Below are 143148 nucleotides of genomic sequence, written 5' to 3'. Positions count from 1 at the left end.
ACCAGGAAAAGTGAAGTATCCCTGTGAGTAAATAGTAAATAAATAAAGTAACAATAAATAAATAAAATAACTGGTGAAAGTGAAATATCCATGTCAGGCTCACAAGCAGGAAATAAATAAAATAAGTAGGAAAAGCGAAATATTCATATCAGAAAGTCAGGATCACAGGCAGGAAATAAATAAAATAAGTAGGAAAAGCGAAATATCCATGTGAGAGAGTCAGGAACACAAATAGGAAAAAAATAAAATAAGTAGGAAAAGTGAAATATCCCTGTGACAGAGTCAGGATCATAAGCAGAAAATACATAAAATAACCTGGAAAAGTAAAATATCCATATCAGGCTCACAAGCAGGAAATAAAATAACCAGGGAAAGTGAAATTTCTATGTGAGAGAGTCAGGATCACAAACAGGAAATAAAATAAGTAGGAAAAGTGAAACATCTCTGTGAGGGAGTCAGGATCATAAGCAGAAAATAAATAAAATATCCAGGAAAAGTGAAATATCCATGTAAGAAAGTCAGAATCACAAACAGGAAATAACCAGGAAAAGTGAAATATTAATGTCAGGAAGTCAGGATCACAAATAGGAAATAAATAAAATAAGTAGGAAAAGTGAAATATCCATGTCAAGGAGTCAGGATCACAAGCAGAAAATAAATAAAATAACCAGGAAAAGTAAAATATCCATGTCAGGGAGTCAGTATCACAGACTGACTGATCAGGGATAAAATGACCCTAAGGAGAACAAAAAAAAAAAAAAAAAAAATTAAAAATCCAGATATGGAGACATAAAAGGTGGGGCTGGAGCAGCAGCATCGGGAATAAGAGGAAAATTGGAGGAGAACACCCCCAGGATCACCAAACCATCCTCACCAGCATCAGGAAAATGGGGATAACTGTGAACAACTCCCCACTCAGAGCTCCAGAGGGGAGAACAGATAAAAGATTTTCCCTCTAAAAAACACTGAAATTCCAGGAGGAACTGCCAGGTACAGAACCAGCAGAGGAAGCAGCATCAGAGAGGGATGTTCATCACCCTGGGCAGGCCACACAAATGGAGAGGAGAGGAGAGCTGTGAATTACAATGAACAGAGACTAAATAGCTGCCTGTGTTTTGGATTAAAGGATTTCAATTGTCAGCTTGATGTCTAATGAATGTGAAAAGCCAGCACTTAATTAAATGGCACATGATAGAATAACTTTGTGATGCTTTTAAACTGCTTAAAGTTATCAAAGTTATTCCTCAGATTTCGCAATTGTTTTGCAGTTTTCTCCCTCCCCTGGTGAGATCCACTGAGATTTGGTCATTACCCTCTCTGGGTGTTCAGCTCTGGGGAAAAGATGGATTTGTTTTAAATTTTTTACATTTTCTGTTGGCCTGGAATTTGAGTTTTTAATCGTGGCCAGTGAATTTTTAACAGCTGAAGGCTCCAAGGATGAGCTTTAAGGATCTCACTGGCAACACCTCAAGACCAAACCCAAGAGATTTGAGGGTTTTTCTGACAGCCCAGACTCAGCACCCCAAAAATGACCCCAATTAACCCTTCCCTGGGGCTGCTCAGGTGTGAAAGGGGTGAGAGACCAGTCCATGCCAAGGGAAAAACTTCATCCTCATCACCAGCCTTGAGAAGAACACAGAAAAATCTGTTCTGCCACTGAATTTTGGTGCCAGGAACCAACTTTACCCTCCAAGGAAAACCAAGGGGGTCCCTCTGGGCAGAACAAGGACAGCGAGGATGGAAATAAGGAAAATCAGGATGGAAATAAGGAAAATCAGGATGGAAATCACACACTCCGAGACAAAGGATCCCCAGCAGAGCTCCTGAATCACCTCCTGAAGGAACCACAGAGAGCAGAAAGGCCTAAAGGCTGATTAAATAAATATTGAAATAAATGAAGGTGATTAAAAGCCCTTTCTTTCAGAAGAAATGCTGATAGGAAGGGATGTGACCACACAGACCTCCAGAAAATTCTTTTTTTTAAATTATTTTTTCTTTCTTTATCCCGCTCAACTGATCCCATCCTTTCACACAGATTTGTGTAACAGAATGCTGGAATGGTTTGGGTTGGGAGGGACCTTAAATCTCATCCAGGTGTCACCTCCTGCCATGGCAGGGACACCTCCCACTGTCCCAGGCTGCTCCAACCTGCCCTTGGACATTCCAGGGAACCAGGGGCAGCCACAGCAAATCTGGGAATTCCAGCCCAGCCAGGAATTCCTTCCCAATATCCCATTTAAATCTCCACTTTTCCAGCCATTCCCTGTGTCCTGTCCCTCCATCCTTTGTCCCCAGTCCCTCTCCAGCTCTCCTGGAGCCCCTTTAGGCCCTGGAAGGTTCTCCAAGGTCTCCCTGGATCCTTTTCCTCTCCAGGCTGGACAATCCCAGCCCTTCCTCACAGGAGAGAATTCCCATCCCTGTCCTCATCCCATGAACCTTGGACATTCCAAAAGAGGTTTTTTTCCTAAATCCCAGAGCCCCTGAGCACTGGGGATGGTGTGGATGAACAGGAGAGAGGAAGGACCTTCCCCTAATACAGATCCTGGAGCTGCCCCACTGAAATCACAGATTTTCCACACCCACAATTAAAATATGAAAGAGGAAGGACCTTTCCATCACACAGATTCTGGAGCTGCCCCACTGAAATCACAGATTTTCCACACCCAAAACCAAAAAAAGAGAGAGAAAGGACCTTCCCATCACACAGATCCTGGAGCAGTCCATTCAAATCACAGATTTTCCACACCCACAATTAAAATATGAAAGAGGAAGGATCTTCCCATCATTGAGCTGCTCCACTCAAATCACAGATTTTTCATACCCACAATAAAAAAAAGAAAGAGGAAGGATCCTTCTCTCACAGGGATCCTGGAGCTGCCTCAGTGCTCACCCAAATTACAGATTTTTCACACTCACAGTAAAAAAATGAAAGAGGAAGGACCTTCCATCACACAGATCCTGGAGTAGTCCCTTCAAATCACAGATTTTTCATACCCACAATAAAAAAAATAAAGAGGAAGGACCTTCCATCACACAGATCCTGGAGCTGCCCCACTCAAATCACAGATTTTCCACACCCAAAACCAAAAAAAGGAGAGAGGAAGGACCTTCCCATCACACAGATCCTGGAGCAGTCCATTCAAATCACAGATTTTCCACACCCACAATTAAAATATGAAAGAGGAAGGATCCTTCTCTCACAGGGATCCTGGAGCTGCCCCAATGCCCACCCAAATTACATATTTTTCACACTCACAGTAAAAAAATGAAAGAGGAAGGACCTTCCATCACACAGATCCTGGAGTAGTCCCTTCACATCACAGATTTTTCATACCCACAATAAAAAAAATAAAGAGGAAGGACCTTCCATCACACAGATCCTGGAGCTGCCCCACTCAAATCACAGATTTTTCATACCCACAATAAAAAAAATAAAGAGGAAGGACCTTCCATCACACAGATCCTGGAGCTGCCCCACTCAAATCACAGATTTTTCATACCCACAATAAAAAAAATAAAGAGGAAGGACCTTCCATCACACAGATCCTGGAGCTGCCCCACTCAAATCACAGATTTTTCATACCCACAATAAAAAAAAAGAAAGAGGAAGGACCTTCCATCACACAGATCCTGGAGCAGTCCATTCAAATCACAGATTTTCCACACCCACAATGAAAAAATGAGAGATAAAAGCCACCAGAGTACTCACAGCCACTGCTATCCTTCCCAGGACGTGTTCTGGAATTTTCCTATAAACATCCAGAGAACCCCCTGCAGGGACAAACAGCACGTTCCACATCAAACTCTGCCCCAGATCTGAAACCCCAAAGGTTTTCCAGGCCTTGGTTATTAATAAAAACACCAGCAATGATAAAACAATAATTGTGTCAGAAAGAACTGCCCTTAAAAACCTCCCAAATTCTGCACAAACACAAGGAAAGAGCTCAGGGCTCTCTGTTTTGTTCCTCATTTTTGATTGTAGAGTTAATACTCAGAAAATAACAGCAACAAAATATCAGAAAATCTCCCAGTGACACAATATCAGCATTAAAGAACTCCAAACTGGGTGGAAAAATGTCTTGGGCATAACAAAATCACCCCAAAAAAGCAGATTTCAATGTCCAAAGTATCCCAAAACCTCCCAGTCTCAGAATATCAACATTAAAGGTGTGGAAAAATGTCTTGGGCATAATAAAATCATCCCAAAAAATCAGATTTCAAGGTCCAAAACATCCCAAATCTTGTCCCCCAAAAGCTGGTGCTACCATTCTGTGGTGTCCAATATATTTATATCCATGACTTAATGGATATAAATATCCAATTAAATGGATATAAATAGCCATTTAAATGGATATAAATAACCATTTAAACAAGTATAAATAACAATTTAAATGGGTATAAATAGCCATTTTATATCCATAATTAAAGTATTTTCCTCCTGACATTTATTTCTAAAAAATAAAGTCTTGAATAAAATTCTTTTTTCAACCAGAGAATCTGAGAGAAAAGTGGAAATGGGATGAAGCCATCACTAGGAGGGAGAGAGAAGTAAAAAAAAAAAAAAAAAGGGAAAAATAACAGTAAAAATATGATTTTAACAGGGAGAAAACAAAATGCACCATAAACCCTGAAGGGCTTCACCCATCAGAAAGGAAGAAGAATTTAATTCAAGGGTTTTGGTGTTTTTTCAAATAAAACCTTGAATAAAGTATTTTTTTCAACGAGAGAATCTGAGAAAAAAGTGGAAACGTGGTGCAGCTATCACTGGGAAGGAGGGAAAAGTGTAAAAAGGGAGAAATAACAGTAAAAATATGATTTTAACAGGGAGAAAACAAAATGCACCATAAACCCTAAAGGCTTCACCCATCAGAAAGGAAGAAAAATTCATCTTGTGGGCTTTGGGTTTTTTTTTTAATAAAACCTTGAATTTTAAATAAAACCTCTCATTTTTTAAAATGAAACCTTCTTGAAAAATACTTTTTCAACAGGAGAATCTGAGAAAAAAGTGGAAGTGGGATGAAGCCATCACTGGGGGGGAGGGAAAAGTGTAAAAAGGGAGAAATAACAGTAAAAATATGATTTTAACAGGGAGAAAACAAAATGCACCATAAACCCTAAAGGGCTTCACCCATCAGAAAGGAAGAAGCTGCTCAATGATGTCAAATGGCTTTGGGGATTTTTTTTTTTTCTCTGCCACAAAATGAATTATTTGGGAGATCTTTTCCCAGCTGAAGTGAACTTTTGTGGAAAAGCTGGCAAGTGCTGCTTCCTGAGGAAATCCTGGTGGGAGGAGCAGGGAAAGTTGGGAAGAGCCTGAGACACAAAAAATAAAAAAGCCTCACAGAGACCAGCAAAGCTCAAAACTGCTCCCACCAGGGGATTTTCTCTGCTTTTCCTCCAGGAATATCCAAAATTCCCAAAGCAGGGGCTCTGTAATTCCAGGCTGTGGGGTCAGGGATGGTTTTGGGGTGAGGAATAAGAGGGAACACGAAGAACTCGGCAGCAAACAGGGAAACAGCTGGGCTGGAAAATAACTCCTTGCCTGGTAATTAAGAGACCATTTCCACTGCAAACAGCCAGGACATTGGGTTAATAGATTTCTTGAAAGGAAAAGCTGTTTTGGCTATCAAAACACTACAAGTGAGGAACAGCTGTTTTGTCAGCGAGGACAGATTGCACGGGAGGCTCAAATATCAAACCACAAATTAAGGCTGCCTTTATTTCTCTTCTGTTTACATTTTCCATAAAACTAAGGGAAGTTCCACGCAGGGAAAAATGCAGAATGTGCCTCAATCCCAACCTGCTCTGTTTTTTTTCTTTTCTTTTTTTTTCCTTTATTTTTGGTGGGTTTTTTTTTTTTGTTTTTGTTGTGTTTTTTTTGGGTTTTTTTTTTTTTTTGGGTTTTTTTTTTTTTTTGGGTTTTTTTGTGGTGTTGTTGTTGTTGTTTTTAACTACCTGCAATATTATTATTTAAAACCTGTAATATTATTAATACTCCACATTTTCGAGTCTTACAAAAAAATTACATTAATTACAAATGTCATTCTACCAAAAAAAAAACCAAAAACAAACAAACAAACAAACAAAAAAAAAAATCACCTTCATTTAATTACTCAGCAATCAAAAGCAAACTGGATCTGCTACTCACCATCCATGAACTCTGTACACAATGAAATCCTGTTTTCTACAAAAAAAGCACCATAAAATCCTATGATATACGAGGAGTCACACTGGGAAAAGAGAGAGAGAGAGAAAAAAAAAAAAAAGCTGTTTTAAAATCTGCTCCAAGAAAATCGAAGCAAAGAGGATTCCAATGGTTAAAATCTCACACACCTTGTAGAGAATTTCTAACTCTGACATGATTTGCTTCTGGAGTTCCAGTGTTATGTCCAAGGGTATGACCTGAAATACAGAAATGCACAGAGTTCATGGAAAAGGGAAGTGAATTCTTCAAAATAAAAATCCTCAAGATTTTTATCGATTTATCAACGATCATTATGGGGAAACCACAAAGACAGGAATGGGTGGAAAGAGTATTTTAACAGGAAGGAAATTTTCCTCAGCAGGACCAATATGGGCTGCACTTCCTGGAGTTACAAATTTCCAGGATTTTCAGTGCAAACCCTCTTAACAAGGCACTGAAAATCAAATTTAACACTGAATTCTTTGCCAAAATTCCTCGAAAACTCAATTATTAAGCTCATCTTTACAAACCAAACTGGACCCGAGTGCTTTGATCCTGCCCCCACTCAACCCCTCACCTTAATTTCATTTAACACAACAATTCCCCACTTGAAGCTGGGAAGGGAAGCCAAAGGCAGTGAGTTTTCAGAATAAACATTGCAGGAAATGTGCTGACGGGAGAGAAGAGAAGAGAACACGGGGAGCCCATTTCCAAACACGGCACCAAAATGTGTCTCCAGGAAAAACCAATAACCTGCCTCTTCCCAGAGCTGGCTCGGGGCTTATTTATAAAAGCTGTCACTAAAGTAAATTGTAAGTGGAACACGGGGCTGCCAAGAAGCCTTTAACACACTTGTCCAGATCAATAATCATTTGCCAACAATATTCACTCCCATTTTTTTTTTTTTTTTTTCTGGTGTGAAAGAACCTGAGGAATTCATCTGCTGGGATCCCACTAGTTGTGTTTACTGAATTCCAGCTTGTCATGGGGGAAAATTAAAATTTTATTTCAGTTCTGATCTCAGTGAGGGATTTTTCTGTCCCCCAGGATTAAAAATATCCCAAAAATCAGGCCTAGAATGAGGCACATTTTTATTAACCCTAATTATAAACTGGTATAAATGACCATTTAAATGGGTATAAACAGCCATTTAATATCCGTGATTAAAGTAATTTCTTCCTGACATCGTTTATTTTTTAAAAAATAAAATCTTGAATAAAATACTTTTTTCAACCAGAGAATCTGGGAAAAAAGTGGAAATGGGATGAAGCCATCACTGGGAAGTAGAAATGTAAAAAAGGGAGAAATAATAGTAATAATGTGATTTTAACAGGGAGAAAAACAAAATACACCATAAATCCTAAAGGGCTTCACCCATCAGAAAGGAAGAAAAATTTAACTTGTGGCCTTTGGTAATTTTTTTAAATAAAACCTTGAATTTTAAATAAAACCTCTCATTTTTTTAAAAAATTAAACCTTGTTGAAAAATAGAACTTCTGGTCAAGAATCTGGGAAAAAAGTGGAAATGGGATGAAGCCATCACTGGGAGGGAGGAGAAAATATAAAAAGGGAGAAATAACAGTAAAAATATGATTTTAACAGGGAGAAAACAAAATACACCATAAATCCTAAAGGGCTTCACCCATCAGAAAGGAAGAAAAATTTAACTTGTGGCCTTTGGTAATTTTTTTAAATAAAACTTTGAATTTTAAATAAAACCTCTAATTTTTTTTTAAATTAAACCTTGTTGAAAAATAGAACTTCTGGTCAAGAATCTGGGAAAAAAGTGGAAATGGGATGAAGCCATCACTGGGAGAGAGAAATGTAAAAAAAGGAGAAATAATAGTAATAATATGATTTTTAACAGAGGAAAACAAAATAATCCTCCCAAAAATGAGGATAATAACCTGAGATCAGCAGAGTTTTTGCATTTCCAGGTCAGGACACCGAGGGAAGGGCACAGACAGAGAAATTACAAGATTATTTCACCCTAAAGTGAATTCTGGGAGTTCAGCCTCACTTTCTCTGCAGAATTATTTTAGTGTTTTTCTTCCACCTGGGAACGTGTGGCTTGTGTGACCCCACCTGATGTCAAGGCTGGAGGAACTTTATTTATTTACAGCACAGAAAGAGGGAAAAAAAAAAAATATATATATATTTACATCCCACCTTAACCTGCATTTATCATCTCCTTTTGTATGAAATTTCCAAGTGTATTTTCATGGGTTAAAAAAAAAAAAACAAAACTTCCAGGGATTCACAAGGTGACAGTTTCCAGCACAGGCTGGAACTGAGTTAAAGCAAAAAAAAAAAAAAAAAAAAAAAAAAAAAAAGAATTTAAAGTATCTTCTCAAAGCTGTTGCTGCTGAGGGTGAATAAATATTTGGATGTAAATTCCTGAAATTCTGGAATGGTTTGGGTGAGAAAGGACCTTAAAGAGATTTAATTCCATTAATTCAGGGTGTTCCAAGTCCAACCTGGCCTTGGGATATTCCAGGGATGGGAAATCCCAAATTTCCACAGCTGAGATGGAACATTCAATAATTTTTTTTTTTTTTTTTTTCCTAAATCAACCTCTTTGTAAAAAAACTTTGTAGCACAAAAATTATTTCACCCAAGTGATAAATCCAGGCTCAAAATTGGGTGAAATAAGGGAAATATTAGACCAGAAAAAGCAATTTAAAAATAAATTGAAATGCCATGGGAATCCTCTGGGAATACCAGATCTTCCTGATGAAGTTTTTATCCAAATTCCAGCAATTTTGGAGGAGAGAAAAGGAATTTTGGGGAGAGGAATCCCCCTGAGCTCCCCTCCAGGACAGAGCTGAGCTGTCAGTTTGGAACTCAAGCAGTTGAGTGAGTGAATTATAATTTACTCCCTCGTTTAATTGGAATTAGGGAAGAGCCCATTAAAATATCCACAATAAATGCAGCAATTCATCACAGCCTGTCATGGCTGACTCCCTCCATTTGCACTAAAAGAGAAGAGGAGCAAAAAAAAAAAAAATCAAATTTGGGTCAAATTTTGATATTCTGATTTTATTCCTTGATTTAATCCAGGCTGACAACTCTGTCCAAGGAAATTTGGGTTATTTTGAGTAGAGTACAAGTGATTAATAATCAGATTTCCATTGAAGTGCCAGCTAAAAGCAATGGGAGAAGGAAAAAAGTCAATTTTCACTTGGATTTCCCCATTTAAATAGGAAAAAAGTTACCTTGGAAAAAGAAATTAAGTACTCTGAAGGTTAAAGTTATATAAAATATAGGAAATATATATAAAATATAGAATTTGGTGCATCATTGAGGGATTCTGTTATGAATTATTAGATTTGGGTTAATTATTTATCAGCTGAAAGTGGTAAATTAGGCTAAATCAACAGGTAAAACAATAGATTTTGGTTATTTTGTCCAATTAAATCTCTTTATTATCATTAAAATTAAAAAAAGCAGAATTCTCCTTTCGCAGGAAAGCTCTGGGGCTCAGATTTCAAGATTTTCTCTCTTTAAACAGGAAAAAGTTACCTTTGAAAAAGGAATTAAATCCTCTGGAGGTTAAAGTTGTATAAAATATAGGAAATATATATAAAATATACAATTTGGTGCATCACTGAGGGTTCTGTTATGGATTATTAGCATTGGGTTAGTTTTTTACCAGCTGAAAAGTGTTTTAATCAACAGGTTTTGGGTTATTTTGTCCAATTAAATCTCTTTATTATCATTAAAATTTAAAAAAAGCAGAACTCTGCTTTCCCAGGAATGGTCTGTGGCTCTAATTTCAAGATTTTTTTTTTCCCTATAATAAAAAATACAATATATTCCCCAAACTTTTTCAAGTTTCTAACATCAGGATTTATCAGGATGTTATTTCTCTGTTTTCCAAAAGTTTCAAATCTGTTTCAAAATTTCCTTCCCTGAAATCCACAGGAAAATCAAAAGCAATTTTTTTTCCTTTTTTTTTTTTTAATTATTTTTAAAAATTAATTTTTATTATTTTTTATTATTATTTTTTATTTTTTTTTATTTTTTTTTCCCTGCTGGGATGAAAGGATTTCTGTGATCCTCAGGAAAAGCCCAAACTTGGGCAAAAAAATATTAACAAATGAATAAATAATTAAATTAATAAATATTACAATGTCTAGAGCCACAACCTGAGCCTAAATCTGAAGTCAACCCACACAAATTTCACCCAATAAATAGAAATATTTCACTGAAATCTCGTACAATTTCTTATTATTAAATGATTTCATTGAAATCTTGTCCAACCTTTTAGTTTTAAATCTCATTTCACTCCAATCCTGCTTTAAGCACTCAGCTCCCACCAATCCTCCTCTCCCATTTTTTCAGTTTAATTCAATTATCTCAGAATTTAAGGATTGAATGGGGAAAAATAACAAAAAAATCCATTTGTTTCCCAGATTTTTAAGCAATTATTCCATAAGTTTTATTTTTAAATTTATCTTTTTTTTTTATTCATTGGAATTACACGGATGCACCAATTTGTTTTTCCAACTCTTCATTGACAAAATGGTCAAATTGAGAAAAATCTGATCCACTGAAAAAAAATCATCTTTTTTGGGTTTATTTTTGTGCAGGTAAATTATTAATAATTTCATTTACAAACTTAATTTAATTAACAAATTGCATCCAAGAGCTGTTGTTATTATTTTATCCCAGTTTTAAATGGATTTCAGAGGAAAATTGGGATTTTTCTGACCATAAAATTTTACAAGACACCAAACAAGGAGCCCAAATGCTCTTGGAAACATCCCTGGAAATACCAAAATTTGGGATTTTCAGGCAATTCCCTGCGAGAAAATCCTGAATTTTGGCAATCTGAGCTCATTGAGGATGATTAAATTAACAGGCTGGGTTTTTTTCCTGTGAATAAATAAATAAATGAAGAAATTAATAAATAAAGAATTTTTCTGTAAATTAATAAATTAAAGCGATAAATCAAATTGAGAGGGAAAAAGTCAGAGGGAAGGGAAGGAAAACTGGGGGAAAAAAAGAAGAAAATATCTGGAATTTTGCCCTTGGAAACATCCCTGGAAAAACCAAAATTTGGGATTTTCAGGCAATTCCCTGCGAGAAAATCCTGAATTTTGGCAATCTGAGCTCATTGAGGATGATTAAATTAACAGGCTGGGTTTTTTTCCTGTGAATAAATAAATGAAGAAATGAATAAAGAAATAAAGAATTTTTCTGTAAATGAATAAATTAATGCGATAAATCAAATTGAGAGAAAAAAATCAGAGGGAAGGGAAGGAAAACAAGGAAAATTGGGGGAAAAAAAAAAAGAAGAAAATGTCTGGAATTTTGGCCTTGAAAACATCCCTGGAAAAACCAAAATTTGGGATTTTCAGGCAATTCCCTGTGAGAAAATCCTGAATTTTGGCAATCTGAGCTCATTGAGGATTATTAAATTAACAGGCTGGGTTTTTTTCCTGTGAATAAATAAATAAATGAAGAAATTAATACAGAATTTTTCTGTAAATGAATAAATTAATGCGATAAATCAAATTAAGAGGGAAAAAATCAGAGGGAAGGGAAGGAAAACTGGGGGAAAAAATTAAATGTTTGGAATAAATCAAATTGAGAGGAAAAAAATCAGAGGGAAGGGAAGGAAAACAAGGAAAAATGGAAAAAAAAAAAGAAAATATCTGGAATTTCTTACCTTCACTGCCAGGATTTTCCCACTACGGACATGGTAAGCCCTGGGTGAGGAAAAAAAATCAATAATTTGAAATTATATCAAATTTCCTCTGAGAGGATTTGCAATAAAAACACTCCTATTTCACAGGAAAATTAATTTTAAATCCTAAATTTTATGTAAAGTCAATTTTAGCCACCATTTCTAAAGGAAAACTGAGGAAAACAAAGGATCAAAAATGTATTTTTGATGTATCTGGGTTTGTATCTTTATTTTTGATATAAAATAGACATATCAAAGGCTTTGATGCAGCAGAAAAATTAAATATAAATGGGAATTTAACAGAATCATTTAGGTGGGAAAAAAACTCCAAAATTAAATCCAACCTCAAATCTTTGAATTTATTCTTGAATTTATCCATTTCTCCACTTTTTTTTAATGGAATTAATTCAGATTATCACCATAATTCAGAATTTCACTGGAATTAATTCAGATTATCACCATAATTCAGAATTTTTAATGGAATTAATTCAGATTATCACCATAATTCAGAATTTTTAATGGAATTAATTCAGATTATCACCATCATTCAGAATTTTTAATGGAATTAATTCAGATTATCACCATAATTCAGAATTTTCATGGAAAATCAGAACAATCTCATCAATCTGTCAGCCCTGGGGGTGTTTTCAGAGCCACCAATTAAATTGAATTTAACAAATTATGGCCAATTCTTTCTCAAGAGAACAGCAGCAAAATTCAATTTCTGCATTTATTTTATGATTAGAAAGTGCACAGAAAGATAGAAAAAACATTATTGTTGATGTTCACATGTACCCAAAATAATTTTCCAAAGTATTTCAAAAGCAATTAATCTTAATTTCTGAGGAGAAACACTAAAAATTGGCCATTTAACAATGACTTGAATATTTCCAACCACAAACACAGAAGATTAAAAAAAAAAACTCTCCAGAAAAATCCAATTTTTTTTTTTTTTTGCATAAAAACAAAACCATTAAAGTTTTTCCTCTTCACTGGTTTTACTGTCTCCCCCTGATTTATGTCAGAGATGTGGCACCACCTTTGCACAATTCTAATATTTTACCTCTCTGGACCTCCAGCAATTATTACTGAAGAAGAAAAGCTTTAATAGTTTTATTATTTTAGGAGGATTTATTTTTTTTTGCATGTAAAATCACTCACTGACAGGGCAAAAATGTTGTTTAATCTTATTTATAACCCTGAGCACTCCCTTAATTCCTGGTAATGGCTTGGAAATTCCTAAAAATCTTGACCTTCATTTAATAATTATTGGATGAACATTTATGTAAGAGTGACATCAGATTTTAGAGGGGAAAAAAAAGGCAGAGGGGAAAAAAATCAGTGTAAAAAATGAGATTATTCATGGGAACTCTGATAGACCTGAATCCAGTGGGCAGATTAATTAGATTGTCAGGAAAGCTGATAATTTTTCTCCGTAATTTCTGGTAATGGCTTGGAAATTCCTAAAAATTTCACCTTAATTTAACAACTGCTGGATGGACATTTATGTAACAGAGTGGCTCCAGAATTTAGGGGAAAAAACTCAAGAGTTTAACAAGGCAGAGGGGAAAAAAATGAGTGTAAAAAATGAGTGTAAAAAATGAGATTATTAATGGGAACTCTGATAGACCTTAATCCAGTGGGCAGATTAATTAGATTGTCAGGAAAGCTGATAATTTTTCTCCGTAATTTCTGGTGATGGCTTGGAAATTCCTCAAAATTTCACCTTAATTTCATAACTCGTGGATGAACATTCATGCAAACCAGATTTCAGGGGGAAAAAATAGAGTTTAACACGGCAGAGGGGAAAAAAAAATCAGTGTAGAAATGAGATTATCCATGGGAATTCTGATAGAGCTGAATCTGGGGATGAGCCAACACTGGGAAAACATCCTGGATTTAAGATGAGCAGGAAAATAAAGGATGAAGAGTTGGGAAAAGATGCTCCACGTCTGTTCATTTAATAGGGAGCACAGTGGGCAGGTTAATTAGTTCATCAGGAAAGCTGATAATTTTTCCCCCTAATTTCTCATGAAGGCTTGGAAACTCCTCAAAATTTCACCTTAATTTCATAACTCAGGGATGAACATTCATGCAAACCAGATTTTAGGGGGGAAAAAATAGAGTTTAATAAGGCAGAGGGGGAAAAAATGAGTGTAGAAATGAGATTATCCATGGGAACTCTGATAGAGCTGAATCCATGAGATCTGGGGATGAACCAACACTGGGAAAACATCCTGGATTTAAGATGAGCAGGAATAAGGGATGAGGAAAAGATGCTCCACGTCTGTTGGTTAATAGGGAGCACCTTGGGCAGGTTAATTAGCTTGTCAGGAAAGTTGATCCTGTTTCCCCCTAATTTCTCATAAAGGCTCAGAAATTCCTAAAAACTTCAGTTTCATTTAATAATTCCTGGATGAACATTTCTGTAACAGAATAGCACAAACTTTTAGGGGAAAAATAAGGCAGGGGGGACAAGTGAGTGTAAAAAATGAGATTATCCATGGGAACTTTGATAGAACAGGAGTTCAATAAATGAATCCACGAGCTCTGGGGATGAACCAACACTGGGAAAACATCCTGGATTTAGGATGAGCAGGAATAAGGGATGAGGAAAAGATGCTCCACGTCTGTTGGTTAATAGGGAGCACAGTGGGCAGGTTAATTAGCTCGTCAGGAGCACTGATCATTTTTCCCCATAATTTTTTAGGAAAGCGTGGAAATTCCTCAAAATTTCACCTTCGTTTATGTAACAGAACAGCACAAACTTTTAGGGGAAAAATAAGGCAGAGGGGGACAAGTGAGTGTAAAAAATGAGATTATCCATGGGAACTTTGATAGAACAGGAGTTCAATAAATGAATCCACGAGCTCTGGGGATGAACCAACACTGGGAAAACATCCTGGATTTAGGATGAACAGGAATAAGGGATGAGGAAAAGATGCTCCACGTCTGTTGGCTAATAGGGAGCACAGTGGGCAGGTTAATTAGCTCGTCAGGAGCACTGATCATTTTTCCCCATAATTTTTTAGGAAAGCTTGGAAATTCCTAAAAACGTCACCTTCATTTATGTAACAGAACAGCACAAACTTTTAGGGGAAAAATAAGGCGGAGGGGGAAAATGAGTGTAGAAAACGAGATTATCCATGGAAATTTTGATAGAACAGGAGTTGAATCCATGAATCCACGAGCTCTGGGGATGAACCAACACTGGATTTAAGATGAGCAGGAATAAGGGATGAGGAAAAGATGCTCCATGTCTGTTGGCTAACAGGGAGCACAGTGGGCAGGTTAATTAGCTCGTCAGGAAAGCTGATCCTTTTTCCATGGCCGAGATCTCCCGTCTCCCAGCGAATTAAAAGGCGAGCCTTGATGATTTAATTATGACGCACGCCAAGTCATCCGTGGAAGTTTGGGCTCAGGTTCCAGCAGAGGGCAGATCCCTGGTTTGGTTTACAGAGCACTGACAGCACCAATTTAACATTTAATTATGGCTGGGAATTGGATCACAAAGGAGCGGGGAGCCCTGGGCCGTGGCCTTTGGGATGCCAGGAGGGCAGGAGTTTGTTTACTCCAGGCTGATCCAGCAGCTCAGTTGTCCTGCCCTTCCCCAGCACAATAACTGTAAAGTGATTAATGGAGCTGGAATGGGAGCTTTGGTTACACCAAGAGATAACCCTACACCTCTGCAGTGTTTTAATTAACAGCCAACGCTTCAAATTAGGCTGGACTTGCTGCAGTAATTACCCCTCCCATGAGTGTGGAGGGAAAAGGGATGTTCTGTGGGACTGGAAGGTGGAATTGATAATTTTGGTTGTGGGCAGCACCAGAAAATCTTGATTTTAATCCCTTTATGCAGGTTTTGAGGGATGAACTACAAAAATCCCATGGGATAATGAGCCCAGCAAGAGGAAAAACAGAATTTTAATCAATCCATGGATGTCCATGAGGGGATTAAATCAATATTCCCACTCCAAGTCTCATCTCCCACATTTTGGTGGCACCTCCAGAAGTGAAGCAGCCAAACCCATCACTGCAGAACCAGGCCGAGAAAAGCAGCAAAATCCCAAAGGTTCCTCAGCAGCTTGGCACGTTTCAGGGAATGCACCTAAAATCTTCCAGGATGGCAGGAAAATCCCTAAAAACCAGCTGGACCCAGGTCTCCAATGCCAGGGATGGCTTTGAGCAGTGCCCAGGGGATGGGCTGGGGTTTGGGGGATCTCCCTCACCCCTCCTGCCACAGGAGGCAAATACAGAATCCTGGAATTGGGTGGGAAGGGACCTCAAATCCCATCCCATTCCACCTTTCCCATGGGCAGGGACAATTCCCAGTGTTCCAAGGTGCTCCAGCCCGGCCTTGGACATCCCAGGGATCATCTCGTGGTGGGAAGTTCTCCTGGTGACACAGAGCTTGGTTTGACACTGTCACCAAGGAAAGGACAGCGACTCCAGCAATGCCTGCCTGCAAAAATCCCACTGGGGAACAGAAATTTCCATCTTTCCCTCCACATTCCCACCAGAATCCACCACCCCATCACAACCAACAGCTCCTGTGCAAGACTGGCACAGTGGTGTCAAATATTTCATCATCCTTGGCTATAAAACCACATCCCCAGAGACTGAAAGCCATGAAGGGCCCCAAAACTTTGTCTCCTCCACTCTGAGAGTCCCTCAGGGGTGCTGTGCCCAAAATCTGGGTTATTTTGGGGACTAAATGAGAGAGGTAGTGTGAGAGCAAAGCCCTCCAGCTAAGGCGGAAAAACTCGTGATGGACTGTGGAGAGAACATCCCTTGTGTCCCAGAAAATCAAAATCAATATCAGGGAGAACTGGGATAGGGCTTTGGGGGATGTGCCAGCTCCTCAGCATCTCTCCTCCCACCCCAGACAGGATTTGTGTTTCTACAGGAAAGTAAATTAAAAACTGGGAGCATCAGAAGCAGCTGGTTTGTGTTTTAAGGGAAAAAAGGGGGACTTGTGAAAAGAAATTCACATTATCTGATTGGTTCTTCCTGAGGTAAAGAAAACCAAGGAGGAATGTCAGTGTTTTGGGCTCTTCATGGAAGAAATCTGATATTTAATCCTGATATTTAATGGTAAGAACTTTGTACACTGAATGTGATGAATTTCTACTCAACACAGAAGGAAAACAAACCAAACTTGTGTGAAAATGCAGCAGATTCTTAATAAAGAGCTCATAAAGTCTTAATAAACAGCTTAGATGGCAAACAAAACACTTCTCTCTCCTTCAGTTTGCTCAAACCAACAATTTTCTCTCTTCCCTGTGAGGAATTTTCCCTAAAGCCCAGTGGGAGCTGCAGGATGCTGTGGCTGTGGGATAATTCCTTCCAGGGCAAGCAAAGAAACAACTACAGGTTGCAACCTTAAAGGAAACACCAATTTTCAATTTTTTTTCCTAATTTTTTAATTGCAAAGCCTTTGCCCACATGTGAGTGACACAACACTGGTCACATCATCTTTGCAACGATCTCTGAGCTTTTTTTTCCAGCAGCTTTTCACATCAAACACAGCAACTTCTCACTGCAAACTGAATTTAGCGTCATGTTAAAATTTAGAAGCCAAAATTCATTAAATTTATTTTGTCATGATAAGAATGGCACTGAAGGAGCAGCACAGGATCTGCCTCCTCTGGCCACCAGGATAAATCCCTTTATTATTTTCCCCCACAATAACCAAGGAAACAATTTCTAATCAATAAGCTCCTCCTTGGCAAGCCTGAAGGATTCAAGGGAAAGCCATGACCTGTCTGCTGTGCCAATGAGCCCGTCAGAAATATCACCAACATCAGCAAATATGACAAAATGATGAAGTGCCAGAGGGAGCCAGCAGTGATGGGGCTGCAGGATCCAGGGATTCAGAGCTCCCCTCCAGCCCAGGGAAACCTCAGTGACACGAGGGATGGAGGGACAGGACACAGGGAATGGCTCCCCACTGCTCAGGGCAGCCTTGGATGGGATCTTGGGGAGAAATTCCTCCCCAGGGTGGAGATTCCTGCCTGTCCAGCACTGGAGCTGCTCCTTTCTTGCCAAGAGTTTCCTCCTGATGTTCACCTGAACTTCGCAGAGTAAAACCAGAAATGAAGATTTTTGGTTCCTTTCTCCCACTCGTTTCCTTCACACTTCAGGATGAATCCATCACCCACGTTTGTTAAAAACAGCAAGACATCATTTCCCTCAAAAAGATGGAAAATATTGTCCCATTTCCCCAGAGTTTACTCACAACACTGAGGAGCTGCAAGAGCTCCAGACTCACTCACCCACACACCAAAGGTTCTCTGGGGCTGTGGCAGAGATTTCCAAACAGAAATAAAAGCCTGAAGCTTCTTATTTGAGCTCCAAAGCAGCCAGGAAAAGCTGTGCTTGCAGCAAAGCAGCACCTTCAGACGTGAGGGCACAGAATGAGCCAAACTGGACATTTATGAGAAATAACCAAGAGCAAAAAGCCGTGTCAGAGTCAGGCAAAAGGAACTGAGCCCTGCAGGACACCGTGCCAGCCACCAGCTGCAAACTCCACACAGCAAATCACCCCAACATTTGCTCATTTTTTTTTTTCCCCTCTTTTTTGCTGTTTTATTTTGCCTGGTGCTGCCCCTGTCTGTCGTGCTGCCGGTCAGAGCAGTGACGGGAGCGTCACGTACTGCCACGGCCATCTAAAGAAAGAAATTCAAATTGTTTCTAGGAAATAACCACTTTGCCAGTTGCTGCCTCCTGCAATAGCAAGCACATTAGCCTGACTCTGTGGCTGTTAAAATCAGGGAAGCCAAAGTGCACAGCAGTTGGAAAAAGGAGCTTTTATGGGGCTGTGCTGGTTCACAGCACAACCTCCCCCTCCCTGAAATGCCCCCGCAGATGCTCGAGCGCTGATTGCAAAATGATTTGCTGGGGAAGTGGCAAACAAACAGCAAATAGTGGTGCCTGAATGTTCAAACTTGGGAGAAAAGAGCACAGTTGGCAGCAGAGGCTGCATGAAGGAGATGTTGAGCAGTGATGTCTCACTTAACCCAGCTCGGTGCTGGAATCTGAGCACAGGGAGTGAGGATCCCTCACCTCTGTGTGCTGTAACCTGCTCCTCCTCCCAGCTGTCACCACTTTAAGGAATCTTCCTCCCCTCCTGCAGCCTCTGAAACGTGATTTTTACTGATGTCTTAAGTTGTAGCTTTCATGTATTTCAGGTTCTGTGGTGCCCAGGGGTGCAGCTCTGAGCTCACAGTCAGTGTCACTCAGCTCTGCACACAGCAGGGACACAAAACAAATCCTTTTCCTGCTGCACACCAAGGACAACTTTCAGCCCCAAAAGCACAAACAAGGGTGGGCTGAAGGGAGGAACAAGAAGGACGGGATCTCATAATCTGAAGATGTAATTGGACATTTAAACCCCAATGTGCAAATGGACCAAAACTTACAAAAGTGTGAGATCTCCTGACCATTGGTCCATTTGGGGTCCATTTTGTGACCATTTTTGGGTCCATTTTATGACCATTTTGGGTCCATCTTGGGTGCAGCCCTGGCCAGGCTCTTGTCCTGCCCAAGGTGGATCCTTAAAGGCTTTTTAATAAATCTCTACTTTATTCTCCAGCTCTGTCCAGTCTATGTTCCAGCTCAGCCTTCCCAAGGCATCAGTGCCCATCCCTGACTGCAGGTCAGTCCCTGTTCCTGAGAGAGACCAGGAATGAAGATGGGACAGGACACAGGGAATGGTTTCCCACTCCCAGAGGGCAGGGCTGGATGGGGTTTAGGGCAGGAATTCCTGCCTGGGAGGGTGGTGAGGCCCTGGGCTCTCCCCCCAGCTCACTCACTGCTAACAGGCACAAACTCCCATTTTCTGCTCGCTTCATCTTCCCAGCTATGGACATCCAACACAAACAAAACAACTTTAATTTAAGAATCATCCAGTTTCTAATTAAACAGCCACAGGCAGCTGGCTGGATACATTTTAATCAGTTTCAGTAACGTATTGATTGGATACTGAAGCTTAAAAATTAAAAGTAAAAAGATGACCGGGGAATTGTCCCATCTCAGCCCAACAGTAGAACCCTCTGTAAATAACTCCTCTTTTAACCATCAGCTAAATGAACACTTCAATACTGCACTACAAAGTCTTCTGCAAAATTACTTTAACTAACAAGCAGAAATTTATCAGCTTCAGCCAAAATCAATGCCGAAATCAATTTGAACACTGGTTGTGTCTAAAGGGGCTCATTGGCAATTTAGGGAAATTACACCATGTAAATGCCTGTGCTTTAATTGAACAGTTTCATCAACTAGGCTGTGATTGCTGTCCATTCATTTATTTACTTTCACTGCAGCTCCCATTCTGCAGAGGAAAGGGTTTTGTCAGGCTCCAAGGAGGTGCTTTATCTTCATTTTATGCACTTTTGTGCATAACAGATTTTACGGGGCGGCCGAGCGCCAGTCGGGGTCAGGGGCAGTGAGTGACCAGAGAGTGACCACCGAGCACTGGTCAGTCTTGTTTACACCACACTGGAATTACAGAGGAAAAATGAGATAAAATAGGTAAAATCCAGTGGGGCATTCCTCCCTCAGCCAGCTATTGCTGTTCCAATGCTTTCAGAGGGACTAAAAATAACACCAAACAAGAGAAGCGGAGAACGGACACACAGGAAAGGAAATGAAGGGGAAAGCCTCCGCAGGAATTAAGGGAGATGCAATTTTAAGACTTCAAAGGGTCAAAGATGTGTTGGAACGCCAAACAAGTCACTGAACGTGCCTGTGATCCTTCCCTGAGTTCCAGGATGGGACAAGCACTGTGGAGAAAAGGTTGGGAGAACCTTCCCTGGGAATCTGCAGCTCCATTCCTGCTCCTGTCGCTGCTGCGCTGCCTTGGGAAAGTGACTTCACCTCTGCCTCCACCTACCCTCTGCCAAAGGACCAAAGAAATCTGGGAATGAAAGTATTTTACAAAGAGGCAAATGCTAGTTCTTGTGTTACCCACGTGCTGGAGAAGGGAAGGATCCAGGGAGACCTTGGAGAACCTTCCAGGGCCTAAAGGGGCTCCAGCAGAGCTGGAGAGGGACTGGGGGACAAGGGCTGGAGGGACAGGACACAGGGAATGGCTTCAGAGTGGGAAAGGGGAGATTTAGATGGAGATTGGGAAGGAATTCCTGTCTGTGAGGGTGAGGAGAGGATGAGTTGGAATTCCCAGATTTGCTGTGGCTGCTCTTGGATCCCTGGAATGTCCAAGGCCAGGCTGGGTGGGGTTTGGAGCAGCCTGGGACAGTGGAAGGTGTCCCTGCCCATGGCAGCAGATGGAATGGGATGAGATTAAAGGTCCTTTCCAACCCAAACCATTCCAGGATTCTGTGATACTCACATGGAAAACCAGCAAAAAATGACCAGAGCAGAGGAACAGCTCTGCCAAGACTTGGGAATTTGGGCTGCATTCCCACAACACCTGAGCTGCTTTAGGAACAAACTGGGACTCCGGAACTCCTTCCTGGCAGCTCCCCTGCCCTGCCCTGCACCAGGATAAACCAGGAGAATCCAGCCTTGCTCAGCCAAAGGCAAAACCAAACTCCAGTTATCACTTCCCATGGAAAGTGCTAATGGGGCACCCCAAGGTGGGCTGAGATGGGGAATGAAGGGAAGGGCAGATGCTGGAATGTTCAGAATTGCTGCAGGAAATTGCTCAGGCAAATTAAGCTCCCTCATTTCCCCCTGTTTTCCAGGCTAATCCAATTCTTCGGGGCTGGGACATCATCCACAGCCACTTCTCTCCCAATTACTCAACTTCCAAGTGAAGCCTTCTGCTTTCCACATTTCACAGAATGGCAACTGATGTTCCCATTCCTTCCCTCTCTCCCAGATCCTGGTAACTCCCAAATTAATTAGGGCATCATTGGGGCTTTATAGTTATTTTTCCTTTATGCTCCTGCTGCTGGAGACTCCGACAGAACCCACAGAGTTATAAAAGCTCACTGTAAAATAAATCCCTGGAGGCTGTGCCATGCCCTAAACAGAGTTTAGGACATCTCACTTCTCCTTGAAAAACAGAAACTAAAAAACTAAGAATAAAATAAAAAAACAACCTTCATTTTGCTTCTGTGAAAAGGAAATAGTGAAGCTTTACCCACATCATATGAGGCAGAGCAATTATTTGCCAGAGACAAACACTTTTTCTTTGTAATATTTAGGTTCAAAGTGTACAAAACTAAGGATTTGAGGTGTAAGTAATTTAATGACGCACATCCAGACATTCCAAAGCAAATCCTTCACCTAAGGAAAGATCTCCTCAGAGGAGTCTCTGCAGCCATGGATGGAGCCTGAGGATGCAGCACAAAGCAGATCCTTTAAATGTCTTCTGGACTGACCAGTGAAGGATGTGTTCCCAAAAAAAATAAATAATTTAAGCAAATCTTCCCTACACAGATATTTGGGAAGAGCTTAAATTGTGTGTTGTCCACTAGCATAAAATAGTTGGGCAGCTGAGTTTTAAAAATGCATAAAATTGGACTTAAATTCTCCACAGAGAGCAGAAATCAGAGTAAATGACACAACCCACCTACAGCACCTGGAAAACAGCAGAGGAACACACTCAGGTGCTTTGTTACAGCAGATTTTAGCCTTTTTTTGACAATCTTGACCCAAAACAGGGCACACTCTGCTCGCTGAAGGATTCCTGCTTTCTGCTGGAATGTTCAATAGGCACTCTGGGCTCGTTTTATATTTTCTCACATATTTTTGAACATGCAAGCAACCAAGAAAGCAAAGCTAATTAACTGGTTTTGCCATATCTAACAGGAGAATTTTTATCGTTCCTTAATTAAGCAAACAGCGGATCAAAAGGTAGGGGCAGAATAAGATGTCAAAGAACTATAAAATCCCTTCTTTTTAGAACAGGGAAAAAAAAACACCAACCAAACACTTAGATTCAGCAAGTTCTCCCTAGAAATATTGCTATAAAGTATTGATTTTTTTTACCAGGCTCAATTGACTGAAAAGTTGTTTGTATAGCAATATTGGCCGAGCCAATATAGTGGAACAATTTTGCTCCACACAGTAATCAAGTGTATTTCTAAAGTATAATTATACTGTCATAAAAATAAAGCTAAGACACCTCTTCTCCAAGCCATAAACCACTTGCAGCTGTAAAGAACCCAAATAAATGAAATCCATTCTCTAACTAAACATAGCCTTCCAAAGAGAACAAGCCCACCTCCAGCCAGGAGAAGGAGGGGGGAACAGGAGGAGTGATCAATACTTCAATCTCAATAAACTATTCCAATAGTGCCTCATTCCCATGGAAAAAAAAAAAAAAAAAAAAAAGAAAAAGAAGCTGGAAAATTCTTTTTGCTCAGCGACCTGTGACGTGGAGAATATTTCACTGCCATAATGGATATGGGGTAGGATAAAATGGAGATGAGTTAGGATAAAGAGCTGGGAAGGGAGGGGGAATTAAAAATAATGTAAAAAAAAAACCCACAAAAAACAAACCAAAAAAACAGGATAAGGGTAACAAAAAGATAAAGAGGAGGGTGCAGACAGGCTGGTTGTTCAGCTGCACATCGATCCCCACACGGCCTCTCCTCCCCGAGCCAAGGGCCCCACACCAGAGAGGGAAACAGCCCAACCTCTGCAATTCATTTCACCTGACAAATGTCCATTGATTTACTGGACTAAAATAGCTTTGGGCTGCTCTCTGTGGCTGGGGCAGTGCAGACACCTGGGAGGATTCCTGCTGCAGTTCCTGATTTCCTGATGGGGAGTGGAGAAGGAGAACTGGGAACTTTTTGGGAAGGGGGGGAGCTGCTCCAAGGTTGGAGGTTGTGCCACAGGGATGGAGCTTCTCTGCTCTGGAGCCAGGCTGGAAGAGTTGGGAATGTTCACCTGGAGAAGGGAAAGATCCAGGGAATCCTCAGAGCTTTTTCCAGGGACTCAAGGGGCTCCAGGAGAGCTGGAGAGGGACTGGGGACAAGGGATGCAGGGACAGGACACAGGGAATGGCTTCAGAGTGGAAAAGGGGAGATTTAGATGGATATTGGGAAAGAATTCCTGGCTGGGATGGAATTCCCAGAGAAGTTGTGGCTGCCCCTGGATGTGCCCAAGGCCAGGTTGGATACTGGGGCTTGGAGCAGCCTGGGATGGTGGAAGGTGTCCCTGCCCATGGAAGGGGTGGCATGGGATAAATTAAATTCCTTTCCAGCCCAAACCATTTGAGGATTCCATGATAACGTGTGAAATATCCACAAACCCAGTGCCCATTCCCTGGACAAGGCTGCAGTGACTCCTGGACTGGAGAAACTCTGAAGTCACTGCAGCTGCTGACTTTAAATAAGAACAGGATAAAACCATGAACACTTCCCTGACACAGCAGGGGGCTCCTCCTTTCCAGGTCAGATTTTCCCTCTCCACAGGCCCCACTCCAGGCAGGGGCTCCCAGCTCCACATCTCCAGCAATACAGGATGGTGTCCAACAGGGAACATCCACTTTACACCCCCTTTTACCCAAATTCCCTGAGGAACCCTCTCTGCCTCCTCACCTGACACCCCCAAGTCACTGCCTGAGCTCCAAAGCTCAACATTCTCTCTCCTATCTACAATAAAATCAGAAAACAACACCATTTCCTTGACTTCTAGGAATATCCTCCACCAAGAAAATATCCATGAGATTTCTAAACCACCTTCCACCCCCCAGGGCCAACCTGATTTTAAGAGTCCACCCCAAGACTGCATTTCCCCCTTGGAGGCTCTGGAAGTCCATTCCCATCAAACCTTCTGCCAGGAGGAGCTGTTTTGCAATGCTGGCAGCCAATTAGAAACTAAACTAAATGCACCGTGGCTTTTAAAACATTTTAGTGGTAAAAAAAAAAAAATAAATTAAATGTTAATATCAAAGTGAAAATGTCTAAGGTATAAACAAAACCCTAATGGGATGCTGGGTTACTGTATATGGTAAATAGCTCTCTGGAGGAAACCTTTATTACTCCCTCAGGGCTTTCTGACAAAGTATGGATTTCTTAATTCCCAGTGGAATATTTTTCATACCCCACTGCAGACTATTAAGTCCCAGATATTACATTCTGTAGTTTAAACTCTGCACGAGGCATAAGAAGGAGTTGTCTCAACAAGGCAAGTCTTGTCTGTGCTGCTTTAATTTTTACAACATTAAAATTAATCCTGGCTGCAGGGTAGGAGCTTCAATGCCAAAATTTGGGGGAGTTTATGAGGTTGGGAGGGAAAAACAGCAAAATGGGGTGAAGGATTCTGAAGGGGCAGAGAAGGGAAGGGCACTGGTGCCACCACATCCCTCTGCTGTCATTCCCAGGAAAACCAGGAGGAATCCCAAATCCTGGAGGCCAATCCATGATGCTCCAGGACATCTCAAATCCCACCTGTGAAAACCCTCAACTTGGTACCCAGAAAAGCCCCAAAGCTGCCTTAAACCCAGAATAAAATACCCAAGAACAGCTTAAAAGTTTCTATTTTTTTCCCTGCAGAGCAGCAAGGCCTTACCTACACCCCAAAACACCAGAACCAAAAAACTGCGGTGAAATTTGAATTTTTTTGGGCAGATTTCCAGTGAAATCCTCCCCCCTTCACTCACTTGTAGACGGTGCCTCCGTTGCCGTGGCCGAGGATGTCTCGGTATCGAATGTCTTGTTCATTCATCTCCACAAGAAAGAAAGAAAAACAAAAGAGATGTCATCCTGGGGATGGAAATGTCAAGGAAAAGCAACTCCAGGCCATAAACAACAAGCAGTCTGGGTCATTTCAAGTTCAGCTGCAAGAACGAGAAGATCAATACAACATTTGCTGTCCAATTTATAAAAGACGATACCAAGGGACAAAGTGATGGAAAGTTTAATGACAATTTGTTTGCCTGGGTCATTTCATTAAAGTTTGATAAAAGGTGTCAAAATGGAATGATATAATATAGCTCAAGAGGGTCAGGGCACTGATGCTGAGAGGAAAAGGGGCTCCAGAGCAGCACATCAGCAAGAGCCAAAGTTGGAGGTGAACGGGAACAATCCTGGCAGCTGGAAAAGTTGAGGTTTTATTCTGGGATCAGCATAATCAACCCTAATTGAGTGGCAGCTCCCTCTGTGCTGCACAGCTCAATTTATACTTTTACTTTTTAATCTAAAGAACATCTTTTTAAAGAAAAAACGAGCCTGGAACTGCAATAAAAGTGATTTTCCTTGAAATAAGCAACAGATTCTTTGCCTCAATCTTTTCTGCTCACTGGGATAGGTCAGAAATTTCAGCAGCAGTTGATAAAAGTCCCTGCAAATTCCTGAATTTAGCATATTTTATTTTTTAATAAGGGTTTTTACAACAGCTTAACACGTTGCCCAAGAAGGAATTCAAATATAAAATTACAGGTCAAACTTCTCCTGGACAAACACAGTTATTCTGAATTTGCACAAATTAAAGGCATTTTTGCAATGCATTTTTATCCCTTAAAATAAATGCTTTAAACAGAATTAATTCTGGGCTGAAAGCAATTTTCTTTTCCAGAAAGATTCCCCCATTGCTTCATCACTAAAGCAGAAAATATTTGGGCAAATCCTGCTTTGAAAAGTTATTTTCCTAAGAAACATTATCTCATTTTCAGTAATTACTTGTATTTTATGGGACAGCAAGTTAAATATTTCACGTGGCTTGGCCTGGCTGCTTAAAGATGTCATTTTTGTGTATTAACACAAGCGATGATAACAAGCTCAAATGTCCCAAAGAGTCAATACTCAGCATTTCTAACGAGTAGAAAATGAAATATTTTATTGATTTAAAAGAAGTTGGAAGGACAGAAATGATTAATCCAAAATTGATGCTTTTTCTTTTCACTACCTGAGCAGAAAAAAATGTGGTTTCTCACTGGAATTGCTGCACAGGGATGGAAAACCTGAGTTGAGACAACTCAAAGCAAAAGGTGATTATTTTATTACTTATTTGTGATTAAACCTGGGCCAGGTTCCTTAGGAGGGCCCATTCCACCACCAAGATTTATGAAAATCAACATTTATTTCATTACTAAAAGCTCCTTTGCTTATTGTATTCATCAAAAAAAAAAAAAAAAAAGCAAATAAAAAGGAGGGAAATTATTCCTCATGAGGAACAATCACTCATGAATGGGATTTAAAATATGAAAGACTCTACAAGTGGATCCCTGAAATAAAAAATAATTCCTCTCAGGCTGCAGACTTGGTAATTTTTAACGAGTTTTGCTCTTCCAAACTGGAGGATCTGAATCAACAAACAACAAATATCTCCCTCATTCCCAAAAATGTCCTCCTGAACCAAGAACTCTGAAGAGAAATCCAATGAACCCTCAATACCACGGAAAAAATTGGATTTTTGCTTCTTGGTGGGGGAAAAGAAAAGATGTTTTTGGAGGTTACTCAAGTTATGAACAACAAATTGAGCAGAACTGGGGACACCAAACACATTCCCTTTTCTCCTGCTTGGTGCCCACTGGGAAAAGGGAATATTTGAATATTTTCAACAAATCATTCCCTAAAAAACAGGGACAGGAGCAGCTCCACCCTCTGAGCCTCATGAAACCAGAATTCCAGGGAAAACCAGGAATGCTGGGAGGATCAGCCACTGATGGGGAGATAAAATCTGATTTAGTGGCTCAAATAAAGATGCCAAAAGCACGGGGTGATTCATTTATTTCCTTGGGAAAACTGGGTTCTCCATCATAAAGGGAGATAAATAAAAGGATATTAAAACCTGCAAACCCCAACTTGGATTGGCTGCCAAAATTCAGGGAATCCACAAAATTCAGGGAATCCACAGGAAAGCCAAGGAGGGAGCAGCAAACAAAGCACCTCTGGTTCCCACCTGGGATGAAACCAGGGTGTTTTTTTTTTTTTTTTTAATTAAGAGCCAAAATGCCCAATTAATCCAAAAATCCCAATTAATCCTCTCATTCCCACCTGGCTGGGGATGAAATCAGGGTGGATATGGGGTTTTTTGTGAATTATTAATTAATCCAAAAAATCCCAATTAATCCCCTCATTCCCACCTGGCTGGGGAGGAAACCAGGGTTGTTTTTTTTTTATTATTTTTTTGTGAATTATTAAGAGCCAAAATACCCAATTAATCCTTTCATTCCCACCTGGCTGGGGATGAAATCAGGGTATTTTTTTTGGGTTTTTGGTGTTTTTTGGTGAATTATTAAGAGCCCAAATGCCCATTGAATCCTGACTGGGGGCGAGGAGCAGCCAATTGAGGAGATTTAGTAAATCCCACTTTCCAGGGCAGGGACTAACAGGAGCCAGTCAAATGTTCCTTATGAACTGTTGACACTCTATCAATGCTGAATCAATTGGTGGCATTTACCCTGAGTGACAGGAAAGAAATAAATATTTATATCACATCACCTATATCAATGAAGCCAGGCAGAAAGCTATTTCTAACCTGTCAATATTTGATTATCTTGAAGAATCATGTCCTCCCCCTCCCCTCCTCTTTCTTTTAATGATTAATATGAATTCCTTATTAAAGCAAAATGGAAACTACTGGGGGAATATCATTAGGGATGCCTCAAAGCAGGAATTGCCAAAAAAATAATCAAAAATAATGACCCAGGCCAGACTTAAGTAATGGTGAGTGTGACTTAATCCCCCAAAATGAACAAAAAGTTAAAAGTTTTATCTAGAAAACCATGGCCAGTCGTGCATCTGTGACCAAAATTTCACAGAACACAACTCAGAGCATTTGCTCTCAACAAAAAATAAATTAATTCCCATCAGGTTGACTAAAAAATAGTATTAAAATCAAATTATTTTTGTCTTCTTAGTGGTTTTTAGTAACAATTTTAATATCAGAAGAGCTACTTAATCCTTATTTTCTTTTTAGTGAGTTTAAGTATCAATTTTAGTACCAGAAGAGGTACTTAATCCTTATTTTCTTTTTTTTAATTGGATTTAAGTATAAAACTTTATTCTTATTTTCTTTTTAGTGGGCTTGAGTAACAATTCCAATATCATAAGAAGTACCTGATTTTTTTTTAATGAGTTTAAATAACAATTTTAAGATCATAAGAAGAGCTACTTAATCCTTATTTTCTTTTCTTTATTGGGTTTAAGTACAAAACTTGATTCTTATTTTCTTCTTTTAATATCAGAAGGAAAGACACTTAATCCCTATTTTTTTTTTTTTTTTTTTTTTTTTTTTTTTTTGGTGAGTTTAAGTAACATTTTTAATATTGCAAGAAGAGGTTTGGTTTTAAAATTCTAAACCCAAGGGAACAAGTCTGGGAATCCCTTGCAAGGCACCCCAACCACTTGTTTCCTGTTGCTTAGAATAAATAAAATGCCAAATTCAGCCAATCACAGAGAGATTTTACTCGAAAATAAATCAGTAATATCAAGGTAAGCACCACCTTGATTTACAAGTTCATCCACCTGCTGCTGCTACTCCCACAATTCCAACCCACCAAGAGAAATAAGTTATTTACCTGTGAATTCTAAAATATTTAAAAAATCATCTGGCAGGAATTGGGAGAATACTAAACTCAACCTAAAATCCCCATTCCCCAGCTGCACTCCAGCCATTCACCAGCATTTTGGGAGGGGAAATCCCATTATATTTTTCCCCCCACCAAAAAAAAAAAATAATAATTCCAGGTGAAGCTGAAGGACAGCACAAAACCCCAAGCTTTATCTTCCTGCCAAAGCCCGAGCCCTGGACTCATGAAATGCCAATGAGGCCTGGAGAGGTCATTGTGTGAAGCACTGAATAGGCATCTGAGATAATTAAGATTTCAGCCTTGGGAAGGCACGAGGGGAAGTGAAGAGCAGTTAAGAAAATCAATAAGAGTCTTTTATTTGCAGTGACACAGATGTCTCAGTCAATAGAGTCTAATAGGCAGCTCCCAGCCCCTGGACAGGTGCCTCCCTCCCAGGCTGCCGAAGGGACAAATATTCAAATTAAAGCACATTTCTGTGGCTGCTCCAGAATCTGGGCTGCTTTTTAAAACATAAATATACACATTAATTAATCATTGATATAACTCTCAAATCATTATTTATATATTTATTAAATAATATGTATTAAAAACAACATACTTATAATTTTATAATTTATATAATTATAAATATAAATTATTAAAAATTATTTTTATGTAAATATACACAGTTCAATGTGTATATTTAATGTCATTGCAAGCCCACCCATACAACTCAAAATGGGAGGAAAAAGAAAAGAGTGTGTGTTTGTCCACAAAGATCAGAACTTCAGTTTTGGGTGCCAGGGGGTGAATGGCTGCTCTTTACAATTTTTTGAAATATAAATATACACACAAATGATTGAGATAATTCTTCAATTACTATTTATATATTTATTAAATCATATGTATCATAAACTATACACATATCATTTTATAAATTATATAATTATAAATATAAATTATTAAATATATTGGGGTTTTTTAATATAAACAGTTCAATGTGTATATTTAATGTCATTGCAAGCCCACCCCCACAACTCAAAATGGGGGAAAAAAAAAAAAAAAAAAAGAATGTGTTTGCCCACAAACATCAGAACTTCAATTTTGGGTGCCAGGGGTTGAATGGCTGAAGCAAAAAGAGAACAAGGTGGTGTTCTACAATTTTGGGGGTTTCTTGCTCTGTTGGATGGATTTTTTGCCTTATTTTTGAAGGATTTATAACACAGTTATGGAATTGCTGAGGTTGGAAAAGACCTTTAAAATCAAAGCTCAGTGTTAATTTAACACCACACAAAGGGGCAGAGTGGCCTCAAGGTGAAGGAGGGCAGGGTGAGGTTTGAGATTAGGAAGGAATTTCCCCCTGGCACAGGGAAATTCTGGATTCTCCATCCAGTGTCCAAGGACAGGGTTTGGAGCACCCTGGGATAGGGGAAGGATCTCACCCCTGGCAGAAAATTCAGAACAAGAGGATTTTCAACCTGGGCTCCAAAATCCCTTCCAACCCCAAACCATTCCACGACTCACAGCACAGAGTGTTCCCTTGCAAGAACCTGCTAAATATTTCAGCATCTCCTGCCCCAAACCCCACAAAGGTCATTCTAAGTGAGCAGTTGACTCAGTTATTCAAAATTAATTAATTTTCTCCCTCAGAATCACTGCAGCAGCAGCAGCTCAGGGCCTTTATCCATTTACAGCTAAACCTGATCAGCACATCTGGAGAAATTGCTGTGACAACCAAAGCAAAATCAAAAATCAAGATTTAGGACTCGTCCTGAAGGTTCTCACAGCCCCAAATTTTGGGTTGAAAGAGCACATTTATGGCTAAATGAGCTGCTCTGCATCACAAGGCAGGGATGAGATGAGAGGAGCACCCACCTGGCCATTGGCAAGGATCTTCTTCAGCTCTGCCGAGGATTTTTTTAAGCTGGAAAAGAAACAAAACAATTAAGAACCAATTTTTTTTTAACAACTAGGGTTGTTTCACTCCCTCAGACAAAGTGAGGAACATGGGGAGTTTGGTGGTGATGTATTTTGGGCAGATTAAAGCTGATTAAAGCTGAAGGGGAAGGTGTGGTGAGAGCAGTCAGCACTGCTGAGCTGCAGGAATGAAGAAGCAATGAACAGTTAAGGAAAAATCAATGTATTTTCCACCTTACAGCTGGTTTAGACACCTGAGTGTACGACCTGCTGAGACACAACCTATTGTTCACCAGCTCTAAGAGGGAAAATTTTAAAAAAAAGTGATCTGACATGCCAGGTAACAGGAAAATGCAGTTTTCATGTGCCATGTCTGGTTTTGGAGCTCCCCAAGGCATTATTGCTCAGGAATTCCAGCACCTCCACTGACCCCAGGCTGCAGCAGAGGAAGCAGCAAAACACAATTCCTGATTTAGGAATCTCAGGGCAGGCCTAAATTCCAGCTTTCTATTGTGCACCCATTCCAGGTCAATCTGTGCTTTTTTCAGGAGAATCCACTCCCAAATCAAAACAACAAAACTCACATTAATTTCCTCTAAGAGAACTTCACCAAACCCCAACTCTCAGCTCAGTGAGTTAAAGGGTGAAACCTTTAATGGCTTCAAAAACTCACAAAATCCTGTTTTTTCCCCTCCTTTCCTGACAAACTCTGTTCCTTGGAGCTTCAACACAACAAACTGCCTGGGGCAGCAACGTCTGCAAAAACTTTATCTCAAAGGGACATTCTGCTCTTATTACTGAAGTTTAAAAAAAAAAAAAGTACAAAATAATATATTCTTGAAAGGCCTGTGCACGTGTCTTGATCACAGATCATTATTAACAGGAACAGTGAAAACACAGATTTCATATTTGGTGGCTTTGTTCTTTAATAGGCCTCTTGTTCCCACGGCTGCTTTAAAGGAAAAATTAAGTTTTCCAAGGAAACATAAGTTGATCTTGTCATCTTTCATGACTAACAATTTGTGAACATGAAACAAAGAGAGACTTTCAATTACTTCAAAAACAAAACTCCTGGTGCAGAAGGGTTTTCGGAAAAGGAATGGCAATTAACCACCAGATAAGGTGACAAGAAATCTTCTAGAAGCTTCATTTTCAATGCACTTGAAGAAGAAGCTCAAAGTACAGGGAGAACTGAAAGCCAAGCACGCAGCAGTGACAGAAAAATCAGCTTTATTTAGCTCAGACTGGGGGGGAAACTGCAGAGCACAAAGATTTTCAGCTTTATTTTCTTTCTTAAAGAGTTTTGGATTGGAGTGAACATTCCTTGAGGGATGGGGCAAACTTTGCCTGGATGGGTTTTTGGTTTTTTTTTTTCCTATCCACAATTATAGAACGACCAAAAGGAGCAACAAATTTGGTTTAGTGGTTTTTGGATTGGGTTTTCAGTGGGGGAAAAACTCCAGCCCTGCTGCTGGATGAGGCTGGAATTTCCCACAGTGAAAATTGGATTTGTGGGACTGTGTCCCCAAAATTCACCTTAAAAACATGCCTAAAACACCACAACTCTGCCTTTCTCTGATTGTGTTCATCTCTGGTAATTCACTTTTTTAATCTTTACAACATTTCCTTTTTTTCTTTCCTTTGCTCAGAGAGAAAAGGGAGCAGGATGTTGATGCAGGGATAAATGGAATATTATGTGCTTATTAGAATAATAGAATAATTGAGGTTGAAAGGAGCCTCCAGAGAATTTTATTCCCATGGTTTAGAGATGCTCTTGTAGGAAGAAGATGGAGCCAGACCCTCCTTATTTCTTTTCAAGAATACAGAAAGGTTTTTTTGTAGGTTTTTTACCATCACTATTGAGCATTATGACTTCCTGTAACAACTCATGCAATAAAAAGGAGTTTATCCTCCAGCATTTGAAAAACAAATCTCCAGGAAAAGAAAAAAAAAAAAAAAAAAAAAAAAAAAAAGAGAGAGAGAATAAATTTTCTTGTATTTTAAGACCTTAATGTGAGTTTTCAAATTAGGGCTGGAATGCAAAAAGCAAGATAAGGGGGGTGGACTCCAAAACTTTGCTGGATCTGTAGGAAATAAACACCTCGGCTGAAAAGAGCTTTAAAAAAATCCTACCCCAGGCTAATAAAAGTACAAAAGTTTGTTATTTAAGCTGTTTATTAGTACAAATTTATAAAGGGAGGGGCATCAGACTTTCAAATCAAAGAATCCTGGAATGAACAAGCAACAAAGATTTGAACACAAAGTCCTTGGTGTTGGATCAGCTCAGCCCCAAATTGAATCTCAATGTTTTTGAAGGACAGAGACACTGAAACACCCAGGAAATCCTGATTTCCTCCTGAAACATCCAGCAAATCTTTATTTCTTCCTGAAATCCCCAGCAAATCCTCATTTCGCCAACAGCAAACCTTTATTTTATCCTGAAACCCCCAGCAAACCTTTCTCTCTCCAGAAGAAACCCAAATTTCTTCCTGAAACACCCATCAAATACTAATTTCTTCCTGGAACCTCCAGCAAACACTTCTTTCTCCAGCAGCAAATCCTTATTTCTTCCTGGAATCACATGTAAACTTTTATTTCTTCTAAAAACACCCATCAATCCCTCATTCCTCCAGCAGGAAACCCAAATTTCTTCCTAGAATTCCAAGTAAAACCCTCATTTTTCCCCTGGAATTCCCACCAATCCCTCATTTCTCCAGCAGCAAACCCGTATCTCTTCCTGGAATCCCAAGTAAACCCTAATTTCTTCCTAAAATCCCAATAAACCCTCATTTCCCCCCGGATTTCCCGCCATTCCCTCATCCCTCAGCATCAAATCCTGATCTCCTCCTGAAACACCCACAAAACCCTCATTTCTCCAGCATCAAACCCTTATTTATTCCTGAAACACCAAGCAAACCCTCATTTCTCCACAGCAAACCCTTATTTCTTCCCAAAACACCCATAAAACCCTCATTTCTTCCTGAAATCCCAAGTAAACCCCCATTTCCCCCTGGATTTCCCACCATTCCCTCATCCCTCAGCACCAAACTCTTCTTTCTCCAGCAGCAAACCCTAATTTCTCCCTGGAATCCCAAGTAAAACCCTCATTTTTCCCCCTGGAATTCTCACCAATCCCTCATTTCTCCAGCAGCAAACCCTTATTTCTTCCCAAAACACCCATACAACCCTCATTTCTTCCTAAAATCCCAATAAACCCCCATTTCCCCCCGGATTTCCCGCCATTCCCTCATCCCTCAGCAACAAACCCTTATTTCTTCCTGAAACACCCACCAAACCCTCATTTTTCCCCTGGAATTCCCACCAATCCCTCATTTCTCTAGCATCAAATCCTTATTTCTTCCCAAAACACCCATACAACCCTAATCTCTTCCTAAAATCCCACTAAACCCCCATTTCCCCCCGGATTTCCAGCCATTCCCTCATCCCTCAGCATCAAACCCTTATTTCTTCCTGAAACACCCATCAAACCCTCATTTTTCCCCCTGGACTTCTCACCAATCCCTCATTTCTCCAGCAGCAAACCCTAATTTCTTCCCAAAACACCCATAAAACCCTAATTTCTTCCTGAAATCCCAAGTAAACCCCCATTTCCCCTTGGAATTCCCGCCATTCCCTCATCCCTCAGCATCAAATCCTGATCTCCTCCTGAAACACCCACAAAACCCTCATTTCTCCAGCATCAAACCCTTATTTATTCCTGAAACACCAAGCAAACCCTCATTTCTCCACAGCAAACCCTTATTTCTTCCTGAAACACCAAGCAAACCCTTCTTTCCCCAGCATCAAACCCTTATCTCTTCCCAAAACACCCATACAACCCTCATTTCTTCCTGAAATCCCCACTAAACCCCCATTTTCCCCCTGGATTTCCCACCATTCCCTCATCCCTCAGCACCAAACTCTTCTTTCTCCAGCAGCAAACCCTAATTTCTCCCTGGAATCCCAAGTAAAACCCTCATTTTTCCCCTGGAATTCCCACCAATCCCTCATTTCTCCAGCAGCAAACCCGTATCTCTTCCCAAAACACCCATAAAACCCTAATCTCTTCCTAAAATCCCAATAAAACCCCATTTCCCCCTGGATTTCCCACCATTCCCTCATCCCTCAGCATCAAACCCTTATTTCTTCCTGAAACACCCACCAAACCATCATTTTTCCCCTGGAATTCCCACCAATCCCTCATTTCTCCAATATCAAACCCTTATTTCTTCCCAAAACACCCATACAACCCTAATTTCTTCCTAAAATCCCAATAAACCCCCATTTCCCCCCGGATTTCCCGCCATTCCCTCATCCCTCAGCAACAAACCCTTATTTCTTCCTGAAACACCCACCAAACCCTCATTTTTCCCCTGGAATTCCCACCAATCCCTCATTTCTCTAGCATCAAACCCTTATTTCTTCCTGAAACACCCACAAAACCCTCATTTCTCCAGCATCAAACCCTTATTTCTTCCCAAAACACCCATAAAACTCTAATTTCTTCCTGAAATCCCAAGTAAACCCTCATTTCCCCCCCGGAATCCTCAGCAAATCCCCATTTCCCCCCGGATTTCCCGCCATTCCCTCATCCCTCAGCAGCAAACCCTTATTTCTTCCTGAAACACCCACAAAACCCTCATTTCTCCAGCAGCAAACCCTTATTTCTTCCTGAAACACCCACAAAACCCTCATTTCTCCAGCATCAAACCCTTATTTCTTCCTGAAACACCAAGCAAACCCTTCTTTCTCCACAGCAAACCCTAATTTCTTCCTGAAACACCCATAAACCCCTCATTTCTCCAGCAGCAACCCCCTAATTTCTCCCTGGAATCCCCACTAACCCCCCATTTTCCCGCCATTTCCCTCCTCCCTCAGCGCCAAACCCGTGAGGGGGAACCCCCGGCAGCTCCAGCCCCGACGCCATCCCCGAATTCCTCCTTCCCGCTGGAAAATCCTCCAGCTTTTCCAAAAAACCCAACAACACCAGACTCCATTCTGACAAAAAAAAAAAAAAAAAAGCAAATTAAGGATTGAAAAAGCAAAGAAAAGCCAGGCTCTTACCTATTGCTGGGAAGGGCCTCGGAGGCGGCCGAGGCGCCGCTGTTGGCGGCCCCGGCGCGGGTGTTCACCTGGGGGCAAAGGAAAAAGAGAGAAAGGAGCCATCAGATCTCCCCGTTCCGGAGGATCAACCGTGCTAATTAACCTGTAATTTGCCACAGGATTTCTCATTTCGTTAGGGAGGTTAATTAGCTGTTTGCCAGGCACGCTGATGGGCGAGGGTTTTGTAATGTAGGTTAGAGAGGCCCCGGCGATCGCGGCTTTAAATACGCGCTAAAAAAAAAAAAAAAAAAAAAAAAAAAAAAAAAAAAAAAAAAAAAAGGGGTGGCGGATCTTTCGTTTTGTTCTCGTTTTTTTAACCCTCAAAAATATGTCGCTTAATGATTATAGTCTTCTCTGTGTGGTTACAGGAGCAACGAGAAATCAAAAATGTGAAAAGATTCAATTGCGGTGCCTCCCACATTGGGATAAACGAGTCAAATCGCAGGAATTGAGGTGAGGCTTTAAAAGCTTTGAAGTTGTGGCAGACAGTTGATAAATGAACTAGGAAAATTTAAGAATGTTGATTAGCAGAGGTTAAAAACAAACAAACAAAAAAAGCAAGCCCATTTTTAATAAAACGACATATATAAATGATTATATAAATGTCATTTTAAATAAAATGGCATATAGCTATCACAGCCAACATTTTGCAGGATGAGTCCTTCTCCCACCCTCTCACCCCCCCAAAAAAATCAGATTTTTTTTTTTTTAAATCTGCTTGTCAGAGCTCAAGAAAGTGCAGTTTTTATTTGACATTTCAATAAGTGGAACACAGCATTACAAATCCATCTAACTTTCCCGAAACAATTATTGAAATTCGTACCTTGAGGCCATGTATGTTCCGTTTCCCGGGAGGTTTGCAGGCTGAAACAGTAATTGACTAAATTGTAGAACACATCAGGGCCATTTACAAATTTGCTCAAAATGAATCTTTTTTTTTTTTTTTTCTTTAAAGAAATGAGGGTGACACCAAAATTAGCAGAGAGAAATGATTGAAAAGTGCCTGGCGAGACCCAGAGTGGGAATTACAGCCCAGGATTTTTTTTTTAACTTGCAGGAGGAGTGAGCATTTATAAATGCTAAGAGCTCTCTGACACCGTGTAATAGAAATTCTAATTTCTGCTTAAAACACATCACAAACCCAGAGAACCAAACGATGGGATCCTTTAGGTGATTCAAATTCCAGCCTTGTGTTTTCACACAGCTCGGCTGGGTTTTATTTTTTCCCTGGAATTTCACAGTGATGTTTGTAACCCAATATTTGGATTTTCAGGGGAATCGGCTGCCCCACGTCAGGAATTGGTCACTTTTGAGTAAAATGGGGAAAAAGGTGGGGGGAAAAAATATTTTGGGGGGGAAAAATATTGGGGATGAAAAATCATGGCAGAGGCAACAACAGTGAGACTCTCTGGTAAATATTGAATAAATTCAAGGTAAATATTAAATAAATTCAAGGTAAGTACTGAATAAATAAGAGGTGAATACTAAATAAATTCAAGGTAAATACTGCATAAATAAAAGGTAAATACTACATAAATGCCACCAAAACCGCTACTTTTTTGGGAACAGAGATCCCAATGTGGCACTTTCTGTTGATGTCTGGGTTTAGAGGATGAGCTGCTGCAGGAGGAGGGTTTTCCCTGAGGTGTCTCCAGGTGAACATTCCCTGTTCTGCACTCAAGGATGGAGCTTTTGGAAGCTTTTTTTGGCTGTGGAAGCCCCAAAGCTCCGTGTCCCAGGCAGTTCCCATCCCCTCAGTGCCCTCAAACACCGTGTTAAAGGGGCTGTCGCTGCTGATTGATGGCAGAAATTTGATTTTTTTTCCCTCCCTCCCGTTTTTGACAGCTGGAAGCAGAACTGTTTATTAGGCAGAAGGACACAGGTGATGGTTATTAAACACAGCATTGAGTTTGCCTTCCAACAACATCAAAAATCACCAGGTGCATCTTCAAGAGGAAAAAAAATATGATGAGACTCTGGGTATTAAAAGAAAACCAACCCAAAATGATAAATTATAAATATGTATAAGCCCATTCTGGTTTTCCAATAGATTGAAATTGATGTTTGGAACAAGATATTGAATCAATAATGATTTTTGTGGTGGGTGTTTGAACTATGTGCTCACCTTGCATTCCACAAATAGGATGTAAATAACATAGGTAGAAGACAGAGATAAATAGATATAAATACCTATAAATATATTAAAATATCTCTCTATAAATGTATATATAAAAATATATGCAGATGTATGTATAATATATAAAAGTATATATAAAATACATGAAAGTATATATAAAATATATTAAAGTATACAGATATATTAAAAATACAGATTTATATAAGTATATGTAGAAATATATAAATATATGTAGCTATATATAAAAATAGACCTAAATATATAGAAAATGTATATATAAAAATATATATGTATATATATAAACATAGGTATATATCTATATAAAATATAGGTATATTTATATATGTCAATATACAGATATTTGTAAATATACAATAATATATATAAAGTATATGTAAAGAGATATAAATTATAAATATATAGATATATATTTAAAATATATAAATATGTGTATGTACACATTTTTACATGTACATCACATACAGATGCTTATTTTTAATATAAACCCCCCCCTCTGGCTCTTACTACCTAAACAGCAATAATAAAACTATTTAAAAAATAGAGAAAATACCTTTTTTTTTTCCCCCTTGAAGATATTTTTATTCTGAAATAAATAAAAGCCCAGCCCAGGTAACACAGGCACATGGAAATTTACTCCGGCCAGGATTTTTATGGAACACAGGAGTTTTTTGGGAGCTGACTGGAGGCAGGAACTGAGGCTTCCTCAGAAGTTAGAGAGGCAGAAAAGGAAAAGAATTCAAAGGACTTGCAAAGAAATCTCTTTAAAAGGGAAGAAGTGGAAATTAGAGGCAGGAAAAGCTGCACGGTGCTGATGGGGCTTTCAAGTGGGGAACGTGGAGAGTCACAGCCAAAAGGGCACAGGAGAAAAGTGCTGGTGCTGACAAAACTTGGGATGTTCATTAGAGAGGCAGGACAAGGAGACAGGGAAGCAAAAAGAAAAAAAAAAAAAAAAGGAGCAGGAAAGAAGAAAAAAAAAACAACAGAAAAGCACATTTTGTTCAATATTTCAGAGGAGCTGCAGAGCTCAGGGGTGGGTTTGGGGAGGTTTTAAAGGTCTAACCTAGGGGGAGAAAAAAGGGGTTTTAAGGAGGTAGATTGGGAAGATGAAATAAAAACTGAGCAATTTGGAGGGAGGGGGAAGGAGGAAATATCCAGCAGAAAGGCAGAGCTGAGCCAGGGGTGAGAATTTGGAGGTGATTAGGGGGATTGAGTCTGGAGCAGAACAGAGACAATTCCCAGAGTGTCCAGCCAGAGGAGATTATCCTCCAAGGCAAAGCAAACAGGGAAAGGACAGAGCAGCAGGAACAGGAATTTCCACAGCTGGATCTTCAGGAAAGAGCCAAAGGTGGAGTGTTAAACCTCAAAAAGTCCCTTTAAACCCCAGGGTGGGTCAGGTGCTGCCAGCACTCCCTGGGACAAGAGGTTTAAAGGAAAATGTAAAGGATTTTCCAACCTACTTGGATCATCCACTTCAGATTCTCTGAGCCACAAGGGAAAAATCCAAGGAATCCTCAGAGCCTTTTCCAGGGCCTAAAGGGGCTCCAGGAAAGTTGGAGAGGGACTGGGGACAAGGGATGGAGGGACAGGACACAGCGAATGGCTTCAGAGTGGAAAAGGGGAGATTTGGATGGGATAAAATAAGGAATTCCTGGCTGGGAGAGTAAGGAGGGGCTGGGCTGGAATTCCCAGATTTGCTGTGGCTGCCCCTGGATCCCTGGAATGTCCAAGGCCAGGTTGGACATTGGGGCTTGGAGGGGAGAGGGAAGGGGAAGGGGAAAGGAAAGGGGAAAGGATTTAAGATCCTTCCCACCCAAACCACTCCAAGATTCCACGATTCCTGCCTGGAAAGAGGTAGGAAACCCTTCCCTCTCCTTGCCCTGCTCTGCAGTGTCACAACTCCAACATCTGGAGTCCCCTCTCAATCACACCCTGGCCCAGACAAACCCCATTTTCCACATTCCCCTTCACTCCCTGCCTCTTTTCCACAGGAACCTCCAGGAATCCCACCCAGCCTCCTTTGGAGACCTCATCACCACGTGTTGGAGGAGGCTCTTGCTTAATTGCCCAATTCAAACTTGAGAGAGTTTTAAGTAATGGAAGTGAGGAATGTTTAATTGGGAGCCTCACAGTGTGATTATTTGTGTAATATCAGTTAAGCGAGTTTAATTTTTAATTATTTCAATTAATTTATTGCTGGGAGATTTACTTGGAGAATTTAAACCTTCTCTGTTCCATCAATTAAGAGCCAGAGATGCAGAGCCTGGCTACTGAGATCTGAATGAATTATGTAATGCACCAGGCTTTTTAAAAAAAAAATTTAAACCATTTTATTTGAGTTCAGGGAGAGCATTCCCAAAAAACCTCACCAGCTGCCTAGAGATTTTTTTTTTTTTCAGGTTGGAGATGACCTATTTTTAAATTGCCTCAGTCCACAGGATTGATTACATCTCTCCCCACAATTCAGGAGAATTTTTAAAGTGCTTGTGAATATCTGGATAGCACCAAGAGCCCAAATCTCAGACAAAAACGTGTCCTGGCTGGAGCTGCTGTGACAGACATGTCCCACAGTGGTGACAGTGACATTCCCCAGCCTGTCAGGCTCATTCATGACATTAAAACAGTTCTAAAAAGCCCAATTTTCATAAGCACCCAAAACTTCAGTTATTCATCTGCTTTGCCTGGAATCCAGGCAGAGCCACCACCAATGAGGTTTTTTTTTAATGTACTTAAATATGTACTCTGCAAACCTCGTTAGTCTAATTTACTCCAGGAAATTAGCTGGTTTCTATGCAATAAATGCACTTTTCTCCACCATAATGAATTCTTCTCTCCAAATTAAGAGGTAAACACGATGCTCTGTGCATTTCAACCTCCCCAAAACGTGCCAGGGAGCAGTTCCAGCCCCAGCTCTTTGGGCTGTTGATGGGGATTTGCTCAGCATTACCTCGTGGGTAGATCTGGAGAGGTTCTATCAACTGTCCATTCACTTGCTGCTCCATCACAGTGGAGTAATACTGCGAAGAAACCCAAGAAAGAGATGGCTCAGTCATCCAGGAGTGGGAAAAGGACTTAAGGATGGTTTAATTCGGTGTGTTTTTGTATTTTCTTTCTAATTGCCACAGGTACAGATCAGCCTTCAGATAGTTCCTCTCCATCTGCAGTGCTGCCACAAAAATGGGGAACAGAGGAATTTAAAGGAGCTCCAGGCTGCCCTGAAACCTGGGAATGCTCCAGCAGGTGAGGAAATTAAATATTTACAGCAAAAGCAGCAGCTGCCACAGCTGGAGGAGCCAAGAAAACCAAATAATAGACACAAATTAATGCAAATACACCCCAAAACTGTGCAGTTAAAAAAAAAAAACTCCAAGGAAATCCCAAAGGGGTCTGGGATTGTGGGCAGTGGTGAAGGATCAGGTCAGAGGGATCACAGAGCTCTGCTCCCAGAAAGTCACTGCAGACATCCTGAGACACTGAACTCCTCCCAGGAGCTGCTGGAGGGATCCAGGGGATGGTTATGGGTTAAAAAAAAAAAAGGCTCAGAAAAGGGCTGGAAAAGGAGCTGGGAACACCAAAACCCACGAGGATGTTTGGACCATGGAGGGCTGGGAGAGCTGGGAATGTTCACCTGGAGAGGAGAAGGATCCAGGGAATCCTCAGAGCCTTTTCCAGGACCTAAAGGGGCTCCAGGAGAGCTGGAGAGGGACTGGGGACAAGGGAGGGAGGGACAGGACACAGGGAATGGCTGGAAAAGTGGAAAAGGAGAGATTTAGATGGATATTGGGAAGGAATTCCTGGCTGGGAGGGTGGGGAGGGGCTGGGCTGGAATTCCCAGATTTGCTGTGGCTGCCCCTGGATCCCTGGAATGTCCCAGGGATCCATTCCCTGGAGCCCCCTGGGCCAGTGGGAGTTGTCCCTCCCCACGAAATGAGCTTTGAACTCTTGAATTCCCATTTTACCTGCAGACATCTCTACACACAATTAAAAACATTTCTGATCACTCCCTGGAACAATCAGCTAAAACAAAACACACCTTGAGAGTGTTCCCTGCCCCACCAAAAATATCCAACAGAGGGGGAGAGAGGGAGGAAAACCCGTGGCCCTCCCCATTCCTCACCAGTGATGACAAGTAAATGAAATATCAATCATGTAAGCTGTCAACCTTTTGGGCCAGCAATAACTGTTAACAAGTAGTCTGGAAAAATTGTCTGAAAATGACTTGTCCTTCCACAGGCGAGCGCTGGAGGTTTCCATGGCAAATTAAGATGCCAGTGGCTATTTGGAACATTGTTCAGGTACTCTTTTTAATGGGAAATTTGCCACTTATTGATCCAGAGCATGTAGCCCCTTGCTTGCAGAGAGCTGCAAGCAACTTTCCAATCAGTGGCTGTCAAAAAAATTACTGCCTTTTTAGACAGATACAAGACAACAGCTCCAGAGCTGCTCCGTGTCTGTCCTTAATTAACTGCAGTGCCCAGCACTGGAAAAAAAAACCCCACTGACCACTCCCCAAACTGGCCTCATTCAAAGCATCTTTGCTTTGAATAATCTGAAAGATTTCCAGGCCTGAATTAACTTCTTGTTAAATTTATAAAGCAAAAAAACCTAGAGATAAGGCTGGGCATGATTCCAAATATCTTCCAAAGTCTAATTTCAGTGAATTATTTTTTATTTTTCTCCTTAAACTGAAAAAAAAAAATCCACTTTATTTACATTTTAGACAACACCTGCATGGTTTCAAAATTCCCTGAAATACTTTCCCAGCTGGCCAATGCTCCAAACAATTTGTTGCAGGCCTCAAAATGAGAATTTTTCTTCCCTCCATTATTAAATGGATTCATTTTCTAGGCTCAGAACATTTGTTTCCTTGTAAACACATCCCCAAAAAACGAAGCCCATAGGACGTGAGGAAGTTAAACCATCAGTGCAACACTCAAATAAAAAACTAGTTTAAAACTGAAGAGGAAAAAAATTTTTCAGAGAAGAAGAGCTGCTGAAGCAGAAAGAAGTCATTTACAGGCATCCCATAATTTTGAAGGGAAAAGCAGAGAGTTGAGCAATCAGAACTCTAATGTACTGAAACTTTAACAGTGAGCTTGGAAGCATAGCAAAAAAATGACCTTCCCAAGGCATGATTAATCTGGAGGCTGCGCCAGGAAAATTCAAAGTTTTCCACTTTAAAGGCGAAAAATGGCTGAGATTTTTATGAGGAGAACAAGAGAAACACGAGGAATTCTGGTGGGGAAGGAGCTCCAGGGATCTGCTAGGCCCAAAAAAAGGATGGGAAAGCTAAGAAAATCAAAACCCCAAAAAGACACCTGGAGCATGGAGGGGATCTGAGGGCTGGGAATGTTCACCTGGAGAAGGGAAGGATCCAGGGAATCCTCAGAGCCTTTTCCAGGGCCTAAAGGGGCTCCAGGAGAGCTGGAGAGGGACTGAGGACAAGGGACAGAGGGACAGAACACAGGGAATGGCTGGACAAGTGGAAAAGGGGAGATTTAGATGGATATTGGGAAGGAATTCCTGGCTGGGAGAGAGGGGAGAGGCTGGGCTGGAATTCCTAGATTTGCTGTAGCTGCCCCTGGATCCCTGGAATGTCCAAGGCCAGGCTGGAGCAGCCTGGGACAGAAGAAGGTGTCCCTGCCATGGCAGGGGGGGCACTGGGGGGGATTTAAGGTTCCTCCCTACCCAAAATCAGTCTGGGACCCTCTGAAATCCCTCCATAACCAGTCTGGGATCCTCTGAAATCCCACCCAAACCAGTCTGGGATCCTCTGAAATCCCTCCATAACCAGTCTGGGATCCCCTGAAATCCCTCCCAAACCACCTTTGGGTGGTCCCAAACAGGGCTTGGCTCTGACAGGTCCCAAGTTCATTTATAGCAATTTATATCCTCCTGAAATCCCACCCAAACCAGTCTGGGATCCTCTGAAATCCCTCCCAAACCAGTTTGGGATCCCCTAAAATCCCTCCGAAACCACCTTTGGGTGGTCCCAAACAGGGCTTGGCTCTGACAGGTCCCAAGTTCATTTTTAGGGATTTATCTCCTCTTGGCTCAGAGAGAAAATCCCCATTTTTTACCCTCTTGCTCATCAATTCCCTTTGAAAAGAAAAGTTAAATGATTTTTTTTTCTCTCTATTCAAATGATTCTGCTCCCACCAGCAGCTTCACCCTCCCCTCCTGCAGGAGATTTATATTTATGGGGACCCAGACAGATTTTACACCCCCCTACCTACACAAAGGCACACACAGCCACATCCATCTCCCCTTGAAAAAAACCCACAAAATCCATCTTTAAATCCTCTCTGAATATCGAGCCTGCAGCTACAATGAAACTCCTCAGTCAGGAGGGGTGAAACAGGCTCCAGATGAAAAGTAGATTTTGAAAAATTTTTCGAGCCCAGGGGTTCATTTTTAATGAGCCGTTACTTTAAGTACTGCATAAAAAATACAAGAAATTGATAGTCCATTTAGCCTGCACTATACCTAATGCAAAAGTCATTAAGATGCATTATTCTTAATGTTTATGATATGATCAGTAAGTGAACAAGGCTTTTTTATTTTTATTTTTATTTTTTTTAAAGTATCTCCTGTGCAACACCTCCATTCCACCCAGGAATATCCAATTTTGGATTTACCACGGGGACACTGCCCAGATAAATGCTTTGGAACAGGCAAAAAATACAAAAAAAATTGATTTAAATGGAGGGAAAAAATCAGGAATTGTTGTACTTACATAGGACAGCATGGCCTTCATCTCCTCATCGCTCCTGACCGTGATCCTGTCCCCATCCTCATCCTCATCTGCCAGAGGAAGGCACCAGGTGAGCAAGGAAAGGGGGACATTGACAATTTTAACAGGCAAGGTTTTTATCTGGACTTCTAGCAGCAAATAAAAGTGAAGAATCTAAAAAAAAGGAAAGGCCAACTGCACAAGCACCCTGAAATAATAATGTGTAATGGCTCCAAGTGTTAATTAACAGGAATTGTGATTTTCTGTCTGAAATAGGGGAACAAAGTGCTCAGAACTTCACTCTGAGCAGTTCCTTTACTGCCAGAGCCTCTCCTGAAGCTGAGCACCTTCCCCAAGCTGGAATTCCATCCCTGATCCTTTCTCCAAGCTGGAATTCCCTCTCTGATCTCTTTCCCAAGCTGGAATTCCATCCCTGATCCTTTCCCCAAGCTGGAATTCCCTCCCTGATCCTTCTCCAAACTGGAATTCCCTCCCTGATCCTTCTCCAAAGTGGAATTCCTTCCCTGATCCCTTCCCCAGGCTGGAATTCCCTCCCTGATCCCTTCTCCAAGCTGGAATTCCTTCCCTGATCCCTTCCCCAGGCTGGAATTCCCTCCCTGATCCCTTCTCCAAGCTGGAATTCCCTCCCTGATCCATCCCAGACAAGAATTCCCTCCCAATATCCCCCCTAACCCCATCCTTTGTCAGTTTGATCCCATTCCCTCTTGTCCCATCACATTCCTGGATGGAAATTCCCTCCTGCTCCCAGTTATGCCCAAAAATCTGGGAAAAAAACAATAAACAAAACAAACCAAAAAACAAGCCAAGGAATTCAAATTCTGTGAGAAAATGAGGTTGTTCATTCTGCCTCTGAAAAGGTAATAATGATAAAAAAATAAATCCAAAAAATCAACAAAGGAATGCAGAAAAGTAAAACATAAAAGCCTCAAAATTGGACTTTAAAAACATCCTGGAGCTACTGGAGCACCACATATCCACAAGAGGGATCAGAGGGAAAGCAAAGGAGGGATGAATTTATGGATGGAAGGTCTGGGGAGAGGGAACAGACTGAGCTGGGACCATTAAAAAAAAAAAAAAAAAAAGAAAAACACAGGAAAAAAGGAAGAAAAAAGAAAAAAAAAAGAAAAATATTTAGAAAAATTCCCTATTATCCCTTTGAAATTACTGAAAAATTAACTCAGCTCTCAGCTGCAGAATTCCTGATGGTGGCACAAACAGAAGGAATCAAAAATATGGGCATGAAAAGGCAGAGAAAAAAAACAACTGAATCTGAAGTAATCAGGCAAAGAATAAAACCAGAAAAAAAATCTGTCCTGAACTTGAGCAGATCTCTTTTGTCACCACAGGATCCAAAAATGAATCCAGAAACATTTCCAGGCTTCTCTCCCTGCCTGCAGCACAACAATCTGATCTCCCAGCACATCAGGAAACAAAAATTAGAACAAAAAATAAAATATAAACCTCCCCCACCTCGTCCTGGCTGGACTTTTTTTAAACACCCCTTAAAATGGAGGAAAGAAATCCTGACAAGTGCAGCAGATGGCAAATAAATATCCTGCAGCAAAACTGCCCCAAAATCTTGGGCAGGTGGGGAAAGGCAGAGTTTGGATAAAGGGATAAAGATGTTGGCAGGAATTTTTTTTTTTGCAGGGATGAGGAGAGGAAATCCAGAACAAGAGGGAATGATGGAGGTGAAAATACCAAAATAAAGAGCACCAAAAAAAAACCTGCCATGGAGACAATGAAGAACAAAACTCCAAGCAGCAAAATCCAGGAGTTGGAAAGGGAAAAGGGGGAAAAAATAAAATAAAAATCCCTTTATAAACCCCCAGCATCAATATCCATAACATATTTCAGATGCCAGTTAAATGGCAGGGGAGATGGGCTCGTGCAGCTGGAAATGACAGACCAGGGAAGGCACAGGAGCAGATGTTGAGAGGCACAAGGAGGAAAAAAAAAAAATCTGGATTTTCCGGGAGAACTCGGGCACACGGCACCATCTCCATGGGCTGCTGCCCTGATGGCACCAGCTGGAGCATGAAGTTCAAACAAAGCTAATGTGGGACCTGGGAGGGAGGGAAAACAAGTAGGAACATGCCATAAAATCAAAAAAAAAAAATATATATATGTATAAATGGCAAGGTTCTGGAGTTTGGTTTTGCTCAGGTTAAAAAGCAGAGGTGATTTGAATCTGAAGTGCAGAAATAAAATTTCCAAGTTCTTCTGGTGTTTTAGGAGAGGAAAACACAACATGGGAAGAGAAAATGAGCATTAAAGGACCATTAATTGATATTTCCTTTGGTTATCTACAGACAGAACGAGGCATGAAGCTCTAAAAAGGGGAGAAATGGTGATAAAAATGAGGATAAAAATGAGGATAAAAATGAGAGGCCCCATCTCAAATCTGCTCTTCCCTCACCCAGATCCTGCAATCCTCTCCATCCCCTTCCTGCATCTTCATCTCCACCAAAGGAAAACAGAGAAAAAAATAGAACAAAAATTAAAAAAGAACAGCAGGAGCCTCCCCTATTTAGAAGAAAACTCCACTTTTTTAGTATTTTATCCCCTGGGACTCTCCCAATGCTCTCCAGATAGGACAATCCCCCAGGAATCCCTTCAAAAAATAAAAATAAACAAGGTTTAAACACCAAATATTAGCCCAAATACTCACTGGGAGGATTGGAGGATTACAGTTTTTAGCTCAGAACCTACAGGTAGTTTATATTTTTCATTTAATTTGAGCCATAAAATTGCACTGAGGAGTGAGAGCACGGTAAGGTCAGGCTGGTAATTAAAGCCACTCCGTGGAAATATTTCAGATGTGATTAAATAATAAAATATTACTGGGTTTAGTGCCATTATTAAAGTTGCATTAATGCATAAATATTTAACCGTGACATAGTTCTTTTTAAATAATAAATATAATGAGAATAACATAAAAATAACAACAAAAAATATTATTTATATTTTTTTTAAATTGCAGCCCAGCAATGTGACAAAGGAATTGGATGACAACAGTGACACTCACACTCAAATGCTGTGGTCGTGGCATCTGGCAAAACTTGACCAATGACATCCTAAAAATGTAAAGAAAAAAATCAGTCAAACATCAAATAGGAAAAGGCTGATGTGCATTAAATCACTTTAATCCCTCCCCACTACCCCAAAATGAGAAGGTTTTTAGGGCACAGCACAAACCTGCACCAATCAGGGTGTTTTTCTCCTCCCCCTCCAGGAAAATTCTCTTTTTTTTCTCCCAAATAACTCTCCCATAATCACAAACAGCTCTGTGGTATCTGCTCTTCCAGGTGAAAAAATTGATTTTTTTTCTTTGAATTATAAAAAAATGTGCACCTGACTGATCAAAGCCACTTATAAAAAGAGCTTTATGAATATATATATATATTTTTTTTTTTTTCCTTTAAAAATCCTGTTTGCTGGGATCTGAACTTCTCCAAAGTCCAAAAGTACAACACCCAAAACACAAAAACATTTCCAGTCACACATCCCTGCTCCAAAACAGACTTTTTTGCTGGGACCACAAAAGAGTTTTTACCATTTTTCAGCCAAAATTTCCACGTCCAACCCAACCTTCTTATGCTGGTACCAAATAAGAACTTTTATCCTGTTTTTAGCCAAACCAACACTTCCAGTTCCACATCCCCGCTCCAATCCAAAATTTTTTACTGATATCAGAGAAGAGTTTTTACCTTTATTTCAGACAAAACAACCCAAAAAATTCCAGTTCCAATCCCTCCTCCAACCCAGATTTTTTTTGCTGATACCACAGAAGAGTTTTTACCATTTTTCAGCCAAAATTTCCAATTCCAATCCCTGCTCCAACCCAGATTTTTTTTTCCACTGGTACCAAAGAAGAGCTTTAATAATTTCTTTCAGTTTTTACCATTTTTCCAGCCAAAACAAACCAACATTTCCAGTTCCAATCCCTGCTCCAACCCAGCCTTTTTTTTTTTTTTTTAACCATTTTTTCAGCTTTCACCATTTTTTCAGCCAAAACACACCAACATTTCCACTTCCACATCCCTTCTCCAACCCCAAATTTTTTTTTTCTTGGTACCAGAGAAGCACTTTTTTCATTTTTCCAGCTTTTTTCTCATTTTTCCAGCCTTTCCTCTGCTTCACCCCCAAAGCTTCACTGATGTCCTGGCAATTCTGCTCTCTCCATCGAAAAATTAAAGATTCTGAGGTACAGAGACCCAATTCATAATTAATTATTAACCATTAATATTAATAATTAATAATATGGTGAAAGCAGCACAAGATTTCCACAAAAATAATTATAAAACTTTCTTGTGGTGCCTCCCCAGTTTAGATGCTAAAAATAAATCAAGAAATATGATTCAAACTGTTAATTGCACACAAGAAACATGCAGTTGTGGAATTGTAAATTTGAAGAGGCAAAAAAATAGGGGAAAAAAACCCCCAAAATATTCCCATTTTTATAAAAATCCTTCCATTCCTCAGGGTTTGCCAACCCTCTGCCAAAACCCACTATTTATTTCTAACAAAAAATCAGCTTTGCCTACCCAGAAGACTGTTGTAATTATTTCTAAATCCAGCCATTTAAACACTGAAAATTCCTCAGCAAACACAATTTATTCTGTTGGATTTCAGCCACTCATAAATGTTCACCTACAGATGCTTCTAGGAAATGGATTTAAAAATTGTTTAAAAATGGGATTTAAGGGATGTGGAAGCATCAGAGGCAACAAAAATCTGCTTGGACAACTCCAAAGCTTTGAGAAAACTGAAATAGTGATTTTAAAAAAATAATCTTATTTTCCTGCACCCCTTCAGAATAACTTTTTCTGTGTCTTGAGTAATAGAAGTTCATTTTTTGAGTAATATCGAGTTCATTATTTGAGTAATACCGAGTTCATTATTGGAGTATTAATTGAATTATTCACCCCAAGTTTTGCACTCAATAACCACCAGCAGCCACCAAAACTTTGCTGGAGTGGCAGCAATTCTGCAATAATTTAATAACAATTAAATCAATGTACTTGAGGGAAAATAGCCTGGCAGGGAAGGGAGGGGAGAAGGGAAATCCCATCACTGTGCCCTTCCCAAAGTGTTCCCAGCATTTCCACACTCACACCCCCCCCAGACCTGGGGCTGACCCAGGATTAAAGGATTATTCTGAATTTCAGAGGATTACACCGTGCAAAGGGGATTTTCCACTATCACAACAGGGAACAATAAAATACTACAAGAGTTGCAGGAGCTGCTCCTCGACTGCTCCTGTTTGACCTCCTGGAACTGAAAAGCCTCAAAATAAAAAGGAGAAAAACGCAAAAAGGGAATCCCAAAAAATCAGATCTGGTCCTTGGAAAGTGAGAAAGCAGAAAGTATGAAAGCTCTGCTGAAAATGCCAATATAAATATTGAACACACAGCTCCTCATATTCCACTTCAAATTTATTTTAATCTCGCTGTGACAATGTGGAGTTACCCAGAATTAACACCAAGGGTTTAAATACTCCAGAGACAGGAGGGATGCAGACAGCTTGAGAGGGGGGAAAAAACCCCCCAAAAATAAGCTTATTGTAATTCATTTAGTGGGGCCTTAAAAATAAATCTATTTACTGGTAACTTACAGGCCTGCAAAGCTGATACACAGAGAAACTTATTTAAAGTGACACCAGGAAGAACAGCTCTGAAAATGAGGATGGAAGTACAACTTGCACACCAGCCTGGAATGCTGCAAGGCTACACTCACTGGGAGGCAAAATTAACAAAAATCAGCTTTAAAATCACCTAAAAACATCCAATAAAACCCATGCTGGCCTCAAAGATAAATTTATGGGGATTTCTTAACTTAGAAATTCCTGCCCTCCCATTCCCAGCTCTTCTGAATGCATTAGGAGCCTAATTTCATTTAATTCCTGTATCTACCTGACCCACCATTCCTGAGAAGGTTGAAGCTTTATTTAATTTCTGTATTTATCTGTTCTGAGTGGCTTGGAGCCTAATTTCATTTAATTCCTCTATTTACCTGACCCACCACTCTTGACTGGACTGGAGCTTTATTTCACTTATTTCCTGTATTTATCTTATATCTTATATCCTGTATTTATCTATTTAATTTCTGCATTTCTCTGCCCTGAGTGACTTGGAACCTTATTTTACTCAATTCCTGTATCTACCTGACCCACCACTCCTGAGTGGACTGGAGCCTTATTTAATTTCTGTATTTCTCTGTCCTGAGTGGGTTGGAGCTAAATTTCACTTAATTCCTGTATTTATCTGACCCACCACTCCTGAGTGGACTGGAACCTTATTTAATTTCTGTACTTCTCTGTCCTGAGTGGCTTGGAGCTTTATTTCATTTAATCCCTGCATTTACCTGACCAATTTAGCACAGGTGAATGCTGTGATGGCCCCTCCTGGAAAACAACCACTGACACCTCAGTGCAACAACCCTAACAGGGAATAATGAAAAATTTCATCACCAGCAGAGATGTGAGAGCACAAAAAGCACAAAAACAGTGGCAGGGGGTGCCCAGAGCAGCTCTGGAATGTCCCAGGCCAGGCTGGAGCACCCTGGGACAGTGGAAGGTGTCCCTGATTAGAGGGGAAGGGATTTAGGGTCATTTCCAACCCAAATTATTCCCCAATTCCCTCATTACATGACAGAAATTGTGATTTTGAGCCAACCCAGCAAAACCCTGCCATGGTCCCTCTGCCTGTTCTCATCCTCATTTGGCCAAACCACACCAACACCTCCAGTCCCACAGCCCTGCTCCAAGCCAGAGTTTTCTGCTGGGACCAGAGAAGAGTTTTTACCATTTTTCTAGACAAATCACACCAACATTTCCAGTTCCAATCCCTGCTCCAACTCAGACTTTTTTTTTTTTTTTTTTTTTTTTTTTTTTTTACTGGTACCAAAGAAAAGCTTTGATCATTTTTTCAGCTTTTACCTTTTTTTTTTTTTTTCAGCCAAACCACACCAACACCTCCAGTTCCACATCCCTGCTCCAACCCAGATTATTTTTTTTGCTGGTAAATCCTTAAAACCTTTGCTGGTAAACCTTTAAAACCATCTCAGCAGTGAAAAGCAGTGAGCTCTAAGATGTTCCAAGCTCAAAGTTTGCTTGACTTGCCAAATTTTCTCATCTTTTCACTTCTCTCCCACCCAGGAGCTCCCAGGAAGCTGCCACAGGCTCGAGGTCACTGACAGCATCACCAAAGATCCTCTGCCACCCACTGACCACGACTTCTCTGCCTCACTTCTAAATAATCAACCTGAATTTGCAATAATTCTGGAACAGCAAAGGACAGCGTAAGTATCAGGAGTTGTTTATTTTTTTTGGAGGGGGGGGAATGGAAAACAGGAAGCAGAGTGTGGAGAAAACAAAATTTAATTTGTTCCACTTTTGTTTAAGAGCAGAGTGGGTCACTCCAGGTTTGTTGTTACAGAAAGTGGTGGATAATGTTAAATATTGGAAAAATGAAAGCTGGAATTTCTGTCACCCCTTCTGCAACCCTCCAGGCCCAACACTGAGCATTTCCCAGTAAATCAACCTCTTCATCCCCACTTGTCCTTTCTGCAGCATCAACACCTGCAAAATCTCCCTCCAGTGTTAATAAAAGGAGTAAAAATTGGGCATGGAAGTGATGGGTGGTGTGGGAAGGTTTTCCTTGGAGAAACAGGAGCACACAGAGCCCTGTGGAGGTGCTGGGGAGGAAATGAGGAGGGGATGCTGCAGAAATTGAGACCTGCACAAACACTGAGCTTTTCTTTAGGCAAAGGATGGAGTGGAGAATGGGATAAACACCCACTCCCATTTCTGAGCAAGCAGAGATGGATAAAAAAGATGGACAGAAAAAAAAAAAAAATCACAGCAGGGAAGGGGCTGAGGGACAGGGGGACAGCACAGAGCCCCAGGCTGGGCAGGGAAATGTCACCAGGAACCCCAGCCCAGGTGCAGAGCCTGATGCTTTTCCTGAGCAGGGAATATTCCTTTTCCTGAGCAGGGAATATTCCTTATCCTGGGCAGGGAATATTCTTTATCCCGAGCAGGGAATATTCCTCCCCAAAGCAGAACTTTTTCCATGGAGCCTCCACCTCCCCAAGGCACACAGGAGGGGATGCCCTGACCTGGAGAGGAGCAGATTTGGGGACTCTGAAGGTTCCCTGGAGCCCAACCCACAGCACGATGCTCCTGCTGGGCTCCTGCAGGACCGGCCGGGATCTCCTGAAACCTCCAGACACCAGCGCCGTCCTGGGATGAGGTTTCTGGTCAATCCCCACAAAAACCACTTAAAAAACCATTAAAACTTTCCACCATCCAGAGAGGGATTCGGACACCGCTCTGAGCAGGAGCGAGGGATGCTAACAGCTCCGGCATCCCCCGGGCTGGCACTGGGGGGTCCTGGTGACATTCCACGGGCTGGCAGAGAATCCCGGTGACATCCCTGGGGCTGGCAGAGGAGTCCCGGTGACATCCCTGGGGCTGGCACTGAGGAATCCCGGTGACATCCCCGGGCTGGCACTGAGGTGACATTCCCCTGCCTGGCACAAGGTCTCAGTGACATCCCCGGGGCCAGCACTGAGGGGTCCCGGTGACATCCTCGGGGCTGGCAGAGAATCCCAGTGACATTCCCGGGCTGGCAGAGGAGTCCCAGTGACATCCCCGGGGCTGGCACTGAGGTGACATTCCCCTGCCTGGCACAGAGTCTTAGTGACATCCCCGGGGCTGGCGCAGGGTCTCAGTGACATCCCAGGGATTGGCACCGAGGGATCCCGGTGACATCCCCCGGACTGGCACTGGGGGATCCCGGTGACATCCCCGGGGCTGGCACAGGGATCTCAGTGACATCCCAGGGGCTGTCAGGGAATCTCGGTAACATTCCTGGGCTGGCACAGGAGTCCCAGTGATATCCCCCGGGCTGGCACAGGTATCCCGGTGACATTCCCGGGGCTGGCACAGGAATCCCGGTGACATCCCCGGGGCTGGCCCAGGGATCTCAGTGACACCCCCGGGGCTGGCCCAGGGATCTCAGTGACATCCCCCTGCCTGACCCAGGGATCTCAGTGACATCCCCCTGCCTGACCCAGGGATCTCAGTGACATCCCCCTGCCTGACCCAGGGATCCCAGTGACATCCCCGGGGCTGGCCCAGGGATCTCAGTGACATCCCCCTGCCTGACCCAGGGATCTCAGTGACATCCCCCTGCCTGGCCCAGGGATCTCAGTGACATCCCCCTGCCTGGCCCAGGGATCTCAGTGACATCCCCCTGTCTGGCCCAGGGATCTCAGTGACATCCCCCTGCCTGGCCCAGGGATCTCAGTGACATCCCCCTGCCTGGCCCAGGGATCCCAGTGACACCCCCCTGCCTGGCCCAGGCTCCGGTGCCCGCCCGGCCGGACTCACCAGCACGTCCCTGAAGAGCAGCTGCGGCGCGGAGTGCACGGTCCAGTCCACGGCGGCGCCGTCGGGGATGTGGATGCGGATGACCAGCGCCTGGCTGTCCATGGCGCCGCAGGGGCCGCACAGCAGCCAGAGCATCCCCGCCCCGGGGCTCACATGCTGCGGCCGTTCCGGGCCGGGCCGGGCCGGGCCGGGCCGAGCCGGGACCGCCTGCACCGCCCGCCCGCAGGAAGGAGCCGCTGCCCCGGAACCAAAACGGAGCCCCGGGAGGAGGGATGGGATGTGCGGCTGGAGGAGGAGGCGGTGCCGTGCGCCGGGAGGAGGCGGCTCCGGCTGCTCGCTGGGGTGTTTTCCGCCCCTTGTGCCGGGTGTGCCGGGAGGAAAAGGGCAGCTATAGGGGAATCCAGCCCGGATCCCCGCTGGAATCCTGCAGGGTCCCCGGGGGGGGGTCACAAACACACAGACACAGCCCAAACACGGGGTCCTGCAGAGCAAACCGGGAATGGGCACCGGGAATGGAATCTGGGGATGGTACCGGGAATGGGATGATCTGGGAATGGCACTGGGAATGGGCACCGGGAATGGCTCTGGGAATGAGCATTGGGAATGGCACTGGGAATGGGCATTGGGAATGGGATGATCTGGGAATGGGCACTGGGATTAGACACTGGGAATGGCTCTGGGAATGGGCACTGGGAATGGCACTGGGAATGGGCACTGGGAATGGCTCTGGGAATGGGCACTGGGAATGGCACTGGGAATGGGCACTGGGAATGGCTCTGGGAATGGGATGATGTGAGAATGGGCACTGGGAATGGGGAATTGAGAATGGGTACTGAGGATGGGCTCTGGGAATGGCACTGGGAATGGACTCTTGGAATGGGCACTGGGAATGGGCACTGGGAATGGCACTGGGATTAGACACTGGGAATGGGCACTGGGAATGGCTCTGGGAATGGGCACTGGGAATGGCTCTGGGAATGGCTCTGGGAATGGGCACTGGGAATGGCTCTGGGAATGGCTCTGGGAATGGGCACTGGGAATGGCTCTGGGAATGGGCACTGGGAATGGCTCTGGGAATGGCTCTGGGAATGGGCACTGGGAATGGCTCTGGGAATGGCTCTGGGAATGGGATGATGTGAGAATGGGCACTGGGAATGGGGAATTGAGAATGGGTACTGAGAATGGGCTCTGGGAATGGCACTGGGAATGGACTCTTGGAATGGGCACTGGGACATCCCAGCACTGCAGGAACAGGTGAAGGAAGGCACCTGGAGCAGCTGTACCAGGAGCTGTCTCACACTGTTCCTCCTCATTCCAGCTCTCCAGAGCTGCTGTCCAGGTACAATTGTCCAATTGTCCAGGTACAATTGTCCAGGTACAATTGTGGCATCACTGAGCCTTCCCCGTCTGTCAGAGATGAAACCAGCCTGGTCTAAACCAGGATCCATCGCTGTGATGGAAAGAAATCCCTGTCCACCTCAGCAACAAAGAAAGTGTTTTGACAGCTCTGCAATGACAGAGCACCAAATTCAGCTTTTAAAACAAGCTTTTCCCTGCTACAAGTCACAGGGAAAGCTCTGCAGCATAAAACAACCCACTTTTTTTTTTTTTTTTTTTTTTTTTTTTTTTTAGAGAACAGCATTAATCTCAATTGTGGGCTATTGATCTGTGCATTTTATCACACTCTCTCACATTATCATCTCTGACAAACTGGACTATTTGAGTTATTTTATCAATTTAGAGGTGGGGGGGAATGGGAGGTATATTTAATTCCTGAAACGTCTTCAAGCTTCTTCATATTTGACTTCTATTTTGTTTGAGCTTTAGGAAAAAAAAATAATAATTCAATGGCCATTAACAGAGATAAATTCTCTCTCTGTTCAATAACTTTATAATTTAGTTCCTATACTAAAAATTAATAGAGCCCCAGCTCCTGAGGATCTAAGGGACTGGTGGTGCCCACACAGACATCTTTCTGCTCAAATGAACCTTTTACCTGCAGTCCCTGTGTACCCTTCACTCAGCTCCATTTCAATCAGATTCATTTTCTATTAAATTTTAAAGAATAGGCCACAAAATGATGGGATTTCTATAGACCTGCAATTTTTCTAAAATGTCTTCTTCATTTGCGAGACTATGGGGAAAACCAACTCAATTTGCCAAATTTGCATAAATATTACGTCGATTTTCCAGGGCTAATCATCACCTTAATCCCCCATTCTGATGTATGTAATCAAACTTGAAGGGGTTTTTATATCTTAAAAAGTGCAGCACATCAAGCATCAAATATTTATCGATGCAGGTTTGGTTTTGCCACAGAGTTCTTTAAACCCCAAAAGTTGAATCAGAAATTTTCATTTGAAAGACATTGTTGGTATTTATTTTATAGTCCTGCAGAAGTTTTATTATGAGATGTCACCAACGTTTATTTTTTTAGATATTATTCCTCAATGTTGGGGGGAAATTGCTGTTGTGAGAACACAACCCGTGATTTTTTATATATAAAACATTCTCCAAGTTCTGCATTTGAGTAGCCCAAGAACCTTCCCTTAAAAAAGTTCAAGTTGCCAGTACAAGGATTCCAGAATCCCCATTAAAAAATAAGGAATCAACCTGATTTTCCCCACTAAATTCAGACTACAACAACATCTCCAAAGTCATTGTTTACCCACAAGGAAACACCAGCCAAAAATCTGTAAAGGAACCACATATCAATTTAAATTACAGGATGGTGAAGCCCACGACTCCTCTTAATTCTGTTTTTTTTTTTTTTATTTGTGAGGGGGAAACATCCTCCCTGTGGCTCCCAGCAGCTGCCACTTGCAGTGTGCTGCTGCTCTCTGCTGCTTTCCAGCGCCGCTGGAGAGGGCTCGGAACATCCCTGAGGTGGCCAAGGCAAGGAAATAAATATTTATTTCCAGGGGAAAAAGCAGAGTGCTGACACAGGAGGGGTGTGAGGATGGAAAAATGTTTTCTCTCCTGGTGATTTGCTTTGCAGGATAAATTTGTAGAGCCCTCCAAAAGTAAGGAAAGAAGTTATTTGCTTGTTTTAATTCCCACTGCAAAGGAAGTCGCCCAACACGAGCAGTTTTCTGTCTTTGCTCTGTCATAAAGATCCTGGAGTGGAGTTTTGGGTGAAAGAAAAGGGAGGAAAAGCAGAGCTGAGTCCTCTGGCCCTGCTCTGGAATATTCCTGCCCCAGGATGTGGGTTCAGGTTTTCCTTGCCCTGAGGAGGGAGGTGGGAGCTCATTCTCAGGGGTGGAACAGGTGATAAAAATGCCCAGCAGGAATTACAGTGAATTAAAGCCAGCATTGGGATTCCCAATTCATCATCATCCCACTCATCCCCGTGGATAAAAGAGCAGAGACACAGGAAAGATGCTGAGCACAGAGACAGAAAATGCTCTGATTTCATCCTGAATCCCACTATTCACCTCATTAGCACCAGAATTTTTCCAGCCATGACCCAGGAATAATGTTTATTTCTTATGTAAAAGGCTAAATAATTCCCATTTACCTCTTAAAATGTTTTGGAATTCTGTGTTACCACTGCTGGGCCACCTTACCTGTAATTCAGAGTATAAAACACACCTGGAGGAATCAGCATCTCCTCAATTTATCATCCCTGATTCCTCCCTGCACCCGTTTCTAGGCTGGAATTATAAATAACAGAAGAAAAACTCTCATTTTTCTAGAGAAAATGGTTGTTTTAAGAGCAACAATTTGCCTGTCTTTTTGGGAAGATATTAATACCCAACTTTCTGTGTTGATAAATAACATCTCATGGTGAAATTCACTTTTTTTTTTTTTTTCCTTCCTTTCAATTGCCTGTGAGTGCAGCAAACTGAATTCCCTCAGGCTTGTGAAAAATAGGTCAGCAGTGTCCAGGCTTGCTGAGGATATTCCTCCGTGAAATGCAGCTCCTGGAAACACTCACCAAGTGCAGCAGGGATGGATTCAGAATTCTGAAAAATGGCATTAAAACTTCCCCCTGCCCCTCCCAGGCACTCTGAAGTTTCTCTGCAATAAGAAAAGATTGTTTGAGACCCAAAAATCAGGAAATAAATTCATCTTATTTTCAGTTCAGTGGCATCAAACAGATCTATTAAAGCTCTTTTTTTTCACAGTAAACTCACCTTGGACTGAATGAAAACATAACAGTCAACTTGATTTGGGCTACATTAAATTTTGAGGAGAAAAAAGCAGATTTTATGATGCACAGTGCCAAGGTAAGTCCAGCAGTTGGGCTGTGTGTGGTTAATGATGCTCCTGTACCTTCAGACCAGCTCCAGGGGCTGCATAATTGTTTTTCTGTCAACCTATAAATTCCTGAGTAACAACAAAATTATTGTGATTTTTCTTCCTAAATAATTCATATCTCACAAAGTACATCAGCAGGCCCATGAATCACTGAGCATGGAACAATCACATCTAATGGCATTTCTTCTTTAAAGGAAATAAAAACAGGTTTGACTTTGTAATCTTGTTCAAAAATCAGTGTTCTCATCTGATACTTGCATTTTAAAGTTAAAATTTCCCTTGATTGGAGGTTTTGTCTGCTTTTAATCACGTTTTCCACTTTTAATTCTATCAGGATTATTAATATCACTGCAAGAAATAAATTGGTTTTATAACAAACTGCAACAAGGGCTCATGAACTGTGCTTAAAGTGATGCAATTACTTTTAAAATCACTCTAAATTGTTTGTATTCTACTTTGGAGGGCTTAAATGCAAAATCAACATCTCATTTTTTTTTTTAGAAATCTTTTAAGCAAACTTGCAATATGTTAGTGACAAGTTTTATTCTATATTCTATATAATGCTGGAGCTGCCACTTTTTTTTAAAGTGTATTTAAACTGAAAAAATACAGCCCAAAATTTAAATCATGGCTTCTATTTCCAGAAATAAGGAAGGAAATCAACTCTCAGAATTATTAACTCACTTTTCTGTTGTGAACATGATTAAGGGGTTACAGCAAGAGCCAATATAAATTAAATGGCCACAGTAAATAATACATGAAGCAAAATCCCCTTTGTTTCAGGAAAAGTTGCTCTAAAGCAGAGGCCTGAGGGCATTCAACTATTAAAAACCACCTAAATTTCATTCAACAATAATAACACACATCAGGGAGATCTATAATTATGGGTTTGTGAGGAGATTTAGGTCAACACACACAAGGTAAGGTGAGGACAGATTTAAATTCTGCCCAAGTCAATGGAAGGTCAGCAGGAGAAAAGCTCTGGATGTTGCTCCAGGGAAAGAGAGGGGAGCAGGAAAAGAGCACAAAAACTGATTTTTCAGGCAATATGAGAGTGCTGATCATAAATATATAGGAGTTCCACTCCAATCTTTAAATCCAGAATTAATTTACAGTGGAGAAAAATAAGTCAAGAACTCTGTGTTGAACTGGGTCCACCTGCAAGTAGCTCATCAACTGGTGACAGAGTGATGTTAAATCTAAAAATATTTAAATAAAATGAACTGCCTGGACCATGTTTGCCAAAAAACTTCAGGAAAATAAAGAAACCCAGCAATGTTTGACCAGGATTTGGAGGAGACAAGAACAGAAAAAGGCAGTTCTTGGGGCAACTCATTAGCACTTATGGAGTCTCTGATGAAACATTTATCAACCATACAAAAAAAAGGTCTGAAAGTGAAATATAGTAATTAAGCCTTCTGAAAAATTACTTAAGCCACGCGATTTTATCGATTGTGTGGCCTTAAGTAAATTTTTTTTTTTTTCAGAGGCCAGGTAAGATTTAATAAGTATAAGTAGTTAAAGATCCTGCCTTGGCTCTGCCCATTAGAGTGTAATTGAAGCGGTAAAAAAGATCAGCCCGACGTGTGTTGATTACCACCTTATCTTTGAGAGGCAATTAAGCACCTCAATCATTGCAACAAGATTTGATTGTGCAGCCTTTATTGGACATTGATCTTTCAGCAAAGCAGCTGCATTTCCCATTAATTTACAGGAGCAGAGTTTAACTGGGACACCCGAGCTCGCTGACCCGGCCCAGGGGTGACACAGGCAGATCCTGCAGCTTCAGGTGTTCCCAAGAATCATAATTATTTCAGGAGGTGCTACAAGGAGGAGCCACCCGATCCTCGGCGTTGGGTTTCTCTGGAGTAGTTAAGAGAGGTTGAAACAAAGCTCTGGGATCTCATCTCTCTCCCCTCGTTTAAACATCAGCAAGGAGATAATTAAGGCGAGGCTGGGAAGGGAAACTAAGTTCTTTTATCAGGTGGGGAAAATCAAATCTGTCCGAAGGCAGAAGGGACATTTTGTGCATTGATTATTCTTGAGTGCTGAAGAAAGTTTTGAGGCAGAGTGGTACAAATCTTGCTGGCCCTCAGTATCTTCCTTTCAGGCCAAAACTTGAGTGATAAAAAAAAAAAAAATAGATGCGAAGAAGTTGGTATTTATAGTAAAACAAGAGTGAGAGTCAGATGAAATGTTTTCCTTTTGAAAACAAGCAAAACTGGGTTTGTATTCATAGATGAGAATTATTTAATCAAGATTTAATAACTGATATCCCTCAGAAGCAGCTCATGAAGTGCCAGAGCTCCCACCCAAGCCTTTAATGAAAGGAATGAGTGATCCCATATCCCCTCTCTGCCCTCAGACATCTCCCAGTTCATCCCTCAGCACCATCAACTTCCCAAGAGCAAGAGGTCCATTGATTTTCATGTAATACAAGAAAATATTACATTTGCTTAATTGTTACACAGTGAGATCATTGAACAAGAGATCAGGGCTCTATTTAATGCTGCCAGCAGCCCGGGATTGCAGCAATCAATAGGGCACTTTGTCAGAGATGTTCTCCAAGGGGCCCTGCCCATCACAGGATGGGGCTGCATTTATTGGAAAACAGGTAAGCAAAGTCAGCAGTGCCCATTATCAGAAATCAAACGAGCTGCAGCAGCCTCAATGAGGAGCTGTATTTACGGCCTGGTAATTAAAAACCGTTTGATCAACCTCGTGTTTGCCTTTACAGCCAGGTATTGATGGGCTCTGAGGCAATGAATGAGCAGTATTTGACTCTGAACTGATGGGCTGCCGTGAAAAATCAGCTCTAGAAAAAAATGCTGGCTGCAATTTTTCTTATTAACGAGGGTTCTTGTGATGCCACCTCTTCATCTGGGAGACATTTGACTTGTGGCAGGAATGTTCTCCAAAATTTACTAGTGCTCAGATTGAAGTGTTCAGTGCTGCTTTTAGAAAAGCCACATGTGTTGTTTCATTAAGTGGGGAAAAACTTCTATTATCTGGAATTAGGTTTTTAAAAGTATTTAAAAGTAGACATAGCTTGAGAATCGTTTATTGTGACGGCAGGAACATTCTCCAAAATTTACCATTTTTCTGGTTAAAATGTTCAGTGCTGCTTTTAGAAAAGCCACATGTGTCGCTTCATTAAGTGGGAAAAACTTCTATTATTGGGAATTAAGTTTAAAAAAGTATTTAAGTGATTGTTATACTGTAGACATAGCTTGAGAATCATTTATTGAGGGGGCAGGAATGTTCTCCAAAATTTACCACTTTTCTGGTTAAAATGTTCCGTTCTGCTTTTAGAACAGCCACATGTGTTGTTTCATTAAGTGGGAAAAACTTCTATTATTGGGAATTAAGTTTAAAAAAGTATTTAAGTGATTGTTATACTGTAGTCAGAGCTTGAGAATCATTTATTGAGGGGGTAGGAACGTTCTCCAAAATTTACCAGTACAAGCACTTCTCTGGTCAAAGTGTTCAGTGCTGCTTTTAGAAAAGCCACACAATGTTCCTTCATTAAGTAGGAAACACTTCTATTATCTGGAATTAAGTTTTTAAAAAGTATTTAAATTATTGTTATACTGTAGATATAACTTGAGAATCGTTTATTGAGGGGACAGGAACGTTCTCCAAAATTTACCACTTTTCTGGTTAAAGTATTCAGTGTTGCTTTTAGAAAAGCCACACAATGTTGCCTCATTAAGTGAGAAACACTTCTATTATCTGGAATTAAGTTTTAAAAAGTATTTAAATGATTATTATACTGTAGACATAGCTCAATAATCATTTATTGAGGGGAAGTGATTTCCCTTCAAACTAGCCCCCAACAATTTCACATTTATTTTTTGACTCATGGAAACTGGAGTGACCAACTTCCACCAGCAGCTGTGGGATTTGGAGTTGCCAGCATGAACTGCTGGCACTAAATCCCAGCATCACCAATAGATCCTGCACAGCTCATCCTGTTTTCCATCAATTCCAGATTTCCACCATCCAAATAGTTCCCCAAAAGTTGTTTGGTATATTTCCCCAGGTTTCCAAATGATATGAAGTCATTTTGTCATGGTTTGTGCTTGGTTACAACTGGACAAATCAGTTATTTTGCATCCAAAAATTGAGATATTCTTGTAGTATTCTTCTCATTAATTAAAAATATCATCAATTTGTGATTTAGCACAGGGGGCTAAATCTTCTACATCACTTAGATTTGGCACTTACCTACAAAGCAATCAAAAGAATAACAACAACACACATCTGGAGCTCGAGAATTGCCAAAGATACAAGCATCAAATGTATTTTGGATATTTTATTTAAATATCATTTAAAGAAATGTGATACAGCCATTTTGCACTTCTTTTAGGGTGGGATTTATATATATATTTTTTTTTTGTCCCCTAAGGCTCTTCCAGGTGCTTGTGACCACTCAGACACAGTTACACTGGTGACAATTAATTAATTATGAAATATCTGGGCAGGATTTACACCTGAGCAGCTTTTATCTTTGCAGGAACATTGTGAAAACTGCACTCACAGTTCCCTTGCCCACAGGCTACAATTCAGTTCTATAAGTTGATAAATTCATCTCTTTAAATGATCACAAGTTTGTCCAGCAGCACCAGCCCGAGTTCCAGACAAACCCTCAGCAATTTTAATTCTTCAACTTCACAAACCTCTGCAAAAACCAATCAAGAACTCCACACAGCTTCCTGAAACAGCACAGAGTATGAGAACACAGTGTAAAAGTTAAGTTTTTCTGTTGTTTTTAGTCAAAAGCAGCAGGTATTTGCAGCACAGAACCCACCAGAGGACAGATACTGGTCAGTACATGGCTCCTTCATCTTCTTTATTGAGAAAATAAACAGTGACTGGGCCGTGGCTGGTGTGAACAGTCTCTGTGACACGGGCAAAGAACCAGGAGCCGATTCCATACAGCAAAGTTGGGATGCCTGAGGAGAGAGAAAACACATTACACACACACAGAGCCAGCCAGGGAACACCCAAAGTGTGAAGTCAGAGTGAGGAATGATGAAATGAGAGGGAAATTGTTCCTGGAAAAGCTGCCTGAGAAGTGTTTTGTCTTTATTTAAATGCAGCAATTGGGGTTTAACACCTTTAGTGTTGACACCAGGCAGGAAGATGCAGGAATTATTAGAAAAATAAAATAGGAGGATAACAGCAAGAAAGAAATTAAATATTCCCATGTACACACGATTTCTACTGATTAAATATATATATATTTGTATGTCCAAATACTAAACACAGACTCCTTGAACATACACTTAAATTATTGGAGTCTGTGTCAGAGCAGAAATTAAAAATATAAGAGTAAATCCAACATGAAACTGCTCTGAGGAAAATCAGATCAGCTGTCAAAACTTCCAATTCCAACAGAACTGCAATGGGCAAAAAAAGTTATATATATATTTAAAATTATATGTTTTAGCCCTACCAATTTCTCTATCTATTACAGACAATATTCTATTTATTATAGAAGGAAAAACAGAGGTGGATTTAGGCCCTGAATTCAGAAATACCAAATTTAACATGCTTGAAGCTAAGGATTCGGAGGAAAATAAATTGCCTTTTTAATCATGTTTTCCAATCATTTAAATATGAAACACGAAAGGGCAGCTGTGAGAAAAACAAAGGTGTGACTGGGTGGAGGGAAAAATCAGATTTAAAGGTGCTATTAAGAAATTAATCTTTGTGATTATATTTTCTCACCGTGTCATTCTGGAAAGAGCAGAAAATTAAGACCAGCACGCAAGGTTTGAAAAAAAAAAAAAAAAAAAAAAAAAAAAAGTCACTGAAGACTTGTGAAGAAAAATAAAAATTTAAAAATTAAATATGGAAATAAATAATGTATGAAATGTTACGGCATTAAAATAATGATTGACTCTGCAGGCAAAGCTTTGAAACAATATCCTTCAAAACTTAACTGTATCTACTTTCATATTAATAAGGTACTGATAAAGCATTTTTATTTTCAGGATTTATATCGCAGCAGCACATTGGGATGGAAGCAGCCGGACCATCAGACACTTTCCCTTCTCTTAGAGGACAGAAGTTCATCCACGGCACGGGGATTTCCTGCTGGAAAATGCTCCCAACCAAAGGCAGGAGCCGCTTAAACAGCGAGCTCTGATCTGTGCCTGTCACAAGGTCACAGAAACACCAACGGGGTGAAACTCCTCCCGCCAGGGTGGATTGATGGCTCTGCCCCTGCCCTGACAGGGAATTCCAGCCCGGGATTCCTGCCTGGGACGGAGGAGGAGAGAGGAGACTGAGGGGAAGGGAAAGGACAGAGAGAGGGAAAGAGAGAAGGAGAAAGGACGAGGGGGGAAGAGGAGGAGGAGATGGGAAAGGAGAGAAAAAGAGAGGAAAGGAGAGAATGAGAGGGGAAAGGAGAGAGAGAGGAACAGGGAAAAGAGAAAAGGAGAGAAGAGGAACAGGGGAAAGAGAGAGGAAATGAGAGAAGAGGAATAGGGGAGAGAGAGGAAAGGAGAGAAAGAGGAGAAGGTGAGGAGGAAAGAGGAAAAGAGAAGGAAAAGGAGACGGAGAGAAAGACAGGAGGGGAGAGAGAGAAGGGAAAGGAGAGAAAGTGAGGAGGAAAGAGAGAAGGAGCGAGGAAAAGAGAAGGAAAAGGGGACAGAGAGGGCTCGGAGCGGAGTTGCCGTCCCGACCCCTCAGGCTGCCCCTCAGGCCGGTGCTCGCTGCCCTCAGGCCTCCCCCGGCACTCGCTGCCCCTCAGGCCGGTTCTCGGTGCCCTCAGGCCGGTTCTCGGTGCCCTCAGGCCGCCCCCGGCCCTCGGCGCCCCTGAGGCCGTTCCCGGGACTCGCCGCCCCTCAGACCAGCACTCGGTGCCCCTGAGGCCGGGCCGGGCCGGACTCACCGGCGTTGAGCACCTTGAGGGCGGTGAAGAAGGCGTCCTGCAGCGCCAGGTCCTGCGGCGCGGCCCGGGAGCAGTGGTACTTGATGAAGGGGAAGCAGCCGGTGCGCAGCACCAGGTAGTTGGCGCCGTCCACGGGCCAGTTGAAGTGCGAGAGGCCGAACTGGTCGTTGCGCACCGCGCTGTACTTGACGCAGAAGGAGGTCCAGTGGGGCAGGCGGCGCTGCCGGAGGTGTTGGCTCAGCACCTCGGAGGCGGCGGGCCGGGCCGGGGAGGGAGCGCGGCCCCGCCACAGCAGCAGCGCCACGGCCGCCCCGTGCAGCCGCTGCAGCAGCGCCCGCATCCCGCGGGGCCCCGCCCGCACCGCACAGCGCCGCACCGCGCCTGCGCCGCACGGGGGCGGGAACCGAGCGGGACGGGAATGGAGGGGGAATGGGGCTGGAGTGGACCGGGAATGGGCCCGGGAATAGGGCTGGAATGGCTCAGGAATGGAGAGGGAATGGGCCCGGGAATGGGACGGGAATTGGCCCGGGAACCGAGCGGGACAGCGGCCCGGGAATGGAGAGGGAATGGGCCCGGGAATGGCTCAGGAGTGGAGAGGGAATAGGCCCGGTAATAGGACGGGAATGGAGAGGGAATGGGCCCGGGAATGGCTCAGGAGTGGAGAGGGAATGAGCCCGGGAATGGGCCCAGTAATAGGATGGGAATGGAGAGGGAATGGGCCCAAGGACGGAGCGGGACAGCGGCCCGGGAATAGGACGGGAATGGAGCTGGAGTGGAGAGGGAACAGGCCCGGGAATAGGACGGGAATGGACAGGGAATGGGCCCCGGGAATGAAGCGGGAATCACCGGGGAATGGAGAGGGAACGGGCCCCGGGAATAGGACGGGAATGGCTCAGGAGTGGAGAGGGAATGGCCCCCAGGCCTGGGCCCCTCGGCTCAGGAAGGACACTGAGGGGCTGGAGCGCGTCCGGAGCTGGGGAAGGGTCTGGGGCTCCAGGAGGGGCTGAGGGAGCTGGGGAAGGGTCTGGAGCCCCAGGAGGGGCTGAGGGAGCTGGGGAAGGGTCTGGAGCCCCAGGAGGGGCTGAGGGAGCTGGGGAAGGGTCTGGGGCTCCAGGAGAGGCTGAGAGAGCTGGGAAAGGGGCTGAGCCTGGGGAAAAGGAGCTCAGGGGGAATTTCTGGCTCTGCACAACTCCCTGACAGGAGGGCCCAGCTGGGGGATCGGGCTCTGCTCCCCGGGAACAGGGACAGGAGGAGGACATCGGCTAAAGCTGCACCAGGGGAGGCTCAGGTCGGACACCAGCAGGAATTTCCTCACAGAAAGGGTGGTCAGGCCTTGGAAAGGGCTGCCCAGGGAGGTTTGGAGTGCCCATCCCTGGAGGTGTCCAAGGAATTCCTGGATATGGCACTCAGTGCTCTAGGCTGGCACAGATGGACAATGACCTTGGATGGGCTTTTCCCACCTCAGTGATCTGGGGTTCCACCACAGACACCCCCAGGCTGGGCTGGAGCTGAGGGATGGGGCACCCTGAGCCCTGCATGGAGTGAGGGACGAGTGGGAATATCACAAAAAAAATAATAAATGGATAATCACATTTTTAGAAAGGTTTTGTTGGCTCCCCCATGCTGAGGGAGCACCTGGCTCACCTGTGCTCAGGTGAGTGTCCAGCTGCACTGGCTTTACCTGGCAGACCTCCCTAAAAGTCTTCAAGTGTCACACCCTTCTCAAAGAAATATTTTAAAATCACAGCCTGTATCCCGTTTTTCTAAATAAAAGCTAAGGTTTTGAACCATTTTTCATTCTGTTTGAGAGGGGGAAGAAGGGTCCAGAAAACTGAGAAATGGAAACAATTTTTTTTTTCTTTCAATAATTGCAAGCAATATCTCAAACTCAGCAATCTTAGACCATTGAGCTGTGCAGTATCAACATGTTAATTAATCAATTACTACCCAACAATATGCCCTGTTTATTTACTGTACTACATGTGTGTAGAAGAAGTAATTATTAATCATCACCAGCAACAAATTTCCCCTTCAAGTTCACCTCCCTATAATTAATAGAGCATATAGTTTAGCTTTAATATATTTCTTTAGTAGTGATAACAGTGGCTGAGGATGGAAAAGTTGGAATCTGGTACAGTGGTGAAGGGTTGAAATAAAAATATTGAACCTTTAGAGTGATACAATGCTAGTATTAATGTAATTAATGATAGTATTTCATTAATTACATTAATGAAGGTTGTCAATTATTTGAGTTGTTCATCAGTATAACAAAATCTGAAGTCTGAAATGAAATACAGAGGATCTGTACAATGTACTCAGATCTACAGTATCCCATTGTTAAATGGATTTGATAGGAATTTCTAAGGAAAACCTTCAAAATCCAGGGATTTATTACCTTAACCTGGAGGGGAGGTGCTTAAATTCTCCTGATCTTGAGGTACTGGAGATCTTCCAGGAAAAAGGGAGAGTGAACATTTCACATTTCATTTCAGAAGACATCTGGGAGTGGTGGTGTTGATAAACTGCTTTTTTTTTTTTTTTTTTTTTTTTTTTTTTTTTTTTTTTTTTTTTTTTTTTTTTTTTAATCCAGGGCTTTAAACCCAACTACCTAAAACAGGAGACCCAGTTTCCAGTATCATCAACTCCAGGTAGCTCTTTCAGGAGAAATGACCTGAAGTGGTCTGTGCTACACTTAAATTCTTGCTGAAACAAAACCCACCAAGTGCTGCCAGTTAAACAAACGTCTCCATTTCCAGCTCTGGCTCCTGGGGAGCACAAATCCTTCCTTTTAATTGTCTGCATCCTCTGCAGTTGCTGCCAAACCTGCTGTCCCTCACCTCCTGCCATAAGCATTCCTCCACTCCCTGCAGCTGTTTTTGCCCAAATCTGGCATTTTTTGGGGGCAGTTTCTGATGAGAAGCCACACTTGGGCCACTTTTAATCTTTTGTTTCACACTTGTTCTGTTTTCTTCCCATCCAGCTCACGTTCTGAAATTCAATCTACACTTCACCATTACTCTTTTAGTGAGTGGGAATAAATAATCCAGGAGTGTGAACAGAATTATATTCCTGACTTTTTAAACAATATTATAATCTCATTTTAAATCTACAGCATTGCTAAAAAAAACCCCACATTTTTGGCACCAGCAGCATGGGAGCTGAATGTGCAAAGCAGTTTTCAATCCTTCCATCAGCTCAAGGCTCAGAAGTGTTTGTAGTAATTAAAAACTTTTTTTTTTTTCACCCCCCTTTTCAAAATACATTTCACACTTTGCACATGCTGAGAAATCTCTCTCACCACGGGAACTTTCAGGTCACTTGTTTCCTGCAAAAAACAGGTACAGTTTTCTTTTGTCAGGGTAGAACAAAGGCAGAAGGAAGTGCAGGTTTCATTTCCTCCTAGGACACCGCAGTCTATTAAGTGCCAGTGAACTAATGAGCCTCTCAGACCTTATGTTGTTCTGGCTTGGATCAAGGCTTCCTTTTTCCTTAACCCTTTGGAAACCAGCTCAAAGTGCAGCTGAATTTCACCTTGGGAAGAAATTCCACCTCTGTGGGCTCTGGGGTATCCAAACCCAACACTACGTTTATGTAAAATAAATTAATAAAATCAGGAATTAAAATTCTCCTGTGGATTTTTATTTGAAGCAGGAATCAGCATTTGTGTAAATGTTTTCATCTGCAATGAATTAATTCTGTGACCAAAGTAAAAGAGAGAAAAAAAACCCACCAAAAATCATGTCTCATGCTGAGGGATCAAAGATTTGCTGTCAGAAAAACTGGCTGCTGATCTCGTGCAACTGCTTGGTCCCATTTAGAAGAATTTGTGCTAAAACTGGTTTTCCCTGAAGTTTTTTGGGAAATAATCCCAAGGATACTTGTCATTCCTGGGATAACAATCTCCATTCAATGGGATCTGCTCTTCCAGAGCAAAATGTGGCATGTGTTGTTTGTTGGGATATTAAAGATTTGATGGATAAAGATAATTTTACAAATGTAATGTTGTCCTTTGACAACACAGCACAGCAATTGAGACCAAAAGGGTCACCAGTATCCAAAATACAGATGGACAGACCTGTAAAAGTCATGGAATTCTGGGAATCATAGTGCAAGGAGAATTCTATTGATAAATTAGTTATTACTGAGCTTTTTGATAACTTGTAAACGACCATAAAAGAACTGCTGCAAAAGTCTTTAGATAACAGAAAAAGCAGCATAACAATAGAGCTGGTTCTGCAGAGGAATGTGGGGTGCTGGAATTACTGATAAAGTGGGGTTTAAATTAAGGCATTTATAGGCAAAAGGACAATGGGATAGTTTGAGCTGGGAGGGACTTTAAATCTCACCTCATCTCACCCCTGCCATGGGCAGGGACACCTTCCACCACCCCAGGCTGCTCCAAACCCTGTTCAGCCTGGCCTTGGACACTGCCAGGGATCCAGGGGCAGCCACAGCTTCTCTGGAAAATCCATTCCAGTGTCTCCTCACCCTCACAGGGAATAATTCCTTCCTAATATCTCAACCAACCCAAATCTCCTTCAGTTTGAAGCCATTTCCATGTCCTGGCACTCCAGGTCCTTCTGTCTCTCTCCATCTTTCGTGTAGCTCCTTCAGGGTTGACTTGAGGTCACCCCAAAGCTTCTCCTGTCCAGGCTGAGCAATCCCAACCTTTCCTCCCAGCAGAGCTGCTCCATCCCTCTGCTCATCCTGGAGCCTCCTCTGGACTCTCTGGCAGCTCGAACCCTGCACCTCCTTTCCTGCCAGGAGCCTTTCAGTGTTCACAGCCTGTTGGGAAGGGAATTTGGGCTCTCAGGGCTCTTTTCAGGGCTCTTTTCTCCTGCTCTGAGTCAGTGACAAAGGCAGCTTGACCCCATTAATGAGATTTTTAACCCATACACTGAATTTTAGGAATGACAACGGGGACACGAGGAGGATTAGGATGATCCTGTGCTTTTCAACAAGAAAGGTGGGATGTTCCCAATGCCACAACCAGCACTCACAGAGATTTTCTGTCCCGGTTAATGTTACTTCACACAGCAACTCAGAGGGAAAACCAAACCTGTTCTTACAGATGAAGCATTTCCAGAAGCATAAGGAATGAGGCACTTGAACATTTTCTGTTAACTATTCTTTCAGAGCATCTGCTTCCCAAGGTTGTTCTTCTTCCCATCTCAGTTTGTTCTCTGCTGTAACTCCTAGAATTGCTTCAATATCCCGAATTGCCATCTGTAAGAGATTCCAGGATACAAGTTATTTAATGGGCATTATAATGGAATCCAGGGTGCACAGCTGGCAGTGCCTGCCTTGAACAGGTAACAGGGTTACACGGGACAGGATGCACCAATTAAATTTAATATTACTTTGGGGACATTTAGGGGAATTATTAGTAAAGATGTACAAATCCCAGGTAAATAAAAATACAATTTGTACTCCTAATTAACTAACAGGTGTTTTGTTTCACATATGTTCACTCACAATGAAGAAAAAGTTCTCTTTTATAATTTTCTCCAGTGGTTGCTTTTCATTCCCTCATACTGAAAAATGTGGAATATTTTTGTTGTTGCTTTTTATTCTGTAACATGTTGAAATTTAATTATGTCTTTCCCCAAAATCTGTCATTTCACACTCCACTTGAAAATCTAGTCAGGGTGGAAAGACTCTGCTATGAATTATGTGACACGACTGAAGATACAAACCCAACACAGCGTTCACCTTTCACAAAACACACACAGGCAGCAGCTTGGAAAGTTTTTATAAAGTTAAAGGTGATGCAGCTCAGCAAAAGGAACCCCTGTGGGAAGCTGAGCAATTCTCTGGAATCAAAAAGCAGCTTTTGTAAGGAGGGCTCGTTCCAGGGCACAGGGTTGGATTCCTGATTGCTTTTCTGGCTCCTTTTGGCAGCGAGGTGGGGGAACCTCCCCAGGGTTTTGTCCTCCCCTTCTCCACCCTGGGATGGGCACACTCACAAAACAGAGAAAATTTGGAACAAAATCCATTTGGGGTGAGGAATGGGAATGAATGGATTAGTGGCTGCCTGCTTGAAAGAAATCAGTGTTAATAATCCAAGCGGTTATTATCAACTGAGAAATTTGTTTCTAATTTAAGCTTCTTATACCTTGATGGTGTCCCTTTAAAAATAAAGCAGGCAATTGTGACAAGAGCTGTGTGAGGCACTGCCAACAGCTCCTTTGCTCTTCCAAAGGACACTCAGGAGCATTAGATTACAAATAAATTCGCGCTCAAGGATGTCTCTTTTCAAAGCAAAAAGTTTCAAACTTAAATTTAACTAACGGGTTCAGTGGGAGACCCGACTACACTGACCCAGACACTGTAAAAACCACAGGCAGGCAGCGATAAAAAAGGAATGGTTTAGCACTTGTTTATGATCCAGCATGAGGTATTTGCAGGCCTTGTACCCAAATTAACCGGGATCGTTAGTTAATTAACACCTCACCTTAAAATTGGTCTCGCCTTGCATATTAGGTGCTGATATTTCTTGATGGATGATGAAGAGATTGCGAGCAAAGGTCAGGAGGACCCCCTGGAGATCCTCTCCAATTGTTCTGTATAATGATATCCAAACAAATGAGTTTACCAATGATTCCCTTTCGCGTGCCTTAAAAAACAATCGCCCTCTCATTTGTGCCTGCCTGGTGCCGGAATTTAATGAGGATTTTTCAATCTCACAAGGTGAAAATCTACAGGGAGATATGAAAGATGAGGCTCCATTTTAACTTGTCAACGGGAAGGATTTGTGTGATAAATAATTTTTTATTAATCAACTTAGCAGAAGTAAGCAGAGAGGTTTCAGCTACTCCAAGGAAAAGGTGATTGCTGAGGTGGGACTGAGGCAGCAGAACACTTGAAACACCCAACATTAGTTAGGAAAAACTGTTGCTTCAGCCTAAAATTGGGAAAGAAATTTCAGCAGGATCAACATTTCTTAGATGGGTGCAGCTTTTGAAGCTTTGGTTTCCCATACAGACCCTCCATACCTTATGGAAAATGAATTACACTGAGGATAAATGTGCCTCGATTGCTGGAATCGACCACAGATCTCTGATGGAATAAAATGGGTGATTCTCAGGGATGTTTCAGGTATTTCAGTTACTTTATAAGCTCCAAGTCCTACAATCTTGAAAATATTTCCCAATTAACGCTGTGAAATTGCACTGAAAACGTGATGGCAGACAACAGGAATCCTCTTTGCTGCAAGCTGAGTTTATTTCTTCTTATCCTACGAGCAAAAATTTAGATTTTTTTTTTTCCTTCCTGCAGAGGCTTTTTCTGTGCTGGGAGATCGTTAGCAGATCCCATTCCTGCCCTCCCTCTCCTCTGTATTCTTTCCATGTCAGTCATGCTCTCCAGAGCTCTAAACATTTTCATTGCCTCCCTCTCACAGAACAGCAGGATTTCTTCCAGCATCTCCCAGGACACACTCTTAACCTTTTTCCACAGGATCATGACATTGTTTGACTCACAGATCCCGTTCCCAAAACCTCCTTGTTCCTCATGTTCATTACTCCTCTCTAAATGTAATTTCTTCCACCTGGTTCCAACCAAACCTAATTCTATTTCTCGTATTGTTCCATCAATTTGTCGGGATCATTTTGAATTCTGATCCTGCCCTCCAGAACACTTGCAGGCACATCCAAGCACTTGAAGAAGCTGTTTTGTTATCCAGGTCATTAATGAAATAGCTGCAGCATCAAAGGAATACAGAACAGGCTGAGAGCAGAACGCTTCAGCTCCTCACTTATTACATCCTATTTTGGCAGGAAACTTGGGCAAGAACAATATAAAAAAGGCATTAAACTTCCCCCTCCTCTGCCTGGTGGAAGTCAGGTTTTTAATAATGTTGCCTGTAGGAGTAAGGCTGTGCTAATCCAAGGGAGAGATTGCTCCTGACAGGGAATTCAGCTCTCCTGAAGCCAATTCCAGCAGCTCCTGAGCCTGGAGTGCCACCAGCCCTTGGGACCAGCACATTCCTGCCCTTCTTTTATGACTGAAATGCTTAAAAATAAGCTAAAACTCTCCCAAAGGCCAACCTTGGGTGACAATCAGGTGTTCAGGTTGTTCATTCCCTCCCTGGCCTTTGGCAGAGCTGCTCCAGTGTCACTCCCTGCACACCCAGAGTGTCCCCAGCTCTTTGTCACCCTGGGTTAGGGACACTCCACACTCACATCATTCCCAAACTGTGTCCCAGAGTGTCCCCAGCTCTTTGTCACCCTGGGTTAGGGGACAGTCCACACTCAGATCATTCCCAATTTGTGTCCCACAGTGTCCCCAGCTCTTTGTCACCCTGGGTTAGGGGACAGCCCACACTCAGATCATTCCCAATTTGTGTCCCACAATGTCACCCTGGCTTAGGGACAGCCCACACTCACATCATTCCCAGGCTGTGTCTCTTCTGGTCTTCATACAACACAAAAATTGTTCCTTGTTTTTCCTGTTAATTGAGACAAAATTGCTTTATTTATTGCTAAAAGAGTGGTAATTGTAATAAATTTAATAATTGTAAACAATGTGTTACAGAAAGTACACACCCAAACTAAGAAGGGCTGGTTTAGAATTGTGTGTAAGGAAATTATTGCTCAGTTTAAATAGATTATTGCTGTAACTTATTGTAGAGAATACAGTAAATACAGCAGAGTCTATTCAACAGCAAATATTTGGGTTTCAAAGCAGTAAGAGGTGGTTAAAAGTATCTTAAAATTATCTCCTTATACAGTTATTTTTATCAAGAAGCAGGTTAACCCCTAAAAGTCTTACACACACTGAAATTGAGAGAAAAACAGGTGTATGTGGCACTTGAGGGGTGAACATGGGGGTAGTGGATTGATGGCTGGATGATCCTAAAACTCTTCTTCAACCCTAACAACTCCACCATTTAAGACTGACATTGCTAGGAGTGATTTTATCATAAAAGAATTTACAAACAAAAGTTCTGCAGGACAAAGATCACATTTTCTCATCTCTCCTGCTCCCACCTGGAGGTCAAATCCAACCCCACGAGCTTGACAGAGGTGGAGGAGGAGGTTGTAGGAGATCCCAGAGAGGCTGGAATGCCTCAGTTGGCTGCTGGCCACGGCACACCGGGGGCTGCTCGGGGCAGGCTGCAGAGAACAACCCAAAATTCCTCACTTTCACACCAGTTTGGATCAGAACCCAACATTTAAATGCTAAATCAGTGACTTTTCACAAGGGATGGAGGGACAGGAGAAGAAGAAATGGCTTCATGCTGATAGAGGGTGAGGTTAGGTGGGATTTTGGGGAAGAAATTGTTTCCTGTGAGGGTGGGGAGACCCTGGAATGGATTTTCCAGTGGCTGCCCCTGGGTCCCTGGAAGTGTCCAAGGCCAGGTTGGATTTAATCCCACATTCCCCAGTTGTCCAGAGAAGCTGTGGCTGCCCCATCCCTGGAGATGTCCAAGGTTGGATGGGGCTTGGAGCAGCCTGGGGTGGTGGGAGGTGTCCCTGCCCATGGCAGGGGTGAGGTGGGATAAAATTAAAGTTCTCTTCCCACCCAAACCATCCTGAGATTCTATAAATGGTTTTTTGCCAGTGAACTCAGTGTGGAGTAAGACTCCCTTTGGAGGAATTCCTGCTCCTCACAGGCTCTGCTGGACACAGACATTTCCATAAACCCCAGAATTGCTCTTCATGGACCAGATTTTGATGTTTTCACAGCCTCAGTGGTCACTGGGCCCTGTGAGAGCGCTGAATCCAACCTGCCCTTGGACATTCCAGGGATCCAGGGGCAGCCACAGCTTCTCTGGGAACCTGTGCCTCCCTGGGAGGGATTTATTCCCAATATCTCACCTGGCCCTGCCCTCTCTCCCCCTTGGATAAAGGTGGGTGCTGGATCAAGTTTAAACCCTCACCAGTGCTCAGGCCAGAACAGAGAAGTTGCTTTGAGGAGCTCTGAGCAGAGCTGTTCCAAACCAAGGCTTTCCTGGTGTTATTTTTAATGCTGGACTGTTCCCTGAGAGCAGGGACACTGCACATCAAAGCCTGTAATTTCCAGTATTTCCCCCTAAAATGATATTTGTTTTGACATCGACTCATTTAAGTTGACATAGCTGAAATCCTGATCTAATACATCTCTGCCTGAAAATTAATCATGTTTATAATATTCTGAGAATTAATAACACCCATTGCTCAAGTCATTAACTTAAAAAAAAGGAGCTTCCAAAATCTCTTCCTCTGCAGTAGGGGACCACAAATAAATGAATGCTTGATAAAATAATCCAAGCAGCAGTTTAACAAGCGTAAACTTGAATGTGGCTGCAATAACACAGAACTATTGTTTAAGGGTTGGCATCAGGTTGATGAGGTGCTTATTTCAGCTACAAAGCATGCATACACATGCATAATGAACTGCAGGATGAATTATTAATGTGTTGCTTATTTAGCCTCATCTGTCTAGAAGATAATGTATCCTAACTATAATGAGTGATTGGTTTTGTACATAATTACAGGAGCAGCAGTATCTAGGAAATTTGTTCTTTCAAAGAAGGAGTTCTAAAAATAAAACCCTCTCACTAACTCCAGGGCTGCTCCGTTTTATCAAAATCAACCCTACCAGCATGGAGAATATCTAATAAATTAAAAGGGACAGAATCATTATTAACATCATAATTTTACACAAAGTGTTTTACTTAATCATTCATTACAGATCATGTGCAGTAAAAACATTTGTCTCTTGGTTTGTTTCTTTTTTTTCTCTTCTCCTGGGAGACTGCAGTCTTGTAGTTAACTCTTCAGGAGATAAAAATCTCAGAAATACAGGAAGAATTAAAAATAAAGCATATGATGACAATTTATGTTAATTCTGACAGAATTTTAATTAGGGAAAAAAAAAAGTTGCTACTTGATTACTTTTCATTTCTAAAACTTGGACTACTGGGACTAATCAGATCCAATTTATTTCTCTCCAACTAAAAGTGGTTGCTTGACGAGAACAATGGATCAAGAGCTCGTTAACCTCTAAATTACAGCTCCATGACATTTTTGGAATGGTGATACATTCCCTCCTCTGTGGATGGAAAAAAAGGCAGCTGTGAATCTTCTGTCAAAATAAGGCAAACAGCTTTTGTTTTCTATCCAGATGTGTATGTACATAGACACACACACTCCTCATGCTGACTTTTCTAAAGACATTTCTTCCCATTTTACAAAATCCCAGAATATTTTGGGTGGGAAGGGACCTTAAAGCTCATCCCATCCCACCCCCTGCCTTGGGCAGGGACACCTTCCTCTGTCCCAGGCTGCTCCAACCCCCTCCAGCCTGGCCTGGGACATTCCAGGGATGGGATTGTTCCATTTTAACTCCAACTGTGCTGTTATCCCATGACTTTATGAACCTGGTAAAATCCAAGAGCAGCAGTTTAACACCTGAAGGGAGCAGATTCAGCTCCTCTAGGGGAGATGAATTAGTAATCCCATGAATGATTATATTTGGGAACACATCAGTGCTTACAGGTTTTGTCCCCTCGTGCTGAACCTGTTGGCTTTTGCTTTCCTTTGATCCCAGAGGTCCTTGCAGGCAGCTGGAGCCACCATCCAGGTTTCCATCTGTCATGTACATCAGGAGCTGAGTCTGGGCCAGCTGGTCACTGTAGCAAAGGTCAAGGTCTGTTGCCCACACCTAACCAAAACAAAGAGGGGCAATTATTTTAATTCAAATAAATTAAGAGGAAGAACAAGGAGAGTAAAATTCAGCAATTGTGAAGGAACATCTCTGCTTTTTTTTTTTTTTTTTTTTTTTTTTTTTTTTTTTTTTTTTTTTTGTCCTGTGTGTTGGCATTTCCTGCTGCTGGAGCAAGGTTGGCAGCGATGAAGATGTGAGGAAGGAATTCCTGGCTGGGAGGGTGGGCAGAGAAGCTGGGGCTGCCCCTGGAATGTCCAAGGCCAGGCTGGACAGGGCTTGGAGCAGCCTGGGACAGTAAAAAGTGTCCCTGCCATGGCAGGGGTGGCACTGGAGGGGATTTAATATCCCTTCCCACCCAAACCATTCTGGGATTCTGTGATTCCACAAACCACTTCCAAACAGGAACAACCAGAACTCTTCTGTAACTCCAGAAATAATCTCTCAGGGAGGACTGAGGGAAGCACTGTGGATTGCTCCTGCAATCCTCCTCCACCCCAATAACCACAGCTTGCTTTTCCCAGGAGTTTTTCCCTGCTTAAAAAAAAAAAAAAAAATCCCTGTGCCTGCCCTGCCAGTGAGCAACGTTCCCACAGCCCAAGATGTGCCCTGCAGAGAGGACCCCTTCAAACAAATCTCCCAGTGAACAACTTGCCTCAGCCCTGGAATGGTAAATGGACTCATTATAAGGATATTAAGGGGTCAGGCAGCCAAGGCCTCTTGGAAAAGTGGAGTCAATTTGAGAATCATATGCACAGAGTAATGCCCTTTGGATAATGGGGAATAAATCACCCCAGTAACAGTTGTTAATATCTAACTGCCAAGTATCTGTTGCTGTATTAAATATCCTATTTGTCAACTTAAATATTTCCTGCTGCACGGTCTAAAATGCAAATTGGATGCTAATGGCTGGCTTTGCTTAGTAATAGGGGAATGTTCCCCAATTATAATACTTAATTTTCTTCAATAATTTATTGTTTATCATCACTTGTGCAAGACAGGAAGGACTTTGCTGTCCATTTCTCCTTTTCCAGTGTGTGCTAACCTTTTCAACGAGCCAAATAATAATTACAAACTATTCATATTGTGGGAGTGTTCCATTAATTTTGATAAATATTATCAACAAAATCTGTGTCAGTATGTCCTAGATCTTGTCTGAGCTGGGTTTTACACTCTCAATTAAAACTTTGCCTTCAGAAAGAGGTGGCAGAGCTGCATGAGGGAAGCAGGGACTGGAAATTTTGGATATCTGAGGGCTCCAAGTGATGGGTTTGCTCTTAATCCAGACCCTGATATTACACCTGACCTCAAAATCCACACCTGAAGCTTTGCTGAGCACAAACAGAGCTGCAGGAGGCAAGCTGGACTGAAGGGGGACCATAAAAAAGGTTAAGCAAAAAACATCCCTGCGACTGAAATGAGTCCCAGAGCAAAATGCAGGGAATGAGCTGAGGATTTAACAGCAGATAAAACATTAAAAAAGCAGCCTGGCAAAGCTCAGTGATGGATAAATTCATTCCACCCTCCCAGGGATTCAGAGTTACTCCCCAAATCCCACCTGGTCAGTGCCTACAATGAAAACACTTGGAAGTCACATTGTTTTAGTGTCAGATGTAGAGAAAAACCCATTAATTACTTGTGTGATCCATTTCACATCACCTAAACAAAGCCCCCCAGCATGCCAGCCTGGCTCCAGTGCCCAGGAGCTGCTCTCTCCTGGATCCCCTGCTCCAGGGAATGGCTCCAGCTTGCCCAAGGAAGGGGCTGGAAGAACAGAAAAAGATTTTGGCAAAGCAAATTTTATGCTGGAAATCATGAGATTGATCAAATACTGGTTTTAAGAGTTTCTCTTTGCATACAGAGGGGATTAAATAGTTTTTGGATGTGGTTTCATCCTCTCAGCCCAGTTTCTGCTGCTGCCTACAGAATGAAGAGTTTGGATCTACAGGAGGGATGAGGGGAGGTGTCCATCCCTCCCCTGCTGTAACAAAGGAGAGCAACAAAACCTCCTTAAGCTCCTTAGGCAAAGTCATTGTAATATTTTACATTTTCCAATATAAGGTGTGGGGAGGGGGAGGAGGAGAAGGAGGAGGAATAGGAGGAAGGCAAACATGGCTGGGAGCCACCTGTCCACCTCCTTTCATCCCTGAGCCTGGGGCTGAACCACCCCTGTTGGAACAGAGAGCAGCCAAATGGTCACTCCTTGGTGCCAGCTGGGATCACCCCCAAGGATTGTTTTCCTGGCTCAGGATTCTCTGAGAACACTTTGATTGTGGCCATATCCCCTCCTGCCCTGGATGTGTCCCAGAACATCCCTAACGTGGGGGAGGAAGGAAGAAGGATCAGATGGCACAAGATTTTCCAGCTTTATCCTAGCAGGGGATTCCCTTTTGCCATGGAAACACAAAAATGTCCTTTAAATCCCCTTTGTGCTGCTACAGAAATGGGAGAATGAGGGATCTGACCAGGTAAATCATCTCCCTCCAGTAAATCAGGAGCTCTTAGGAGATGACCTGAGCAAAGGTGATGTTTAAGTAAAGAATAATAAAATTCTACAGATTAATTATTGAGCCCATCCCCATTTTCTGAGCATGTACAATAAGGGCAGGGATGTAATTGTACACATTTATAACTGGGGGTGACAAATCCTGACAGGATTGCATGGAAAATTAGCAGAACACAAGGAGTTTTCATCTGAAATGTTTCAGAATTTAAGTTCAGAAATTAAACTGGAACAGAACAGCCTAGAACTGATATTTGATTTTCAAAGGCAGGAGTTAAGATTTTAGATAGATTTAAAACTGATTTTAAGTCAAGCTAAGCAGAGAACAGATTAGGACTCTCCAGAATCCCACCAATGGACAAGAAAGGAGTTAGAAATACACCCTGCAAGACTTGCTGGCTGTTTATCCAAGGAAATATTTGCTTCCAGGGGATTCTCCTTTGGCACAAACAGCTCCAGAGCCGGCGCTCGGTGGTGAAATCTCCAGTGAATAAAGTCACAATTATGCTGGAATTCTTTACAGCTTCCATAAAAACGCTTCAGCTTTAGAATGTAAAACTTGAGAAGGGAAGGAAACATAAATTCTTAAAGAGTTACTAAATTACAGCTCGGCTCTCTCCCGTTTAACTGTTTTATCTGCAGCTGGTATCGACGGCTGCCTTATTGTAAAGAGCATTTTTAAACAAGCGCTTGAGCGATACTGTAAAAATGTCAATTAGTAAAATATTAATGCAAGAGATTTTAAAGTGTGCACAGGGATGGATTGGGGCGGTGCTGGCAGGTTCTCCTCCGGCTGCCATCTCGTGGTAACTGCTGGGATGGGCTGGGGATCACCCAAAAATTTTAATTTCAGGGCTCTGCAATTCCTCTGTCCTGCTGGATATAGGGCTGGGAGATGGGTGATGATAACACCGTGGCTTTTGTTGGAAAATAACATATTAAAAATGTGTTGTTTTCTGTCTGGAGAGGCTTTTGGATGCTGTGGGGAATTGTCCAACCCCAATGTTCCCTTAGCACTGCTGGGGCTGTGCAAAAGCCATCAGACCAATGGAAAAGGTGGCTTGGGATGCTGCTTCTCCAAATTATAAAGTCAGGTTTAAATGTGTTTAAATATTCCCTCTCAACCCAGTGGATTTCTGTGGGTGCAGTTCCCAGCTGGGATCTGACAGTCCACGCTGGCCAAGGCTTTGCTTGGAATGATCATCGTGGAAAATGAAGTGGGAATCAGAATCAGAAGTGATTCACTCCAAATTGTGCTTCTCCACTTCCTCCCCTGGACACTGAAAACAGCATCTCACTTCCCCTCAGGATCAGGGCACAGGTGTAACTGAGATAAGAAGAGATTCCTGAGGCAAACAGGGAATTTTGTGGAGTCCCAGCTTTCCCAGCCCCTTGGATCTCGTGGCAGCCAAGGCTCTGCCTTCCCACAGAGCTGTGTGACAACACACTTTGTTCCTCATCCATCCTTTTCTCCCAGTGCTCCAAAAATCAATGTTTTCTGTAAAACACACTTGGAGAGAATTCCTGAGTATCCTGTACTTCCAGGAAATTCATCTGAGCCTCCCACCTACTGCATTCAGGTGGACACTTGTGAAAGGAGTGAGCAAATGTTCCAAGGCTCTGATAGGATTTCTTGTTTGCCAAAAAACCAGAGCACAAGCCTTTGTGTGATATTTCTCTCTCCCAAGACAGATGGCCTCATTAATTGCCTCCACATCCAGTTAAATTTAAAATCCTGTGCTTAAATAATGTTAAAGTTGTGGTACATGCTGATAAACACGGGAAAGGTAAAAATCAGCTGGGAACAAGGGAAGAAAACCAAGAGAGGAATTCTAAGGAGCCACAAGAATCACTAAATGATTTAATGTGCCCTTGCTTGTGCCAGGAAATGTCACAACCTTAATAATCCAGGAAACATTCCTGCATTTCAGTGACCTCCTGGCCTGAGTGGAGCAATTGGCAAAACTCCCACTGACTTCCATGGGTGAGAATGTCATCCATTAATCTTTTTAAAGCAACTTTCCATGGAACTTGTCCAGTATGGCTTAGCCAGAGTTCTGATTACAATGCTTATGTACATCCATTTTGGGAATCCAATATAACTGGGATCTGAATTGCAGAGCTCACAAATTACTGTGAGGGTGAAGCTGTGGCTGCCTCTGGATCCCTGGAAGTGCCCAAGGCAAATTTGGAAGGAGTTTGGAGAAACCTGGGATAGTGGAAGGTGTTAGAATGAGATTATTTTTAAGGTTCCTTCCTACCAAAACCATTCCATGATTATTCTGATTCTCTGGTTCACCACAGCCACCCCACAGTGGTGTCAGTTACCAAAAACCTGCAAGTTCCCCCAGTTCCCCAGAGCCTTAAAATCCAGGGATGTTCCCTCCTAAACACTGAGGTCCTCAGAGAAGATTCCAGAAGAAAACAATGCCAAGAGAGTGAAAAACAAGATGTATCAGGTCTGTATTTGATGCTGTTAGAATACCTTCAGCTCACATGCCCCAGAGTTTGGAAATCCTTTGTTCCAAAGGGCAGAGCTTTCTCCTGATGCTTTTTGGAGTTGGAATTGGTCAGTCTCAGGGGGACAGGGTGAGGTAACAAACCTGCCCCACTCACCTGCTGCTCCCTCGTTTGGGGATGGGTGAAAGCCACAAAGTCCACGGAGAAGTAGCCAAGCACTCCTTTGGCTTTACAGGCCTCCCCAATCTTCAAGCAGAGACCTTTGAGGACCTCTGGATCCACAGAACGCTGTGGGATGGTGGTGCCTGAAGATCTGAGGGGCCCCTCAGCGTGGAGCTGATCCCCAGATGACAGCAGTGTCACCTCCCCTGTTGGCTCTATCAGCAGATCCACCGTGACGTTGGTGATGCTGGTTGAGAATGGGAAAGCTTCGATCACTCCACCTGGAATTTAAAAGGAATTATCTTGGAGTCAAATCTGCCCTTCAGAGTCAAATCCACAAGTGCTGCCCTTCAGAGTGCACAGGATGGAGCCACCACCTCCAGGGGGGATTGGAGAAACAGAAAAATAAATCAGTGGAAGGGGAGCAGCAGAGCCAGAATCGTGGATCTCTTGGAGGAGGAAGGAGTTTAATTAGTGGTTTTTCAGTCCCAAAGTGGATAAATCCCACAGATGATTGAGAAACGGTCTCTGGGGTAGCAGGAGTGAATCCAGCTCCACACCAGGCCCAGAACAGCTGGGAAATGCAATGTTGGGATTTGGGGGATGGTAACTCCTGCTGTGAGCTCATCTTGGAGACTCCCATCCATGTAATGGTCTTAGATAAGAGTCTCACCCACAAGAGGAATTTGGCATGGAAATAACAACTTCCAGCATGGTTTTCCATAGGAAAATCACCAGGAGAATTGCTTGGCATTCTGGATTTTAATTTTCATTGCATATAATTCCATGACACAATTTGTTGGGATAAACTGCTATGTAATAAAATCAGTACTAGATGTGTTAAGTGGCATTATTTAAAAAGAAAAATACCTTCAAGGCTTTGATTCATCCTTGTCTCTTCCATAAAGAAATCCATAAAGAAATCCATGTATTAAATATTCTCACATTTACCTTATGTGCTGGAATTCCCCAAAACCTTTCCCCCTTTGGGGCAGCACCCAAGGATTAATGAGTTGGTGCTTATGAATTCAGAATCCAGGACTGACATGGATTAAAATCTCAAATAGGACAAATGAATGATAGAACAGTGGCCTATAATTCATTGGTAAATGAACATTTGAAGCATAATGGAGAAATAAAAGGAGATAAATATTTAAATGGGCCCAAGACTAACAAGAATATGGCAGGCAATATGGCATAATTACTCCTTCTAACACTTCCCAGCGACTTTGCAGTCTTATTTACCTTGAGTAAGAAATGTTTGGAGGAATTTTTCCCATGTAGGGAATCGTTTCTCATTGACTGGCTGTACGTGCTGTGCTAAAAGGCCCGGCAGCTCCTGGGAGATCTTCACCAAAGCTAGCTCCTGCAGAAACAAATTAAATAGAACCACAAGCAATTTTACTACAGAAATGAAAACTGCTTGTGGGGTGATTAAAAACCAGGCCTCCAACAGGCAAAAAAAAAAAAAAAATGTGGTTACTGTTTACCCACAGTCAGGAAGCCTTTTTTTAATTTTTCTACTTGGGTCTTCTTCCCTCCTCCTGCAAACTGTCCTTCTCTGAAAGCCAATCCCCCCCACCTCAGCACTGCATCTCTTGCATTATAATTTATATCAATAATTGGATCTGGCATCTGAAAATGCCTGGTACTTGGTAACTGCTTTGGGATCAATAGCAGCAGTCAATAACTTGTACATTGCTTGTATTTTGAAGCAGCATATTGAAATAGTCACATATGCCAGCAATAGTTTTACTGGTTCTATGTTTAAGCTCTTCTATCAACCCAAATACCCTTCAGTTAAAAAAAAAAAAATTGGAATAATCAAGCAAAAGCATTTCTAAAGCAGGAGATATCTTTTTAAGTCTGTAAAATATCTGTAACAAACTCCCAAGTGCCCGTGTCTTTGGTGGAATTTGATTAGTCACTCCACAGCTAAAGCAGCTTTTTTTTTTTTTTCCTAGTTTTAAATTCTTTATTATCACACACACAGCCCAGCCCCATTAAATACAGCAAGTAACTGCTCTGCTTTTACTGCTCCCCAAAGCCCCAGAAGAACAGGAGCATATAAAGTGCAAGGACCCTGACTGGATTGCTTCAGGCTCCTTTTCTTGCTGCTTCATGAGCCTCCCCCTGCTCCCCTGGGGCTCTTCCCTCTGTTTTCCATCCCCTCTCCTGCAGCAATGACCAAACCCTCCTCTGATCCTGCCAATGTCCTCAGCCACAATCACTTCATCTCAGGCTCTGGAGGAACATGAGGAAACCTTATGGCTGACAGCTAAGGAGAGCAAATAAAAAATTAAAGCTGTTTTGTTTTTTTTTTTTTTTTTTTTTCCCCAGAGCAGTGAGTTCATAGAGATGGGCTTTGTCATGGAGCATGTGATGTAAGGCAACAAAAAAATGCAAATTTAAAATGAGTTCACTGTGATTTGCCCAGCAGAACGAGGAGGATGGAGCAATGATTAGAATCACTGGATGGTTTGGGTGGGAAGGGAACTTAAATTTCATCCAATTCCACCCTTCCCACTATCCCAGGCTGCTCCAAGCCCCATCCAACCTTGGACATCTCCAGGGATGGGGCAGCCACAGCTTCTCTGGACAACTGGGGAATCTAGGATTAACTCTGCATGCAGGAGAGCTGGATAAATCCTGCTCCTGGCTGCAGCCACCTTGAGACTTCAGGAAATGGATTTTCCACATGTGTCTCAGCTGCCCAGCCATGAAAAGGGGACAATTGCTGACAATTGAGGGGAAAAATACCTTAAAAATACTGAGGTGCTTAGAAGGTGATGCTGATATGGGATATGTGGGCTCCCATCACCTAATAAGGAGAAAAGGATGTTCCTGACTTAAAAAATATCACAAGAAAAGGGGTTTAAAATGGTTTTAGTCAGTTGATTGATGCACTAAGCAAAAACAAAGGAGCACATAAACTATGAGCTCCAAGCTCAGAATTTACCCAAAAACAAAGGAGCACATAAAACATGAAATCCAAGCTCAGAATTTACCCAAAAACAAAGGAGCACATAAAACATGAGCTCCAAGCTCAGATTTTACCCAACTCCAGCTCTTTACCCTGCTCATTTCCTCAGGATCTGAAGGAGGAATTTTTGGTTTTGGATGGCTCAGCTGACTGGAACAGCAGAGCAGTGAGCAAACAGCCATTGGCCTTGTGTGGGTTTGTGTTTGTGCTGAATTATTGCTGAGCCAACAAGGCACAGGCTGAGGTGGCTCATGAAAATCACCGTGAGCTTTGGAGAGAGGATGTGAGCCATGATGGATGTGCTGGAATTGCTGCCCCACAAATCAGTTCACAGCTGGCAGTGCAACACCTCTGTCACTCCCATCTCATCCCTGAGACCTGCTGACTGTGGCTATTGAGCAATTTAAGCAGAAATATAAAAACAAATAAAGTGAGAGGTGTGCAGCGGCTGCCTGAAAGATTTTGATAAATTACAGGGAGAAAAATAAAAACAAACCCAGGAATTTCAGCTGGACGTGGAGGCATTTGAGGGGTGCTGTGTGAGTAACAATTAAATTGGGACACAAATTTCTAGTGCAACAATTCTGGGTTGTCTCTCCTTTCACACAGAGCTGGAGGAGCCCACCTGGCTGGGGAAGAAACCTCCCTGGCCTGGCTGCAAAATCAGGCACAACTTCAATGGGATTTTTTTTCTCAGCCTTTTGAGAGTTCTTCTTGCCCATCTAAGGCGTGGCTGCTTGAGGATGATAAATCATGGACTCCTGGAATGGTTTGGGTTGGGAGGGAATTTAAATCCCATCTCATTCCACCTCTTCCATGGGCAGGGAAACTTCCACTATCCCAAGTTCCAACCTGGTGTTTCAGGGACACTTCCAGGGATCCAGGGGCAACCACAGCACTGGTGAGTGTGAAGGATGTGAGCACCAAACAGAAACAAATCAGGATTTTAAACAAATAATCAATTCAAGAAAATCTGACACACTTTCCCCTGAGCTCCAATGTGGCAGTGCTTTGAACAATCCCTGGGCAATCAGAGTGTTCACCCTTTAAGGATCAGCACCTGGAATTCTGGTTAGAGGGTTGTTTTTTTTGCAACTGTAAGCTCTAAAAAGGCAATAATCCTGATTATAGGGAGTTTTAGTAGGCAAATTCAAGCCTGCATCCAACATTCACTCATGAAGTCAAACCTTTTAAAAGGATCAGTGCTCAGCTGGCTAATTTCATTTAAATTGGACAGTATCTCCAGCAGAGCCTACCAATGTTTTATCTCTTGATGTGGCCCAAAACAATCCAGGAGCACAGGCTCAAACAGAAACAGGGAGCAGCATTTGCTCAAATCTTGCAGCTGATGTTTTTTTAGTAGCAGGAAAAATGAGCAGCCCAAATATTGTTTATATGGTGTAGGAATATTTACATCTCTCCAAATGGTTTTGTACCTTTTTATAACAATGAAAGGGCACAAAAACAAACAAACAAAAAAACCCCAAAACAAAACAAACAAACAAAAAAATTTACAGCTTTTCCCCACTAAATGAGAAATAATTCCTCACCCTTCTGCAAGATGAAATTTGAAAGGTTTTCTTAGGCAGCTGCAATGAAAAAATTAGGACCAAGCGTGGCAGATGTTGAAGGCAGTGGTAGGAAATCTGCTGGAGACAGAACAGTCAGCAAAGAAAAGCCTGTTGAGAAGAGAAATAAATAAATAGGAAGAAGAAATAGAATCAGGAAGAAAGATCTGGGGAAAGAAAGAGGCTGCAGAGCAGGATGCCTTAAGAGCCAGGGCTTTTTAGCTAAAAACCAGATGGAAAGGAAATTATTTAGACCTTGCAAGCAAATAGAGTGAAGAAAGGAACTCCAAATAAGTAAAGCTGAGTGGGCCAGAGAGGAATAAAATCAGCAGAGAGCTCCTGAGCAATGCAAAGTGCCACGAGTGCTGCAGTCAATGGAGCTGTGGCAATTTATGCCACTTGGATGGCACAAGGACAATTCCTACCATTTAAAAGTACATCCTTTCTCTTGTGATCAGTGGAGCTGGGCTAACTTATTCCAGTCTGGATGGGAATTGCTCCAGCCCAGCTCGTTCTGATGTTTTCAGTGACACCAGCAACCATGGAAGGAGCCAGTGAGTGCTGCCCAAACGTCCAAATAACTGTCATTATTTCTTATTTTGCAAATTAAACTGATTGGACACTTTTTCCCCCCCCCTAATTCAGATAAGTTCACCCTGGCCAGAAGCACAATGTGCACAGAATAAATGGAGAGATCTATAAAACCAGGAATGGCTGTGGAAGAGACACACTGAGCATCCTCTATCTGCTCAAAGTTTGCCACCTGATTTAAAGCCTGGGCTTTTCACTGGGAACTGGCAAATTTTAAAATTAAAAAAAGTGCCAATTTTGCCTTCCCCAGAGCAGGAAAAGCACGTTGTGAGCTCGGGTCCCATCATGGCAAACAGCCGTCGTCATTACCGCCTCACACAAATGTTTTTCCTATGTAAAATTGCTTTGTAAAATATTTGCTCCATCTGCTGAAAGGAGCAAAGACAATTTTCCCTGATAGCTAATGGCCCATTTCAGCTGCCTGGCATTGAAGTGGGATGCTGAACACAGAGCCCAGAAATCCTGCTCTTCCCTGGGCTCATCCTCGCTCCGAGCCGGACACGGGGCCGGGATTGTTCCCACTCGAGGGGGGTTTTTTGTGGGGTTGAGGCACATCTGCCACGCTTCAATAAACCCCACAAACAGCCCAGACTCCCAGCACAAGGAGCTGAGTTCCCTTTCAAATCCCCAGCTCTTCAAGTGTTGTTCCTTTTTTCACACCACATGGGGCCACAGTTCTCTGGCCAGGCAGAGGGTTTGGGTAGAGAAAGATCAAGCACTTCTTTTAATTCTAAATTCAACCAGAGACACACACACACACAAAAAAAACCCCCACAAAACCCCCTGTGCCCTGCTCCAAACCCTCCTCCCAACTGCTCCTTTCATTGTGCACTTTCCTATTTACCATCCATTGAAAAGCACATGTTTACACTGTGCCCTGAACTACTTCAACATCTGCTAACAGACTAATAAAAAATAAATAAACCAGGATTGTTTAGGAAGAGAGATCCTTCCTATTCCCTGCAAAACACTCCGAAGCTGGCAGGAGAAATTTGCTGCCAGATCCCTGCTCGGAGAACAATCTATGCAGGGAAAAATCAAAGATCAAATCTGTGCTGCCAAAAATCAGCCACAAAAAGGGTCTTCAAAGTGCTGTGAACTCCTTAAAGGATTCTGCTTGTTTATCCATTGCATGTTAATTTAAAATTAGGATAATTTTATTAGTTAGTTTGCTTTTTAATCCAAATAAAGATTCCAAATTGTGTCTTTTGTAAGGTGGGTCCTGCATGTTCAAGGTCCCCCATATCCTCCTTCGGAGCAAAGAAAATATAATTGTCATGATCTTCAAAAAATCTCTCTTCAAAACAATAATCATAGATTTATTTCAAAGGCAGCATTTTTAAGTTCAAGACACTGGGATGTTAATTTTCATAGAAAATGAGATCAGGAATATTTGAAGGCATTTTCTTGTATTTTAGAGGGATTTCTGCAAGTGCATTTTCCTGTATTTCAGTGAGATTTCTGCAAGTGCATTTTCCTGTATTTCAGTGAGATTTCTCCAAGTGCACAAACAATTCTGATGCCCCTCAGATGAAAATTATTTTCCCAAATCATTGAATTATCTCTATTTCAATCTCTATAAATTTACTACACTTCTGTGGCTGGCTCTTCTTTCTGGTTTGTATCTCTAAACAAAATATTCTAATGAATTCCAAAAATGTGGTTTCAGAAAGAAAAAAAAAAAAATCTTCTGTAGAAAACTCACAGTCACTTCCCAGGAATTTTATGGAAATTGCTGTAATGCTAGAAGAATTGTCAGACAAAACCTGCATTGTTTTTTTCACAAACAACACACACTTAAACTCCTTTTATTCCCAGAGTTGCCTATGTGTTACTTTTTTTTGGATTTTAGCAAAACAAACATTTTTAAAATAATCCAAGCAGGCATTTTATTGGCTGCGCCGACATTAAGGCATTTCAGATTTCTTTAGTGCTCTTGCTTTATCCTCTCCTTCCCCACTGTTATTGCTACAAACTGGCACTTAAATTCAATTGATTCAAAATATTCTGGATCCATATGGCCTCAAACCCTGGAGCTGAAGTTCTGATATTGCCTCACTGCTGTTTTCTAGCATTTGCCTCTCCTCCAGTCCCCAGATGGTGGAAGTAACATTTAAACCTCCTTTTCCTCTGCCTTGTACAATAGACCTTGGCACCATTTCAACTGTTTACTCCGGTAATTAACAGCACTGATACCACAACAATTACAACTCCTACAATCTTAGCACAATAATGCTATGAATTAGTGAGAGCTAATGGCTGGAAGGTATAGTGGTTCCAGACTGCGAGATCTGTGCATTTTTTCGAATAAAATAAAAGGTAGGAACAGCACGCTGGCGGTAGACAATGATTACCTAGTAATTAGTTTACACAAAGCTTCCTATTTAATGGCAAAACGCTGTAATTAACGCGTGACAGAAAATCAAAGGGTACTTTGTAAGCATATGAAAAATTAACACTGCAGGCCTATAGCTTTATGTACTGATTAGGAGCATATTAAATCAATAGGACACACAGCCCAAACAGCTTGCACAGCCCCTTGCTCGTGGTTTGGAGATGATATCCTGCATTTCACCAAGCCCAGGGATACAGTTCTGGCTTTGTTTCACCTCATATGTGCAGATAATATTAATAAAATAAGGGTTGGTTGTAGGTATAGTGAATATTTCAGTTATTTGGAATAATTGCTGTGTTCACACTAAGAAACCTCCTTCTCTTCCTGAAGTCTTTGGGCTCCTTTTTTTTTTTTTTTTTTTTTTTTTTTTTTTTTTTTTTTTTTTTTTTTTTTCCTTATTAAACATGGTATCAGTTAGAAGAAATGTTTGAACTGCATTTTCTCTGGGGATCTGTCAGAGTTTCTGGCCCTCTTCAGGCTGGAAAAATACCACACCTGCAATTCCTACGTGCTCCTGAAGAACCCCCTCTGTGGGTTTTAGGTGTTACACTAAGATCAATTAATAATAATAAAAAAATCAGGGAAAAAAAAGCAGTGTTAAGGAAGCTCTGTGTTCAAAGGAGGTCAGAAAGGAGGGTGCTGGCAGTGGCAGGTTTCTGAAATTACATTTTTGATGGATTGGTTTTTTATCCTGATTTCTTTGCAAACACCTCCTACTCTGAATTCCTGAACTCAGTAAAGAAATAAGATGTGGAAAGTCCAGGTAGTGCATGGAATTCATCCAAGCAGGACACAATCTGCTCCCCACTATTCCTGATTCCCAGCTAATCCCAAAATTCATCTCTTACTTTGTATAGGACTTTTAAAAGCTGACCCCAAAAATGGTTCATTTAAAGGAACATCCAGCATTTTGCATTCCTAATTTCCAACAGCAATCAATGCAAAATCCTGCAAGCAGCACCCAGATCTTGTTTTAGGTGATTCAGATCAAAAGTTGCCCAGATTTTGTCACCTTTTGGAAAAATTCTGATTTTCCTCATTGTAATAAATTAACTGAATTATAGCCTGTAAGGAAAAGAGAGATAAAATCCTCTGACTCAACTGGAGAAGTAAAATTCAAACATTTTTCTAGCAGGGGCTGCCCAATGCATGAAATCCTTTTTTTTTTTTCCTGTGACAGATATTTAATGGAGAATTTTGAGATGGTTGTGTAGCTATCACCAGTTTTAAGGTCTTATTCAAAGAATATTTGTTGTTTGTTTTTCTGTGTCTTGTTCTATCCCTGGATTTTCAGCTCTTTTTTTTTTTTTTTTTGTCTCCAGCCTGATCTTTGTTATTTTCAGACTTGCTGCTAGATAAACTCACATCATGTTGTTGTTGGTCCTGGTGGTTAATTAAGTCACAGGGTAATAAAAGATCATTCTAAAATTAATTTCAGTTGTAATTTAATCTAGTGATTTACTACAACTCCACGGAAGGGTGGGATCCTGCAGTCCTGTGTTATTTATATAAGAGGGAATTGTTAAAAGGAGAAAAATGGCAATGCCAATGGGAAGGTGATGTTCTCTTTGCCCTAAAAGTGAAGAGTTTTGGGAATTTGAGTCGTAAGAAAAATATGAAGACAGTGAGCCAATCCACTCCTTGGATACTCTCCCAGCCTCCAACAAGTCAGAATCCCCCTAAACCAGAGATTGTATCAGCAATAATGAGAATTTTCCATGGATTTGGAGACTCCCAGCAAGGTCCATAAAAGTTAGGGTGAGATTTTCCATCATCTGACTTTGAGCAGGAGTGAGATGCCCAGCTATACCATATATTAATAAGGATTATGGGTATCTTTATCTAGATATTCCAAACAATTATTCACTTATTCTTCCAGCAGCAAAACCACTTTTTGTGATATGCATGGACTGACTGGAGCTCGAATTAGTACAGAGAACCTGCAGACGTTAAAAATTAATTCATTTCTTCCCTACAACTCTCATTCACCCTACAAGATACAATTGATCTGATAAGGAGACTCAGTATTTATTAATTTAATTTTTTTTTTGCTGCACAATTAGGGCCAGACCCTGATGTTCTTTTCCACTCTGGAAGTTGTTTCCACAAACAACCCCAAAATGTACAAATGCCCAAATGTCCAGCAGCTCTCTGGACCCTGAGCCATTTAATTCTGAGACTCGCAGGATGGAATTTCTCTACTGACACACTTGAGCAGTGCACAGGAGGCTGATGGGGCTTAGAGACATTTTGCAGTTTATGAATTCCACCCTTCCTGCAGTTGCAAATTAATTGTTCAGATAAACTCAGAGGTTGCATTAAGTTAACAAGGTGAAACCCATCCATAATCCTGTTATACACTTGGGGTCTTGCCCCAATGTTGTATTTGCAAGGAAGAATGGAAAAATCAGCCTCGTTTTTAGCTGGAATAGATTTTTACACAGTTCAAACTCACCAAAGTCCATTATTTTTAATCTGTTGCCTCCTTCCACGCCACTGAGGAAAATCTGGGCGGCGTGTCTCGAACTGCTATGCAAATGATGCCATTTGTAAGTATTACCATAATTTAGTGCTTACAGTCATGTTCTCATTTCTAATAATTCCATTCCAGAATGGAGAGGCTTTTCACTGTGCTCCTTTAGCCTGCAGGATAGTCTTTCATCAAGAAGCTGAATTTTTTAATAACCTGCCAGCATCCGTTTTGTGTGCGGTGACACGACGTCTTCATTATCAAAGGAACCAGGTCCCCAACACCGCACCGGGACATTAAAGCACAAACTCCTGCTTTGATGTTTAAATGTGGATTATTACAATGGTGTTTCCTGACAAAAGGAGCCTTTTAATCCTTGCTGAGGCTCGGGGAGGATGCAATTCCTCGTTTCAAAAGAGGGGTGAATGCGGGAGGCAGGGAAAGCTGAGCGAATGTTCAAGGTGGTCAAAATAACAGCAAGTTCTGCACTTTGGAATTGAGGAAAGGTTTGGATTGGGAGGGATTTTCAGCATCATCCCATTCCCATGCCATGGGCAGGGACATATTTCTCTATCCCAGGCTGCTCCAACCCCCAAATGTCCATCCCTGACTTCCAGGGATGAGGAACCCAGAGCTCCTCTGGACAAGACTCTGCCAAAACCCACTTCAGTGTTGGTCTGGATTTCTCTGCTGGCTCTGGGAAATGAGATCAAATTCATTATCCCATTTTTATTTCCCAACTTCCAACATGTGTTTATGTCCATCCCTGACTTCCAGGGATGAGGAACCCAGAGCTCCTCTGGACGAGACTCTGCCAAAACCCACTTCAGTGTTGGTCTGGATTTCTCTGCTGGCTCTGGGAAATGAAATCAAATTCATTATCCTGTGTTTATTTCTCAACTTCCAACATGTGTTTATATTTAAGGGTTTCTCACTGGTTGTGTCTGAGCTGGAGGTAAATGGAGTAAAAAGGAAAACCAAAGGAAGTCAAGGCTCACTGTGTCCCTCATGTAGAAACTCTTAGGAAAAGAATTAAAAAGGCACAGAAACAGGGAATGCCACTGATATCAGGGATTTAGACCAGCAAAGAACTGGAGCTGCTCACTCCTGATTCTGTCCTGATTAGGGTGCTGGGAGCAGGACCTGGACACATCCTGAGCTTTGTGTCCCACTGGGATGGATTTTCAGGGCTCTGCTTCAATCCTGCCTGACTTGCAGATCAGAGAAATTATCCCTCCAGCTTCGTATCAGGAGCTCTGTCTTATAATGTGGAATTGTTTTGTATCTGTCAAACGCAGCAGAACCGTAATCAGCCCAATTTGAAATTTTAGTATACAATATAATTCAATCAACCCCAAATTTCAAACCCCTTTTGATTGAATTAAAAAAAAAAAAAAATCAGAGGAGCTATAATGAGTAGTTTATGTAAATGAAACAAATTTTCTGGATACATTCCTTCTGGCTTTAAAACCATTACATTAGGAATGAATTTGGCGAGATATAGAGAAATATCAAATGCTTATTGAAATTAACGCATTTAAATACCAATGAATATTTAAACTACAAATAGTTCTTGGAATGCCAGAATAATGAAGTGTGGATTCATATGGATTTCTCTGCAATTAAAATGTATCATCTTCCAGCCCCTCAATCCCAGGGATTCTCAGGAATCCAGGAGTGCTCTGAGTTCATACTTTAATATTTCCCTTAGTTAGATTTTTATAGATGGCTCTCCTTACCTAAACACCCCTGGAATTGAAACTTGCAGGAGTTTAATGATCATCAAGTGTTGTCTCATGCAGGTTTAAAAGTTATTAGTGAAGCCAAACACCCAGGAAAAATAATCCATAGCAAACCAGCTAAAAAAGCAATCAGTCTGTATGATTTCAAATTAGTGGTGTTCAGCTATTTTAACCCCAATCCCAATTAATCTTAGTTTCAATAATTCTAAATTTCTCTGTAGAGATTAAGCTATGAACTTTCCTTTATATGTCCCTACTTGAGCTAAAAAAAGTATAAAATTTATGCCAAAAAATGCATAAAACCTGCCCATTATTGCATAGGAAGTGTTAGGACACAACTCATTCCACAGTTGGCTGCCAGGCATTCCTGGCAGGCAATTCCTCAGGTATTTTGGAGTATTTCCCTGTTTTATTTATTATTTATCATTATTTATTACTCTTATTTTATTTATATATTATTTTATATTATATATTTACTTATTATTTCGTTATTATTATTATTATTATTATTATTATTATTATTATTATTATTATTATTTCCCTGCTGCCTACTGCTTTGTGAAGCTGGGCTGGGCTGTGATATCAACACTTACCTACCAATGAAAGCTCAGGGAAATGATTTCCAGCCTATGATATCAATACTTGGGCTGTGATATCAACATTTACCTTCCAATGAAAGCTCAGGGAAATGATTTCCAGCCTGTGATATCAACATTTACCTTCCAATGAGAGCTCAGGGAAGAGATTTCCAGCCAGGAGTGACCTCAGGTGAACACAAAAGAGCCAAGACAACAAAAAAGATGCAATTCTGTTACTCACACGAGCCTGGCTTTTACTCCACACCTCAGAGTCGTGTCCCTGCCGTTCCCTCAGGATCCAGGGGTAGCATTCCAGGTGGGAAATGACATCACAGGAGGCAGTGCCATTCCCTCCACGCTCATCATCCACCTTGAAGAGCCACCGCTGCACCTCCAGATGGTCCAGGACGAGCTGGCTGAGAGCGCGGAGCAGCTGCAGGGCAGGGACACAAAACCCTTTGCACCAAAAATGCTCCTCACACTTCCAGCTCCCAAATATTTGGAAATTTCATTTCAAAATTTTGTTTTTTCTAAGATTTCATTTCATATTTCTGAAATTCATTTTAGAAACTACATTTATTTTCTAACTATGGTTTCATTTTCGCAGAAGTCTTTTGTGTTGTCACAGATGGTTGGGTATGGATTGAAAAAAACCTTTGAAGACTCCACAGCCTTCATCCCTGTTTTTTGCAGAGAGGAATTTGCCTGCCCAGGTGTTGGTTTTTTTGGGTTTTTTTTTAAATTATCTGATGTTTTGGATCACCAGAACTGCTCCATAGACAGTGTTTGTGACAGGGAACAACGTGGGATGGACGATACTATTTGCAAAAATGTGCTCCTCAAACCTCCAGCTCCCAAATATCTGGGCTTTATTTTGAAATTTCATTTCGAAATTTTGTTTTTCTAAAATTTCATTTCGTATTTCTAAATTTAATTGTAGAAACTACATTTATTTTCTAACTATGGTTTCATTTTCTCAGAGGTGCTGTCACAGCTGGTTGGGTATCAAAGCAACCTCTGAAGACTCCACAGCCTTCATCCCTGTTTTCTGCACAGAGGAATTTGCCTGTCCAGGTGTTAGTTTTTTTTGGGTTTTTTTTAAATTATCTGAGGTTTTGGATCACCAGAACTGCTCCATAAACAGCGTTTGTGACAAGGAACAACGTGGGATGGACGATGCTATTTGCAAAAATGTGCCAGGGTAACACCAGCCAAAACAGCTGGGAAATTTTCCTACTGGAGAGTGCATTCCATGGTTATAAATGCACGGAGGAGGTACCAGGCAGGCTTTATAAAAATGCTAATTATTTATTTGTGTATGTACACAGATTTAAATGGCTTTCAAATGCCTTTTGCCCAGCTGGTGCAGGATGCAATTAGCTTCTTAGAAACTGCAAAATGACTTTGAACCTGGTGAAAGTATTCTCAGATCTTGTTGCATTGGCTGGAGTCTTCTACATTTTACAGAGTAATTTGAGGGATTTTTGTTTCTTTTTTTTTTTTTTTTTTAAAGATTGACCTAAAATACAATTACATGTGTTCAATTTGTGGCTTTTGAGGATCACATAAATGTGTTTTTCTTGAGGGCTCCCCCTACAGTAATGAAAAGGATCAATAATCCTGTAAGGACTGTACCAATCACAAAGAATTATGTGCTATCTTTAAGTGAAAATTGAATTGTGCTTTACCATAGTGTCACCTCACTTTGATTATTTAACCTAAAATGTCAATATTTCATAGCAGCAAACAACAGAAGGAGAAATTCCATAACCCTGTAGGATGAACCAGAAGTATTGTTAAATAATTTACGTGAATCAAATAAATCAAACAGCTGTTTTGCAGGTCATTGATCATATATTTATTTCATCTACTGGAGAAGTTGCAATGGATTTGTGTGGCTTAGATTGTTCAGTGCTAAAGGTGATTAATAAAAACCAAAACAATGTGAAAAGCCTCTTGGAGAAGCAGGAGCACCTCCAAAAAAAACCTTAGCAATGATTATTTTCCTGGATGAGGAGTAACACCATCATAAAAATGGTGTTTTTTAAAATAAATACTTAGATATATCATTGTAAATTGCAAAATCAGTAAAATACTTGAGGAACTGGCTGCAAAATAAACATGTACAATGAAAGTACAGAAATCTCTGGTGCCTTGTAATTTTAATTCAACAGGATTTTGTTATTTTCCTATTGGTTATGGCAACAAGAGAGATGAATGTGGCAATGACAGGCTGGGTACAAAGTAAAACTGCAAAAATGCTCAGAGAGCCTCAGTTGGAACAGGCTGATTGAGGAGGAGATTTCTTCCCCTTAGAAAAGATTTTTGGAAAATGTGGATCTTCAATCCCTGGTAAAATAGATTTATTCCATGATTTCATCCATGGGCCAGCAGCACAAACTGTCTCAAATATTGGACCAAACACTCTGATATCCTCAAGCCCATGAAGAACCCCAGAGTAATTGTGTTCAAACTGCATTTAATTGAGCCAAAAAAGGACCCAGCCTCACCCAAGACTTGATCAAACCCGTGAGGGTTTGGGAGTTACTACTGGAAAAATAGTTGGGAGTTACTATTGGAAAAATAATCCACCATCCAGAGAAAAAAAACTGCTGTGACTGTCAAAGTTCAGTTAAAAAAGCAAAAAATAAAAGTAAAAAAGAGCAACAGGGCTTTAAGCAAAGTCCCTCAATGTGCCACAGAAATCAAATCCCAACCAGGATTAATATTTAGAATATAGGGTTAATATTTAGAATATAAAACTATTATTCACTGTGAAAAGTCTCCACTGCACTGCAGCATTTTCAGAAACACTGGACATTAATTAGAACATGGATTTAAACATGATTTGAGAGGTTTGGACCTAATATTTCTCTATTATCAATGATTATTCTGGAACTTACCACTTTTGTATTATTGGAGCTAATATTTCTGTATTATTTTGATGTGTCTAATAATTAATATTTCCAATATAAGACTGGAGAATCTCATCAATGGAGTCATTGCAGTGCCACAAATGCTCATCCCACGAGCTCACCTGCTCCCTGCTGTGGATGTCCCACTCTCCAGGAGGGGTTGGCACTCCAGCACTGGCAAAGATCCTCTTGCTGCCTGACTTGGTGCTGTAGAGCTGAGCCACTGCTGGCTCTGAACCCAAAAGTGGCACCTGGAGCTGGTCAGCCACAGCCAAATCATCCAGGTGAGGAAATCCCCCAACCAGGTAGGCTTCCCTTCCCTGGAGCAGAACCTGCAGCTTCTGCAGTGTCCTGGGGCTGTACTTGAGCACAGTGGACAGGCACATGTGATGCTCCTGGAAAAACAGAACATTTATTCTTATAAAAAGTGGTTTTTTTTAAAAAAAAAATTTGGTGGTTTTTTTTTTTTCCTCCCCCTGATTCCTAATGTTGCCCACAATAAATACATTATTAATAGCAGGCTGGGTTATGACCTATCCTGTAGCTTAGCAGTTTAAATTGATAAAAGCTGTTGGGGTGAGGCTCCATAATCGTGCACATCTTTAGTGGGGTTGGGAATGGCCTCGTTGGGAATAGAACTAATTACTCCACATCTGTATTTATTTGATCCATGTGGAATTATCCTTCTGTCAGTCGGCAGAGAGGCTGGTGGCCTTTGGATAATAGTGATTCATCTCAGCAACACTCCTGGTGTGGTTTTAACTCCAGAGCTCCTAAAAATCAATAAAAAAAACGAAGATTCCTCCCCTCCCTATAGCTGGGAATGTATTTCACATACAGTTCAGTGGTATTTGAAGTGATTCTCTGAGAATAAAACGCTTTGATTTACAAAAGCTTCCAGTGCTTACAGTAAATTACTGGGGATGCACATTTCCATTCCATGGGGGCTCTGATAGCTGATCTAAAGGACCACTTTAGGAGAGGGGAGCAATTTTGTACTAGGTTTTTGGTTTTTTTTTTTGCTTAAAATACAAGGGTTCCAACTTTTTGGAAGGAATTTCTCATTTCTTCCAAAAAAAAAAAAAAAAAAAAAAAAAAAAAAAAAAAAAAAAATCTGTTGGTGAACAAGCAGCTCATGATATATCCTGTAAGCTCTGAATTTAAATTAAGAATCTCACTCATGGCAGGTGAAACTTCAAAAATGTTTTAAACAACATCTCCCATGCATGGCCTGCATATATTCCAATTATTTTCCCAAAAAAATATACACTGAGGATGAGACAGGGATGGAGAAATAGCACAAGAGAAATCCGCTGCAATAAATAGTCATGAACAAATCATAATCCCAACAAGAAGAAAATCATATTCCTATTGAGATTTCATCTCATTTAGGCTCCTGGAAAGTATCCCTGTATTTTCAGGATAATGTAAATCCTGGATTTTCCAGGGATTTCCAGCATTGAAAAACACAGAATATTTTCCTTCCAATCCTGGATGTTCATTGCCAGGGACTGAAGCAGAAATTCTGATTTCACTGCTTGGATAGGGAGGATGATGGTGGAAAACAACACAAGGAATGTGTTCTGTCAGTCCTTGGTGCTTCCTCACACCAACCACAGCTCCAAAAAATGCCCAAATCTCTCTGTAAAGGAATTGAAAACACTGCAAGGGCAGCAGGAATGGGACACTCCCCAAAGTTCCAGCAGAAAAAAAAAGAGAATTACAGAAGTTTAAGGCTGAAATAAACAAACAAACAAGTGACCTGGAGCCCTTTTCCTTGGATCAGTTTTAAAGCCTTTAAAATTAAACATTTAAAGTTCTCGATCCATGGATTTTTCCCTTTATCTGAGCACTGGTTCAAAAGCAGGGAGCTGGTCCATTCCAGAGTTCTGGGTGCAGGGAACAAGATCAATTCCCAGCCTGGGGCCAAAGGGGGGTTGTAGGGAGGAGATTTGCTTTGTGTCCCTCAATAATGGATTTTACAGTTAATTAAGGAGGTCAGGCTGGAAAAGCTGTTTCATTCCTGCTTCTTGAGAGTGCTGGAGCTGCTGCCAGGATATGTGGAAGTGTGAGGGAGAGCAGGGAAAAGCAGAACTGAGGGATTCCAACAGAACAGGGGATATGGGATTAACCAAAGTTCTCAAACCTGTTGATTTTTGTTTTATTTCAGCTTCCCAAGATCCCAGATGTGACCTTGGCATCAGGATCAGCAGGAGAGCAAAGCTGTCTCCACACCTCCAGTGGAGGATCAGGGCCAGCTGTGCCTTTTCCACACATTTTCCTTGCATCCACTTCCACCAAAAGAGCTGGGAAAAGTGCAAGGCTGATTTGTGCTTCTGGAATTGCTAAAAGGAGCCCTCTAAAGTGGCCTTCAAGCCACACTTCCATTGATTGGGAATAAATTTCGATCCATTAGGTGCAATAAAAGCTCTTTGTTCAATAACCCAGGAGAAAGATCCTTTAAAAGAACCTATAAAGCTCAAACCCTTCCACAGCCCAAATGGTCACTGAAGCCAAGGGATGAGCAGGAGCAGTTTGGAACAGATTCCTCTCCACATAAAGGATATATTCATTAAAAATATGAATTATTATATGGTAAAGAACAGATGTTTAATGAAAACAAGGTAGATTTTGCACATTAACAAGTGTATGGCACTAAAGAGCCATGGGTTACCTCAACCTGGTTCACCTAAAATCTGGTGTTGCCCCATTCTCCTGACAGATTTTGGCATTAATACAGAGCTGGGAGTTACTCTTGGAAAAATAACCCAGTATCCAGAGAAAAATCCTGCTATGATTGTAAAAGTGCAATTTAAAAAGAAAAAAATAGCAAAGGCTTAAAAAGCAAAGCCCCTAAATGTGCCACAAAGTTTGATAAAAATCAAATCCCAGCCAAGACACTGTAGGTTTAATATTTACAATATAAAACTATTATTCACTGTGAAAAGTCTCCACTGCACTGCAGCATTTTCAGAAACACTGAACACACTGGACATTAATTAGAACATGGATTTAAACCTGACTTGACAGGTTTGGACCTAATATTTCTCTATTATTAATTATTACTCTGAAACTTATCCCTTTTGTATTACTGGAGCTAATATTTATGTATTATTCTGATCTGTCTGAAACTCCTATTCCTGTATTATTACCTAACTTTGTTTAAGCCTTGCTCTTTAAGGAGCTCTGCACTGGATTGAGTTGCAAGAACCACTGCAAACACAGGAATGATTGAATGCTGGGCTAGCCAGAGATAAAGTTTGAGTAATAAGAATGGTTTATTGCTATGATTTGCTTAGAGATATAAATCTATCAAGTTCCCAGTCCCAAGCACAGAGTCAGAAGGGACAAGAGCCTACAAATAGCCAATCTAGGACTATCTCAAGCAAGTCTATAAAGCTAAACCAGGATATTTATTTCCAACGCTCTAACTAGTAGTCTAATCAGTAAAGCCCTTAAACTTGCAATAATATTTCACTGATGTGTACCAGAGCGTTGCAAGTTATAAAATTTCCAATTTAATTTTACTGCATCCCTCAAGCTGTAGTAATTAGAAGACAAACTCACGGGGAAGCTGTTTATAGCTTCAGGGGTGAGAATTTTGAACCTGTCCTGCAGGTCAGCCATGTCCTGGGGGTTCCCAGATCTAACAGCTGCCTGCAGACCCAGGAGTTTATGGTAATACTGCAGTAACTCCTCACTCAGAGCAAGGGGGCAGATGTAGATGACGTCCACGTTGGCATCTGAAACAAAAGGGGGCACAGTGTTCACTGCTGGGAGAAAGGTATAACATTCCCAGCACAATCCCAGCATTCCTGACACTCTGCTCACCAACAGCTTTCCTAAAAAAAAAAAAAAAAAAAAAAAAAAAAAAAAAAAAAAAAAAAAGAAATAAAAATGAGGTTTAATTCCCAAATCTTAGTGCCTTTTTTTTTTTTTTTTTTTTTTTTTTTCCTGGGCTTCAGCACTTCTCTGAAGATACAGAGGCAAAGGAAGAGCTGCTTCCTGGGATTCAACCTGCAGGACATATTTGGGAAGTGGTGCAGGAGGATTTGTGAATCCAACTCCCAGAAACATCAATGGGAATTGAGCTGCTTGAAAAACATATCCCCATCAGAGCCAGTAAATGATAAAAACTGAGCCATTCAGTTGAGAAAGCTGAGGAAATTGCAATTTTCTACGCTGCCTGGATTTTCCATGGGCTGTTCCCACTCCTGTGCTGTCCACACAAAAGCTCACACTGGGGGATCATTAATAACCATGGGCAGTGTGTGCAGGGCAGCCACTCCAGCATGGGGTAAAAATCTGCTTTTCCTCATGGAAAACAGCTTGGGCTCCAGGGCTGTGTCCACACAGAAGAAAAAAAAAAAATTAAAAAAAAATCTGTAATACAGGCAGTTCTGGAGAATTTTAAGCACTCTGCTCTGCTAAAATATTAATAGATGAGCTAATGAATTAATGGGCCTTGAAGCATTAATAGGCAAAGAGCACTCCAAGATTTTGATCCCAATCAGTGGGAAGCCTTTCAATGTTTTATTGTGCACAAGTGCCAGGGATAAGTGCTAGTCCATGGAATGACTGCAGCAAAAGCAAGGAGTGGATAAGGAAACCCTGAACCAAATGTAAGGAATAAAAGATCCCATTGCTTGATTCTGTTTTGCCAGAGCTGCAGGGAAATAATCCACATTAAAAACACGAGGCCAGAACTCACATTTAGTCATGAAGTACCACAGAGCCCACAAGCAGAGTCTTTATGTAATTATTTACCAGATAACTTTTAAAAAATAACTAATAGGAGAGTTCAGCACCACTCAGCAGTCAACACTCAAGTGAAAAACTGACAACTCAAGTGAATTTGGGGAATAAAAAGCTGCAGCACATTTTCCTGCCCTATAAAGAGAGATAAAGTCTCCTCAGGACACAGTGGGGCTCCAGGGACAGTTTAACTCACAGGAGGTCACAACCAGCAAGGAAATCCTCTGCTTTTCTAAAGAAAAAACAAACCAAAATGGAAAAAATCTCAGTGCTCCTCTGCCAGGCACAGGTGAAGCACTTGATACAGTTCATAATTTAGTTCATATTTCACTGGTTTGTATCTTCCTCATGGTCTGTTTTACAGCAAATCAAATGTCATGTTCAGAAATTAGGAAAAAAATTAATCTGTTTAATGTATGACTTTGTCCCTTTAAGTTTCTATCATTTAAAAGCCAAAAAAAAAAAAAAAAATCCACATTAAAAAATGAAAAAAAACCAAAAACCCACAGTGGAAAAAACCCCCAATATTAGTGCCTAGATAATATATAAATGCAATTACATTATTATTTTAGGCAACTGTAAATTTCTGGCTCTAATATATTTTTTGTTCCAAACTTACTAAATGGCATTTATAAAATAATCATGATCCTGAAATATACATGAATCATGTAAAATATGTCATTCCAGGGAACCAATGAAGTTGGTCACTGCTAAATAATCTCCTTCCCTGCTTTGCTTAAAAAAAGTCTGTTAGGGAAGAAAAAAAACTTGTTAAACAGATGCTTTTTGCCTCATTTGCTGATTTAAAAGAGGAAAAAAAATTGGTTTAAATAAGGGCTTTTTGCAGTACATCTTTCTCTCACTCTGAGCCTGAAGGAGCAGTGACAGAATGAGCTCCCTCATTTTTAGATATTTTGTGGTGCAAAAAAAAAAAAAAGAAAGGAAAAAAAAAGTCCTTGTGTTGTTTTCTTATTTTGATTTTTAAAATTATTTTTTAATTTTTTTTTTTTTAATTTTTTTTTAAATTTTTAAAAATTATTTTGGTTTTCTTATGTTGATTATTCCCAGCTCCTGAGGGAATAATCAAAAAGCAGGAGCTGCTCACTGATCACATACCCAGGATGTCACAGAGCCTCCCCATCTGCAGGTTCTGCTGGAGAGGGAGATCAGGGATGTGCTCACGGATGTGTTGGGAATATCCTGGAAAACAAGGAAAACCCCCCTCAAACTGCAGCCAGAAAACTCCTGGGACAGATTTGAAAAAAAAAAAATTAAAAAATCGAATTTCTGGATTCCAAAAAGCTGAAAAAAACTCCCTATTTCAAATCTCACAGCACTCATTGCAGCCTTTTTCTGAATTCACTTTTATTACTGATGGAACTTTCACGTTTTCCTGTCATTTTAAATACAGACCTGAAATGTTTACAACCCTACAGAGTTCTCTAATTTAAACCATTTTGTTGAGAGTCTTTCATGTTGCTAGATTTTTTTTTTAATATTTTTTTTTTTTTTTTTTGTAAACACTGGGGAAGAAGAGAAAAAAAAAATAAAATGACACCATCATTAAGCAAGAATCCTGGTAATTTTGTCCTTCACACAGATAAAAGGCACCAAAGGCACTTCATTAAGGAGATGTCTCAGTGCTACCTGCTCACTTTGTTGCAGAGGAAAAAGGTGAGTGACAGCCTGTCTGAGCCTGGATTATCTCTTTGCAGGTCACAATTCCAGCTGATTCCACGCTCACGTTCAAAAAACAGACTGCAGGAGATGACAGCAGCACTGTAACTATAATTTTTCAGCCTGTAATTTTCAAATTGGTGTAATTTGAAAGGAATTTTGTGGTGCCTGTGCACACAACTCCACTGTCAGTTACCACCAGTGATGTTAATTTGGTGGATCCAGCAGGATTAATCCAAATATTCAGTGTTTGGTATAAAAACTTGAGTGATCCAGGAACAAGATCCTCACATTTCCATGGAAAATCATCAGAAATTCAGGGAAAACTTAATTTAGCTAAAATCTGTTCAGTATTTCAGTGCTTTCATGTAAAAAACAGCAAAGTGGAGATCTCAGGCTAATTACAAAGACAATTATTACAAGTGTTCAGCATTCTAAGGTGTTGTGGCAATGGCGCTTTGCACACAGAAAGTGAGAAAATACAGAGAAATTAAAATTACCAGTTTAATTTTTAGTCATTTCTTACCAAATTTAGATACTACAGGTCAGCACAGTGGTACTCAAGCACTTGGAGAACTCATCTAAATAAAATATATTGATTTTTAAATTTTTTTACTCCTCTAGTATTAAGCCACAGTAATTAAAAAAAAAAGCTCGCTCTGAGTATTTAAACCTTAGTCTCAAGGCTTCATTTTCTTCTCTCACCCAGTTTTAAGGCACTAAAAATGCTGCCCAATATTTTCAAACCATTTAAATCTCAGCCTCAGAATGTGGCTGATTTCCTCACCTTGAACTATCCTCTTGAAAACATTGAGTTTTAAGAACTGGGCTAAAAAACAACATGCAAATATCACTTGGAAAACCAGGAATTATTTGAAAGGAATAACCAAAATAAGTTAAAATTTGCATTTTGCTCTGGCTCTGCAGCTCTGTACTCTTCACAGGGAGGTTAATAAAACATCTTAAGTCACAATATATTAATTTCCACTGGCATGACCCCATTAGATTTAATGAGGAATATTCACTGCTGGTGAATCCTTGTCCTCCCAGTGGACAGGATGAACCACATTCCTCCTGATCCACCTTGAACATTCCACACTCCACCACTGGACACCTGATAAAGCTGATTAAAAAGGGTTAATATTCCTTTTCTTCTAGTTTAAACAAAACCCAAATAAATTCAATATATTGTGGTGATCACTGCATGTTCCAGTGCAAACTGTGCCATCAGCTCTGGTTCCTGATCCAGCCTGAGGAAGAAATTCCAAATGGTGGCTGGAATTTGGGATTGTGGACAAAGGAACACTTGGGAATGGGATTTGGCTTTGCATTAATGATTCCAAAGTGCAGGGAAGTGCTAAAACAAGAGGAATTAATTCATCCCCCTTTCAACCTCAGCCATGACCTAAACACACTTCAATTGACATTTCCTTAATAAATTCTGCTCATCTCCAATGGCTTCTCCCAGCACAGAATCCTCAAAGGTTCCTTGGAGAAAAGGAACAGCAGAGAAGGGGAGAGGACACAAAAAGTTCCTGGGGTGGGATGTGAAGGAGAAGGAAGGAGGAAAATGAGCTGGGATCACTCTCCTTGTGCTCCCCAGGACCTGGGACAGCTCGAGGAATCAACCCCAAGGTTTCATAAACCAAACTGGATTGTTCTCTCTGGACTTGGCAAATTTCTGTGGCACTAAATCTGATTTAAAGGTTCATATTCATTTCTCCTCACTCTGCCTGACAACAGTCCTTAAATACTGGGATCTACTTGGGTTTTGTTTTTTTTTTAGCTATCCTAGAAATTCCAAGTTTTTGTCTGGGTGAAATAAATGGAACTATTTGCTCCTCCCAGCAGTACAATTTAAGCCTTTCTCTCTCCTTTTTCCTGGATTATTTCCAGAAACTTGACATGAATCTGAAACTGCTGTGAAATGAGAAATTCATCCTCTTGGTTCTATCACAATTTCCTGGAATTCCACCTGCAAGGGAAGAAAAATCAGACTCTGATTTGTCCCAAATGCTGGAATCAAGGACATCAAGCAGAGAATTTCAGGTTTTATTTCTGATTTACAAAACTGAACAGAGAAATCACTGAGTATCATCAAACTTTGGTGTCTTCCTGTTTATCTCTCTGTCCCAGGTTTTGTTGCTTAAATTTTTTTTTATGGTTGCAAAAGGCAGTAAAAAATAAAAATAGTGCTGAAATCAGCTGGCATTTTGCATATTTAGTCCTTTCTGACTGAGCCAAATGTTTGTTTGTTGTTTAAATTTTCCAGCTTCCTCCAAGTCTGCTTCAAAAATTCCAAATTTAAAAATATCAAATGTGCAGGAGCAGAATAATTAAATATACAAAACTTTTATTGTTAAATTTCAAAGGTTTTTAGTGTAGGGATTTTATGTTTTCACCTTTTAAAAGTTTAATTATCAGCTCTCCTTAAAATTAGATCAAACCAAAATGGCTCAGTATTAATAATTTTTTGTTTTGTTTCTCAAAATCAGTCTAAATCTTAACACTTCAAAAAAAAAAAAAAATCCCCAAATATTTCCATTACATTTTAATAAGCTCCTCATGATTTAATCCATATGAAATCCCTCTGGAAAACTGGAAATATCCAGATATATTTAAGCTGCATTTAATAAAAATAAGCAGGAATAACTTTTCCAAACAGCACTTTCAAATCCCTCTTTTAAAGAGAAAATTTTATATATTTTAAATCTTTTAACCTACTTAAATAGGTTTTTTCTAATTTTCTAAAAAAAACCCACCTGCACTCAAATTATCTTTCTTACTTTTTTCTTCTTCATTACAGGGGAGATTCCACTCCAATCCTCCATCTCCAAATTCCTGTATTTACAGCACAAGGCTGTGTAAACCCTGATACAGAATCAGGGCCTGGGCTCCCTGTGAAGTGCTGAATAAAGTGGAATTTCCCTGGAGTTTCACCATTTACTTAAGAGGTTGAAACCATTTAAAAAAAACTTCTCTAAATCCCCAAATCCAGCAGAAGAACAGGGACATGATGATTAATATTTGATGTCAGCCTGTTCTGGTTATACTGAGGATTATTTTAATACGACTTTGAAAACATCTGGTGTGCAACAACTCTGCTGACTTTGGAATTCACACACCTAATTAATAATTGCTTTTTTTCCTGGCTAAATGCTCTATCCTCCATGTTTTTATCCAGTTTAGAACACTGGGATGTCTAAATTATTTTTAAATTATCCTGAATTAATTTGTGATTTAACATGGGATGCTCACAAGACTTCAGGACAGGTGTAATTAAAAGGAGTTGTTGATCAAATGTATTTTTATTTTAAACACAGTCAGCAGGCTCAGGGAATAAAGGGCTATCCGAGCTGCAAAACTCAAGAGTTTAAAACTTATTTACCATCTTCATTAATTCAGGTCTTAACCAATTCACTTTACAAAATCCTGAAGCTCTCGGGTCAATTAATTTGCTGTGTAAATACAAATTATAAATCCAGTTACGAGCCTTATGACAAGGATTTCATGTTTGAGGAGATTATTGGTGCGTCCTAGAAATTCCCAAGAAATCACCTTCTCCATTTCCCAACACCTTCCACTTCCTTGGCCATTACAGAAACCAGCTTTTTTTCGGCTCCCCCAATTCATAAATGTAATTAAATAATTACATTAGTGCTAATTAACATGAAACTGCGGATTATTTAAGCGCAAAAAAACCCACTATTCAACTTCTTAATTATTCTTGTTCACACAGCATTTCCTTTTGCTCAGGCGCCCTAGGTGCAAATAAAGCATCCCATCTGCTCGTAATTAGAACTAAATAATTTCAGAGAATGTAGCTTATCATTTTGACTGCACATTTGATTAAAATCAGTGTACAAGCAAAATAATCCTGCCTCAGCACCGGCGTGTGTGCGCGGCGTCTCCTCTCATTAAAGGAGCCTGCAAAAAAACATTATCTGTTATTTCAGAAGGGGGAAAGAAAAAAAAAAAAAAAGAAAAAAAAATACACACAACTTTTTAGTTCATTTCATACAGATGAAAGCAAATTACAGCAAATCACCTCTCCACTGAATAGAGGCCCCCACATAATGACTTTATTTGCTTAATCCCCAAATTAAACGGCGTTTCGAGCGAGGGCCCTGTGTTATTACTCTCATCATGTCGAGAACATTTTCCTGCCGAGACCAATTTGAATAAAACAAGGGGCCTTCCTTGAACTCAATCAAGGAGTCATAATGTGGTGGGTAATAGAGGTTGCTGATAGATTTGCAGGCAAAAGTGTTATACCTAATGATGGGATATGGATAATAGTCCTCCTGGAGGTCCTGATGCGATTCCAGTTGGCTGCCAGATGCTAAAAATCAAGAAGAGCATTGATCAGTGACAGGAAGCTGTAGTGGATTCATCCAGTCAAACTTCAGCTGTTTTTCCACTGTACAGTTAAGCCAGGCATAAATTATATTAATTGATTTAATTACATACTTAAAACATCTTCCCCAATTAATTTAATTAGGTGGCTACATGAAGCTACTGGCAGGGGAAGATTAGAGGCTGCTCACTTAATTAACAGAATATGAATGAAAAAAAAAAAAAGAAAGCAAACATAAATGAAATTGTGAGCACTAATTAAGAGGCTGTCTGCAAACTTAAATACTTTCTGACAAAGTGGTGACAGGAATGTAGACAAGAGAGGGATTTTTTTTTTTTTTTTTTTTTTTTTCAGCAAATTAAGTGCCACAAGGTATATATAAGGAACTAAGGTAATGCAGTTAAAACATTGATTTTCTGACAGAACCACTGAAGCCAAAGAGAAGGGACATTTTCACCAGAAAACACTGCGACAGATTTTGCAGCCACAAAGGCTGAATTGCTGATGAAGGATGAAATATGATCCTTGGACAAGCGGATGGTTTAAAAACAAAACAAAACAAAACAAAACAGGAACAGCTTCTTGCAAGCACTGAAGCAGGAGATGTTTAGAGAAGCAGCACTGCAGTAACAGCTGGTAGCAGCACACACCTTGGCCCTGCTGTAGAAATTCTCCAGGTGTCTGTGGCGTGCTCCCCTCAGGGCCTTCCTCAGCCGTGCCAGGTGATTCCGGGCGCGCCAACGCGAGCTGATCACACCTGCTGCCCACTGCTGCTGCTGCTGCTGTCTGTGTTCACAGCACCTTTGCATCCCTGCACTGCTCCCCTGCCCAGCCTGGTGCAGGATCTTCTCCACACCTGATTGATTCTTTATCACTGACACGTCGTTGTTTTTGGTGGGATTTTTGTTAAAATCAGAGTCTGAGGTGGTTTGTGCTGATTTTTGGTCGTTGATGGTGGCTGAGAGGTCTTTGAGGGGTTTTTCTGTGGGTCCCAAAAGCCCCACAGATCTCCCCCACCAAGAGGAGTGATGGTGGTGTTGGAGTGCCAGAAAAGCTGGAGTTTTCTGGTGAACAGCAGTGTCCCAGTCCAAGCAGAGATCCTGAGCTGTTTGTGAGGGCTGTGGGGAAGAGCCACAGATGGTGCTGTAAATGAGGGGTCAAAATGCACTTTTTTTTGTTATTTTTTTATAGCTTAACTGAGGGGATTTGTGCATCTGAAATACACTGATCCTGGTTCTGCCCAGCTCTACCATCAAACTCACTGCCACACAAAAACCTCCAAGGTCATGCAAAACTATGAGCAATTTTCAAGAAACACATCAGTAGCACCAAGGAATGCTTGATTTACCAAGTATAAAAATTAAATTCCACACTGATTCACTGGACTAAAAGCAGGAAGTAACTTGCAGGGGCATTCCTCCCCTGAGACTGCCTCCACCTTTCCCAGGAGAATGGGAAACATCCTACCATCAAAATGCAAATGGGGTGAAAAAAGCTTGGAATGGAAATATTCCAGCACTCCCTAATTCCTGGAAACTTCAGCCAGCAACTCATTAACTCTGATTTTCAAATCTAAGGGTACTATACTCATACTATTCTTAGGTAAATTTTTATTTATTTCAACTTCTCATTGATAGCAAGACAAATGGAGAGAGGGTATCACAAGACTCTGGAGTGAAAGGACACAGGGAGTGGTTTCCTACTAGCAGAGGGAAGAGATAAATGGGATTTTGGGCAGGAATTGTTCCCTGGGAGGGTGGGCAGGCCCTGGCACAGGTGCCCAGAGAAGCTGTGGCTGCTCCTGGATCACTGGAAGTGTCCAAGGCCAGGTTGGACAGGACTTCAAGCATCCTGGGATAGTGGAAAATGTCCCTGAGCTGAAAGGTCCCTTCCAACCCAAACCATTCCCTGATCTCAAGTTTAATTTCTCTTTCATTTTCACACCTCCTCAACAGCACAAAAGTCAAAAAGTCTAGAGAGATGAAGGGAAACTCCAGAGAGTTTGCCACAGACCACAATAATTATCCATAAAAGAAAGAAATGTCCCTTTTCCATGGAGATGAAAAACAAAGAGCAGGCACTGAGCAGTCAAGGTCAAAGTCCCTCGGAGTTTTTTGTAAATATAAAGGGAAACACCACATTTGCTTAACTGCAGTGAGGGAAATGGAGATGAAACATTCAAAAACTCTTTTATAACAGTAAAGATAGTTAGTTAAGCACTGGAACAGATGGCCCAGGGAGGCTGTGGAGTTGCTATCACCCAAAGTTTTCAGAACAGGTTAGAAAAACAGCTGTCTGCAATATTACAGGTACAGGTAATTCTGCCTGGAGGTCTGGATAACCTCCTAACATCCTCTCTAAACTGATTTTCTAAGATTCTATGAAAAAAAAACCCCATACAAATTTAGGTAGAAGACTTGAAAGAACAGAAATTGGGAATACACAAAGTATTTGTTATTTTATTTCAATATTTACTATTTACTGGATGTTGTTCAAACCCTCCTGGGGTTTACAGTCACTTCCTAAACCAGCTCTGGTGAAGGAAAGTATTAAAAACAGGAATAAAAACCTCATTATCCTCACTGAGTGATTCATTCCATCAAATACCTGTGTCTGAGAGGGAATGTGCACCTCAAATTCCAACTGCTGAGCTGGACATCTCCACTCTGGCTTTGATTTTTGTGTGGAATTGCTGGATGGGAGTGGTGCTGTGTCCCCTTTACTAGAGGAATATGGGCCATAAATTGCTTCCTTTGGCTTTGGGAAGGTGATGGTGTTTGTGTTCTCATGGTCCAGCCTGCTGCTGATCTCTCCTGTACATAAAATAAAACATGGATTGCAGGTTTCAATGTCTTATTATCAGTTATTCACTTAATCCCATGGCAAACAGAGGTTTGATCAGATGGTGACAGTCATGACTTACAGCACCACTGGCTTCACACAGATCTTCAGATTTGGGTGCTCAAAACTTGAAATGTGCAGGTAGGAACCCAGAAATGAACCCAGAAAACCCTCCCAGGGTTGAAGAAATCTGATTCTTACCCAGCTGCAAGACACAGGATTTTCCTGTGCTTTATGCCCTGCAGAATTTGGTGATAACGCTCATCACATCATCTTCCCTTGGGAGATAAAACCTGAGAGTGAAGCAGAAGGTTGTTATCAATGCTCTGTACTCACCCACAGCTGATTTCTTGTGCTGCCTGGGGAATTCAGGGAGAGCTGCTGCCCTGGACACAACAGGAGGGGCTGGCAGAATTCTCTTTGCTGCTGCAAGGAGGAGCTTTTGGCCAGTGAAGCTCAGGAGACCTACAAGGAGATGACACTCCTTGAACAATTCCAGCCAGGAATGAAAAGGAATTCTTGGCAACAAAGAAAGAATTAAGCAAAGGCAGACCCAAGTTCTACATCAACACTCTAAAAACAGCCGTTTTCTTTAACTAAAAGATTCTCACCTTTCAAAAGTCAATATTTTACCTTGAAGGGAGGTGAGCTGTGCCTATAAAAGTTGACAAAGACATGGAAGATATCGCACCAGTGCTAATTCTGAAATATGTTTTGTAGATCTATAATTATATGCTTGTACAATGCAATTTAATATGCAGAATAGATGGGAATTAACTCTTGTAAAGCACAACATAACCATGTAATTATGACTATAAACTGATTGCTAAAACAGCTCAAGCCTAGTTAAGATTGAACAATTAATAACCAGCTGTTAATCATCATAGTTTGGCTGGTATTTATACAAGAACCTCCAGCACACACAAAATTCTTCTTTGCAGCAGCAGCTGGAGTTTGTGAGTTCCAAGAATTGACTCAGGATGGGACTCACCTTTTGGGGTGTCTTCTCCCACCAGGGGCAAAGGAGGACCCAGGGAGTGAAAGGCAGGCAAAGCCCAGGGGTTGGTGACTCTGGGACCTTTCTCTGTCTTCTGTCTGCACATCTGGGAAGAGACAGAACCTCCCTTAACACATCTGGGATTCACAGACACTCCCCTCTGCTCCTGCAGCAATAAATAATAAATATAATTTCTGCCCCGACTGTTTCATTAAGATTTAACAGTGCACCACTCTTTTTATTACAGCCTTGTCTGCTGTTGTTACTTCAGCGATTTAAAATAAAGTTAATTAAATTTAATTGATGCCTTGTGTACTATTTAATGAAGGAATCTCAGGAAGTTTGCTCAGTTTTAAGGAGAGTAGTGTAAATACAGTGTTTCTTGACAGAAGAGTGTTAAAAACGTAAAATGCATACACAGGTAAAGAACCAGCAGCAAAAAGAAATACTTTAAAATATAAGCTTTTAATGATTATCAAGCTTTTAGTACAATCCAGGCTATGAATGGGATCTTGGAGCACTTTTGTGTCCTAATTATTGAATAAAAGCACCCAGCAACTTTCACAAAAGGGAGAAGGAACTCTCAGAAGGGAAGTGAGACAGATCAAAATTAACTCTTCTAATCCTTCCTCCCAATTTGTCTAACAACACTGCCCACAGGAGATGAGGGAGGGAAAATCTGCACTTTTTATCATCACAGAGAACCTTTCAGAGAAATCCCAGAGCCTCATTTTAGTTCTGGATGGAGCTGGATGAATCCTCACGTCCTGGTGTTCCAAGAAAATAACAATAACCATGGAGCAAAGGTTAACTTTATGCCAGCTGCCATCTAAGTGGTTTGATACTGAGAAAAGGAAATTATAACCCACATTTTCCTGCTCACCCTTCAGCAGTTTGGTGAGGCTGCAACAAAAATACATAAAAGGCAAGAAATTGAATTAAACAGTGATTCCTTTTTTTCCAGACTGTTGCTGGTGCAGCAGTGAGGCAGCACTGATTTTACTGCTGGTCAGTTTTATTCCTAATTTAAATCCCAGTTATGAGGTTTTGTTATGATGAACAGCACATGAAATATATTTATTTTCATTGTATTCATAGAGATGTAATGAGCTACAAGGAAAAGCAGTTCAGGAGGAGTGTGTGAGTTCAAAAGCAGCCCGGAGGCTTGTTTTTGGTGTTGTTTTTTTTTTTTAATTGGAGATAGATATTTAATTCTTATTTTGCTGTATCCTTTAATTTCCATAAAGTCCATGGAAGGTGTGATGTCAAACAAGGACTGATGCAGCAGAAATGTGATTTAATCTCTCATTTACACTACTCAGTGCCATCATTCAGTAGGACAAACAACATGGAGCTGATCCAAAACAGCTCCCCATGAAAATTCCACCCAATCCCTCCACCTTTCCACCTTCCCCCAGCACCCTGATTGCTGCATTGGCTCCCTCTGGAAGAATTCAGGGAGATACCAAAGCAAAAGTGCCAACCTGATTCTATTTTGGGAGTTATTGTCACTAAAATTAAGCCAATGCCATTAAAATAAGAGCTCAAAAATTTAATATTAAGAGTACTGCAAGAGAAAGGTTTACTTTTAACATCACTGCTTCATCATGAGCACTTTTAAAATTCAGTTTTGCAGGGCTGGAAGGGAGCTCTTAAATTGCAGGGCAGACCAAGGCTGACTTGCCTTAAAATATGCTTGGAGTGTGCTAAAAAACTATTTTTTCATTTCAAGTGCTTCTGAGTGTAATTAACCTGGGACACAAGAAAAACAATTCTATTACCCTTTCTAAAGTGTTTTTCTCCTGTGGATAAACCTCTCCCACTTTATTTTTTTCTTTTTTGCTTCATTTTAAATAGGGCACTTGTTGGAACACCACAGGGATTTTTCTGATTAGTTCTCGATTTGTTTTTCTTTTTTACCCAGCAATATTTAACTAGAACATCTTTTTTTGTTGTTGTTTTTTTTGGGGGTAAATATCTTTGTAAGTATTTTTTTCCTCCAGTAAACAAACAGAGACTGGTATTAAATACAGAGAAAAGATGAGTATTGTGTACCAAACCAGGAATAGAGAGATGAGATTTGGTGATATTATTTCAAATAATGTCAGAAATTTGAAATTTGAAAATGAATTCTGAAATAAATGTCAGAAAATCTGAGGGTTTGATAGTGATGGGGGAAAAAAAGGGATATAACAAATTAATTTATCATTCCATTTATCCTCTCCAAGAAGTTCCTGTCAGGATTTGATGGACACAGCACTTCCCCCTGTAAAGGGAAAGAGGAAGCACAGCAAAATAAAATCAATAGAGCTGAGGTCACTGTTCAGGAGAGTGTCAGGAAAGGGCTTGGAAAAGGCAAGTTTAATTGGAAAAATTGGAATTGCATCTTTAACAACACATCTTGTGTTCTTCTCACCTTCTTTAAGCTCTTAAAGCAATCAGAGATGGCTCTGAAGTGTCAATTTTCCATATATTTGGAAAAATCAAGCTTTTCCCCTTTCCTGACTTGCTGCTCTTGAGCTCTCCCAGAAATCCAGATCCATCAGAATTCCCAACAGGTGTGTAAGGAAATAGAGAGAGAACTTTGGTGAATCCCACATCTGCTTTTTGATACAGGCACCAGCAGCAGCACAGAAGGGAGAGAGGGAGATAATTGCTGCCTTGAACCACAATATGTTTTCCAGCTTAGAGCAGGCAGGGATGAGCAGGAGCAAGTGATTGGAATTCAGGGATGAGCCTCCTTTCCTGTCCAGAGCCAGCTGCAAAGCAGCAGCCCATGGCATCCCAATCAGGCAGGGAGTTTTGTCAGGCAATGCTGAGATGAACACACACACAGCTTTCAGCAGCTCTGCCTGCACCCCTGCCTTGCACTCCATCTCCGATTCCAGATGACAAGAACTGGATAAAAAAAAAACTTAAAACAAATGGTGACCTTTCAAAAGATTAATTTGTTTACCAACAAAGCGTTGTGGGTTTGTCAGAAGAGATGGGGGTGACCTTCACGTTCCCATTTCCAGGTTGAGAGGATGCTGACTGCACTCATCTGTTAACTCAAACTCTCCCTCACCAATTATTTCCCTTTTACTTTTAGTGACAAGAGGATTTTATTCAATCACTGCGCTGCTTATTATGATTACACACCGTAATACAAATGGCAAGGAGCTTTCTTTGGATTTACTGTAGTGTGACATCAATTTGTTTAAGTCTCATCCTGCCACCACTGCCAAACTCTACAGCTTTGGTTGTAATTAGTTTATAAAAACACAATCAGGTTTGGGGCACTTTAAAACCTGGTTTTTTCTTCTGCAACTTTTTCCAGTCACTTGAAATGAAAGGGATTGCTCTGCTTGGCTTTATAATTTTGAAAATGAATACAACTTTCAGGGATAAGCATTAATGATTAGCAGCATGCAAATGCTGAATAAAGAATGAATAATTGAAGATATGATTAGGATGGTTGTGCTCAAACAAGTGAGTTTAAAAAAAAGCCTCAGAATCACTTGCCATCACCATTAGAGCCACACTAGATAAGATGCAACTCATAAAGGGCTAGAAATCATCACCATATTAAATTCTAGCTCATGAATAAATGAAAAGGTTCCTAAGTTTACAGTATAATATACATTTATAAGAAAACAAGGACCCGAAAAGTGCCAGTATAATTCTATAACGCAACAGCAGTCCTATGAAAATAGAAGGTAGAGCTGTGAATCTTTCCTACATTGCAGCAGTGCATCAGAATTATTTTTTCACTGCAATTCAGATTACTGTTCCTTTGGCTGGATACTCCATGGGAAGTATACATATTTAATAATTATCCACTCATCATTTTTCATCTCTTACCCAGATAGAGGCTGCAAAAGAAAGTGATGCCCAACGTGTGTTTCAAACAGAATTACAGCCCTCATTTTAAAATAACTACAGAACTTAGCAGAGGATGAAATATTATTATTAGACCCCAAAAGGTCTAAAAGGGCAAACACTTAATTGTTCTTAGTTTCTATGATAAAATCCAGCATCAGCAACTTTATAATACCAAAAGAGATAGAAAAGACATCATTTTTTTGCTGAAACAATGAAATCCTGACTAATAATTTTCCCAACTATGGGAATGGCAGGACAATAAAAAACCCGGGTAGATTTGAGCTTGACCCCTGGGGTCACCTCAAACCCTGACTTTTTCACCTCCCCACTCTTTCAACCGCTCAGCCCTCGTTGAAAACACCTACAAAAGGCCTGAATGGAGCGAGATGAGCAATTAGTTGTTAATTTACTGGGGTGAAGATGATTTTTTTAGGGATTTTTTTGGGGGGAGCCGTTTGTTGACCCCACGGACACCCCGGAGGGATGTGCGTGTACGGACAGCGCCCCCTGCCGGCTCACCCAGCCCCTTAATCTCTATTTTATACCCAAATTAATCCCATTTTATACCCAAATTAATCCGATTTTATACCCAAATTAATCCAATTTTATCGTTTTAAAGACCTGAAGCCGCGCACAGATTCATTAGCATCGTTACTAATAATCATACATAATCGTATAGATCATATAAAATCTCTCCTTTAAGTGCTGAGAGACAACACCTTTAATAATACATTTCAGCAGTGGATTTTTGCAAATACCAACTGCAAAAATTTTACAGTCAGAAAATGCCAAACCCAAACGTTGTGCCCTAAGATAAGAAAACTTTGAAGAGAATAAATAAGAGAGGAAAAATCTGCTTGGTTTTTTAAGCCTGTCAGCTCCTCAGCAACTGTAAATATGTATGTGGGAGCCTGAGTAATTCACATTAAATGCTTATAATTTAAGCCCCCAATAAGTTTTCTGTGCTCAGTGCAGATTTCAGGGAGAGTGGTAAAACACATGGCTCTCTGCAGTCAGATAATATCCCTCTCTGTGAGCCTTTTAGAGTGGTTCTAAAAAGCTATTAGCCATGATGCTTTTCTCTAATTAACTCTATTATCACAGGGTTAGACAAATCACCTCTTAGTCTGGGCAACAGCTTTTCCCTAAAAAAAAAAAAATCATTTTTTATAAGTGGCAGCTCACAACTGTGCCACTCACAGATTCTCTTTGTGTTGTTTAAAACCAAACACCCCAGAATGTCTCCTGGAGCACTGGCCTTGCTTGCAGGATGCTTCTGCCACATAAATTAAATTGTAGAGGAGCATCCCCATGTGAGACCATTGGCTGTGTGGACCACAGTGCTGAGCTAAATTTGTGAACATAATTGATTTTTTGGAGGGATGGCTGTGCCTGATCTTTTTTTTTTTTTAAGCATTCTTTGCTAAAAATACCATCTTCACATTCAGCTGCTGTAGAACGATTGCAGAATTGGCAGCAGAACAGAAATTTGGAGTTGGAGAAAGGAAATTTGGAAAAATCAAAACTTGCACAATTTGAATGCTCCCAGAGCAGAGAGAAAAATGGGGTTTTAATTCTTCCTGCATCTTTGGGTCACATCCAGAAATCCCCAAGCTCCAGTTTATCTCCTCTGCCTGATTTTCCTGAGATTATTGACCATGCACATCCCATGTATTTTCATGTTTTTGCTGGGTTGGGATCTTGGGACATAAACCTGTTACATTTCAGATTTCTTTTCTCCCAGTATTACCACTCAAAATATTTTGATCCTTAAATATCCATTTAGGAATTTTTATCAAAAGGAATTTTTTCCTATTAATAAATCCTATTTAGGACTTTTTTAATCAAAAAGCAGGAAATTATGATGAAATTACTTTCACGTAAAGATTTTATTTAGGACTGATAAATATCAACTGTAATAGTGCAAAGCAATGCAAATAATAACCCCATAAAATAATAAAAGTTACTTACAGGAGGAGATTTTTTCTTAGTTATAAGTGGCAGCCTGGTCTCAATGTTGGGATGTTTTAAACCAGTTTTATTTTCTGTGTTCTCTGGTTCAAGCATAATTTTAAAATCCATTTCCACCTGCTGCTGAAATACAAAATAATCTTAAAATAACTGCACTGGGGCTGAAGTGTTTAGAGGCAGAATATTGTAAATTTGCAAAATGATGATAAAAATTAATATTATTTGACTCCACACAGAAATGGGCAAACAAAAAAAGTGTCTTTGCTTAGATGGAAAACTTTTTAAGGACTTGAACTGTCCTGATGGACCAGAACAGCTCATTGACTCCACACAGGCACAGCACTTGATTATTAGTAAATGAGGGATTTAAAAACCCTGATAAAGAATCAGAATTTAAACATAGTTCTTAATGCACTCTGTGATCTGCATGGAATGAGTCTGACTATTCTGCTAATAAAAATCAGGATGATTTAAATCCCAGTGGACAGAAAAAGACTTTACAAGTTATAAGAAATATCTATAAAACCCAGAGGGATGCCCTATGTTTATTATTACCGAAGATTCTTAAGTTGAAAATATTTTGGTGCATATTCTTTTGCATAAATGTAAAAATAAATCCAGGAAAATTCCAATTTTTACAAATAAAATCTGCCATAAAAAGTTCAAGAATCATTAGATGTGTACTTGAACTACTGAGCAACTGTGTTGCTTTGTGAAAGCACTAAAAATGGTTTAATTTATTTATCTGCACCACATATTCTCTCTCCTTTTGATGGTAATTACAAGCAGATGTATCAATGAGATGCTCATTTAGATTTGGGGTTGTAAGAACACAAGTTATTATCCAAGCCAATTACTCTTTTACCCACATGGCTGCACAGAGACAGAAAAGTTCAATTTTCACCTCATCAGTGCTTTTGTGGTATTTATTTTATTACTATAACACACCGTTATGCAGGGAGGAAACTGCTGGTGCCATTAAAAAAATAAAATAAAAATAGAATTGGGGGAGAATTGAGCACCTTTCAATTAAAACAGGAGATGATTCCTAAAGTAAACTCCTCACTCAGGCTGACAGGGAAATGATCAATGCAAGGAGGAAAAGGGACACAGAGGGATAACAAGAATTGGGATTATTAATAGGAAAATATCTGATAAAAGTGTCAATTCCACACCTGTGTGGATGATGCTGGGATCTTTCCCAATTTAAATGTTATCCTGGGCATTTATTTTATTACTATAACAGACCATTATGCAGGGAGGAAACTGCTGGTAAAAAAAATAAAATAGAATTGGGAGGGAATTGAGCACCTTTTTATTAAAACAGGAGCTGATTCCCAAAGCAAAGGCTGACAGGGAAATGATCAATACAAGGAGGAAAAGGGACACAGAGGGATAACAAGAATTGGGATTATTAATAAGAAAATATCTGATAAAAGTGTCAATTCCACACCTGTGTGGATGATGCTGGGATCTTTCCCAATTTAAATGTTACCCAGGGCTGGGAGAAGGTTCCTGCTTCAGCTGCTCCTTCTGCTGAGGATTTTTTAAACACTTTCAATGGGGTGTTATGAGCCCCTGAATCCACGGGCAGTCAGGGTATTCTGGGATGCACAAGACACCAAAGAGTGAGTGAATGTGGCCCCTGGCAGGAAAATCAGGGTGATTTCAGACCTGAGAGCCCTGGCACAGCCGTGGGGCTGGTTTGCTGCACCTCTGCACAGTCAGGGGCTCCACTCGAGGCAGAACCAGCTGCTCCTCACAGGCACCAAAAGGAGGGTTCCTGTTTGAGAGAGAAACAGGCAGTGAGATTCCCAAAATTCACTTGGATTTTACCTGTTAAACCCACTCTGCTTTAATCCACTTCCATCCAAATGATTCTATTTTTATTTAAAAATGCATTTAGCAAAAGTAAAAATCACAGGAGTTAGCCAGGCACTGCTGGAGCCACTTAGAATTGCATTTACATTTGTATATTTTTTAAACTTAAAATAAAAATAAAAAATGACTTCACTAACTTTTTCTAGGTCAACACTCCAATTTGCTTTACACCTAAATTTTTGTGTCTTGATGCAATAAAACATGTTTCACTTACCACTTAAGGGGCTCTTTGGAATTTACTTCTTTATTATCAGCTGAAGAAAGATTTAACTCTTGGCCATTTATAACATTTAAATAATTTTCAGCGTGTTTCTGTTAGAGGAAAAAAAAATTATATTTAGCCTATTACAAAAACATAAGGGATATTAATTTTATTTAACTTAATTCATTAAGCAATCCAGGTCTTTGCCTGACTGAAAAGTTGATAAACTTTGTGTCTTTGTCAGACTAAAAATCTGATTTTGGCTGATGGGCACAAGATCAGTTAATTCTGATGACCCAAAAAAGGGAGGAATCATTCTGAACTTTAAGTAATTTCATCAGTTGCTGATTGGAAAGGGATCTTGAAAGGCAACAAATAAGTGGCCCAAGTGAATGATCAACAAAGACTTAAAAAAACTGAATAATTTTCTGGATTTGTTCTACTTTACTCACTCTCAGCCCAAGTTCAGTCCTTTCAGTGGCTTTTCTGAGGTCACAAATATCCACGGCTTCTGCATTCCCTCTCAAGCTGTTTTTTTCCATTTTAAGCTTCTGAAGGTTTTCTTGAATCTAAAAAGCAAGTTAGGACAAAAATCATACCTGTAACCAAACCCCACGGGGTTAGGTAGGATTTAATTAAAATTAAATTATTCTTAAGTATAGGAAAAAAGATCCATATGCCTTCCCATACTTCTGTACTGTTATAATTAAGGGAATGACTTGAAGTCACTGATTGTAGAAAGGCTGGAAAAACTGAATTTTAAAACAAACCTCACAAAGCAGTGACAATAAACTTGAGGATTGAAACTCTCCGCTTAAGGAACGATGTTTCCTCACACATCTCGCCTGGCACAGGTGATTTCACAGGGCAGGGACCTCAAAAACCTTAACGAGAGACAAAAAACTCCAGTCAGCCTGTGAGGAGACCACCCCAACCCATGTCAAAGCTGCTTATTTACATTAATTAAACACCTCTGAGGCCTCAAACCCCTCAGTATTCACAGTGACACGCACCAGCCGCTGCCCCTCAGGCAGGGCCGAACTCCCCATCCTCTCATCCCAAGGACAACCCCATGTGCTGAGGGATAACTTGGAGTGCTCTGGCTGCTCTGCCCAGGCAGGAGAGGCCATTCCAGGCAGGGAATTGCCGCTCCCGGCGCTGTCCGAACCCACCCGGCGGTGCCGGTCCCGCGGCCATGGCGGCGCCGCCTCACCCGGCAACGGGACGCGCCGGTCGGGCCGCACCATCCGCCCCACCGCGGGAGGGGGGAACGGCTCATCCAGCGAGAACCGAGCCCGCGTTCCGCCCGTTCCCTCCCGGCTCCTCCTCCAGCCGTCCCCCCCTGCGGGCGGTGGTAGCGGCGCGGCGGAAGGGGCGCGGCGTGGGCGCCATGGCGGCGGCGGGGCGGCCGCTGGCGCTGCTCACCAGCTGTGCCGCGGGCTTCGCGCCCGAGGAGCTCGTCAAACGTGAGTGGGGACCGCCCGCCGAGCGGGCGGGAAGCAGGGGGCCCGCGGCTTAGCCCGCGCCCCGCGGGGATGGGGCTGGCGGCGGCTGCTTCCAGCCCCGGCCCTCAGCGGGGGTGTTTTCCCCTCAGGGTCGCTGCCGTCCCCTCACTGGCTCACTATTTCTCTCACGGTCGCTGCCGTCCCCTCACGGTGCTAATTTTCCCCTCAGGATCGCTGCTATTCTGTCATGGTCTCAATATTCCCCTCAGGATCGCTACTATCCCCCTCAGGGTCTCAGTTTTCCCCTCAGGATCGCTGCTATCCCTCTCATGGTCACAATATTCCCCTCGGAGTCGCTCCCGTCCCCTCAAGGTCTCAGTATTTCCCTCAGAGTTCGCTGCTGTCCCCTCAGAGTCTCAATATTCCTCTCAGGGTCTCTGCCATCCCCTCAGTGTTATTTTTTCCCCTCAGGGTCGCTGCCCTCCCCTCATGGTCTCAATATTTCCCTCAGGGTCGCTGCCATCCCCTCACGGTCCAGATTTTCCCCTCAGGGTCTCAATATTCCCCTCAGGGTCTCAATATTCCCCTCAGGGTCGCTGCCATCCCTTCACTGTCTCAGTTTTCCCCTCAGGGTGTTAATTTTCCCTTCACGGTCCCCGTTTTCCCCTCAGGTTCTCGTTTTCCCCGTCGAGGTCTCAGTTCTCTTCTCAGGGTCTCTCAATCCCCCCCTCACCCAGACAAGTCCCTCATCCCTTTGCAGAAAGTATCAGAAACCTCCTCTTAGTGCTTTAAGGGAATAATTCACCGGTTTTCTCCATGCAGAAGGATGAAAAAGGGAAAAAGCTAAAAATTTTGTGTTTTCTGCAGCTGACAGCAGTGCAGATTGCACTTCACACCGAGCACACAGAATTAGAATTAATTCAGTAGGAAGTGGTTTTCCTGGGAACCATTTTTAGGGTTCAAAAAGTGAACACAAGAATAAGATCTGATAGCAGAGGAAACCAGAGTGGAATTTTTTTGGTAGTTTTAAAATCAATGGGTTCCAGGAAAAAGCTGTTCAGAACCTGATGGGGGTTTCCCCATTTTAGGACAGCCCTGTTTTTTTTAGGCAATTTGTGAACAGTTTGCTGTGCACACTGAGATGTAGAACTTCACTCTGGATTTGTTTTTATTTCTTTCTGAGCAATTCTTATTTAGGTCCTCACCCAGCACAGTGCTGCCCCCAGCAACTGCCTCCCTCCACCTCATTAAAGCACATTTTGAATCAAAAATAACAATACAAGATCTGCAGTCAAAGGTTCCTCTGTCAAAGCAGCTGCATGACATTGAATTATTTAAAAATTCCACACCAAAAAATGTTACTAGATTATTTTTGAGGAAGGTGTAAGCAAATTGGAAAAAAATTATTCAAGATAATACGTTTCCTCTTTAATTTTTTTCTCCTGTCAAATGGAAAATGGCTCAAGGATGAGAAGCTGATGATATTTTTTCTAGATGTATTTTTATTTGTTCAGGTTCCTGCAGGGTGCTCTGAATGCTTTAATTAATTCATGGGACACTTTGTGGCAAAACAAAGCTATTTAAAGTGCTCAATATAGATCTGCCTGTTTTTATTGTGATATATTTATCACAAAACAGCAAATAAGATTGGTTCAAGTTTTCATGCTTTCTGATGTGACTGTTCTTCCTTTTCTTTTTGGATTTTTACCATTCTCCTCTTCAGCCTGTTCGGGTTCTCTTTACTCCTCGGTGTAATTTGAGGAGTATTTTTTATGGTTTATTCCACCAGGTGGCTCTCAAGGCCCGGAATGTGGGAACTGCTCCCTGTACCTGACAACTCTGAGGATTTAGGAGCGTTTGGAGCATTAATTATTCAATCTGAAAAACACCAGGAAGAGTGATCAATACCTTAATCCCTCTGAGGGAAAAAAAAAAACCTGCAAAAAGAAGTTTTAATAATGAAAAAAATTAATAATTATTAAGTACACAATGTGCTAGAAATGCTTAAATACCACTTGAGTATGAGAGAATAGGGAAATTACTGCAAGAGAGCTACGTGTGTTTCTCTGATTATTTAACACTTCTGAAAAGTTATTTCTGGTCTTCAACTCCTCTTTTTCAACAGTATTTGCACTTCATAAGATTTAGTAAAATTCAGCATTAAAAATAGGGACAGATATTGAGATTTTATAATATTCCCATGCCCTCTCTTGTGTTCAAAATAATTATTTAATTTATCTTGTCTGTATGATAAAATACAAAATTAAAAGTCGATATTGAAGTCAGGAAAATGAGCAAACTTTTTTTTTTTTGTAATTAGCTGAAAATAATTGCAAAAAATATTAGTCATAACTATTGTCTACTTTATTAAAAATTAGTGAAGAAGGGACACAACTGATGAATTTGCTGAAAAATTTCAGCCAGTGATTAAGGGCTCAGTTGGACAAGCCATATTAACTTTCTAGATCAATATTCCTAAATTAGATATCAAACTATCCTGGCTCAATTTCCTGCTTTCATTAAAATCCAGAAAGAAATTTCTGGAATGCTGGGGTGGTAAATACAACCAACTTAAAATTAATTCCTGCATCAAATGAGAACTCGGTTGGAGTTGCAGTGTGTATTTATTTTGTAGTCTTTGCAAATCTGATTGTTCCAAGTGACTTTTTTGGGAGAGAAGTTGCTCAGTTTCCTGAGGCTGTTGTGATCAGCCATTTCTCACAACCCCACAAGCACCTGAGACACAACAAGTCTGAATCTTCTCACCAAGTTCCTGAAGCCCTTTGGAGTTTAGTGTGCAACATCCATTTTTACTGGGAGAGAAATTTCACAGGGAACTGGTAAAATCTGGGGATGGAGGATGGGTAATCAGCAGCACAATGGGATGAAAGAAAATCCCATAAAATACAGGAACAGGTAATAGGAAATGGGACATGGCCTCATTCTAGTGGTGCTTTCAGACCTAATTTTGTCCACGAAGTCTTAAAAAATATATATATCCTATACAAAAGCAAATGTGAAATTCATATCAGCTTTTGAAAACCTTTAATCAAAGTTCTTTCCCTTTGTATCCTCGTGACCCAAGTGACTTTAGGGCTGGTTTTCTTCCTCACCCCATTTTCCTCTCTCAGTCTTACTGCTGATTTCCTGAGTTTCAGTAATTTCTGTGGGCCCTTTTATCCTTAACCTCTCATGGCACTGACTTGGAATTCTGTTAGCTCAGACTGATTTTAATTTAGTTACTTATTTTTAGCTGTCCAAACACTGATCAAGGGAAATTTTTATCATTCAGAACAAAACCTCTGAGAATACAAAGCTCAGAATTCAGGTTTGGTGGTGACTCAGGATCTTTGTCCCCCAGCTCCAAACTGAGCTGGGTAATCTCAGCATGGAATATCACCTGATTAAAGATCAATTACTCTGAAAAATAATTGCCATCTAAAATAAAACAAAATAAAACTTGAACCTGGAAAAGTCATTTAGATGTGGCACTTCTTATTTTAAGAAACCCAGAGAGGAGACTCCTGTTTCATCCTCTTAATAGGAAATGGCTGCAGGTTTCTGTTTCCAAGGTCACATTTCTCTTTTAGATTTTGTCTCCTCCTGGTTTGCAGCTCTCCCTGCCTCGTGCCCTGTGCTCATTCACCAGATCTATTTCTCAGCTTTGCAATTTAGTTGTAAAAATCCCTGCAGCCTTGGCAAGGAGATTTTTCCTGTCTTTTTACTAATAAGATACAGATAAATTCAAATTCATCTCCAGACTGTTTGGGGAACAGCCTGTTCCAGCAGCTCCAGGAACTCTCTCTCTTTTTGTACCTTAAAATACAAATCCTTGAAAATCCATGTGCTTTATCCTTTAAATCTTCTGCTGCCCAAGGCAATTCTGGATGACTCAAGTCCATTTTATAAATAATTGACCTGTGTCCCAAAGTGTCCACGAGTTCATCCAGCCTGAACAAGATCTCTTGGCCTTTCCCTCAAGGAATAATGGGATGCTCTAATTCAGCTCCAGGAGTGTTTTTGGGAAGGTTCCTCCCTTCAAGGGCACCTGAGAAAAGCTCTGGATTTTAGTGGTCGAGCTCCTCCATGGAATTTAATGGGAATTATAAGTGAATTGTAGGAAATTGTGGGTTTTGGTCACAATTAAACAGATCTTTACATCCCAATGAACCTGCAAGGGCTGTAATAAAGTTTAAATTTTCTCTCCATACATCCTGTTTACAGCTACTGACTTTCAGTTAACACTTGAAAAGGCATTTCCAGCAAAACAAAAGGCTTTCTGCACCTTCTGGGCCATATTTTATATTGAAAACCAGAAAATAAACTCTTTTGAAAGCTAAGCAATAAAATCTAGGACAGAGTAACAAATTGAGTTGAATTTTTAAAGCCCTTCATTATATACTGGTTTATTACAATAAAGATGGATCTGTACTTTTTCTAGACAAATTATTTTCTTGCTGCTGGTTTTACCCTCCTCCTCCTGATCCCTTTTTCTCTCCTGCAGGTATCACAGGAAGAGATGACCTCACTGAGGGTGCAATAACCAGTGGAAGAGTGAATTTCTACCCCTGGACAATAGATAACAAATATTACTCTGCAGATATTCACCTGTGTGTGGTGCCAAACACATTCCACGTCACTGGGGAGATTGCTGAGGCCGTGCAGGCCTTTGTGGTGTACTTTGACAGCACAACAGTAAGGCTCTTCTGCTTCATCCTCCTGCTTCACCTCTCCTCTAGCTCCTTACCACAGTGAGAACCATAAATCCATCCCCTTTAGGCTGCTCTATTCATTGCCAGAAGATCAATATTAAATGCTAAATATTAAATTTCCCTGCTAACAACAGCAGCAGTTTCCTTCTCTCTCACTACTCTCCTCCAGCTGGAAAAGGGGTTTTCAGGAGTCATGATGCCACCATGGCAAATCCAGCTCACCATCTTGAGCTGTATTCCTGGCTGCTGCTGCTTCTTAAAGGCTCCTTTAGGACAAAATTTAGGGAGCTAAAAGTAAAATTCAGTGTATTTTACCCAAAATTGATTCTGCTAAACCAACAGCAGTGAAAACTGGTTTAGCAGAAACCAGAAAGGTTGAGACAAAAAAAAAAAGCCTGTTTCTTTATATAATTATCAATTTATTTTATATAATTCAATTCTAATATTATTAAAAGCTATTGTAGGATATATTCTAAAGAATACTTTTCTTTTCCCCTGCAGAAAACTGGCCTGGAGGGTGTCTCAGAATGGCTTCCCCTGACAGAAGAGTGGCTGCCAGAAGTGATGATCCTGGCCTGTGACAGAGTGTCTGAGAATGGTAGGAGACCCCAAAAACTCCCATCCTCACCTAGAGCCATTAACCTGCATACTAATTGACTTGCTAATTAATCAACCATTGCCTCTCAGAGCCTGGGTGAGGGTGGCTGCAGAGCTGATGGAGCACAGGCAGGTGACTCTGGGCAGCAGGAGCTGAAACCTTCAGTGGGATGTGGTTAAAACTGAACCAGAATTTCACCAGATGGCTCAGTCAGCTCTGTGCCCTGCCACTGCAGGGGGACACAAAACCATTCCTGCTGCTGGATGTGCATCATCCTGCTGAAACATGGGGAGGATTTGGTTGCTTAATTCCATTTCTTTGACATTTGGACACTCCACACACACATTTGCTGTGGCTCTAGACAACAACAAGCTGGGAGGTGCAGATGTGTCCCTGCAGCTTCATTCAGTGCCAAACCCAGAGTTAACAGGAGTCTTCATTCACACTTGCATTGTCCCCCTGCAAAACCATTTAATTCTGCTCCTCAATCCAAGGAGGAGTTGAACTCTCCATTTTCCTCAATTCCAAGGAGGAGTTGAACTCTCCATTTTCCTCAATTCCAAGGAGGAGTTGAACTCTCCATTTTCCTCAGTTCCAAGGAGGAGTTGAACTCTCCATTTTCCTCAGTTCCAAGGAGGAGTTGAACTCTCCATTTTCCTCATTCCAAAGAGGAGTTTAACTGTCTATTTTCCTCAATCCAAGAAGGAGTTTAACTCTCCATTTTCCTCAATCCAAGGAGGAGTTGAACTCTCCATTTTCCTCAATCCAAGGAGGAGTTGAACTCTCCATTTTCCTCAGTTCCAAGGAGGAGTTTAACTCTCTATTTTTATAATCCACAGTGAATGGAGGATGATCCATACCAGCTCCTATACAATTTCCCATAAATTCCAGAACAACCAAACAACTTTGGGGGAATAAAACACAGCTAAATATTCTGCTAAATATGCTGATACTCAAATCTGCACCTTTAATACCCGTTTTTATCTCCCATTTTAGGTGTAAACAGACAGAAAGCTCAAGAATGGTGCATCAAGCATGGCTTTGAGCTGGTGGAGCTCAGCCCTGAGGAGCTGCCTGATGAAGATGGTAGGTCTGCTGCATCTCTTGCTATTTTGAGAATGAAAAAGTGCCCCAAAATATCTTCTAAATAAAGTTCTGCCCCTTGCAATTGTTGATGTGCCACATGATTACAGCATGGAATGCTCCTGGTTGGTGGGGCTCAGTGTCAGCTAGAAAAGGTCAGGAGGAGGAGGAGGTTATTTCCTCTGAGAAATTCCATTTGTCCCCTCCCAAATCCAGCTGCTGTTTATGCAGCACCTACATAAAAATAATATCTGCTCCTTTTTCTGGCACTGCCCTAAGACTGTATTGATACATCAGAAGTTTATATTCCACTTGGAAAATCAACCTAAAGAAACATTTTGCTGCGTGAGGGCAGAAAAATTCTGGTTTTAAAAAGATATCAAAACTATTTTATACTACCTTGGTACTAACAGTGCCATGATAGGCTGAAAATGGCAGGTTGTTAAAAACATTTCAGAGCAACACGAGCTGTTACACAGGAAATAAACCAGTTTCAGAATCACTGGCTGCCCAACATTTATAACTTGGAAAAAAAAAAAAAAGACACCAACCCAGCAAGAAGAGTCAGAAGTGTGATGTTCCACTCTTGAAAAGTGACTGTGCATTTCCTGACAGCCTTATCAGCATCAGCCTTATCTCCTCACTTCAGTGACATAAAAAAGCATTTACACCTTACCTCTCTGGAATAAAATGAGAACTGAGAGGAATTAGTCACTAACATTTGCTCTGTTTCAGGTTCTCCAAGCACAGTGCAGTCACCTAAAATAATTCACTATAAAATCCTCAGCTGGAGCACATCTCACCCCTTTCCCCCCTTTAAAAGCCAAAATTGTATCTTGAGTATCTGAGAAATCTCCCTCTCTCTCCATCATGCCTTTAAAAATGTTTTCTTTATTATTTTTTTTAGTCAGGGAGGGAGATTCACAGCTTTGATTCACAGAAACTGGGAAAATCAGAAACGAAGACTCCTTAGACTAAACAAATACTAAGTGCTCTAAAAATAGGAACCTTCAATCAAGTTATTTTTCTATTGAATAATTGTTGTAAAGAACAAACCCTTTTACCATTTAAATAGCGGGAATAATAACAACTCAGGATGTTAATTCTTGGACTATTGGGATACATGTTCTTTCCTTGCTGTTTAAGTTGATTCACTATGACTCATGCAGAGGAGGAACTGTGTTCCAGTGAGTAACTTATTTACCCCACAAACATTCTGGGTGAGTTACAAAAGGCACAACAGATGCTGTAAACACACTGGGCCAATCTCTGTTCAAAATTGTGACATTTCAGGCAGCTCATCTCAAATAAACTGGAACTTTGGTTTTGACTCATTGTCAGTTGTTTGCACGGTCAGGACAAGAGATCTAAACTGAGACTCTTGATAATGACTCTGATATCAAACCAAACAGCAGCATCACAGAGGGCAAAAAAACCTGATTTCAGCCTTAAATTCATTTCTAATTTCATTTCCTATTATTGCACCTGTCTCTGAGTCACTTGAGTTTGATTTCTAAACAATCACATTTTGGTATCCAAAGGATTGTTTGGGTTTTTTTTTTTTTTCCCTTTGTCAACCTGCACAAACATGGGAAGCTGACTAAACTGAGGAAATGGGAAAACTGACTTGATCTAAAGTGGTGTCAGATCTTTTCGGTAAATAAATTAAAATCTGAATAATGTTTTCCCCGAGTTTCAAGTTCCTGTAATTCCCAGGATTACTGGAACTTTCAGAGATAGATATTGTGGGGACAGCTTTACAATATTCCCTTCCATTTTTTACAGGCATCATACACTTTTTAAATGCTTGTTTCACATTCTTTACTTTCCAAACTAAAGAAAAGTAATTCTAATATCTATTTTCTAATATATTTCTATGCTTTACAGTATTGTAAAAGATCCAAGTTCCTTGTCTGTTACTATAAAACTTGCTCAGATGTTACTTAATGTAGGGCTGCTGCTAAATGTTTAATAAAAAGGCTTTAGATATCTACAAAATGCTGAGCTCACAGTTCATTATCCCTGAAAGCTCAGCCCAAGAAGAGGCATTAATTTACATTTATTTGACCTCTCATGAATCAAAAGTGAAAAACCTGTGGTTTGTACCAGGAGCAGAATTTATAATGGTTGAGAGAAGACAGGACAGGCCTTCAGCCCCAGCTCTGGGGTTTTTTGAGTTGTTTTTAGGAGGTTTTAAAGTCCCTCTTTGTGTTTTGGTGCAGATGATTTCCCCGAGTCCACCGGAGTGAAGCGCATCGTGCAGGCACTCAACGCCAACGTCTGGTCCAACGTGGTCATGAAGGGGGGTAGGTGCCCCTGGGGCCTCTCCCTGAGCCCTGCAGGGCTGGGGGGGTCACCAGCAGCTCAAACTGAGCAGCTGCATCAGCACAGACACAGCCAGAGCTCTCTGCCTCCTTCCCCAGGGAGCAGGAGGGTTCAGGCACTGCCTTCATCCTCCCTCGGTGTCCTGATGAGCTCAGCACAGAGCCCTGCCATGCTTTGGGTTGGGAGGGATCCTAAAACTCATCTTATCCTCTATCCCAGGGTGCTCCAAGCTCATCCAGCCTGGCCTTGGACACTTCCACCCACAACTTCTCTGTGCCAGGGCCTCACTACCCTCACAGGAAAGGATTTCTGTGTAAAACTTCCTCCTGTTCCCTCTCTAAATATTCCATTCATTCTGCAGTTTGCAATGAAAGCTCAAAGTTTGTTTCACCAAACTCTAGTAGGAAATAAGTTGTAATTATCAGCTGTAGCAGACTGATATATGATTCTGTGTAGAAGTAAAGATAAAATCCCACATTTGTTGTAGGGAATTTTTGTTGCTTTTTAAAATTTTTAACTAGGGATGAGATTTGGCAAAGGAGCTGTGTAAAACATTTAAGAATTATTATTTTTACTGCAGAAAACCTCACTTGAGTACTTGGAGACCACAGAATTTTTTGACAACAGTGCAAAAAAATGGGCAAGCCCAGATAATTTCCTGAGAAAGCTAATTACCAGGTAGAGTTAGAATTTTGGAAAAATCACTTTATCCTTAGACTCATCAGAAAAGGAAATGCTGTCGTTGCAAGTGTAGATCCTTCCATTCACTTGAAAACCTTTAATTACCTTTCTAACCACACAAACTGGTGCAGAAAATGTAGGAAGATGAAACTCTCCAGGAGTGCTTGGCCTGAAATTCCTTGTTCACAAAGCCTCATCCCACCACCAACCTTCCCACACCTCTCTGATGTCCCATTTCCCACTGCTGTGGCTTCCCCCTTCCTACAACAATTAACTCTGGAATGATTTAAAGCACTGAGAGGCTGCTGGTAATTTCTGTGGCTGCAAGGTGCTTGCTGGGACTCAGTAAAACCAAGATGAGAATTATTAAACTCCATTTTTTAATGCAGCTTTTTGAGGATTTCTCATTTCCCTGTCAGAACCCAGGTTCAGGTGGGGTCTGATTCAGTGTAACCATTGCAGAAAACCAGGTAACCTTGGTGTCAGCTTATCTCACTTGTGCTAAAAATGGGCTTTTTAAACAACATATTTCCTGTATTTGGCAGATGCCACCTTACAGAACAGCAGAATTTAGTCACACCTTCAGTTCTTCACAGGGGGGAAATTCCTGCACATCACTGGTGTGTTCTGGAAAGGTCAAACTCCTTGAAAAAAATCCAGATTTTCTCTCTGCACAGCACCAACCCCACACAGCACTGCTGTACCACCACAAACCCCTCAGGAAGTGAGCTATATTTGGAAGGTGTTGCAGCCTGACTGTGCCTTCAAAGGGAAATCATTGAGCTCATTTTGCTTAAAATAAAACTTTTTACAACCTGTAACATATCTTTTGTTTTCAGCTTCCTCCAGATCCTAGAAACTGGCTGCCATGTAAATCCAACTTCAGCTTTTCCACTAAATGACCTGCAATTCCTGCAGGGAAGAGTTAGCAGAGACCTTAAGAGAGTTCCAGTAGTAAATGTGTAGTAGCAAATACTCACAGCACTGTTAGGTGCAGCCTTAATTCAACAACCTGTTTCCATGAGGATTTAAATTTACAGACAAAGGAGGAATAACTTTTTTCAAGCACAAGCATCAAACCCATATTATTTCATTGCATTGAGCCCCAACACAATTCTTCTCAAGCTGCAAGTTTTTTCACACACCTATTAATTAAAATTTTAAACTTCAATTTTTTTTTTCTCTCACCATTAAATGCATCATTCTCACACAGATCCATAAAAAGGATTATTAAATGTACCACAGGTGAATTAGAACCAAGTTTACATCCAGTGACCAGTCCCAGGGGGTTTGTGAGGAAATAGAGCAGCATTATCTCTACTCAGAGCCAAACTCTTACCTGGGAGTCTCCCAGGAACAAATCCTCTCTGGAGCTGGTGTAAAGTTGGTTCTTGGAGCTCCCTTCAGCCTCTGGAAGTTTTCTTGTGCAGGAGAACGTGAGGGATTCTCCAGGTAACACATTTCCCTCCCCACAGAGGTATTAAACTGCTGTTGCCTCCTCTCCTCTGTCCCTGCAATAAGAGAAACCATTTCCAGCCTTCTGGAAGAGGCTGCTGGGCTTCTTTCCTGCTTAAATCCCAGCTTGAGTGATCCCAGGTGAAGCTGCTAACCTCAGGTGGGGCAGGAATGAGCCTGGCACTAATCACAGCCAATTAACCTGATTTAGGGAGGCCATTTAAACAAATGGTGAATTTTGATGTGTTAATTCCAGTTTTATGTGTCAGCTGGAGACAGACTGGAGGAATGACAGGTACAGGCAGTGGAAAATACTTGGCTATGAAACAGGAATCTGGGAATGCTGAATCCATGTTCAGAGAGTGATTCCTGTGAAACTACACAGAGCATGGAATGGTTTGGGTGGAAAGGGACCTGAAATCCCATCCCATCCCACCCTGCAGGGACACCTCCCACTGTCCCAGGCTGTCCCAAGCCCCAGTGTCCAACCTGGCCTGGGACATTGCAGGGCTCAGGGGCAGCCACAGCTGCTCTGGGCTCCCTCGTAGCCACTGACTCCTCCAGTGAGTGGGATGAGCTAATCCTTGGCTTTGCTGCCTTAAGAACACTGTGTAAGGCATCACCCACTTCCTGAATTGCACCCACAAGTTGAAATAATTTCTACATCCAATAAAAGGAGTTTATAGGAAGGGATTTTCAAGGGTGTGCCTGCAATCAAGTGTTGTGTCTGCCTCCTCCCTACTCACAGCCCCAGGGACAAAAAGCTGCTGTTCAGAGATCCCTGCTGCACCTTCCAGGCTTTTCAGAAAGGGGTGACATTTGTGATAATTCTGGCTGAGCTTCTGTAGTGTTGGAGGAGGGAAAATGGAGCCACTGCCATTTTCCTGCACAGGACAAACTCTGATCCCAGCCATGATTAGATCACTGCATCCACCCCTCTGCCAGTGTGGGAATGTTCTCTCTGCAGGACATTCTGCACTGCAGTGTCCAACCTTGCTGGAGATGACTCAGAAATTGGCTCCATGTCCATCCTCACAGCTTCCCCAAAGCCAGCTCTGCTCAGCCCCATCAAACTTGGGGAAGCTGCTTTGCTTTGGGATGCAAATCCCAAACTTTGATCCTCCAATTCCTGTCCATTGACCTGACTGACTTCACGGGCAGCTGAACGTTTTCCAGGGAATTCCTTCAGCTCCACTGATTCACTTCTTCCCAGCCCTTTGGCCAGGGATCTGTCAAAGCAGCAAAAGGGGATAAAGCAGAGCCAGTGGCCCCAAATACCTGCCAGGGCTGGGGCAGAACAGATCAGCTGCAGGAGCAGGGAATGGGGGCTCAGGAATGGGATTGTTTATGTGAGTGCTGGACGGGCTCAGTTCCACATCCAGCCCCTCAAAATGAGAGTCTGGAGAAATGGCAAGGAAATTTGGACAGAGCATCCCAATGACATCACCTCACCAGTTGAGTCTAGAGCTTAGTCATGAGCGTAATAATTTAGAACATACTTCTTTTAAAAAGTAATATTAAATCTTTCTTCTGGCAGAAGTCATTGTTTCCTGGCTATTTCTGCTACAAAACCTTCGCGTTATTTCAGTTTTAGTTGACTAAAATACAAAGGTTTGCAGAAAAATCTCCCGAGTGTCTTGTCTAACTGCAAATATTTACTACTCAGTGTAAAGCCAGTTTGTATTGAGTAGTAAACTGACTTAGAAATAAACTGACTTAGTAAAAAACACCTCATCATATCACTCATGCACATAGTTTTATATAAAACAGCTTTAAAAATACAGCCAGTTTAAATTAAACATACTGCACCACATTTATTATCTTAGATGACTCTTTAGGTTTGAAATCACTTTTTAGGTTGGGTTTTAAAACAGCATTGAGCTACACCCTGGGCCAGCAGTGGGGAGAAACCCTGGATTTGATGGATGAATCCACCCAGGAATTCTGAATTAGATATTTAACAATTTTCTTTGCCACTATTTTGTGCTCAGACAATGTGTGAGCAAAGGCTCTCATTGCCTTTCCTGAATCCAATCCCAAACTCGGTGCTGCTGCCCATGGAGGTTAAACCTGGGCACCAGGAACAGCAAATTCTGCTGCTGGATTTTCCAGCTGCCTCGTTGGGAATTTCACCAGCTCAGATCCTAACGGAGCAGAGACTTCCAGCAAGCTTTAAAAGATCCCACATCTCCTGTGGCTCACACATCTCATCCCTGGGGGAATATTTAACAGCAAACGTTGCTAACACAGTTTAAAGCTTAGAAATGATCTGCAATTTCTGCTAAAAATCTGTTTTCAAGTGCACTGGCAGTTCTCCATGGTGCTGTGAAATCCTCCCTCTTGGCCAGTCCCAGTATTTGCAGTAATTTTGCACTTTGTGCTTTGTTTGCAGACAGGACCCAGGGCTTTGGTCTCCTCAGCACCTTCGCAGGAGCCAACAGGAGCCGTGGCTGTGAAGAGACCCCGGAGACAGAAGTAAACAGTAATTCCAGTAATTCCAGCAATTCCTGCTCTGCTCAGGCCCTCCCTCATCCCTGGCCTGGTGCCTGAGACCTCCCCCCTGTGCCATGGAGGAAAGAGCACTAAAAGCTCCACTCAGGATGGGTTTGATTACATACAAATTATCTCCTTTTGGCCAGAACAAAACCTGTCATCTCATGGTGTTATTTGAAAATAAACCCCAACAAATCCATCCTGAAATCCCTTCATGCAGCACCAGTTTCCAGTGTTGCAGAAGTGGCTTTTCATGGCAAGTAACACTTTGAGATAAAGTGCAAAGTTTGGGAGGAAAAGCAGGCAGCATCTGATGTTTTTTCATGCATTACTGGATACTGAAATGTCTTTGTTTCCTGACAGTCCAACCCATCCCCAGGAGACAGGGAAGAATCCCAGCTGGATGGTGGAGAGGATGGAGCTGGTACAAACAGCCTGGAGCCTGACAGTGCTGCAGGTGAGCTCACATCATTCTGGAATCAGCAAAAAATCTTAAATACTGGATGAGCCCACATGTAATGTGTCACAGAATCTGGAATATTTGGGGTTAGAAGGGACCTTCAAGCTTAGGGATACCTTTCACCATCCCAGGCTGCTCCAAGCCCTGTCCAGCCTGGCCTTGGACACTTCCAGGGATCCAGGAGCAGCCACAGCTTCTCTGGGCATCCTGTGCCCAGAGGAATTTCTTCCATAAAATTAATCAGCACTGTAACAATCCCATCATTTGTCTGTCTGAGCAATCAGTAAATTGTTTCTTTCTCTCTTATGAACTTGGAATTTGCAAATGGGATTTGCAGCTGTTAAAATCCTGGTTTTCTGCTGAGGAACCAGAGTAATTTCTCTACAACCAAGCTGTGTTTCAGATCCCATGCTGGATATGGACATCCAGGAGCTGGCCAGCCTGACCACGAGGGATGGAGACCTGGAGAACTTCGAGAGGCTCTTCTCAAAGCTGAAAGAAATGAAAGGTAACCCACAGGAGAGATGGATCTGAGCTCTGGCACCTCCTCCAGGGGCTCAGAGAGAGCCAGGAGTGACCTGGGAAGCTGTGAAATTCCTGTTCTCCTGCCTCAAGTCCTTTAGGAGTAGCTGCTCTTTCCCTTCATTTGCCTTTCATCTTGATAATGCTCTTGAAATCAGCAGATGTTGCTCTGGGAGTTGCCTAACTGTGCAGGAATGCTCTGGGAATTCCCAAATCCAGGTACAGGAGTGCTCTGGGAATTCCCAATTCCAGGTGCAGGAGTGCTCTGGGAATTCCCAATTCCAGGTGCAGGAGTGCTCTGGGAGTTCCCAAATCCAGGTAAAGGAGGGCTCTGGGAGTTCCCAAATCCAGGTAAAGGAGGGCTCTGGGAGTTCCCAAATCTAGATACAGGAGGTGCTCTGAGAATTCCCAAATCCAGGTGCAGGAGTGCTGTGGGAGTTCCCAAATCCAGGTGCAGGAGTGCTCTGGGAATTCCCCAATCCAGGTGCAGGAGTGCTCTGGGAATTCCCCAGTCCAGGTGCAGGAGGTGTTTCTGTCCCTGTCACTCCTGACCTCACATCCCAATCCTCTCCTTGCCCACAGACAAAGCTGCCACGCTGCCTCACCAGCAGAGGAAGCTGCACGCAGAGAAGGTGAGCCTTGGGAATTGGGGTGGGAATCAAGACAAGGGGTTTTTTCTTTCCCAGCCACAGCTCCTGCTCCTGGAGAGTTCCTGGGGAGAACAAAGCACACAGTCCTAGGGAAGACTTGTCAGGTTATCTCCCAAAAAGTGAATGAGCTGGAAGTTTGAAATACCAGGAAAGTTTAAAATCCTGGAGTGGTTTGGGTTGGAAGGGACGCTAAAGATCATCTCATTCCACCCCACTGCCATAAAAAAATGACTTTCCCCTTTGTGAATTGTGAGCTGAAGGCCCTGCAGTCACTGGGGTCTGGCCAGCCTCCACCAGTCAATGGAAAAGTCTGGAACTCCTGGAAAATGTAATGAGGCCTTAAATAGCTCAGGTTTAGTATCACAGGTGTCTCCCATGACCTGAATCATTGCTGAAGTTCCTTAACCTCAGAGAAGGATGTGTTGCACTTACAGATGTGGTTGCCAGATTCAGCTGCTGCTCAGTTTCTGCTCTTTGGCTGGGAAATACAAAATCTGCAGTCATTTGATGGGAATTTTCTCCCTTTCCCATCCCTTTTGCCATTGTAGGTGGCCAAAGCCTTCTGGATGGCGATTGGAGGAGACAGGGATGAGATTGAAGGTCTCTCCTCAGATGAAGAAAACTGAATTCCTCTGTAGCTGGAAGTGCCAGAGCAATCCTAAAGGAATGATCCTTCCCTGAATTAATGTTCATTGCCAAAAACCCCATTTAGCTGTAGCTGCTTCCCCTGGTGACAGCATTCCCCATGTTCCACATTCCACAACATCTCCTGGCTCCAGAGGCTTTGGCTGACTGTCCTTCCTCCTCTCCCAGAGGACTTTGGAAGGTGACACGTGTGTGGCTCAAGGAAATTGTGATGAGTTTACATTTTTCAAATGAACATTTTTATTATTTCCTCTCTAGGGTTTAAATAAACAAATGTGCTCCCAGTTTATCTCTGCACACAGGGCTGGGGCTTGGGAAGTGACTCCTGAATTCCAGAGTCCAGTTTTCAGCTGCAGGGCTCTGGGATGGTTTCATGGAGCTTTTCCCAGTCCAGACTGAGCAGATGTGGGTGAGCCATGAGGAGGATGAAGAGCTGAGCTGTGCCCTGCGGGGAGGCAGTGCCAGGGCTCCATCCTGCCAAGTGCCAAAGCCATGACAAGTGGCCCTGGGCTCTGATTTTATTTGGATTTTGCCTGTGTGAGGAGGGGAGCCTTCCCTGCAATGTCAGGTGTTGTCCACACTCCCTGGACTCCCATTAGAAATTAACTTGGGATGAAATTCCAGCTTGCAGCTGCTGCTCCAGGGGTGGAATTCCCTGCCCAAACCTGCTGCAAGGGGTGGAATTCCCTGCCCAAACCTGCCTGGCAGGATGCACAGAGCTGCTCTGGGGAGCTTTGCCCTCAGTGCCCACACTGCTGTGTGTCCATCAGGAAGGCTCAGAAGGAATTCCCTTTCCCTGGATCAAGCCCACATCACTCACACCAGCACAGGGCTCAGCCCCTCTGGAATTACAGACTATGGAAGGAAGGTGGAGTCTGGTGAGGAGCAGGAGGAAAAAGGGGAAATGTCACCCTGGCTCCTTCTCTGCTACAGACACAGGCAGTGGATCAGTGGGAAGAGGATCCATCAGATTCCCTTATGGAAGAGTCTGGGCCCAAGAACTTCTCCTTATCCATCTGAAAATCCCCCCTTTTGAGCACCCTCAATTAGGAATTTCACAGTGAACTTTTCCAAATGTCCCCATAATTCCCCAGTCCCAGGACAGGGCTCTGCCATCGATGGCTTTACATGGTGCAGACACTTCCCTCAATTCCCTTCTGGACTATGGAGCAAAGGTGAATGTGAATCATCAGTTTCTTGGAACGCTGGGAATCATTTCCTTTCCAAGGACAAGAACTGAAGCCTCCCTGGCAGTTTGGGAAGTGTTTCTCAGCTGAAGCCTGAGCAGGAGCTGCCCCATGATGAAACACCTGGTCTGGGAAGAGTTCAGGAATACAGAGAATCCAAGGAAACACCTGCCAGGAGCACCTTCCCAAGCAGCTGCTGTGGGACTCCTCCCATTCTCCACATCCTTTTCTCAGCACAGAGAATGTAACACTGACCTGGAGGTGGCTCATTCCAGGCAGGGAATGGTTTCCACAGTGGCCTCTCTGTAGCTGAAGATTCTTTCTGCCCTTTCTAAATCTTTGTTGTGCAATGGTGATAAATGGCCAAAGTGCCAAGGGAATAGAGGGAGGCAGTGAGGAAAACAACGGCCTTGGACACTTTATAAACTCATTCTTTAGATGTGATAGAGATGTGACTTTTTAAATCAATTAAATCCAGTGCTTTGCTGCCTTTTTATGTGGTAGCAGCAGGTCATTCCCATCCTCAGAACTCTTTCAAACATGATTTGTTGTAAATACGGGTCTTGTGGGGGCACAAATCATGGAGGCAGGAAGTGTGGCTGGAGACACTGGGAAATGATTTAATGATCCTCTGAGGTTGTTGTGTTGTGGTTTAAAATCAAGTAAAATCAAGGTTTACTTTGCTGGTGGTTTTTTTTTTTTTTTTTTTTTTTTTTTTTTTTTTTTTTTTTTGTGGGTTGTTTGGGGTTTTTCTGAAGAGACCCTTTGGTTTTGGCTACAGAATTTCTTTACAAAGTAAGAAATGACAGAAATGAATAAAAGGGGCATTAGTGGAAAAGCAAAGCTGTGACTGTCACTCAGTTCCTCTTCATGTAGCAACAACAAAAGAATTCCCAGGTGGTTTCTACAGAATCCCAGAGTGGTTTGGGTTGGAAGTGCCCTTAAAGGCCACCCAGTCCCTCCCTGCCAGGTGTGACATCCTTGTCCCAGCTGGGAGCTCCAGTTCCAGAGCATTCCCAGTCCTGGGCTGGCATTCCCAGCTCAGCATTCCAGAGTTCTGCAGCTGAAGCTCTGGGATGGCAGAGACTTCCCTGCCACCAGCTTTGGCCTGAACCACATTCCAGGCAACGGGAATTCAGGAATTCACTCTTTACTCTGGCTGAGATTGTTAATTCTCCCATTCCTGGTTTCCCGTGGGGAGGATTGGGACACGAATCCAGGTGACAACCAGCAGAGCCCCCGGCTCCACACAGATTCCCTGCAGCCTGCCCGAGCCCTGGCCAGCCCAGCACAAAGCCTGGACCAGACCCTCCATTACCACATGGCTGGAAAGCCGAGTGGAAAAAGTGTTCTCGTAAATCCTGTCAGGAAAAACAACCCAAGAGCAGAGAATTCCAGTGAAACCCTCGGGGGGCCGTGAGGAGTTCACAGCAGAGATCACCGTGTGCTTGGCTCCTTCCCGGGGCTCTGCAGAGGGTGCCTGCCCCGAGGCCATGGAATGCCAGGGATTTGTCACTGTCCCCGGGGTGCCACCTGCCCTGCCCTGCCCTGCCCTGCCCGCCTCATCCAGGGGTGCTGGAATTCTGCCCCCGGGCATTGGGACACCACGGCTCAGCATGGAATGTCAGCCAGAATTCCAGCCGGGGGCTTCATCAGGAAAACCTTCACCAGGAGCACAGTGCGGCCATGGAACGGCTCAGCACGGAGGAGCCTGGAATCGGTTCCTTCAGGGGTTTCTCCAGGATTTACTGCCCGGACTCGTGTCTGCAGCAGGGAACTGCAGCTCCTCCATGGAGACACGGCAGGAATTCAAGGTCTGCTCATGACAGGACACTGCGGGATGAGCAGGGGATGCTCCTCTGCAGCTCCTGCTCTCCTGAGCTGATAACGGAGCTCCCCAATTCCTTGAGCTGGTAACAGAATTCCCCAATTCCCTGAGGTGATAACGGAGCTCCCCAATTCCCTGAGGTGATAATGGAGCTCCCCAGTTCAATTCCCTGAGCTGGTAACAGTTCCCCAGTTCCCAGCCCTATGGTGAGATTCCAGTGGCAGTTTGAACATGCGAACGCTCAGCTGTTTCTGACCTCTCCAGCAACTGGACAGTAAATCCTCAGAGCACAGAACTCCATTTCTGCTCACTTGTGAGTCCTGTTAGTTAAAAGAACTAAATGCGATTTGTAAATTATTTTTAATATATTTGGCTTTAAATTCTTGAACAAAACTGTCCCAGCTGTAGAAAGAACGAGGGTCTTACCTGTCCCCGAGCTCCTGTGTGCTTTACTGGGAACCTTCACTGCACAAACCTCAGGACGCTGCTGTGCCCCAATTTCCTGCCATGGCAACACCCCAAACTGTCAATCTGTGTCCTCAAACACATTCCTCCAACAGCCTGATTTGCTCACGAGCCTCGGTTTTCAAATCAAAGTTTATTAAAATGTCAAAAACAGACCTTACAGTTCCACATGGAAAGGGGAAGGGCGTACATGGGACAGGCCTCGAGTAACAAACGCAGTAAAGGCTGCAGGGGAAAGCAGGAGGTGGCACAGCTGGGCAGGGCTGGAGGGCCAGGGGAGGAGCTCTGAGAACACAAACAGGGACAGGGCTGGGCTGGCCCCCACAGACCCTGCAGGGCTGAAGTTCCAAAGGAACCCACCTCGTCTGGAGGTGCACAAGGGGAACTGGCCAGGTCTGGAGGGGACAGAAAGTGACCCAGCCTGTTCTGGAGGGGACAAAAGGTGACCCAGCCCATTCTGGAGGGGACAGAAAGTGACCCAGCCCGTTCTGGAAGGGCCAGAAGGTGACCCAGCCCGTTCTGGAATGGACAGAAGGTGACCCAGCCCGTTCTGGAGGGGCAGAAGGTGACCCAGCCCGTTCTGGAGGGGACAGAAGGTGACCCAGCCCGTTCTGGAGGGGCAAAAGGTGACCCAGCCCATTCTGGAGGGGCAGGTGACCCAAGCAGCTCTGGAGGAACAAGTTTTGGTTTTTAAAGCCCCATCAAGCCCCTCTCACAGCTCACCAAGTCCCTCTGGGACCCCAACTTGGTGCAGCAGCAGCACTGGGGCTCCTGAGGGCTCGGGGGACTTTGTGCTCAGCTCTGTTGTCACATCACAAACTCCTCATTTCCAGCAATCATCAGCAAGGAGCAGATGGAAGTTTTAATACTCTGGGTCCTTAATTGCCCCTTCTGCTAAAAATTAAATATTGGATTCATCTGAATATTCGAGAAAGACACATAAATACAAAAGCAGGTACACAGTAAAAAACATTGAATTTCTCAACCACAGCACTGGAGAGGGCCTGGTTCTCATCCCAGCTTAGCACAGCCATGGAATTCCATCCTCCTGCCTCCAGAACGTCAGAGAACTCCTGGATTCTGTGATGTGGCTCAGCTCCTTCCCTGGCCTGGGCTATTCCTGCTTTTCCAGTCGGGAAGCAGCTCAAGGCACAGGTGTCACCACTGCTGCCTGAGGTGAGTCCTGAACATCCTTCACCCTGCAGAGGGTCCTGATCCAAGGGGGAGCAAACTGTGAGTAACTCAGGGGCTCCCTCAGCCTTTTCCTGGCACACAGGGGCAGCCAGAGCTCCAGGGAAATGCCCGATGATGGGATTTCTCCATCTCTGTGAATATGCACACTGATTGATGGAGATTAAATCAAATGGACAGCACTGGATTATTCCTAAGACAAGCTTAACACAAAACACAACCTGCAATTCAACACGTTAACAATAAACAGATCACAGAGCCCTGGGTGTCCTCTGCCACACCAAGGGAAGAGGTGACTGACTCTGGGGGAACAGAAATGGGTGAGATCCTGGTGAAACCAGCCCAGCCTGCCAGGACATGAGAGGATATTCCAGCCTGGAGCTGCAATGGCTGCTCCCATCCCTTTGAGCTCCACACCAAAGCTGCTTTAATCAAGTTCCAGGAGAAATCAAACGAAACCTCCCGTGCCCTCAGGGCCTTCCAGCAATCCCAGCCCAGTCCCTGCTCCTTGCTGGCCACAGGAACAGGAATTCACCTCCATCTGCAGCCACTGGGACCATCCAGGGCAGCGTGGGCAGAACATCCCTGGGCTCCCCCCCAGCCCCTGTCCAGGGCCAGGGCTCTGCTGGGCTCCCCAGGGTGACTCCAGAACCTCCAGAGCTTTTTCTGAACCAGGGAGCAGCAAACAAAGGGCAGAGAGGAAATTAATGCTGGAGTGGAGATAATCTCCCCTTTATCTTGCTGCACCGCTGGGCCAGCTCACATTTGTCACTGGAAGTCATTTTACTTAAGGGATGATGAGGGGAGATTAACCCAAGTTTTTTATGCATCATCTGAATCCTGGGTTACAAAAGGCCTCAATTAATAACGGTCAGCAATTAATTATCCTTTAGCAAGGAGCTGCAGCTCTGGTTCCCAGTGGAAATCCAGGTTGGCTGAGGTGACTCTGTGTGCAAATTTCATATCAAAGTTGGGATTTATTCCCACTCGTGGCCTCTGGATCAGGCTGGGCTCCTGCTCACACCATCACCTGTAATCCCTGCCTCTGGAATT

General features: G+C 41.9%; 4 protein-coding genes and 1 long non-coding RNA gene across 14 annotated transcripts in view; 2 read left to right on the top strand and 3 right to left on the bottom strand.

Moving 5' to 3' along the window:
* Positions 1–54768, bottom strand: part of MAP2K5 (mitogen-activated protein kinase kinase 5) — a gene marked incomplete at its 5' end in the record, with an annotated part of 132505 nt that extends 77737 nt beyond the window's left edge. For both annotated transcript variants that reach the window (XM_083870730.1, XM_083870731.1), the window contains 12 exons: positions 3710–3771; positions 6149–6230; positions 6334–6402; positions 11859–11898; positions 25456–25520; positions 31183–31231; positions 36289–36356; positions 37151–37191; positions 41430–41499; positions 45219–45286; positions 48265–48313; positions 54634–54768. In XM_083870730.1, coding sequence (XP_083726856.1) covers positions 3710–3771; positions 6149–6230; positions 6334–6402; positions 11859–11898; positions 25456–25520; positions 31183–31231; positions 36289–36356; positions 37151–37191; positions 41430–41499; positions 45219–45286; positions 48265–48313; positions 54634–54768 — 798 coding nt within the window. The remainder of the gene's footprint in view (positions 1–3709; positions 3772–6148; positions 6231–6333; positions 6403–11858; positions 11899–25455; positions 25521–31182; positions 31232–36288; positions 36357–37150; positions 37192–41429; positions 41500–45218; positions 45287–48264; positions 48314–54633) is intronic.
* Positions 54769–58543: 3775 nt separating this feature from the next.
* Positions 58544–66135, bottom strand: LOC310914733 (uncharacterized protein C15orf61). Of its 2 annotated transcripts, XM_083871104.1 has the most exons (3): positions 65795–66135; positions 63704–63848; positions 58544–58653 (listed from the first exon to the last, which is right to left on the bottom strand). In XM_083871104.1, the coding sequence occupies exons 1-2, from the start codon at positions 66132–66134 to the stop codon at positions 63721–63723; spliced, it is 468 nt and encodes a 155-aa protein (XP_083727230.1). In that variant the 5' UTR covers position 66135; the 3' UTR covers positions 58544–58653; positions 63704–63720. The 2 variants fall into 2 exon arrangements, with proteins under 2 accessions (XP_083727230.1, XP_083727229.1); XM_083871103.1 differs by lacking the exon at positions 58544–58653 and having other exon boundaries at positions 63115–63848.
* An 815-nt stretch (positions 66136–66950) lies between these two features.
* Positions 66951–68415, top strand: LOC310914637. Its single transcript, XR_014591066.1, has 2 exons — positions 66951–67082; positions 68385–68415. It is a non-coding gene; the product is annotated as an uncharacterized lncRNA (long non-coding RNA).
* On the bottom strand, positions 67625–121582 carry IQCH (IQ motif containing H). Of its 8 annotated transcripts, XR_014591065.1 has the most exons (23): positions 121528–121582; positions 121126–121239; positions 120808–120924; positions 120368–120465; positions 119947–120055; positions 118273–118395; positions 112432–112543; positions 111777–111905; positions 111207–111412; positions 109250–109717; positions 108518–108584; positions 103682–103765; positions 101378–101553; positions 97933–98205; positions 95137–95328; positions 83814–83934; positions 82563–82849; positions 77276–77443; positions 74785–74910; positions 74182–74243; positions 72249–72357; positions 70864–71020; positions 67625–69119 (listed from the first exon to the last, which is right to left on the bottom strand). XR_014591065.1 is itself a non-coding variant. In XM_083870914.1 (22 exons), the coding sequence occupies exons 3-22, from the start codon at positions 120895–120897 to the stop codon at positions 70919–70921; spliced, it is 3102 nt and encodes a 1033-aa protein (XP_083727040.1). In that variant the 5' UTR covers positions 120898–120924; positions 121126–121239; positions 121528–121582; the 3' UTR covers positions 69546–70918. The 8 variants fall into 8 exon arrangements, 7 of the variants coding, with proteins under 7 accessions (XP_083727040.1, XP_083727042.1, XP_083727041.1 ...); XM_083870914.1 differs by lacking the exon at positions 67625–69119 and having other exon boundaries at positions 69546–71020; XM_083870916.1 differs by lacking the exon at positions 67625–69119 and having other exon boundaries at positions 69546–71020; positions 118273–118392.
* Positions 121583–121739: 157 nt separating this feature from the next.
* AAGAB (alpha and gamma adaptin binding protein) lies at positions 121740–139581 on the top strand. The gene is made up of 10 exons (XM_083870886.1): positions 121740–121821; positions 126305–126495; positions 127014–127110; positions 128107–128196; positions 130416–130499; positions 135047–135129; positions 135511–135604; positions 136011–136115; positions 136712–136761; positions 137328–139581. Exons 1-10 carry the CDS (start codon positions 121746–121748, stop codon positions 137403–137405), a joined length of 948 nt encoding a protein of 315 aa, XP_083727012.1. The 5' UTR covers positions 121740–121745; the 3' UTR covers positions 137406–139581.
* The last annotated feature ends 3567 nt before the right edge of the window (positions 139582–143148 follow it).

The sequence above is a fragment of the Zosterops lateralis genome (genome assembly GCF_965231275.1).
Source record: "Zosterops lateralis genome assembly, chromosome: 13".
In the NCBI taxonomy this organism is placed as follows: Eukaryota; Metazoa; Chordata; class Aves; order Passeriformes; family Zosteropidae; genus Zosterops; species Zosterops lateralis.
Note: the sequence above shows the minus strand (reverse complement) of the source record. Positions and strands in the feature narration are given on the sequence as shown.

What these genes read in the sequence shown, in the direction of transcription:
- LOC310914733 (XM_083871104.1), bottom strand. Translation starts at nt 66,134, where the DNA reads ATGCGGGCGCTGCTGCAGCGGCTGCACGGGGCGGCCGTGGCGCTGCTG. An exon ending in CCTCAAGGTGCTCAACGCCG is followed by an intron (nt 63,849 to 65,794) that starts GTGAGTCCGGCC and finishes CTCTCTCCTCAG; the next exon opens with GCATCCCAACTTTGCTGTAT.
- IQCH (XM_083870914.1), bottom strand. Translation starts at nt 120,897, where the DNA reads ATGGAAAAAAACAGCTTGAGAGGGAATGCAGAAGCCGTGGATATTTGT. An exon ending in GGGAGAAGACACCCCAAAAG is followed by an intron (nt 111,906 to 112,431) that starts GTGAGTCCCATC and finishes ATCTCCTTGTAG; the next exon opens with GTCTCCTGAGCTTCACTGGC. An exon ending in GGAGTAAAAGCCAGGCTCGT is followed by an intron (nt 83,935 to 95,136) that starts GTGAGTAACAGA and finishes TTGTTTCTGCAG; the next exon opens with GAGCTAGCTTTGGTGAAGAT.
- AAGAB (XM_083870886.1), top strand. Translation starts at nt 121,746, where the DNA reads ATGGCGGCGGCGGGGCGGCCGCTGGCGCTGCTCACCAGCTGTGCCGCG. An exon ending in AAAGCTGAAAGAAATGAAAG is followed by an intron (nt 136,116 to 136,711) that starts GTAACCCACAGG and finishes CCTTGCCCACAG; the next exon opens with ACAAAGCTGCCACGCTGCCT. An exon ending in GGAAGCTGCACGCAGAGAAG is followed by an intron (nt 136,762 to 137,327) that starts GTGAGCCTTGGG and finishes TTGCCATTGTAG; the next exon opens with GTGGCCAAAGCCTTCTGGAT.